This window comes from Pararge aegeria, chromosome 15 (genome assembly GCF_905163445.1).
Source record: "Pararge aegeria chromosome 15, ilParAegt1.1, whole genome shotgun sequence".
Classification (NCBI taxonomy): Eukaryota; Metazoa; Arthropoda; class Insecta; order Lepidoptera; family Nymphalidae; genus Pararge; species Pararge aegeria.
The window spans coordinates 14,247,429-14,391,607 of record NC_053194.1 but is presented as its reverse complement, the minus strand read 5'-3'; the positions used below and the strand labels follow the sequence as shown (position 1 = coordinate 14,391,607).

The 144,179-nt window shown below is 35.3% G+C and overlaps 5 protein-coding genes across 5 annotated transcripts; 3 read left to right on the top strand and 2 right to left on the bottom strand.

Moving 5' to 3' along the window:
* Positions 1-86,865: 86,865 nt before the first annotated feature.
* On the top strand, positions 86,866-99,973 carry LOC120629817 (proteoglycan 4-like). Its single transcript, XM_039898872.1, has 3 exons — positions 86,866-87,040; positions 96,467-96,968; positions 97,922-99,973. The coding sequence occupies exons 1-3, from the start codon at positions 86,971-86,973 to the stop codon at positions 98,037-98,039; spliced, it is 690 nt and encodes a 229-aa protein (XP_039754806.1). The 5' UTR covers positions 86,866-86,970; the 3' UTR covers positions 98,040-99,973.
* A 2,210-nt stretch (positions 99,974-102,183) lies between these two features.
* Positions 102,184-105,848, bottom strand: LOC120629720 (crossover junction endonuclease MUS81). Its single transcript, XM_039898721.1, has 3 exons — positions 104,585-105,848; positions 104,069-104,495; positions 102,184-103,780 (listed from the first exon to the last, which is right to left on the bottom strand). The coding sequence occupies exons 1-3, from the start codon at positions 105,697-105,699 to the stop codon at positions 103,442-103,444; spliced, it is 1,881 nt and encodes a 626-aa protein (XP_039754655.1). The 5' UTR covers positions 105,700-105,848; the 3' UTR covers positions 102,184-103,441.
* A 543-nt stretch (positions 105,849-106,391) lies between these two features.
* On the top strand, positions 106,392-128,387 carry LOC120629719 (RNA polymerase-associated protein CTR9 homolog). Its single transcript, XM_039898720.1, has 19 exons — positions 106,392-106,427; positions 106,525-106,623; positions 107,389-107,628; positions 108,395-108,663; positions 109,095-109,290; positions 110,925-111,152; positions 111,829-112,035; positions 112,862-113,016; positions 113,843-114,013; positions 115,259-115,473; positions 116,453-116,610; positions 117,199-117,327; positions 119,015-119,277; positions 120,560-120,797; positions 122,065-122,270; positions 123,581-123,707; positions 124,417-124,661; positions 126,233-126,469; positions 127,055-128,387. The coding sequence occupies exons 1-19, from the start codon at positions 106,392-106,394 to the stop codon at positions 127,242-127,244; spliced, it is 3,609 nt and encodes a 1,202-aa protein (XP_039754654.1). The 3' UTR covers positions 127,245-128,387.
* A 7,206-nt stretch (positions 128,388-135,593) lies between these two features.
* LOC120629884 (solute carrier family 35 member F1-like) lies at positions 135,594-141,942 on the bottom strand. The gene is made up of 5 exons (XM_039898961.1): positions 141,771-141,942; positions 139,382-139,518; positions 138,225-138,592; positions 137,473-137,615; positions 135,594-136,178 (listed from the first exon to the last, which is right to left on the bottom strand). The coding sequence occupies exons 1-5, from the start codon at positions 141,827-141,829 to the stop codon at positions 135,983-135,985; spliced, it is 903 nt and encodes a 300-aa protein (XP_039754895.1). The 5' UTR covers positions 141,830-141,942; the 3' UTR covers positions 135,594-135,982.
* Positions 141,943-142,252: 310 nt separating this feature from the next.
* Positions 142,253-143,293, top strand: LOC120629834 (THO complex subunit 7 homolog). Its single transcript, XM_039898891.1, has 3 exons — positions 142,253-142,407; positions 142,480-142,597; positions 142,777-143,293. Exons 1-3 carry the CDS (start codon positions 142,398-142,400, stop codon positions 143,231-143,233), a joined length of 585 nt encoding a protein of 194 aa, XP_039754825.1. The 5' UTR covers positions 142,253-142,397; the 3' UTR covers positions 143,234-143,293.
* Positions 143,294-144,179: the final 886 nt, after the last annotated feature.

The window sequence follows — 144,179 nt, the reverse complement described above, 5'->3', positions numbered from 1 at the left end:
CACTTGCAATCGGCTGGAGTCTGGAGTGGAAATTGCAAACAAAGAGTACGCTCCTGATAATTTTTAGGAATTATCTCAGACTTACTTTGTTGCTTGTCAGTATTCGTTTTCTAGGCAGGCTATACCATCGGTTTGTTGACATACATAGTCACGAGCAACACTGAACTTTATGTCTCTAGTATGCTGAACTGTTTGTAAATGTATCGCACAGCAGAAAGCTTTGACGAGTAGAAAGCTGACAGTAAATATGATACAAGCTTATACGAACTATGGGAAAAAGATATTTTGGTTACACTAATATTTTAGCTTTTTTTTTATTTATTTATTAAAGGAACACTTTTTCACATATTAAAGGAAAATTACGAATATTTTGTTTCTAATCAGGGTGACATGCCACTTAAAGGTGTGCACAGCATTTACTACAAAATGACCGATTTAACATTACAAACTTTAAATAAAAATCAACAATAGTAATATTACAATGAGAAAAACTAAAAAATAAAAAAATTATGATCCAAAAGTGCAGTCCTTGACTGCGCAGAAATAATAGCTCATTTAAAATCATTCAGCCTTTGACAAAGCAAGTCAAAATTGTTATTTTCGTGAACAAGATCATTATAGACACAACTTAGGCGATTTAGAGCGGCATTCCAACCCAAATTCGTTCTACCGTTGTTCACATAAAATGTTTGGCGAGTAGCAAGTCAAGGTATTTTCTTAGCAGACAATGAAAGGGTATGCAAAAGGTAAGGAGCTTCCCATCATCAAAAAAAGGAAATAATGCGGGCAAGGTTTTAACGTTGCTTAAAGAAACACACAAGAAAGTCGACCTTATTAACAACCTTCTTATTATGTGGGGAGTAAAAAAGGTACATCAAAGCTTTCTTGCGAACAAGTCTCGCAAAAAGTATTAAGCCCACATAAATATAATTTGTACTGCCGAGTACCGCTAATCCTAAATCCTACCCCTTTGTTTGCCCCTGGAATAAATCCGCCGACCCTAAGTACACACGCCGAAATAAACACAATTACTCTAGACGATTTTAGATTGTGTTGAACTTAGTGTGTATTGTGCTAGCTCATAAGAGGAAGACAAAGAAGATGCGTAAGATGAGTTAACCTAGCGTATTTTTAATTAAAAAAATTAATAAAATTAAAAAAAATTACTTATAATGATTACTATATAATTATTTTAAATAAACATAAGACAATAAGGGGCTTGGGCTTATCTATGGGGTCGTGTTGTTTTATATTCAATGCATTAGTCCCCTAATAAAATTGTAGGTATTTGTCATTCATAAAACAAGTGTCGGTAATACGTAGTCTACTAATATTATAAATTCGAATGTTTGTATGACTGGATGGATGTTTGTTACTCTTTCACGCGAAAAAACTACTGAACATATTTAACTGAATTTTGGAAGGGAGTTAGATTATATCCTGGATGCCCCCTTTTTCCGGGGAAAATTTAATTTACTATTTGATTTAAATAGTAAATTAATAGGCTGTTATTTAAGAGAATATTTTTATTTATTTTTTATTTTATTTCTTTCAATCAGTAGGCAAATTAGTAGGTATACAAAGGTATCGCACATATAGTAGGTATACCTAGCACAATCATCTAATGTTAAACAAAATTATAAAATTTAATATATGTTGTGCGATTTTACAAGGGAAGCGTGGGCTTCGCGCCGTTCGCGTAATTCAAATCCCTCAATTTGATATATCTTAATGGGTTTATAATACGCCTCTCAATTTACATAGATGCGGCTAATCCTGGTACTAAAAGTGGAATTTCGGTTTTCCCACGGGATTAAAACATTTTCCCGGGATGACGAGAATCCCGAAACGGTATTTTTCTGTGTCATTTTTCACACAAATCCGCTGTTGATACGCGATTGAGGTACAAGCTTTGTAAATTTACAAATACTACAATTTACTCCCTATCAGAGAGTGGACCCTGCGTTTGTTTTGTTAATTTTTAAATGAGTTAAAAATATAAATGTATACCCCCCGACTTTCAATATAGTAAATTACAGAATCTACTTGACTAGTAGAATAATGTTAACTTCTGTAATTTTTATTTATTTATTAAATAAAATAAATAAATAAAAATTAAAGAAGTTAACATTATTCTACTAGTCAAGTCCTTTCAGATGAAACCCACGGATATGGATATGTGAAAAAAAATGTATTGACGTCAAATCAAATCTATACAAACTTAATTTTGTACCGCTTTAAATACGAAAATCTTTGCGTATATCAAGTATTTTGTGATGTCAAAATAATAGAATAGATAGAACAAAACAGCAGAGAACGGATCGGAACAGAACAGAACAGCAGAGAACGGAACGGAACGGAAAAGGACAGAACAGCAGATAACCGAAAGGAACTAAACATAACAGAACAGAACAGAATAGGACAGAAAAGGAGAGACCGGGACAGAACAGGACAGAACAGGACAGAGCAGAGCAGAACAGAACAGAAAACATCAGTTCTGAACCGTAATGGGTTCTTATGATTATGTTATATCGGATATAAAAAGATGTATTTTTAAGGCATGGTACTATACCGCTCTCTTGCCACTGGTTCTGTCTTTCATAGATTGTCTTTAAGAGATTTCTTGCAGCAATAAGGCTTTGTATACCTACAATTTTTATTTTTATTTTCCTTAGCTATTTTTTTGTATAGCAAATTATTTATTGTGTACAGTAATGTATTTTCCATATTGTCTTCATCGTATTGTTGAATCACATTTACACATAAAGTTACCCATACATTTGTCGGCCAATTGGCTCAGTGGGAAGCGACCCTGCTTTCTGAGTCTAAGGCCGCGAGTTTGTGTGATGAACATGATTGTTTTTCTGTTGAAGTGTGTTTATCTGTATTTTATAAGTATTTATATATATTATTCTAAAAAAAAATTATATTGTAATTGTTATTGCCATTAGACCTAAAACTATTACAACAATCTTGGCACTATCCCGTTCTCTTGCTCTAAGTCCTTTCTACAAAGGTTGCCTGTAAGAGATTGCTTGCAGCAATAAGGCCGCCTTTGCATGTCTACATTGTTTACAGTTTTATTAATGTTTCTCTTCCTATTTGTATGTTTACGTGCAATAAAGTGTTTCTTCTTCTTCTCTTCATCAGTCATCTTAGTAAAACTATACTTACTTTGGGACTAGATGGCGATGTTTGTATTGTCTAAGTATACATAGCTGATGTTATGGCGCATTTCTATTTGCACAGTTTTTTCAGTACAAGATTTGATTTCAAGAAGAGCTTGCGGAAAATAGTTGTTATAGTAGTACTTAGTAGAACTTTTTGTAGCAAAGCTCAAATCTTATCCGGGGATGTACTAACATCATGCTGATTTCTGCCACCAAGCAGCACTGTAGCAATGCTGTGTTCCCGTCTGAAAAGCGTCGTTTCACATTTTATAACAGGCACATACAAATAATGGCCTAAAACGTATATATGGAAAAAAATGTATTGTGTAATATACGGTTAAGGTTATATACAAAGTGAGGCGTATCACAAAGTCATTATGAGATATGGAACGAATTCTTCATAAAGACCGCGCAACGTTCATAACTCGCCTGTCAAACATAATATTCGAGTATTTATTACCAGTAGGCATACATGGCTATTTGGAAAAGGGGTACTGAGCCCGGGTATTATTATTCATAAAAACATTCTCTTTTTTTATAGAAATTATTGATTGACCAAGCGGATTACTGAAAATCCATCCTCTTTAAACTCTGAAACAGTTTGCATGCCAGGAACATGTCCACAACGTGCTGTGTCTGACAACCTGAGGCGTAGGTGTAAAGCGTAATGCAATTTCACGGGCCAACACGCCCAGATCTCGTCAGAGAAGTATGCCGTCTTACTTCTGCGGAAGAGCTCTGTCACAAAACGTATAGGTACTTTTATTGCAGACTAACAATCACTCGCGATGTTTTTCGCGAAAAATTTCGTAGGTTTGAAGACTTTAATAGTATATAACAGATCGCTGCTGGAGTAAAGGAAACGGGAGGGTTTGCCCTATCACCTAAATGGGAGATGGGTTGGTGATCGCAGTAAATGGTAGTAGTATCACAGATAACGATACTACCCGTTCCCTGTTATATTCCCTTAGTCGCCTCGTACAACACCCACGGGAAAAGGACAACAGGACAAGAAGGTGACAACTATAATCTGACCTGCCGTTACAAGGCCACAGTCAGTAAACTGGCAATATGATATTTATGTTTGAATCTTAAAAATGACTGGCAATATGATCTCTCAATTTTAATAGACTATTGTAAAGTTTCACTATCTCGGACCAGACCACAACCAAATTAGTTTGGTTCTGACGCGATGGCGAAAAAGGTAACGATGATTTGTATGGAATCTTAACAGCACCATCTATTTACAATATTGGGAAACACTATTGTCTGCAGAGGGCTTTCGGTCATCTTGGCTTGGCCTCATCTTAAATAAGGGTAGGCCCTTATCTGTGATGAAGGTGATGGAGGCCAATGACCTTAGGCCCCTAGCCAAGCTGGCAGCCTAGTCAAATTAGATAGGCTTGAAGAACAATTTATACCGGGGAAGTGTACTGTCAGAGTAAGGAGATTCAGCCTCGAAGTTCTTACTCCTCTTGACCAAGGCCATCCAGAAATTACCACAATGCAATACAAGGCTGTCAGTATACCTATGATGGAAGTGTCGGTTTAATGGGCTGTACCCTATTTTTAGTCCCACGACCTATCTGAGTTTACCTCTATCCCGGCGAAGATTGTTAGACAGGCCTAGATACAGGTTAAAGAATGCTGCCTAGTCTGTCCACAGTCGTTTACATTTTCCCTTAATAAGCTAAATGCACTAACAAAATGCTATTTCTTATTCTTAATACACCTAAGACATTAAAAGGTCTGAAATAGTTACTGAGCAGGCTCTTATGCCCGGAATCACTGCAGTTTGGGCCAATAACTTGCGAAGTTATCGTCTTTACTTGCAGTAAAATAGCGCAATAAACATAATCTACTAAGTCAACTGAATTAAGCAGAGTTTTGCTGTGCTAAACAATATTTATATTTTAAGCACAGCAAAACTATAATAAAATTGACTAAAATTTGCATTGAAGATTATTTTCGTGTTCGCTCACCACGCAAAATCCATAGGATTAATGGAACCTTTCACAACCTCCCTGGCGCAGTGGCAAGCGCTGTGTCTTATCAGTGAGAGTTACCGGGTTCGATCCCGGAGAGTCAAACAATTTATTTTCTCTGGTCTATTCTAATGAGAGGTTTCGCCCGTGGTCAGTTACCATCCCAAAGACAAAGACGTGCCGCTAAGCGATATAGATTTCCGGTAAGATGCCGAGTGGAAACCGACTAAGAGTATGGGTGTTATAAAGCTGCCATATCCCTGACAGGTTAGCCTCATCCAGGTGAGATTGCAGTCAGGGGTGAACTGGCAGTGAATTTACAAAAAAAAACATATTATACAGAGTTTTATACAGAGTATAGCTATGGATATGAATTGCAACACAAAACTAAGAAATGAAGAAAACACCATAAACCCTTCACGATACCCAAGCGGCTTGCCAACTATCTATACTTACAATAAAACTGTAACTGGAAGATTTCTGTACATTTAATATATTTTGAAAATTTTGACCGAGAGGTGCTTTATAATCAATACTGAATCCAAAACAGATTTTTATTTAATTTAAGTCTGTCTGTCTGTCTGTCCGGGCTTCACGTAAAAACTACTTAACGGATTTAGATAAAATTAGGTATAGTGGTAGGTGATATTCGGGGCCAACATATAGAATACTTTTTATCCCGATAAACAATAAGTTTCCTCCGGGAAATGGGATGAAAATTTTATCAATTTTACTTCATAGCTCCGTTAAATTTGAACCGATTTTAATAATTCTTTTTTTTTTGAAAGTGCATACTATCCAGCATGTATTGTCTTATTTTAATAAGGATCTGATAAATATTGTCATAGATAAAGGACGTACTCGTAACTCGTCACAAATAACAAGCAAACAAGCAAGGCATATGGGACAACGATCGAATGCATGTGTATCATCCTACTAATATTTTAAATTAAACTTTGCTATGTATGTATATATAAAGAAATAAAACAATCATAACTTACTAACTCAGTATACCACATAAAATTATAGAGGGTACATAGCTAGCTAGATTATGATGTTAACATCAGATCTATTCTAGCTTTTGGATTGACTCATCCGCGGACGAAGTCGCGAGGGTCCGCTAGTCATGCAATAAGTACCTTGAAGCAAAGAACCAATATTATAACCGGACTATTTATATCAAGAATCAGATAACATTTTCCCATTATTATATTTCCGATTGCATTTGCATATTGTCAGTGAAATTTAAATTGTAACACTTTTCAATACAGTATAGTTTAATTTAAATCATATAATACCTACTCAGCTTCTTCAGTTTTATCGAGAGTAATGAGTTAAGTGGGGAATCCGTACTTCATTTATGTGAAGTGCCCACTTTTATGAGGAAAACTGCATTCACATTTATATCTTTCTTACGTAAAATGAGTAATAGTTGCCAATGGTAGCCTTTTTTCCCAATAACTTATAGTGGAAAAAAAGCCCTTGACTGCATTCTCACCTGGTGGTAAGTGATGATGCAGTCTAAAATGGTAACGGGCTAAACTGTTAGCGAATATGGTAATCATATAATCAGTTTGTAGGCGACATTGCAACGGAACACTAAATCGCTCAGCGGCATGTCTTTGTCGGTAGAGTAGTAACTAGCCAAGGCCAAAGCCAGGCTAGACCAGAGAAAATTGGAAATTATAAAAATTCTCAATTTGCCCCTGCCGGGAATCGAACCCGGAACGTCCTACTTAAATTCACAGCGCTCATCCTTACGCCAGGAATATCGTCAAAATCCTCATATGGATAAGTGCTCACACCTTTAGCCCGAAGCTGCTCAGTATTAACTCATTTATTTACGTATTACGTTATTACGTATGAATTAATTAATACACCTATTTTACACAACATAAAAATACAGAAAAATTATACATAATAAATACGTATCACGCGACAAGCTTAAATATCGCGATCAGTGCTGTCAAACTTCACTTTTCCATACAATAAATAAACTAAAGTGACATTTGACAGCAGCGTTCCCGAGATTTACACCTGTCACGTTTAGTATCAAAGTTACTGTACGGGAGCTATGATGATATACTCGACCATAACAATAGGAAGAACTTCATCCGAGGGTGATCGTGCTTGGTGATCGAGGTACGACCATCCATCTTTGGATTTTGTATATATAGTAAATTTTTACCTCAGTTACCATCAAGTTGAAAAAGAAAACCTCTACGGCCCAGCCCCAGCGCTGGACAGACCTATAAAAGGGCGTCCACCACCTCGAGAGCTCTTCCAATTATGCCCGCCTGCGCGACAACGAGGGGACACAAATGGTGACATCGATGACGCGAGGCCCATCGGATTTGACAACATAAACGCGCACGCCGGTGACGCGGGGAGTAACACGGACATTGCACGGACATGACAAACCAACAGAACAACCCTAGAAAGGGGCTCAAACAACTAATACCAGGGCAGCATAACTGCCCTGCGAATATGACCCGGGTAAGGAGGCGTTATCTCGAGGCCCGTACCCCCCACCGGCCTATCTGCGTCTGCGAGATGACCCGCACGGCGAAAAAGTTGAAAATTTTGGCGCTTCGTAAAGACGTCAGTTCCATAGATGTTTTTTATCTTCTTCATAGTTTTATTTTATTTGTTTGTTTATACTCTTTATTTGTACACCACTCAGAAAAACGAAAAAACACTTGAAAAATGAAGCAGGATACAAAAGGCGGCCTTATCGCTAAGTAGCGATCTCTGCCAGGCAACCCTAAGGTTAGGAAAACTAAAAAGAAAAACGAATAGGTGGGTTACACTATTTAGAACATACATACGAATATCTACATACTAATACATAAACCAGACTACACAAATACAACAATACATATTACAATAATAAATACAACAATATATATACGATAAATATTAAAAATAAATATACTAATACATATTTTAACATATCATAAATACTTAAATATAAGTTAGTAAATAAATAAATAATAATAGTCGTCTTTATTGAGAGCGCTATTGAATAAACACATATTGGTAAGTGTTCTGAATAGTTGCTTAAACTTATATCACCTTGTAGTGTGTCCACGAGGGGGAAAGAGATAGAAGGTGAAATAATGAACAACATGTCCTTACCCGTTTCTGTAGTCTAACCAAACTTCGCAGTGACCATAATCCCCTTCTAGTCGCAAAGTTAGCTGTCTTCTCAAAACAGCATGATATCATGCCAGACCCTTTTGGAGAATTTTCTCTGTAAATTTTTGTTGCAATAGTGTTGGGAATCCTGAAGTAAGTTTTAAAATAAAATCTGTGTCTCAAGGTCCCCGCTCCCCGAGGTTTCTGGGACTCGTTTACCCGAACTAAAAACCACCACGGCATGTCCCTCTCGATGGCTTTATTGGACGTCCGTGGAACACGTTGTTTACTTCCGGGGGTCTACCAACGCTGCGTTTACAGGCGTGAGGTCCCAATTTGAGCCCTTTAGGACCTCAACATCCATCAATTCTTACCTTCAACATTGCCACTTCAGCTTCAAGCTTCTTCAGGCTCGTCGAGCTATGTCGGTAGCTTTGGATGTTCTTCTAGAAATATACTAGCTACCTTAGACTGCATCATAACTTACCACCAGTGGAGATTGCAGCTAACCGCTAAATTGTAAAGGAATAAAAAAATACCTATTAGGACATTTTTTTATTTTTACCCCAACCCGCTAGAGCCCGTAGATATTGCATTCCGATTAGCATTTTATTGGTTTTATTTTTGTGAAAGCGTATCAACCTACTTGCCGTTGCTCGCTCCCAAGTGAAACGCAATGAATGGAATTCCAACTCGCTTTATTTACTCGTATGTAAATTTTAATTAAAATAATCCGCGCCACGCGTCGCTTCACACTATTATCAACTAGAATCCATCCAGCCGTGACATTTCTATGAAAATAATATTCCCAAATGAATTTTCACATTAACCTTCTCCTCTATCTGACACTCGCCAGAACCGTATTCAAATTAATTGAGGTCAAAAATTGAAGAATAAAATACTAACACTGGAATAATAAATATGAGCCCCTATTGAACCCGCACCATAAATAAATTCGCCGAACAGACATCAATATCTTTTGATTTTTAGGTTATGATAAAAGGCAGAAGTATTCTTAACAATTAAAAAAAGAAAATTAGAATATTTTGGTCATGTGATGTGGAACACCAAAAAGTATGAACTTCTTCAGCTTATCGTACAAGGTAAAGTAGCAGGCAGAAGAAGGCCTGGCCGAAGAAGAATATCATGGCTCAAAAACCTACGACAATGGTTTGGAAAGAGCACCAAATCATTATGTAGAGCAGCGGTGTCCAAGGTAGAGATAGCCCTAATGATTGCCAACCTTCGTAAGGAGACGGCACCCTAAGAAGAAGAAAAGGCAACCGATGTCGTGCTATATCATTTGCACAGTATGATATAGTACGACACGCTGTCATTGAATAACAATGCTTGCGTCAGGTCCAAAAAAACTTACAAGCATGAGTCCACGAGCTGGACGTTAATCTGTTTAAGAAAACAGCGGGGAGACAGACCAGAAAAAATAGTTTGATCTCTATCGGGAGCAGGGGGACAGATCGCACTTTTTATTCCTATTTGTCTCCCCTGCAGGGCTAGCACAGGCAGGAGACAAAAATTATATCCCCCGATTATATCCCCTGACAAGAAATAACGTGTCTTCCTGCAAAAGCACTGGAACATGGAATAGGAGAAGTTTACCCCCGTTTATTAATACACATAAATTATTTGGATATTATTTTCACTTGTGCGCGAGTACTCTAACTCTAATAGCTGATAAAGCTGTGGGAGAAGATATTTTTTTATTCGGGGATATAATAGTCTCCTACCCTTGCTAGCCCTGCCGAGGGGACAGAGCAGGTAGACAGATAGGAATAAACCATTTCTTACCCCACATTTTATCCAAAAACTTTTCTTATAATTTTACGTCTCCATATTTTTGTGATATTTTGTAATCCTTTTTATATTCATAGTCAGCAAAAGTTCACGCTTTTAGCGAAAATGTTAAAGAGCGGGAAACATTACGTTTAACTAAAGAGCTGCTGCTATGCGGGACATTTAGTTATCTTCATTCTGTTTAACCCTTTGTTGGAACTTAGAGGAAATTCTACAAAAGGAAGTTATACTATAATATGTATTGTGGTGGCACAATGCACTGAAATGGGAAACATGCCAGAAACATGCTTCTATGAAGTTTGTTTTTGTCTCGTTCAGTGGCAATCTCTGGTCAAAACAACCAGAATATCTAGATTTCTACAGGATAAAATAAATAAATGTTTTCTGCCACATATACTACATATACACTCGTATGAGGAGTAGATAACTTATAAATTACTTGTAAATTTGGTATGTATTTTTTTATAGTTATAATTGACGGACCAAGCAGATGGTCTATAAAAAAAATAAAAAAAAAATAAAAATAATAAAAAAAGCCCTTTTATTCTCACATCTCTTAAATTACTTACAAATGTTGTTATAAAGTTAGTACACAATTATATTCTTAAATCTACATTGTTAGTTTGGTTAGTCAGTAATTTTTATTACGATTATCTTAGGAAATATGAGCCCCTTCCCGGGTAAAGGCCTCCCCCAACCTTTTCCATGTTTCTCTTTCCTTGCCTTGCGTCATCCAATCGTTCCCTGCAGCTCGTTTGATGTCATCAGCCCAGATGGTCTACCTGATTGTAATTGGAAAACTATCGCTTATAAACAGAGCAACAGTTCACAGGGTATGCAAGGAGCACGTCCTGCAACATGCCACCCTGTGTCCATCACTTTGAGGCGTCGGTGTGAAGCCTCATGATAACACCGCCAACCACGCCCTTCAAACCAATCAATCGATCTATCAAAAATACAATATTGCACACAAGAGCAAATCAAAAATAAATAAAAGAGAAAACAGGTACAAGTCATTTAAATCTGTGTAACAAAGGCGGCCTTATCACTTATAGTGATTTCTTCCAGGCAACCATTACGAGGAATTAACTCACGAATAAATCCTTATAGTGGTGCGTAAAGCTCTAAGAATACACATTTATATTAATAATTACAAAAACCGATATTAAGCATGGCAATAGTACTTCCCCGGACGTTCTCTGTCACAAAAAACATACAATTTGTTGAATTTAAATTAGAATTGAATATGAAAAAGAAATACCGCCTAAGAAAGGACGGCCTCGAAATTTGTGACACAGATCGTCTGGGCCTACCGCCATGCTACTTTTTGCCGCAAATCAAATTGCTGTGTTGTTGTTGTTGTTGCTGTGTTCCAGTCTGATGGTGCTGGTGTAATTTCAGGCAAATTATCACCTAATCCTCAGGTTACAGGGTATGTGGTCAACCTTACTATAAAAAAATTGCAAGGAAAGTGAACAAAATATTATACCTCTGGATATACAAACACTGAAATTATACGCAGTCGCAGTAGCGGTAAACGCCAGTCTTAAAAATGTAAATATTGAACTTGACCTAAAGTTGCGAATATAATAGCCAAATATTTATTTATGTAGATAACATTAACATACTGTTTAAATCAATGGTTAATGAACCTTAAGTAATGTGCAGACGTAGCTATTCTAATTTTAAAATTTAAGATACTGGCAACCCGCAATTATTTATTTATGTTTATTTTTTATATTTATCTATGCTATCTACACCGACCCGCACCTTTGCCGTACCCCTGATGTAACGTAATTTGCATGTTGTTGACATACTCGTAGCTAAACAAAGAAACATTACAAATTAATATAGTTTTTTATAGATGTGTATTATTTGTATATTCTTTGTTCTTTTATTTTTAATCTTAAAAACAATGTATATAGTATGTACATTTTTTTTTCATCTTATTAAAATTTATATTTATTTTTATGTATGTATATATATTTTCGAATGTTCCTTACTAGCAGAGATAGCTTGCAGCAATAATTTGGCAATTTTTTTGTATTCCTTTCTTTTGTTTACTCTTTATTTTATTTATATTTTGATGCTTGTGTGCAATCAAGTATTTCTTCTTCTAAACTTGCACGGCCCTGCATAAACTAGATACTCATATTGCTAGTGAAGGTTATATTGTTAATAAACGTTTTCAAATCACTAAATTGAATGTAGATGATTGCTGCAACCTTCAGCTCAACCTTTGTGTTTATGTTGTAAAGAATCGTATCAGAAACTTTGTTACATCAACTAAAGTTGAAACGTCTGTGCAATGCCTTATATTATATTTCGTCAGTTTAATAACATTTGATAATGTAACGTAAACAAAATGTGTTGTCATAAAATTACAACTGCTTATATTTATCATCGTCATTTCTCACTAATAGGCACAGGCTTTATTTCTACATAGGAGAGTAGAGAGAGAGAGAAAGTATACAGCTTAAGTGCACCATGCTATTCCAGTGAAGTGCGAGCTTGGATAAGGCACTTTACCTTTTTTTTATTTTACTGCAAGTCAGCTCTTGTCTACCTTCTCATCTGATCGTAAGAGATGTAGTAAATTATTAAAGAGAAAAAATGAAGAGGTTAGTAGTTAAGAGTTATGGCATTCATTTCTGAGGGATCAAAATGTTTTTTATTTCATATAATTCATTGCACGTGAAAATAATACAAAAGGCAAACCTTTAAATATTCTTCTAGTCAACCTTATTCATTCTAAAAACATTTGTAGTACGCGAAAAAAATTAAATAATTAAAGGATTTGTAATCGTTTTGCTAATTTCTGCCTCTAAGCAGCATTGTTGCAATGCTGTGTTCCGGCCTGAAGGGGCGTGGTTGCCGGTGTAATTACAGGCAAATGAGACTTAACACCTACGGCTCAGGTTGATGGACAAAGGGGAAACACGTTGCAGGACGTGTTTCTTGCATGTCCTGCGAAATGTTGCTCGGTTATAGGCTTTCCAAGTGGAAAGTCTATGACCAATGACCTACCTTAAGGTAAGTAACTTAATGTAGGTCATCGGCTAGGTCCATAAAAAACTTGCTATAACGGTGAAGGAAAACCTGTACGCCTAAGAATAAAAATAAATAAATATAAATAAATATACTACGACACTACTAAGTACTAAGATGACTGATGAATAGTTTTATGAACAATATACATAAATACTTAGAATATACATATAAACACCCAGACACTGAAAAACATTCATGCTCATCACACAAACATTGTGTGATGAGCATGTAATAAAGGTTGTCTGGGAGAGATCGCTTTAGCGATAAGACCGCCTTTGCACACCTAAACTAGTTTTTTATTATTTTTTATTTGTAAATGTGTTACTTTGTATTTTGTTTTTGTGTGTGCAATAAAGAATTTAATAATAATAAACATCTTCCAGTAGTGGGAATCGAACCCACGGCCTTGGGCTCTTAGCTCAGAAAGGAGGGTCGCTGCAAACTCCGCCAATCGGCCATCAAAGGTGTGTGAAGTCTCCCAATTCGCACTGAGACAGCATGGTGCAACATTGTGGAATGCATGGTGTAACATAGTGACTGCATGGTGGAGCATGGTGGCCTTAAAACCTTCTAATTCTGAGATGAGACCCGTGCCCTTTAGTTGGCCGCGGTAATGGGTAGATAAAGATTTCAATCATACGATTTTCTTTCAGAGTTTCCCTTTGCAAACTTTATTTTATTTATTATTTATTTATGCACTTTATTTGTACACCACAAATAGGAAAAAAAACAATGGACACAACAAAAATAAACTTAAAAAGTAGGATACATTGGGCGGCCTTATCGCTTGGAAGCGATCTCTTCCAGGCAACCTTAGGATTAGGAAAACCAAGGGAAACCGATTGGTGGGGTGTATTATTATTATTATATACATATGAACAATTACACACTAATACTTATCAGATTACACACATAAAATACTAATAATAATAAATATAAAAATAATAAACTTAGGGAAATACGGGAAAATTGTATTCTTATTTATATTTTTAAAAAGGTTTGGTGCGGAAAGCTGTTTTACTGTAGAATTTTATCTCATACTAGCGTACCCAGCCCGCTTCGCCGGGCTAGATTTTGCTTTATTTTATTTAAACAATAAACTTACATCATTACATTTTTAATTTAAGTCCCATAATTAAATCATTTATTTCTCTCCGTATTCATTCTCTTCTATTCTTTTCTCGAGCGGGTGAAGATCATTATCTACACCCATGTACACCCAACAATAGAATATCATAGTAAATAAAAGCTGTATTTGACAGTTCAAAAATATGAGTGCTTCGATCGTCACCAAACTTTACAGGATTACTCGCCAGGTCAATCCGGAGATTTCCTGAAAGTTTCATAGAAATAGGTCCAGCCGTTTCGGAGCCTATACGGAACATACCCACACACTTTCTCTCTTATATATATAGAAGATGTACTCGTATGTATATTACCCACAAAAAACTGTCCTCAGGTAGAAAAAAAGGAACTTATGTATATATGTAGTATTAAGTAAATAAATAAATATCCAGTTAAATAGTGTTTTTATTATATAAATTTCTGTACTTCACACAGTCTACATAGCTATGAATACAGACAGCCATATTGCAGTCGGTGTATGTCCGTTAATTTTGAAACCCGTGTGGGCCATGAGCTTTTTGAAACCAGTCCGACATATACCGTATTAAAAATTCAAGAGTTATAAGTTTCTCATTTTGAAATAAAAGAATATCTTTCAATACAATCACAGAACAAAACTACTACAACGTTAAGAATAAATGTCTCCGTAAGTATCCTCCATATAATTAAGACATAACTTTACCTTTCATGCCCGTTTTCACTTACCCTAGGAACAGTGGCATGCACTTCATACATGCGCAAAAGCACTGCCTACCCTAAAATTTCTGTATGACTTATAAATGCGAAGAATTTTTCCATTTTATGGCACCTTCCTTCTTTTTGCATACCATGGTCAAAACCCCTGTGCACGCCACTGCCTAATAATTACGTAAAGCGAATGCCTAATGATTTAGGCGATGTCTAAAGAAAGAAAAACGTTTCACCAACTCTTAGGTGATATTTAATAACTATTGGTGAAAACCAGATGTTTGTCTATGAATATCCTTAGACCAGTGGCGTGACAGCGTTTATATCCAGGGTAAGCATAAGCAGGAAGATAGCGCTAAATATAAAAATCCTCCTTCTATACAAGTTATGAAAAATTTAGGGTAGGCAGTGTTTTTGAGCATGTATGAAATGCACGCCACTGCCTTAGACAATCCGTTACTTATTGCATTGTTCGTTGTTAGTGAAAACGGTCATAAGTTAACTATCGATTAACTAAAACTTAATAGCAATAATAAATACCTACATATCTAACAGCCTTAAATTGAAACAAAGTCAATACTGTAAAATTCATGAGTATCTTTCCCGAATTTTCGCGAACATTTCCGCAGTATCCGACCTTTTGGGCTCATCGTGTTTGCCGAAGAAGGTCATTTTGGTTGTCTTGAGAACTTTACCGTCCTCAGCCGTGCGCCTATAATACACCGTCTGTACTGCGTGTCTCCCTGCGATGTAACGTGTAGCAGAACGAATCAGTTGACCCTTCTCCATTTTATCTTCTTTTTATACTTAGTATCCTCTTGTTGAGCTAGTAAAGCTTGCTTTTTATCTTCTTCTATTATCTTCTTAGTTTTTTCTTGGTTTAACACTTAAGCCCGCATTTATTTTCTTTTACTTCGTGCCTTCTAGGTGGGTTACAAGTTAATTTGTTGAGAACTTAAATTTTTACACCCTTTTTAATGAGAGTTTTATATTTCGAACGATATTTTAAAAATAGATGGTCTGTTAGCTAACGTCGCTAATTTGATATGTGTAATACAATCGCGTAAACTTCTTTATATACTAGTAAGAGCTCAACATGACGCGATGGTTGATACTACGAGTAGAGTATCTTTACACTATTGTAGCGCGTGCTTTTATAATGGGCACCCCACATATAGGGGTTACTTATTATATTCTTCTTCTTATAAGATTGAATATAAGAAGAAAATATATATATAGCTGTTCCCTGCGGTTTTATCCGCGTTAACTGAACGTCATGTTGCATAGTATTTTCATTATGGTTGTTATGTTTTTCTTCATAATGTTTTATTATAAGTTATGCTATGAAAGATATTGAATATTCTTAACGTTGTACGCTTACGTACGGTAATACACTGTTTCAATAAAAAAATACTGTAATATCTATCAGCGACCTATTATTAGAGCGAGGTTACTATACAATTGATGAATTTTTTAATGATAAGGTTGTTTGGAAGCATCCGGCTCCGCTTTCAGCTCTCACAAGATAGAAAAATGAATGTTAAAATACAAAATGTAAATTGTTGATGTTGGAAAAGAGCAACTGCTGAGTTTCTTGCCGGCTTCTTCTCGGTAGAATCTGCCTTCCGAACCGGTGGTAGAATCACTACAAACAGACAGACTTGACGTTTCAAAAGTGCTTATATTAGGCCTACTTGAAATAAATTAATTTTGAATTTTGAATTTGAATTTTGACCCTGCTTTCTGAGTCAAAGGCCAAAGTCGGTTCGATCCCCACAACTGGAAAATGTTTGTGTAATGAACGTGAATGTTTTTCAGTGTGTTTATCTGTATATTATAAGTACTTATGTGTATTATATTCATAAAAATATTCATCAGCTTTCTTAGTACCCATAACACGTTTACTTTGGGGCTAGATGGCGATGTGTGTATTGTCGTAGTATATCTATTTTTTTATTTTATGAAATTATTATTATTATTGTCTTGATAGTAAAATGACTGACTATTAATATTACAAACCCAAAAACGATGATTAATCGTATTTGGAACCTTTGTCTTCTTATTTAACTACGAGAAATTCAATTTTGCTTTTAAATTAAAAATTGATTAAAGTGTCTGAATTATTTAATTTTTTTAACGATAACACATATTTTAAATTTCGAAAGAAATTTACAATTATTACTGAATGAAACTTAAGTCATTTATTATTTACAAAACAAATTATTTATTTAATTTTGCTAACGGACACTAGTGTTGTCGCACCTTTACTAATTACTGTATAGTAACAGGAAAACACTTGGTAAAAACCGAATGCTCTTCAGTATTTCCAGGAAACAAATATTAAACTTCTAATGAAACGTCTTGTGTAATTTTTGGTCGACCTCACTGGCGGAGCGGTGAGCGCTGTGTTGGAGGTCCCGGGAATTAGGTATGGGAATTTATAATTTCTGAATTTTCTCTCGTCTGGTTTGGTGCGTGGTTTCGGTCGTGGCTAGTTACCTACCGACAAAGACGTGCTGCCAAGCGATTTAACGGTACGAAGGCGTGTAGAAACCTATTAGGGATATGGGTTCAATATAACTGCCATACTCCCTACAAACATTAAAAGTGCTAGGCACTCTTTTCTTTCATAGGATCATTCAATGTAATTTATTACTGTGCTACTCTTCTTTTGTTTGCAATTTCATACGCGGAAATTTATTCATGTGGCTAAAATAATTACTGATACATTTAATTACCTTTGTGGTTTGTGGTCAACACATTTTAATTAATTGTGTACATTAGGGGTTTATCTTCATTTAATTTTGTGGTTACGTAAATTTATACCACCAAGTTATATAATACTTAACAGTTTATATTGTTTTGTTCAAGTTTACGCATGGCAAAAATAAAGAAATGGTTATAGCGGCTGAGGCTTTTGAGAGATTTGCGTGATAAAATAATTGAATCGTCAGTAGTAACGAATTTTAATTTCAACCTAATCAACCGCAAGTAGTCTGGTTCTATTTTTAAAATATTTTTTTAAATATATTTTCGTTTCGCAAATGGTTGGTAATTAGTATTCAATTATAATACTGGGTGGTGAGGGCTTCGGACTCCCCGGCACGCATCTCTAACTTTCTAGCAATTAACTATCAGTTACTTAAAGTGTGAAGGTAGAAGACATCGTAAGGAAAACTGCATGCTTAAGAGTTCTCCATAACGTTATCAAAGGTGTAAGAGGTATACAAATCCACAATGTGCCCGCGTGGTGGACTACGGCCGGCCAGCGTGGTGGACTACGCCGGCCTGGGTGGACTACGGCCTGCCAGCGTGGTGGACTACGGCCGGCCAGCGCTGTGGAATACGGCCTAAGCTCTCCTCATTCTTTTTTTTTGACGGCCGATTGGCACAGTGGGCTGCGATCCTGCTTTCTGAATCCAAGGCCGTGGGTTCGATTTCCACAACTGGAAAGTGTTTGTTTGATGAACATGAATGTTTTTCAGTGTCTGGGTGTTTATCTCTATGGATATTATTAATAGAAATATTCATCAGCCATCATAGTACCCATAACACAAGCTACGCTCACTTTCGGGCTAGATGACGTTGTGTGTATTGTCGTAGTATATTTATTTATTTATTTATTCTACGAGGAGACCCGCGCCCTGTGGTGAGCCGATAAAGGGTTTATAATGATGATGATAACTTTATTTTATTGTTAGTATAAGTTTACAATCTGATACCTAGTCTACGCGTTATCTAAAAATCAACTCGAGGCTTCGTTTGTTGACAAATTAAACAACGTGAACCATAAACTTGCAATATTTACTGTTTAACAAGGATTATCTTGATTCAACTTGATTTCGCCGGATCCGTATTTCCAACAAGTTGGAATATAATGAAATTAGATTTGACAAAGGACAATGTGAATATTTTCGTGCGCGTGACAAACAAATAAATGAAGAGTTTTCAATTATATGAATATTCATACATTTCGTTCCATCTATGAGCCGCTCTTAATTATTATGCTTTGACAAATTATTTTACATACAAATTAGCAAATATTTAACTATATTTGCCTGTTCTCCGTTATACAACCTTAGTTACATTGTACAATCTGTATTCTGATCTGCCATCAGCAGTGGCGTGCACTTCATACATGCGGAAAAGCACTGCCTACCCAAAAATTTACAACAATATACAACTGGTGTTAACGGAGGATTTTTGCCTTTTAGTGCCATTTTCCTGCTGTATGCATACCCTGGTAAGAAACCCATTGCACGCCACTGGCCTTCAGATACGAAATTAATCTTTAAAATGACAATGTAACAAACATTGACTTCTACTGCTTTGATGAATCGAAGCCTGTTTACAAATGACTAATAAGTCAAGTTATTTCAGTTCAATACTTAACAGTTTGTTTTGAGTAGCATAGCTGTAATATAGTTTTTTGTTTGTTTGTTTGTTTGAAGTCTTTATTGCACACACATATTTTATACAAATTAAAGACAAATACAGAAAAAACTTAGAAAATAAAATAGAGTTGGACGCTCTATTTTATTAGGCGGTCTTATCACTAAAGCGATCTCTTCCAGACAACCTTTGACGTTAGGAGAAACGAAGGAACGGGTTGGTTAAGCAATTTAAGTGTTTGGTTTCCCAGTGTTATGTCACTTTACAGAAATAAAATGATTTAAACATTTTTTTGTATGAAATTAATGAATATTGAATTTTAAAATGCCGTAGAAGATAAGTGTCAATCATTATAAAAAGGTTTAAATAGGTTGTTATATGAAATGGACGAACCCTCAAGATAATTGGGTTGATACAAAAAAGACGTATCTGCATAAAGATCTTGGAGACCCAAATTACTAAAAGATTAAGAAATATAAATAAAGGGGCGGGTACTGATTAAAGTAATTATGTTTGCCAATCTAGATACAACTGGGATTGTAATAATAATATTATGCTGTCTAGACGCAACAAAAATTATGATACATTTTTAAAGCGTAGGATTTTAAAGCAATCGTCCCGGTTGTAAGAGTAACTTAACTAAAATAAAGTAAAATGACCACACGAGAAAGCAGACCTATCCTATATATCTTTGATAGCAAATATTATAACCGGATAATCTTTAATTTTTCATTCACTATTCTCAGTTGCTAACTGGGATTCACAAGCTACGAAGGGTTCTCGATTATCAACTTACTGTTACACAATACGAATTTCAAAAGTCACGCTGTAATAATAAAATAAATAAATAAATATACTGCGACAATATTTACATCACCATCTAGCCCCAATGTAAGCGTAGCTCGTTATTGGTACTAAGATGTCTGATGAATGAGTATTTTAATGAATTATATACATAAATACTTATTATATACAGATACACACTCAGACACTGGAAAACATTTATGTTTATCACACAAACATTTTCCAGTTGTGGAAATCAAACCTACAGTCGCTGCACCAATCGCAACATTCTATAGTTTCTAACGAGTTTTCATATCTACAGACGTAAGGAATAAGCCCCCAATATACAAAACTTGTTGTGATGTCAAAGATGTCTATTGGCTAGCAAGAATATAACTATTGTGCTCAGTGGAAGTAGGCTCGACTACGGATCACAACGTTCTAGGCTCTATCGGGCTAAAAATTGATAGAAATTTATTTTTTCTGTCCAGTAATTTAGTTCGCAGTACAAGTCTGAAGTAGCTTGCATTTAAATTACCTTATTTCATCCTCGGAAAGCACGTTAAGCTTTAAAACTCGGTTATTATCACAATCATAAAGCCTGCCAATTCGCATTGTATTATTGTGGAACGTCCGTACTTTAAATACCTCCCTCCAATGAGGAAGCAAATATGCGGTGATAGCAGTGCCTGATTAAGCAAGCGCGAAGCCCGTAGCAAATTCTTTTAAAGAGCCCTTTATCTACTTTGGGTTTTTAAGTATAAAATGGTAAAAGTATAATTCAATACTCAATACGTATCTTAAATACAATACGTATTTGCTATCTATAGGTTACAATTTTGTGGCTAATTAATAGTGTAGTAAATTACTATAGGCGATGTCTGTATGCGTGTGCGTGTGCGTGTCTGTCAGTCAGTCAGTCAGTCAGGCAGAGATGAGCGGTATTTAATATTGTGGCCCCGTTTTGGCGGGGCCCGTAGCAATTGCTACTCTCGCTACGTGGTTAATCCGGCACTCGGTGATAGCCTTATAGTTATATATATTTATTATAATACTAGCTGTTGCCCGCGACTTCGTCTGCGTTTGATTTTGTTTTTAAAGTATTCAGTATCGCTATGCCTTAAATGAGTATAGTAGTATATATATCTAGATATATATAACATGTGACTGTCAATTAATTATAGACAAATAATTTGCAATAAAATAAAATTGCGACTATTATTAAAGATCTAAGCTATCCTATCTCTTAAGTTGGACCAGACTGCTCACGGTGTGCCAATTTAATTTAAAATCGGTTAAGTAATTTAGGAGTCCATCGCGGACAAACATCGTGACAGGAGATTTATATATATTAAGATAGTAAGTAATTTTTTTTGGCAGACAGCGCGCGATGAAATGTAATAATAAATTTAATAACAATAATAATAATTGTCTTAATTGTGTCATCGTTTCGTTTTCATTTACAACGGATTCTTATAATCTAAGGGACGGTAACAACTGTATCAGTTAAAAACTGTGTTACAACTATCAACGCCCTCCTGCGGGTTTAGATACGAAAAGACTAAAACAAAGAAAATTAAAATATTACAACTAACTAAGACAATACAAGTAAGCATAATAGTGGTAAGGACTTCAGCCTTACGTTCTACACTTACAGAATATTTGCTATTTAAGCAATTAAATATCACTTGCTATACGGGGAAGGAAAATATTGTGAGAAAACCTGTATGCCTCAGAGTATATTGAATAACTAGCGTGGTGGACTGGCCTTAACTCTTCTCATTCTGAGAGGAGAATCGATCTCTGTAGTGGGTTAGTAAAGGGTAGATAATTACTTGGGGCATTATTAAACCTCTCATATATTTAAATAGGCAGTTTCATATGATGCGAAATTTTCTATTATTATAAATAGTTAAATACATATTTCTAAAATTATAAGTCGCAGCTGACCAATTAATCTATAATTTAAACGATATGAATAGCTCGAGTAACATTAACACGGTGAATTTTTTTTTTTTTTTACCTCATTTAGATAACAAATTTCATCCCAATGCAAATAATATTATCTGTAACGACCGCAATTGGCTCGAAACACCAAAGGGTCTTTAATAAAAGATAAATAAATGTATTTATACTGATATGAATTGTACGCTGTAACTAAATTAAGTAAGTGTGACGGTCACGTCTAGGTTTCGTTGTCATACCGGAAGTCATCATAATCATCACCAACTTAATTTGGTTTAATTTAATACAAAATTAAAAATATGTCGGAAAGGATATAATTGTCAAAAAAATAATTTTGGCGATATTAACCACAACATGGCGATGTCAGATTTAAGTGGTCGGACTTTTTTAAATTATTCATTATCGATTTTGGACCTTAACTTAAACTTTAAAGTTACGTAACTTAAATGTTAATTAACTAAACAGTTATCTTAAGCTCAATAACTTAGGTAAAGGTAAAGCTTAGATGCTGGAATTACCCATCTAGTGGAACCTTGAATCACATAAACAATGCTAACAGTAAATGATCGTCCCGGGGACATTTTTGACCATCGTTTTACCTGACGTTGAATCAAGCCAGTTAAAGGATGGGTGGATAAAGAGGTCTGTAGGGGATTTGCGCATCTACTGATACCAGCTCTTATCAACACTTTGTAAGAAACAAAGTTGGTTAGGTTAGGTTACCCATAACAACACTTTTTTTATTAAGTGTTAGCCACGCCCTCATTTATGTGGCATATTTTCATGTATTAAGTAGCAGAAATCTCGCTTAAGACTTACGGTCTTAAGCGAGATTTCTGTCTTCAATTACCCATCTTTTATCAAGATATTTACTAAAATTGGACATAGCCAAGACGAAGATTAATCTTTTCTAGTTATTTAAAAATTGTTGAAATCTTGAAAGAAATTTTTTAGTTTCACGAAAACTTTCAACCCCGAAGGATCCTATTGTTTTCTGGGATAAAAATATCCTAAATATTAACTCAAAGTCTTCAATTCCTGTGCCCAGTACGCTAATAAGCTGATGATGATTATTTATATTTGTTATACACCAGCCATCTCTAAAATAACGGGTGACATCAAACTGACACTTAACAGACAACCTTCTCCAACTCCTTTAGGGAGGAAATCCAGGAAAATCCTTTTCCGGGATCCTAGGAATGTAGTGAATACGGTTGTTTGATCCTGTTGCTAATTCTGCAGTACAAAACCTCTCAACTAAACTAAGACGAGGAGCGGTGATGGCCCAGCGGGTAGTATCCCAGCACGTATCTCTAACTTTTCTTGGAAACCTGCATGCCTAAGAATCCTTCATAATTTTCTTTAAGGTGTGTGGAGTCCAACAATCCGCACTGGGCCAGCTTGGTGGTCTACGGCCTCTTCTCACAATGAGAATGGGGTTAACCCCTTCCCCGTCCGAGAAGAGACCCGTCCCCGGTAATGAGTAACGGTAACGGTAACGATGATGAAACTAAAACGAGTCTAAAAGTAGAAAACCAATTGCACCCCTTTACCCATGCATTGTGTTTTTTGCGCAAAAAGATAGCAACATATAAGGACCTGTCAATTTAATTATGATTTGTGCATAACAAAATTGGCAATACTGGCTTCTTAATAAAAAAAATATCACGGCTTAAACATAATTGCGATTGACTAATGTTAGTTAAGATATTAAAGCCGTAGTAGTAGATTGTAATCCAGTTTAATCCTCTCTAATATGTACAATTCGTTATTTGTTTAGCAAACAATGCCAGACGCGTGTTGAGTGTTAGTCAAAGAATAATATTTCTAAAATTGATAAGAATTTGAACCAACATTCTCCAAGACCCCACTGGATCGATTCAAATCGGGTATTCATAATCGCTTATGAAACCACATCAAATTTGTATGAATTGACTTGTTCTTACCCAAACGTATGGTAAAATAAGTATATAAAAACAATAAACCACTCATTCCAAAAGTTCATTAAACTTTAATAGCGTTTCAACGTGCGTTTTTCTGAATTACTAACTTGGTCAATTTATCAGTGCTGCCATCTCAGCTTGTCGTACATACTACAGAGCACGGGTCTCCTCTCACAATGAGAAAGGGTTGAGGTGGTACCCGCACTGGCGCACCACGCTGGCTGGCCCATTGTGGATTAGTGGACATCACACACTTTTACTTCACATCCAGGGGGTTCTGTTAGAGTTTGTAACCAATGATATTTTTTGCTCAGTAGACATGTCCACATCAGAAGCAATCAACTGCGGGGCCCTATAAACTAATTCTTCGTATAGACTTTGAGTGTGCAGTGCTGTTGTGTTGTGTGCAGCCTTTTCCAACTCGGTGATATGATGGTGTGCATCACGTAGCTCCCGCTGCAGAGTGGTGATCTGGCTCAGAGCCTCCTCGTACTCAGCACGACACTCATCGAACCTATCTACCAATAACTGTAGCCTATCCCGCTCTTCAACAATGTCCGTATAGCTAATGTGTAACGATGCTAATTCCGATTTCAACTTATCGTTCTTTTTAAGCACACCTAACAGTTCCTTTTCATTGTCATCTCTCTCACTGTTCAGTTGGCTACATAGCTCCTTGCTTGCCTTTAGTTCTTTTAAGGCCAGTTGAAGTTTAGATTGTTCCTGACGTGCTAGTAAGGCTCTACGGGTCATCATTTCATCACTAGAGTTGCTTTTAAGAAGGAGCTATCAGTCAAAAGAACACAAAATGACAGTTGTGTTGTGCTAGCAAATGTAACGTTACTCAAGAATAACGTGCAATTGCAAACACTTCTAATGATATTCAGCGTGACAAATAGTTGCCTTTAATCTAATGCAAGTCTTAGAACACCGAAATATCTACAAAACAATTGTTATAAATTCAATTTGTACTGACCTAACTGTCACTTGTTAAATTGACGAGAAAACTTTTGTTACAGCACTTTGCACTAAACTAAAGATGTATTACACTGTTAGACGTTTAATTAAAACGATTAAATTGGATTTGGGCAATCAAAACACAAAAAATAATAATTAAAACAAAAGCTGTTAATCGTAGGGTTGCCACACCAAAAAAAAAATCCCTAAAAGTAATCCCTTCTAGACTACCTTAACTATCGGAATTATTATTATTACTACTATGGACATAAAGCAAAGGACACGACGCAGCGTCCAACTCGCATATTTAGCAGCGTTGAAATTTGCGACCTGCTTGCATCTAATCAAATGACGCCAGCTCAAACGGACGTAGCCATTGGTCGCCACGCAGGACGCAAACGCGAACGCTGTTACAGATGTGGGTTGGACACCGCCATTTGGCCTTGCCTTACTTATTCGTTATTACGTAAGTGTTATCGCCGTTGACTTCTGGACTTGCTGCAAGTACCTAATGTGCTGACACCAATACAATGACTGATAAACTGTGGAAATTGTGTGTTATTGATTAAAGAAGTTATAGTTAGTTACGTTACAGCTGAAAATGTGCGAAATACAACGAGTTATCCAGAACGATACCTGGCATCGATATCTTCCATGACTCACCCACAGCTTTTAGGAAAACATCTCACCGAACACTTAAATTTTTCGACTACTTTACATGACGCTTTGTCAATGCTGTGCACTTGTAAAATTAAGCTCTAAATATCCTATTATAATTTATAATAAAAAATTACTTTGAGTTATAACACTAGCCAAAGACCACACTCCATTACGAACGCCTTAGTTTGGAATACTAAGATTTTTAAAAAGTATAGTGCTATATTTATTAAATGTTTATTTTTGAGAATCACCTTTGTGTATCTTCCAAGTAAACGTGACATTGGCGAAATACATTATACAACGTCCTGGTTTGGCACACCTAAAGGCCAAAAAAAGGAAAAGAAGAAGAAGAAGTAATTATAAGATGCATGTCGTTTTTGCTCTTAATAAACAAATCAATTATATATAAATTTTTACTAATTACCATAATAATACATTATTTTCCCTTCAATAATCAATAAATAACCTATAACAGTACACTGCTGGCCTAAATGTATCTCCCAACTAAGGGTTTGTCCATAATCATCACGCTGGGCAGACGGATCAGCAGAGTGCGATCACCAGGATCGCAGAAGATGGTAGTAGAATATAGCACGGAGGACACGGACAACCTCGGGAAGCGGATTGTGGGGCAACTGTATTATTGTCTTCCGTCGCCACACGGCGCAATTTTCCCTTGTTAAAAAGGAACTAACATTAAGTAAGTTTATTAAAAGCTTTAAATAATCGACAACCATGTTATCATTGTTATCAACCAGCTAATTAAAGAGCCTCCGCTCAGTATGATAGAGGTTTAGACCGTAATATGGATGAACAACATGGAGAACTCCCACACACAGGTTTTCCTCCCAATTTTCCTTCACTTAGCTTGGGCACGAGACAATTATATCCCCGGGGAAAGGATAAAAATGTATCTCCTCCCACAGCTTTATCAACTCTCAGAGCACTGGCGCACGGGTGGAAATAATATCCAAATTATATAAGTATAAACGGGTATAAACTTCTCCTAATCCATGTGAAGATAAATTTATATCCTTCCCCCGGGGGATAATTGTCTCCTGCCCATGCTAGCCGTGCTATGATATTAAACTGTAAGCAATTGAAGATCACCGCACATAACTCCGAAAAGTTACAGGTTTGTGCCGTACTCGGTCCCCCCGAAAGAAGGAGTAAGTCTTCCACTAGACGATCACCGCTTCCACAGAATCATAATAAAAACAGCGTAAGGCGTTTTGTTATTCTAGACCCTTATTTTATTCACTATCTTCGAACATTATTTTTGAACTTTCAAAACAAAGCAATAAGTACATAACGGAATGAAAAAATTTAGGTAACTATTTTCTAGGAGACTTCAAGTCTGTACAAAATGTGACTGCATTGTCGATATTATTCCTTATATCTATAGTTATTAACTAAGTTTACAGATATTTATTTTCCATAAAAGAAAACACGTCGCGTACATGGAAACAAAAAATGTATATATATATAATATCTAAGTGTCGATCGTAATACTGTATTAATACAAAAAGTTGTTGTTTACTTGTTCAATTTATATGAATATAGACTGGGTAGTTTTATATAATGGATAAATAATATTTAACTGTTTTATAGACATTAAATGAGTTTAAATGTATTAAATAAACGGCAATTTATTGTAAAACTTTGCACCCTTACAGGTAAACATTTGTTATTTACTATAGATGAATATATATTACATAAAATATCTATCGAATATTATGTAATATATATTCATCTATATCGAATTATAATCGAATCGTTGATAGCTCAGTGGATAGGAGCTCAACTTACCTTTCGGGGGCCGAATTTGAATCCCAGCACGCATCTCTAATTTTTCTAAGCTACGTGCATTTTAAGTAATTAAATATCTCTTGCAACAACGGTGAAGGAAAACATCGTGAGGAAACCTGTATGCGAGTTCTCCATAATGTTCTCAATGGTGTGTGGAGTCCACCAATCCGCACTGGGCTAGTGTGGTGTACCCAGTGGCGTGCACAGGGTTTTCGACCGGGGTATGCATAAAGCAGGTACACGGGGAAAAATTCCTCTCCAATACGAGTTATATAAAATAATATGGATATGCACTGCTTCTGTGCATGTATAAATTTCACGCCACTGGGTGTACCCCTTCTCATTGTGGAAGGAGACCCATGCCCTGCAGTGGGCCGGTAATGGGTTGAATTGATGATGATGATGATGAATATATCTATAGTCTTTTGCTTTAGAATGAAAATAATTAAGTTATTGATCCCCACTAGGAAAAGCATGGTGTCTGAGACACCATCGTGCATAGAGGGTATGCACAGGGTTTGCAGATCATATAAAATGAAGAAAATCCTCAGTACGAGTTCTAAAAAACTTAAGGATAGGCATTGTAAGAGTTATAAAAAGCGTACCCTTAAGTATTTATAACACGTAATGGACATTTTCTTCATTTTATATCATCTGCATACCCTGTGCATACCCTCTATGCACGCCACTGGGTGTCTCTAGATATGCTCTAGAATACAGTCTCTTAGAGAGTAGGAAAATGTGAAACATTTTAATAATATAAAATAAAAGCAAGTAGGTATTGTATGAATATTTTTTTTTAATAAATTAAATCAAGGATGGTACATTGGTAGAATGAAGGTCCTAAAACCAAACGAAAATACGTCTGACCCCACAGAATATAAGCAGAAACACAAAGTTGTATCTTTAGAAACGAATAAGTTTATGTAAGGTTAGCGGAGAAACTAAAATTATAGAAAGCATAAAGTATAATTATAAAATACAACTTTTATGGTTTCATTTTATAATTTTTGAATTGTTATGAAATTTTTAACTATATTATTTGTACATTACAGGCTTATCACAAGTTGTCAATAAAAGGTACATTTACATCATCACAACATGCTACAATTAAGTTTAACAATACTTTAAAACGCACCTCTCATACAAATTGTCACATAAAACCAATTGAGTCTAAAAAAATAACTACTTTTAATGACAATCTCTTAATACGAGGTGGTAAAATATTTCATCTAGATGCACTTAACCTAACAATAAATATAATTTATCTATCACAGACGAAGTTAAACACGCAGAATAAAGAAAAAAGTTAGACACATCCCTCGCCGGTAACAAAAATATGATACCAGTTCTGTGGTACCAAGTCATTGGATAATCGTCTTTTTTTGAATTATTGTCAGCATCCCCCGCAACTGTTTACCTCGACCGGTTTCGTGCTCACCTTTTTAATTTAATCTGTGTGATAAAGTTGGACTAATAATTTATGCGTATCTATCTCGTACTTTGGCGAACATTTCCGCTGAGTCCACTTTGTCGGGCCCTTCGTTCTTGCCGAAAAAGGTGGTTTTGGTGGTCTTTAGGAGTCCCTTCCCATCAGCAGTGGCCCTCCTCCAGTACACAGTTTGCACGGCGTGTCTTCCGGCGATATAACGCGTAGCGCTTCCGATCAATTTCCTTTTGTCCATTTTGTAATTTAAACTTCGACTTTAATAAAGTTTGAGTCTTCTCAAATTAAAAACAAAAAATTGCTGATAGTCGAATTTTGCTCCGTCAAAAACTTATGCTTCGGAAAAAAATTTAAAACTCGATTTTAAAAGCCGTTAAAACAAGATATGTTCTGTAAACTGTTTCGGAGCTTACTCTTTTTGTTGTATGAAGTGGCACGGCTCACTTCCCTTTATATAGCCGCTTGCGGTGTATGACGTATCTTTTATCAGCTTATGCATGTGTGAGTGTAAACTTCGCACTATGCAGACGCGTGCTCCATTAACAAATAGATTAGACGGAAAAATAAACAAATATTACGTCATACTAATGTATCAGCTCGTGCGATATTTATCGATGTATAAAATATCATTATTTATATTTTTTTACATATCTTTTTGCACAAAAGTCCATTGTAAAATTCTTTACAGTACTTTTTTATAGTTATAATGAAGGTAATTAGGAACCGTTCGTCTTTGAACTGAGCAACATATTCTCACGCGTATCTATATTTTCATCGGATATAATACACTCGAATCATAGTTTATTTGTGTATTTTTTTTGTATATGTGACTGTATGCTACAGCCTATTTGGGCTTAACATTAGATGAGGCAAATATTTCCCTTTGTGTATTCTACGATGGAACATAAAATCGTGTACCTACTTTCAGCAAATAACGCTCTAAGAATATAATATAATATTATATTTACAAAGCAAATATTAGTTTTTTCCTACTATGACGTGACAGAGACGATAAGATTTAGGTACGTACAATACCCGATTGCTCTCGTTTTTACCGGGTACGTAACGTAATCGTCAAATGTTCCATGTTATTACTTTTTTTCAGTTTACTTCGCAAAATAACCAGTAGACTATTAAGATATGTTTTTTAGAACTAATCTTCGTCAGGTCTGAAAGTTAAACCTAATCCAAAAGCGGTGATAGTCTAGTGATTACGGCTTCAGCCTCTTTTTCGGATAGAGAGAGTTCGATACCCAGCACGCACCTCTAAATATTGGATACAAACAGGCGTTACTTTGCGAAAATCCATAATATATTATGAAAATTAAGCTTAATTTTCATAACGCACCTCTAACTTGTCAAAGTCATGTTAACTTGCTTTTATGGTACAGAAAAACATCACAGGGAAACCATGTATGCCTGAGAGTTCTCCATAATATTATCTTGAAAGCGCATGAACGGTGAAGACTACTAATCTGCACTAGGCCAGCGTGGGGGGCTACCTATGGCCCAACCGCTTCTCATTCTGGCAGTAGGTATGTGGCTTCAGTGCGCTAGTTATGGGAATGACATTTTTTTTTATTAAAAAGATCTGTGTATACCTAGTTTTATGGAAACTGCCATGTGACAATAGTATTCGATCATCATCATCATTATGTCAACCCATTACCGGCTCACTACAGGGCTAGCTAGTCCACCACGCTAGCCAAGTGCGGATTGGTGGACTCCACACACCTTTGATAACATTATGGCGAACTCTCAGGTATAAAAGTTTCCTCACGGGGTGTTCCTTCACCGTTGAAGCAAGTGACATTTTAATTGCTTAAAACGCACATAACGTGCTGGGATTCGAACTTGCTCCCCTGAAAGTGATGTCGAAGTCCTACCCACTGAGCTATCACCGCTTCATTTATCTAGTTATTTGCAAGATGCCAATTATTTTACTGTCTTAAGTCAGATTACCAAATTGATTAAAACGATTACTTATTTATTTTAGTAAGAAGTTACATATTGTTCGCGAATTTTATTTAGGCTATTTCTTCTTAATGGCTTAATGCACGCAGACAGACGGACATATTTAAAAAAACATTATGCAATATCACCGCTTCGCTAAGTTAAAGAAAAAGTTTATAATAAACCTTTGCACCTTTACACAACCTTTGTACAACCCTGTTATTGGAAACGTTTTATGAAATTTGATATTGCGCCGTCTCGCATCTTGAGAAAACGGCTGACTTCTCATAACGAAAATGTCGATAATAATATGAATATAATATTTACTTAAGACGGTGGCCGGGAAGGCTCTGCAGGGATATGCTAATATTTTTGTGAATATCAGTCTCTGTTTTCCGATAAAAAACTTCAATAATTCAAACAATTTTTATCTTTGTCATTATTTGCATTTCTGAATTGGATGTGGATGCCGAAACATAATAAAAAACTAGTTTTTCCGGCTATTCGATCCACGTGAACTAAAGGTTGTAACGTAACGTTATATTGTAACGTAATGTTGTAGTTTAATGTCATATTGGCCGTTTCTCACAGCTAGATATATTTCCTTGTAGATTTTTCGTTCGTAATAATGAGTTATTTAGTTATGTAGTGTAGTTATTTTTTATGTATCATCAATAGTTTGTTCAACGCAAGCCAAATATTGAGTTAGATAGACATAGTTTGGCCACTTTGGATTCCATTATTGGCATTTTTTGGTTTCTTAAAAAGAAAAGAAGACATAGGTTACTCTTGTTGTTACAGTGACTACAGGTATAGAATATTTAATAAAAATAAATATTTTATTTGAGAACAAAAAACATATAGGAAGAAGAAATTATTATAAAAAGAAGTATTTGAAGAGTTTCCTCGATTTTTCCAGGATCCCTCTTATAAATTTTTCACCAAATTAAAATGGCACCACCTCTGAAATATGAAACACCAAATAAAAGAAGATTCATCATAATTGCTGTATAATTGGTGGAATAATAGCGTAACAAATACACAAAAAAAAACAGTCATCTACGGCTCTTTATTTTAACGCCTTTGGTGTCCTGGAAATGTTCTCAATGTAGCGATAAGGGCACCAAGTAAAACTTGGTATAATGTTATTGTATTCATATTTTTTGGTTTATTCCTCTGTGGTGTGCAGTAGAATTGCATTGGTTCATCCTTTGATCCATTGAAGCAAATCCCATGGTATGAAGAATACTCTATATTTTGATGCTAGTGTCTATTTCATGGAGTCATCTGCTTTTTTATACATTATTGCATGTGCTTTGTTCTACGCTGTTGTCTCTGCCTGGAATTTAACCTCTGTACATTTTAAGCGATAAATGGAAGGATTGAAGTGTATGTCCTCAAATTTAAGACACAATAGCGAGCACTCAATCGCCGCGACGCGGAATGAAGGTAAATGACCCAATACAGTACCCTGGAGTTCAATTTAGTTTGTTGCCAGATTTAGATAGCTTAACAAAAGCAATTAGGCCTCGCCACCCTCTTAAATATATAACGTAGAAATCTAATTGACAATAATACAACAGACGAATCCCACGGTGGAGTTTGGTGAACCGAAAACTCTTTATTAATAATATTGATTTAATAATATTAGTATCACTTTATTTGAAGTTTCAAAGTTTTGGCGAAGTGGGTAGCATCCTTGCGTGCCGGGATTAGAACTCGGCCCCCCGAAAGAGGAGCCAAAGTTCTAACCACTAGGATATCAATGCTTCATATCATTAAAAAGTTAAACTGAAGCAAATGTTTTTCATAAATGATAGAGTCGTCAGCTCTTTCTAAAGTTGTAACCTAAACTGAATTGAGAACCTCGTCTTAAAAAACAGGATTACTGATTAATAGCATCTAACCTATAGTAAGGACCGACGTGGTATTGATTTATCATGAAACTTTAGTGACAAAATGAGCGCCCAATCAATTCGAAAATTATGGAATTTAAATGACCCATTATAGTACCTACTACAGAGTTAAATTTAGTTTGTTGCCGGACTTGGCTTAACAAAAGCAATTACTCAAACCACCCTCTTAAACACACTACGTATTTCACAATGATAGTAAATCCCATGGTAAAGTTTGTGGAACGGAAAACTTTCTATTCTTGATAAGATAATAGTCATTAGATATTATGGAATTAACACCACTCAAGCTATCGAGGGTTTGAGTGTTGCTATTTCCATATCATAGCTAAGTATACTTGTATGACTTTTATCTTTAGTTTCAATTCAAATGTTATCTCGGAAAATTCACTCATTTTCACGTATTGTTTTCATTTCAACTTGATAATTTATTGCATATTAGAAATAAGATGCCACGGTGCACTTTTCTTATGTGTAAGTTGTTTGTCTTCACCTGTTTTCTAATACTTTAACTCGGCCGTCGTATTACTATCAGATCAAATAACAGAAGTGGGATGCAATATATTCATCCGACGTAGAAACTGCTAGACTGGTATACTGATATTTTAGTTACTTTCACAGCATTATGTCATATGGAATTTTACTTTGGGGTAATGCTGCTGATATTAGCACTATTTTCGTGCTGCAGAAGAGGGCTGTACGTTCTATCTACAAAATGGGTCCGAGAGAGTCATTGAGAGATAAATTTAAAGATTTTAAAATAATGACAGTGTATAGTCAGTACATATTTGAAAATGTAATGTACGTTCATAAAAACATTTCTAAATTTAAGAAAACATGTGACTGCAATAATTTAAACATTAGAAGTAAGAATAAACTTACAGTGCAATATACTAGGTTACACAAAATTCATAATTCGTTTAAAGGAAATTGCATACAATTCTACAATAAACTACCAATTGACATATTTGAGATGTATTTTAAAAAGTTCAAAGTTTGTATAAAACGTAAGCTTATAGAAAAGTCCTATTATAGTTAAAGGACTACGTAAACAATAAAAAAGCTTGGGTGTAAATTATTGCTCTAACCAGGTTGCTCTTCTAATAATTTAAAATGACATTGTGAGATGGTGATAACAATAAAATAAAACACCCGGCTTAGTTTGTTGTGGACTTCTTCTTAGACCAGGACGCGTTTGGAACCCTCGTAGCTTTAGTTTTAAGTTTACGAATGTGGTTATCGCCATCATCTCACTACCGTGTAATTCTTATGTACGCATCAAAAGTGCCACCTATGGGCCGGGCCTACTTAAATAAAGATTTTTTGACTTTGACTTTGCCATTTTAAAGGACGTGCTCGAACTTGGGGCTTCAAAACAACAGTTATTAAAAATACTTTTATTAATGAAGATAGTGGTTATAGCCTAAAGTTTAGGACGTCAACTTCCCTTCGTTCTTTCGGAAAACGTGCGTTTAAAAAAAATTATATAACCTGCTTTACGGTAAAGGGAAACATCGTGAGAACCTATATGCCTGATGGCGTGTGAACTCTACCAATCCGCATTTTACCAGTGTGATAAACTACAGCCTAAATCCTTCTCATTCTTTGGAGAATATCCGTGCACTAAAGTTTAGGACGTCAACTTCCCTTCGTTCTTTCGGAGAAACGTGCGTTTTAAAAAAATTATGTAACCTGCTTTACGGTAAAGGGAAACATCGTGACAACCTATATGCCTGATGGCGTAGGAACTCTACCAATCCGCACTTTACCAGTGTGATAAACTACAGCCTAAACCCTTCTCATTCTTTGGAGGAGTTCTGTGCACTGTAGTCGACCGGCAATCCAGCAATGAGTTAATAATGACAATGATAAAGAATGATCACAGATATGGAAAATCATTCTTGATACTATAATTTCAATAAAGAGTGACTGCACGGAATTATTGATTATTAACAATAACAAAGTCCACTTCTCCACAACTAAATCCAGGATGCAGTGGTAGAATTATGCAAACCAAGAAAGCATCGTACAGCTTCTCAATTTAAAAGTGAAATTGTCAGTGTAGTGTGTCGAACAGTTCGTGAAATACCGACAAAAAGAACACAAAAGCGGGTAGTCCGATTCTGCACATTTCATCCAACTTGACATCTCGTACCTACGCAGTCCCGTCGTGACTACGATCTATACAACTGGGTCGAAATATCGACAAATCCAAAATATTATCGTGGTATGAACCCGTTGAACTATATTTAATAAATGTTGATTAACCACGAAAATCTTAGTTTAAAATCTTTAATTAAATGCAGGGCCTGTAACTGCAGTTATTTAATAATTTAAAATTAATATTATTATTATTATTATTATTGTAGTAGTATTAGAACTTTTTGTGACAGAGCTCGTCCGGAGAAGTAACGACTACAACTACAATGCTTTTTGACGGCCGATTGGCGCAGTTTGCAGCGACCCTGCTTTCTGAGTCCAAGGCCGTGGGTTCGATTCCCACTACTGGAAAATGTTTATGTGATGAGCGTTTGTGCGATATTTTTCAGTGTCTGGGTGTTTATATGTATATTCTAAGTATTTATGTATATTATTCATACGAATATTCATCTTAGTTCCATTAACACAAGCTAAGCTTACTTTGGGACTGGATGACGATGTGTGTATTGCCGTAGTATATTTATTTATTTAAAAAAAAAATGCTTATTACTGCTGTCAAGCAGCATTGTTTCAATGCTGTGTTTCGGTCTGAAGGGCATAGGTGCCGGTGTAATTACAGACACATAAGGCTAAACCTGCGCATCAGATTGATGGACACAGGGACCCACTTTGAAGAAAGTGATCCTTGCATGCCCTGCGAAGTGATGCTCTGTTAATAGGAGATGATTTCGATGGCAGTAAGTCTGCTCGATCCGTCAATAAAAAAAATGACGTGGTGTCGTGGGACACCAGGTAGGAACGAAGTTCCTTCGGCTAATGTGGAATCGACACAAATTGCAAAAAAAAACGTGCTCAATTTTATGTAGGTTTTCTTGATTTTTCTCTTAAATTTTGCTGATTAGTTTTTATTTAAGTACAAGAAAGTATTTTAGGAAATAATAAATTACTTAAAATAAAAAACATCGTAATTCAAATTATCAACTAAAATAAAATACTTATGTCTCTTTATTTTGATATAAAGGGAAATAGAAAGGTATTATACACTACTCGCTTGTGTATGCGACTGTCGCGCCTGCGCACGTCTCATTTAACGGTTTTATTCCACGCACTTTTCCACGCACTTTTTTCCACGGATTTTTTCTTACGGTTTTACTATCACATTTTTTTCAGTTCGGTCGCGCAGCAAAATCCCTATCCCCTCCAAGCCTGCCGTAAGGAATTTCGTTCCAAAAATTACTTTTGTATGTAAATGCATGCACCTTTGACATCACAAATGCATGCATGCATAATGGTTATGACATCAATATCATACAAAAGAAGGGCACTGATATAAACATAAATACAAATTGAACTTGACACAGCTCATGGCAAAACTGATTGCGTTATCAGATAAACATGGAGGATGTTCATTTGATATTTTTCAAGTCCAATAAAAAACCCCGGTTGGTCGCCAAGGTATTGTATACCTTTTATATTTTATATAAATATATATAAAACATAGCTGTCGCCCGCGACTTCGTCTGCCTTTGTTTTTGTTTTTAAAGCATCCCGTAGAAACAGTTTATGTGGAAGATGTGTGACATTCAATAAAGGTTTAGTTCTCCAAATATTTTTCAGTGCTTATTTTCAAAATCAAGTGTAGTTTTTCAATAAAGTGGTTCTTTAAAAACAATTGTTCTGTTAAGGTCCTTAAATTTTTAAGTCCCGATAACTTCTAAATGAAATGTCCAAATGGAATTAATTAAAAAGTATTTCACTGCTGTATATACCGTTGATGATAAAACTATTTATTCAAATAAGAATTAATACTGCAATACTAATGTAACCCACTTTTGTTTTTATCGGCGATTTAATAAAATTTTACAAAAGCATCTGTTGCGACTATGGGACGATGATAGTTAGATATATTCCCTCACTGGTGTTTTTGTAGGTAATAATGAGTACTTTTATCATGTGGCACTTTTTGTGTATCTAACTTTGCGTAAGAACAAGAAAAAAGAAATAAAAAAATAATGAATTTTATAGGCAAAATTTTCCTACAATTTTCTTAAGGATGTCCAATTTTTTTGAAAATAAATGATTGCCTTCGTCGTCGCCTTCTTACTTCGTGATAGTCTTGCTTTCATTTGGTACAGAAATGGTTTAAACCGGTCTAGTACTTTCGGAGTATATTGGGTACAAACAAATAAACAAACAAAAAAAAAATCCTCTTTATATTAGATGTATATTGATGAAACTTTCCGCTGTTTTTTTTCCCCTTAGTACAGAAACTTTTCCGTGGACGGAACGATTCGAAGTTCACAAAGTTTATATCCAAAGTAATGTTGATAACGATATCAACTAAAGTCAATGTTCTTTTATTTGATTGTTTATTTTATGTATTTTTTTATTTGACTAGACGAGATATTGCGTTATCTTACCTTGGTCCCGATTTTCTATCTATATTCTCTATATTACAACCATAAAATACTCTAAAATATATAAATGGTGACTTAAAAGGGTAATTTTTTTATTTTAAATATAAAAGAAAATAAATTTAAAAAACCGGAATTTTCAATGTGGTGTACATTATTCTACTAGCCAAGACCTTTCATTTCGATACCCACATACAGTTTTTAATTTTACTTATTTCTTTTGTTTTCTTTTGTGTTTCTTGTATTGTTTCTAAGTTTGTGCAATAAAGTATTCTAAATAAAATAAATACCTAGGTAGGTACAGTATAATTGCATCTACATGCTTCTCTAAACATCAATAGATGCAATCATATCAACAACACAATTAGTATAATATACTTTAAGTAAGTCTTGCACTGCAAGCGAACGATTTCATTACATCGTTTATAAATACAGCGTACCTTATTCACATTGAAACCGTTTACAATATACCGCGTAAATTAACTATATTCCTTCCTTGAAAAAGCTGTATAGTTTGACCTATTAATTTAATGAAGTATGTGACTTTTCACATTTGGTAAGCAATCAATTGTTTATATTTTGAGACCTGTATCTTACTTGGCAATAGTTGGTAGTTGGTGATAGTGATGGCCCTGTACTGGTAATCTAGTAATAACTTTATTAACGCCTCCCTGAGGAGGATAGAGGGAGGATCCGATTTCTGCCGAATTTTCTCTGGTCTGGTGTGGTTTGAGGCTGTGGCTAATATTGGATATAAGCAGGCGTGACTTTGCGGAAATCCATGGTATATCATAAGCCTAATTAGCTATACTCCGCGAAAAGCAGGAGAATCTGAATGGTGTAATTTATAATTTCTTCAATCCTTATACTCCACACCAAACTGATCTTCGGCAATGTACCCTCTTCACACGTTTCGCTCCAAAACCGTACGTAGGTATAGCAAATTAGGCTTAATTTTTATGATATATGCTGTGGCTAATAGCCATCCCACCTACAAATGCATGACGCCAAGCGAGTGCTATGCCGCTTAGAAACCTTACCCTAAGCACGTTACCATGTTAAACTGCGTCATTGCAGTCAAGTTAACAAAAAATAAATTATTTATCGTTATTAGATAGAAGCAGGCGTTACTTTGCATAATAATACCATGATATACCATGAAAAATAAGCTCAATTTGCTATACTCCGCGAAAAGTAAATAAATAAATTATAAATTAATAAATATACTACGACAATACACATATCGCCACCTAGCCCCAAAGTAGGCGTAGCTTGTTTTATGGGTACTAAGATGACTAATGAATATTTTTATATACATAAATAAATAGCAATATACATATAAACACCCACTGAAAAACATTCATGCTCATAACACAAACTTTTTCCAATAGTGGGAATCGCACCCACGGCCTTGCGACTCAGAAAGCAGGGTCAAAATTCAAAATTCAAAATTCATTTATTTCAAGTAGGCCTAATATAAGCACTTTTGAAACGTCAAGTCTGTCTGTATGTAGTGAATCTACCACCGGTTCGGAAGGCAGATTCTACCGAGAAGAAGCCGGCAAGAAACTCAGCAGTTGCTCTTTTCCAACATCAACAATTTACATTTTGCATTTTAACATTCATTTTTCTATCTTGTGAGAGCTGAAAGCGGAGCAGGATGCTTCCAAGCAACCTTGTCATTAAAAAATTCATCAATTGTATAGTAACCTCGCTGTAATAAATGTGTTTTAACAAATTCTTTAAACTTGTGCATTGGCAGTTCCAAAATCACCTTAGGAATCATATTGTAAAAGCGTATACTCAATCCCACAAATGATCCCTGTACCTTACGCAGACGAAAAAAAGGTCGCTGCAAACTGCGCCAATCGGCCGTCATCTTATAGAGAAATTATAAATTGCACCGTACAGATTCTCCTGCTTTTCTCGGAGTATACCAAATCAAGCTCAAAGTTTATTGATATTTATTTTTAAACAAAAACTCTTTAAATGGTCTCCTACTGTCTGTGCGTGCCTATAAGACTGGTTCTATGTCGGACTCCTTCACTTTCGAAAGAGTTCGGCCTTGGAACGAGTTGCTGGAGCCATTCAGGAGAGCTCCTAGACCGTCTTTTAAAAGACAGGTCAAGTAGGCTCTTCTCAAAAAGTTTCAGTGACATCTTTCACTGCGATGTAAACACTTCCCTCCATATTACCCTCAGTCGACTGTTTTATGTAAGCATATTATTTACTAGCTGTTGCCCGCGACTTCGTCTGCATTTGTTTTTGTTTTTCGAAAGACATGTGGCATTCGATTTAGGTATAATTCTACGCACTTTATATATTTAGGATAGCTAAGCCTTAAATGACGGGTTGGCTGCCGTCCGCTGAGGAGTTGTGTCCTCTATCTCCAATCACATTTATCAGATCTACACGAAATTTGGGCAACATTAAACAGACATTATAACATCTGAAGGACAAAAGTAATTATTTGAATCGGTTATCATTTGACGGCATTATGGTGTAAAATCGTTAAACACCTTCTACCCCACTCCCAAAAGAACTGAGCTTAATTTCGGGATAAAAAGCATCCTATATTAATTCTAATAACTTCTGAAATATTTGTACAAAGTTTCATGATGATCGGTTTAGTCGTTTTTGCGTGAAAGCGTAACAAACATACTTACATTCACATTTATAATATTAGTAGGGATTATATTTATATGCATCAGTTACATGATATTTACACAGCAGTAGTATGTATATTTTTATTTTTAATATATATGCTTATTTGTATTATGTATCTTGTTACAATCCTACTAATATTATAAGTGTGAAAGTGCGGATGCTTGTAACTCAATAACGCAAAAAAGGCTGAACGGGTTTGGATGAAATTTGAGAATATTCAGAAATTATAAATTCATAAATTCTTAAATTCATAGCGCTCACCGTTGCGCCACGGAGGTCGTCATATTAATTTAAATTATGTGCGCCAAACAAAAATATAGATAGTAGGTATGTATAAATATATGGTATGATATTATAAGTTTTGTTTTTAGCACAGTCACAGTAGTTTTTCTCGCACGTCCGAAGGTTGGCTGGTAGAAAAGTCCGCCTTATGTGAACCGTTTTTTGGTTAATAAAGACTTTAACATTAATGTGCCCGTAAATAAATTAGCGTCATCTTTTTGAATACTCATGAACTACTGTGGGCAAATTTAGTTAATACGACATGGTTACGCTTAGAACGCCTGACTAGTCAGGGATCGGTCGTTGCATTGGAATTTATTCAGTCATGTCGGCAATACTAGATTATGAACAAAATAAAGTCTTTGGCTCCCGCTACGTGTGGAAGACCTACTTTAGTCCTTGCTCTTGGCCATAGCGTGCTCGATAAATGATATCGCTGACAATGACGACTCAATCAACACAATTGGTAGGTATACCTATTAATAGCTCTCGGTGTATTTGATCTGCAATATGAGATGATGCAATATAAACACTGATATTACCTTTCTAGAAGCACGTGTAAAAGTTGGCCCAGTTCAAGTTAAAGCAGAAGCCCGGAGAGTACGTGATGCCGTCGCTCCCGGTTGTAATCACTAACATTTATCATTTTTTTTTTTAATATATAGACAAGTGCTTGACTGCAATCACACCTGATGGTAAGTGATGATGCAGCCTAAGATGAAGCGCGCTTGCCTAGGAGATGCCTATTCACTCTTGATTTGAAGGTACCCAGATTATAGGTATCGGGGAAGACGGAAGATGGGAGGGCATTCCAGGCCTTTGCGGTGCGGATCAAAAAGGAAGAAGCAAAACGCTTCGTACGTGTTGATGGTATTTCAACCACGTAACGGTGCAGATTCTTTCTGTACCTCGCAGTTCGATGGTAGAAAGGAGGAAATATAGAGTAGAAATAGAGGAAAATAATAGTTTAATCTCGCCAATCCTAATTACTGGCCTCTAAAACCCTCTCTTCTATTGAATAGGAGACCTACCCACCACTAAGGCATTCCGAAGGATAATCATATTTTTTTTACGATTGTACGTAGATTGGCACAGTGGGCATTGACTCTGCTTTCTGAGTCCAAGGCTGTGGATTCGATTACCACGACTAGACAAATGTTTGTGGTATTTTTTCAGTATCTGGTGGTTTAATTGCGTATTAAAAGTATTTATGTACATTATTACATAATATATAATATTCATCAGTTACTACAAGCTGCGTTTACTTTGGGGCTATATAGCGATGTGTGTATTGTGGTTATATATTTATTTATTTTTCCACTTATAAACTTTCAAAGAAACAAAGTCTAATTTACAGTATAAACGTCTGAACAACGGCTACCAAACAGTCCAGAATGTCACTTTATCACCGTGAAATTGCACGCTGCAATTAGGGAATGTCAGTATCTCACTGTCAGAACCTTAAGCTGGCATCTGACGGCCAATTTGAGCTTGCCATAGTTATGTCAGTATAAATCTTCGGCGAGCCTTATACCGGAATGATTCATGATGGCATATTAAGTTTGATAAATGATCTCAGCGACACCAGTACACAAAATAGGTAAGAGATAGTCGATCAGTGAAGATACTGTTGGGAAGCATGCGGTGACGTTGACGCGAGTTTCACGCTTTTTGTTCATCCAAAAAGTGATAGCCCAGTGGGTAGGATCTCGACTTCACTATCGAGGGAAAATTCTTTAAACAGGAAAAACAACACCTATCAAACTCAGGATTAAAACCAAGAAGTCGTGATCCGTAGTTAAACATGCTAACCAACACACCAACGAGGCATGCGTACATTAGACTCGTATTATTGTATATTAGCTGCCCTACCGAAAAAAAAGTTTGGTTGTTTAGTTAGGACATGAACGAAGAACGATGTTTGGTGTAAAAGCAGCACTGTATCTTTAATAAAACTGATGATTACATTATATATTTCAAACAAATCATAGTTTGTATAGTCATTGGTATATTCATAGTGTTTTAAGTAACTAAAAAACATCACTAGCTTAGTCGGTGGAGGAAAGAATTGTGAAGAACCCTCCATACCTGACAGTTCTTCATAATGTTGTGAAAGGTGTATGAAGCCCGCCAATCCGCACTGGGCCAGCTTGGTGGCCAATAAGCACTTCTCATTATGAGAGCGGACCCGTGCCCTGTAGTGGGCACGGGTCCGCCACTAATGGATTGATATGATGATGATGAAAAACTGCTCTCACGGCTCAATAAGGTTTGGCTTAAAAAAAAATTACAATAGTAGAGGTCAGTGTCATAGATCTTTCTTTAATCTTTAAACGAGCAATTCTTGTATATATATAATTGGTATCTCGGAATCGGCTCCAAAGATTTTCATGAAATTTAGTATACAGGGTGTTTCGGGGGCGATAAATCGATCAAGCTAGGACTAATTTTTAGAAAATGTCACTTTATTTGTGTTTTATCGATAAATAGCTAGGATTCATTTATATTGGAATCTCGGGCTAAAACTGCAAAAAATATCCTTTTTGAGAGATTCTGATGCGTGAGATGCGTGAACGGTAAACGTTACGCCAAACGACGGAAGTATGTAGTAAGTATATCGGAATTGTCGGATTTGTTGTTTCTTTAAAGTTCTATAAAACAGTTCGCGACAACATACGAATATTTTCTTAAAGTGGCTCATTCGCGGACGAAGTGGCGCGGGTCCGCTAGTACATAATAATCCTAACAAAAACTCTTATTGAAAGTGTTCGGGAAATTGCGACTGATGAAGAAAATCGTGCTATTTGACTGCCTCTATACCATTTTCCGAGAATGTGATTTTCCGTTAACACATATTACGCTTTCCCACTTTGACTTAATAATATTATTATAACGTAGAATCCTGCTAAGTGCTAACTGCGTGTTAGTGAGCACTTAAAGATAAATATTTATTACCTACTGACACGTAACTGGTTTACATAACATATTCAAATTGTTTAACTCATAACCATAAGTCACATTATATATTACCAAGGTATATTCTTTGGGGATTATAAAAAGGATTTAAAACAATACCACAATCCCAGTTTAAATTTCGACGGCCGATTGGCGCAGTTTGCAGCGACCCTGCTTTCTGAGTCAACGGCCGTGGGTTCGATTCCCACAACTGGAAAATGTTTGTGTGATGAGCAACATTTTCCAGTTGTGGGAAAACCCATCGACACAAAGTCATGAACATTGGCCGGGAATATATTTATTATTTTAACTATTTCTTAAAAAACTATTTATTAATTTTATAAAAATAATAGAAGCTCACTCGTTCAAATGCTTATCAATTAGATAAAATATCTTGGGACATTACATGATTTCAACCAATTGACGTCCGCTGCTGGACATAGGTCTTTTGTAGGGAGTTCCACAAAACACGGTCCTGGGCCGCTTGCCTCCAGCGGCTCCCAGTGACGCGCCTGATGTCATATGTCCACCTCGTTGGGGTTGGGCACTGACCTACCCTGCGTTAACCGGTGCGGGGTCGCCATTCCAGCACATTAAGACCCCAACGTCCATCAGTTCTCCGAGCTATGTGCCCCGCCCATTGCCACTTCAGCTTCACTTCACTTCAGCTATCTGGGACATACCCAGTTATAATTATCAAACGTTTATTTACTCATTTACAAAATAAGGTGCCTCCACTTTTAAAGATTATGTGGCGCTTTTAAAAACAAACAAAAAAAAACTGTCATTCGTATAAGGATATATTTGTGTATATAGACGAACAAACATAAAAACAACATCTGAATCGATAACCTCTCTTTTTGAAGTTGAAAAACGTTTTGTTTATAAATGCGTGAACATAAAATCGACTGCGTAAAATCGAAATATATGCGCCGAAGCTTTTTATAATAAATGCAAACAATAGAAATCAATTTCAACCTACTGTTATAAACAAGACGCGTTTACTAATTCCAAGACAATAATATTGTTGTTTTCGTAAACTGGAAAATTTATTTACACTCAGTTAGACGGTGCTCGCTACTGAAGTTATACGGAATACACATATTTCTAAGGAATAAACAGTATTTAAACGTAACCAATGAAATTATAGAAAATTCGCTATAATATACTTACTTAATATTTTTTATTTTTTTATTTACGCCCGATGCGATATTATGGTGTTTGAAGTTTTTTTTTACTATATGTCAGGTAATCCTTTTCTAATATATACAGCTGAAGAGTTTGATTGTCTGGTTACTTGAATCTTAGGAAATACTGATTCAATTTAAAACATTCATCGAGGAAAACATTCAAACATTCATTACTACTCAGACTAATAAACTAAGGTTTTATTCCTTTTGAGAGCTTCTACTGCGTGCGCTGCGTAAACGGTTAAAATTTCGATAAAATAATGTATAACGAAGTTCGCCTTTAAAAAGTCCGCCACAGCATATGTCTAGCTTTTGACTTATTAAGAAGTTGACTTTTACGCGGAAAAAAGTCGCTAGGGACCGCTAGTTTATTATAAATCTGTGTTTGTTTTCCACATTTACTTTCAAAACATAGATACAGATTTCAATAAAGTGTTTTTGTTTAAATCGGGATGTTTCTTAGTTATACACAACTTGCGGTGTTGCGTTGAAACCTACAGAAATGTGGAGATCCGTAGAAGGACCAGAGTTACCGACATAGCTCAACGTGAAGTGGTAATGGGCGGGGCACATAGTTCTTAGAGAAGGAATGGACGTTGGGGTCCCAAGGTGCTGGAATGGTAGCCCCGTACTGGTAAGCGCAGCGTTGGTCGACCCCCGACGACGTGGACGGACGACATTAGGCGCGTCGCAGGTGGCCGCTGGATGCAAGCGGCACAAAACCGCGGAATTCGGAACTCCCTACGAATGACCCAGGTCCAGCAGTGGACGTCTATCGGTTCTGTTTTTTCGTCCACCAATCCGCACTGAGGCAGCGTGATGAACTACGGCCTAAGCCCTTTTAATTCAGGGAGGAAACCTGCGCCCTGTAGTGAGCCGGTAATGGGTTGATATGACCGGTGTTTCGTACTGAATTCATCTGCTTCATACTGCCTCGTGAGTCCAGGAGCTAAATATTCGACTGAGCGTAGACTGCATCCCTTAAAGTGATGAAGAATGCAGTGAAATAAAAAAATAAAACTTTAATTATTTTATTCCGATTGGCAGTTTTATTCCGCTGTGGGCATTGAACCTGCTTTCTGAGTCCAAGGCCATGGGTTAGATTCCCACATCTGGAAAAAGTTTGTGTGATGAACATGAAATTTCAGCGTCTGTATAGGTATTATAGGTATTTATGTATAATATTCATCAGTTATTATTTATAGAGGGGACGTCTGCCATTGCCAAACGGGTGATCAGTCCTCTGTAAGGACTATTCCACCCTATTTCCTATTCCCCATCAGTTATCTTAGTATCCATAACACAAGCTACGCTTACTTCGGGGCCAGATGGCGATGTGTGTATTGTCATAATATATTTATTTATTTTTCTTAGCTTCTAAATACATTATATGTAGAGGTTTGTTATTTGAATTTTTATAGTAGTATACGAGTACGGGACAGTTTTGTCTATTTTGCGTTTATTACCATGATAGTGTAATCTAGTTAAAAGTTTCGTATCGGTACTACTATATGGCTTATCTCCTTGTTATGGTTTGTAACCGCACGCAATATATTTGATATTATAATCTTATTACGTAATTAGATAATATAATATTTATTAATTAATACTATAAACATAATATTATAGATACCTATTCTGTAATATTTACAAGTCGCGAACAAAACCATTTAGATAAAACCTGCGGCAACTAACGGACTTTAAACTAGTAAATGTTATAAATTAGATAGTATAAGCACAATATATTACTTCTTTAAGAAAACATTATAAATAGAAAATAAGAAATTAGGATTAAGAAAAATTATATTTAACTCTATTATATTTAGCCAGTAAGATACTTAATTACGTAAGGAATGTAAATAAAGCTTTATTATTATTATATTATTACCAATAAAACTAATTGGGTATTTACAAAACTACATACATTTGTCTGGAAACAACAACAACATTTGGGAAGTTAATATGTAAAAAAACTGTTTCCATTAGGTCGAAATCGCATGCAGAAACTTGTAGGTAGTTACATAAATTCATGCAAATTGTATGCTATAATATTTACATTTTAAACGTGTATTTAAACAAAAGATGTATCTAATACGTGTAGGGCCGAAGTCCACCATGCTAATTAACTGCATTAGGTACGATGACTAGTACAGTGTTTTATTGTTCTAAGTAGCTACCTAGAAACAGGAAATATTAGACGGTTGAACTTTGTACAGACCTACGTGGACAGACAACAGAAGTAATTACGCAGAAATATATTTTAGATCTATCTACCTCGTAGCATATTGGATAGAAGCAGGCGTTACTTTGCGAAAATCCATGATATATCATGAATAGCGTAAACGTATTATGTTATACTCCGCGAAAAGCAGGAGAATCTGTATGGTGCAATTTATAATTTCTTCAATCTTTATACTCCACATCAAACAGATCTTCGGCAATGTAAGACTTCAGACTCCTATCCCTTCGACATCACACGGTCTCTTTAATGTTTCGTTGTTGTTATGTGCGTTTTAAAATATCGCCCTTAAACCTTTACGCCTGAGAGTTCTCCAAAGCATGTGGAGTATATCTACCTATCTGCCCTTGGCCAAAGTTGTTCAACAACCTTTACCCGCCTAATCAATCTTCTATACTTATAATAAAACTGTAACGGGTAAAATTCTGTACATTGAATATATTTAAAAAAAAAATTAGGAAGGCACTAATTTATTTTCTATTTTCATTCAAACATTGAAGTAGATTTTGAAAATGTCATCATCATAAACAATACTACGACATTAAATGTAAAAAATTATGACGTGAATTTTCGTAACACACTACTTAAGAATATAGGAAAACTACTATTGCATACTTGATTACAATTTACGGTAGGCTTTAAAAGATTTGACTTTTAAATTTTAATTAACTCTTTAGTTTAATTATAAAGTTGAAAAGTGTGTTTGAAATGAAATTGCGCGCTCCCTCTTAAATTTTCCATTTGCAAAACATAAATTTGTATATTATGCAAAATAAGAAGTGGGGGCGCAAAGTCTCACCGCCAGTTTCTTAAAGGCTGATTGAACCAACGGTCTACTAAACTACGAGTACGGTTCTCATACCACAGATGCCGAAATTTTAATAACGTTTCATCAGTCTCATAGTGGCTTTAGCACCATCTAGTAGGTTACATTTCAGTCTCAGTCTACTTTTCAAAGGTTCATATTACAATGAGGCACTTTTGAAACAAGAGACGACACATTGATATTTTATAATTTCTGCGATAGCGAGCGGCGCAGGTTCAAATTCTGCCGGTTCCCAAATTTTTATATGAATTGTAAAATAAATACAACTTCTGTACAATACAACATAAATGCAATTTGGAACCCTCGTATTAAGTTGGCGAACGAAGTTATCACCATCCCCTTAAAATTATGTAAACAAATAGTTATGGACGCTTCATCAGTGCCTGTGATAGGCCCACATGAATAAAGAAAATTTGAATTTGAATTTGAAAATGAAAATGATATTTCCTAAAACACTTAAACAAAATATTTAAAAATTGATGTAGGTTCTAAAGCTGAAAAGCGGCAAGTTTTTAACAGGGGTTAGCACGAAACACTTTATGATACTAATCAACCTCAGCCTATTAATTTTCTACAGAACATACAACATAGAACCTCCTTTTAGGAAGCTAGGTGAGAAACGATAACCGATTAATGGGTCGATTAAGTATTGGCTTATGTTCAGCGTTTGAAAAACTGGGAGTTTATCTTACTAACTTAACAAGCTAAGAAGAGGGTAGCTACTTATTTCATATTAAGCCTATCTGTATTATTTTGTATTTAAATATCTCAGTGATATTGTGATAGGCATGCGTTTGTATATATAGGCATTCTTTATGAACAATTCGCTAGCGCGATGCAGGATTTTTGTGGCGCCATCTAGTTCTGTAATGTGGAGACCGCTACAGGCCGTAGCCAACCACGCTGGCCAAGTGCGGATAGGTAGACTACACACAACTTCGAGAAGAACTTTTTTACAAATATTGAAATATTTTTTGAAGGCATGCAGGTTAGCCCACGATATTTTCTTTCGCCGTTTAAGCAATTGATAATTATTCATTTCCTAAATTTGAAACACTCATGGAAAACTCATTACTCCGAAGTAAGGTCATTCAGGAGATCAAACTCGTTCTCTCCGGCTGAAGTGTGAACCAAACTGTTACAGTTATCTTCATGTAAGACCCCAAAAAAAACAATAGGTAGGTAGGTAAGTTGAAAATTTTCCTACATAATGTATTTTTCCATCCAAAGAATAAACTTATCACAGTGGTTACCGATGATATGAAATTTAGGGTTGCCACTGTTATCGATAAACGATAATAACATTATTATGATAAATATTTGCATAATTATTAACTGCAATATACGTTTCTGATTTGCAATATACTAGATTCAGGTCAGAGGTATTGGACATGAATCATGGTAACAAATAGCATAACCTATCCATACCCGTTTGACGGCCGTCTGGCACAGTGGGCAGCGACCCTGCTTTCTTTGAGTCAAAATTGGAAAAAGTTTGTGTGATAAACATAAATGTTTTTCAGTGTCTGGGTGATTATCTGTTTTAATGTATATTATTCATAATAATATTCAAGATGGACTAGATAGCGATGTGTTTTATGTTTTAATACAAGAGTTAAATTTAAAATAATTTGTTAATAATTAACTCCTCTCCTGTATGAGTGTATACGGTGATATAAGTTAAATAGTTATATGCTTGCATGATAATTAATTGGGAAATAGTTATATGATTGATGTGTGTATGGTCGTAGAATATTTATTTATTTATTATTTATTTGAGGTAACCCTATAGAGACAGGAGAAACATGTAATACCTAAGTCTGGCACGAGGCGACTACATGTCTGTGTGTATGTGTGTGGGTTATATTATAAGCTATTACATGTTCACTCTTTGTTCTAGTCATAATAATATATAGTAACCATAAAATGATAACAAAACGATTGAATATCAGTGTTGTTTTACTTAATTTTCCATTCATCGTCATCCTCAATCCTTTTGAGCAAAGACATTACTTGTCACAGAGCAGAAGGATTTATAACTTACGTAGTTCTAAAAAAAATTAAAATATTCAGTATCGCAGTAAGCCTTAAATGGCGGGTTTGCTGCTGTCATCATTTAGTACAAAAATAATTGTTTAAATCGGTTATAATTTGTCGGAGTTATGGTGTAAAATCGTCAAACACTTTCAACCCCTCTCATAAAGGAACCGAGCTTAATGTCGGGATAAAATTGTATCCTATATTACTTCTAACACTTCCAAAAATATGTGTACAAAGTTTCAAGAGCATCGGTTTAGAAGTTTTTGCGAGAAAGCGTAAGAAACAAACTTACATTGACATTTATAATATTAGTAGGGTTAGGGATAGGGATAGGGATTCCATGTTGGCGGTCTTTTAAAGGTTCATCATCAATGTTAATCCATAACCGACCCACTACAGGACACGGATTCCTTTGGTTTGACCGTGGTCCACCAATCTGTGTGTGTGATAGTGTGGCATTAAATCCTAATTCTATAATTATTGTAAATCGAAATTTTTCTTAGGTTTTAAGTTGACAAATTCTAATATTTTGTTTTTTTAATTATAATTTGACGTATTTTAATAGTTAAATCAATTGCAATAATAAAAAATTTATTGGGATATAATAATTTAAATTGAGTAAAGTTATAAAAATAATTTCGACAAATTTTAATGCAATGCCCCGGCGGGGCGTCATATCTCTTAATTGTACATGAACCAGTTAATAAACAATAAACAATAAACAATTTGTAACTGTTTTAACTCAAGCTCTTAGAAAACGGCATAGAAGACGAAAAGAGGCGGGCGGGACGAAGTTAGATTTTTTAATCCAAAAAATACCGTTGTGGTCTACCGTCGTGGTATCAATAGGGCCAGGCAGCTTTATATAAATTTTATAACTTTCCCGTTAAGGCATAGCATTCACATTTTTTTTAAATCAGTGGTGAAATTCCATAACCACCCATGCCGATGAAAAACTACCATAATATAAATTATAAATAAATAAATAATAAATAAATATACTACGACAATACACACATCGCCATCTAGTCCCAAAGTAAGCGTAGCTTGTGTTATGGGTACTAAGATAACTGATGAATATTTTTTATGAATAATGTACATAAATACTTATAATATATAGATAAACACCCAGACACTAAAAAACATTCATGTTCATCACACAAATATTGTCCAGTTGTGGGAATCGAACTCACGGCCTTGGACTCAGAAAGTAGGGTCGCTGCCCACTGCGCCAATCGGCCGTCAATTATGAAACTACGATAACTAAAATAATTATGCAGCATTGTATTTCTCGTAGGGACTAAACGCACTGCTAGATTTAAGGCCCGTCCCAACTGGGGGGTTGGTTGGGAGATGGTAGCAGTTTCACGGAGTTCGCTAATGCCTGTTCTCCGTTAGTTTCCCTAGGTCCTCGTAGAACACCCGCGGAAGACGAGGGTTGGTGACAACGTAATCTGATCGGCAGCCACCACACGGCACCTTAATTACTATTCTGTTCCGTTTAAATGAAAGAAAAGCACTATCTATCTATCTTCTTCTTCTATCTATATATATAAAAGAGAAAGTGTGTGGGTATGTTCCGTATAGGCTCCGAAACGGCTGGACCGATTTCAATGAAAGTTTCAGAGAATCTATGGATTGATCTGGCGAGTAATCCTGTAAAGTTTAGTGAAGTTCGGAGCACTCCTATTTTTGAACTGTCAAACTGTCAAATACAGCTTTTATTTACTATGATGATGTTCTATTGTACCCGCTCGAGAAGAGAATAGAAGAGAATGAATACGGAGAGAAATAAATGATTTAATATATTATGAGATTTAAATTAAAATTTAATGATGTAAGTTTATTGTTTAAATAAAATAAAGCAAAATCTAGACCGGCGAAGCGCGCTGGGTACGCTAGTTCACTATAAAGCGAAGGAAAAAAAATATGATTGAGTTTATATTTTTTTCGTATTTTTTGGTTAAGGTTTCTCATTGCATTTTTCATTTTCGGCATCAAATTTTATTTCAAATTTCCATTGAAGATTGTCATAAGACCACTCTGGCTTCGGCGGGTGGCGACCCGTAAGCTTTTGATTGTTTTGTTTCAATATAGAGAGCACACTTGACCCACAATATCGCTGGCTTAATAGTTAAAGAGCCAAGAACAAAAAAGTTTATATTTTTTTTACTGGGTTTATGGCTATGATTTCTAGCTCTTTTGAGACTGTATTTTATTAGTTCTTGGCTGAAAAATTATTTTTCATTTCAACTTTATGTGGAAATTAACAATAATAATCATTGTTTACACCAAACGTTCATCGCAATGAGTTTATAGTCGGATTTTGTAAACTCCTCTCAGGGACCAATGAGGATATGAACACTAGTCCTACACATGACCGTTCTGTATGAAATGATAACACGGGCGAACTACTTTTGAATAATCCCTGTCAATTTTGCTAATTCAGCAATCTTATTTATTCTATTGGATAGAAGCAGGCTTACTTTACTACTTACTTTGCGGAAATCCAGGATATATTCCATGATATACTCCGCGAAAACCTTCTTTTCGCGGAGTATATCAGTATAGCAAATTAAGCTTAATTTTCATAACTTATTAATACTGATAACTTTATGAACAGTGTTTACTTTTAATGCTTATATTTTCAATTGGAGTGAATGACATTTTCCTAATTGTTGTTAATTAAAAATTAAAGCCAGTTCCGTCCGTTCCGTTTGGATGTAAGAATAATACCACAGCTAAACTAAGTTGTTGTCCTATCAAAATCACGCACTGCAACTTAAAACTTCTACTGCTCTAATGTAGTTAGTCAATCAAACAAAGAGTTTTCAAGCTATATTTCCCCATAGCGTAATTTTTTTTGGTGTATTCCTTCAATAAATTTATAGCTTCTCCTAAACCACAAGCCTTTCTCTTCCCGACTCTTGCACTAAAAGTCAGCATTGTACTCGTATCTTCTACATATTTATGCCATCTTAAGCCGGAATAATAAAGGAAGACTGATCTCGATTATATACAGTAAGACTCAGAACGATGTACTGAACATAATGGATATTTTATTCACATATACACAGACAGCTTACCGGACCAAACAATAAGCACAGTGAATAATATTCGCGTGCTGTAACCATTCTAGCCATTTTGCAGCAAAATGTGCTTTTAGAAGATAATAATTCATATGTATTGTTGAGTTCAACGTATTTAACGTCCCGTCCTTGTTAACATATAGTCACAATGCTGCTGTATTTTAAAAAGACTGACGGGAATAAAAGTCTCCTGTAAACTTTAGAACAACAATGCAGATGTTTTCTCCTATCCTCGTTTACCCTGTACTTATATATTTATTAAATGATTCCTAAATAATTAACTAATTTAATGCTACAGGTCATCATCATAAGAATTAGACTGGTAAGACCGTAGTCGACACAGGGTTGCCAGATCGAATCTTCATGTTATCGGGATCAATAACCGATTTTTCGGGATTTTAGGTCGGGTCTTTGGTCGGGAGAATTAAAAAAAATAAGTTAATAATATTAATTATACATAATATATTAAGTAAATAATATTTTTGCATAGCACTGTAAAAAAACATAGAAGGTATTTGTGACACATAAGATACCTAAGAACTGAATGAGCATGTTTATTGTTTTTGTTCTTGTGTGTTGTGTGTTCTCGTGTGTTGTTTGCAAGTTTTATTTGACGAAAATGTGAACTTAAAATTATCGAACTTGTTTTTCGGGAGATTATTTGCTTTGTCGGGAGTCGGGAGGACATACAAAAATTCGGGAGAATCCCGCCAATTTCTTACCGTCTGGCAACCCTAAGTCGACAGCAGGTTTCCTCACAATGTTTTCCCTCACCGACAAAGAAAGTAATATTTTAAATTCCTGGAATTAAAAACGCCTACACTCCGAAAAGTTAGATCGAACTCAGTCCTTTCGATAAGGATGCCGAACTATAACTACTAGGCTCTAATCACCGCTGTACCGATGAATCTAGAAAAAATTCATACACTATGGAAGAACCAATTGGTTTTAGATTATATTCAACTCGATCGTAAGAAGAGGTGGGAGTGTGAATATATTTTCAAAAGGACTACAATATTGCGTATAGTCCCTCTGAATTCATTTTCTATATCGTCTTTGTACTTTACAAAATGGTGCCTCGGGCTTTTGGGGGCACCTTTTTCATATGTTATATTCAAGTAAAAAATAACAAAGTATTTTTTCTCATATTATACGTACTACTAGTTCCCCGCAACTTTGTCTGCTTAAAACTTCTGATAACTAATATTTTTGTAGTAGTTTATGTGTTTCTGTAATTTTGGAAGGCTTAATTCTATCCCCCTGATCTTAATTCTATGCCACTTATTTAAAAATATACTCCGCTGTAATTTGCTCTACGGGACGGCTAAAGTCAGGAACAGAAAATAGTGACAGGTTAAACTTACGACTTACTATATATTTTAATAAACGCTGATAAAAGTGATATTATAAAGTTTTTACGTGAGGCAACTCGTCTAAGTCTAAGTTCTTCATAAAATCTACCAAACCGCACTGGACGAAAGCCTAAAACCATTTAATTTTTAGAGGAGACCCTTGCCAGGAAGTTGGTTGGTAATGGAATGAAATAATATGATGAGTAGTCGGCGTATTTATTTATTTATTTATTTATTAGCTTTTCAAGGGAAACAAACAGTATAACTATACATAAAAGTAATGCCGTATTTTTGTATCACATAGACCAATGAAGTTTCCACAACTTTGTTATACATATAACACGATAACATTAACCACAATTGCTTAGGAGTAAGTATCTAATTAGTATTGTCAATAAATGATATTATCGCACTCAAAGGACAGGTCTAGGCCATCGTTTATTTTTGAAAATCCTAGACTGACACATTTTATTTTAAGCAATATCTATTTTAAGCAATGTCTATACTATATATTTATTTAAGTAACGAAATCTTTTGCATGGGTTTATGTATATATGAACCACCTACCTATTTTCTGAGTTATTTTCGTTCGCCATTGGTTTCTTTGAAGAAATCACTCGTACTTTTCTTTTAATAAAAGCATATTCATTCATTCATTCAATCTAATAAAAGTATATGCATTCATTCATTCATAATAGTCCACTGCAGGACTGAAGCCTTCAATGGTAGAATTTCCTACAATGACCACGCTTGGTAGACGGGATGGTAGACAGTAGTTGGTAGTGGTAGCAAATAGGGCGCTGCTGCTCATTCACCGTTATGTAACCTTGGTCACCTCGTACGAAATCCGCGACATCGCGATGGTGACCGCTGTATTCTGAACTACCGTGACCACACATTTATTGCTTTTTATTACAAAATACAGCTGTCTTGTTGGTTAAGTGGTGACCGTGTCCGACTGCAGATCATACGATTCTCGATTCCCGGGTCATCATTATATACATTTTGTATCAAGAATTTTTTGATATCAGGCCGAAGTTTGGAAATTGACGGTGAGAGTGTGCATGTGTTTGCGCATGATAGATATTCTCTGGAGATTGATCACCGGGGCTGAAATCGGTCGGGGAAACTGTGTGTGTGTGAGTGCGTGTGTGCGTGTGTGTGTGTTTTTTATACAAACTACCTATCTACTGCTCACACGTTCAAACCATTAGCGTAACATTTAATTTAATAAAATTTATCGCTTATAAACGTCATTCAGGGTTAATAGATGTGACCCGACGATCTGATGATCGTGTAATACACGGTTTTTACACACACAGGTTTACTCTGTTATAATACCTTTATCAGACTAGAGTTGGCTACACACAAATAGGCATTAAATTGAACATCCGGTTACAGTCTTGCCAAAGGAGCTCATTTAACTACATTTACTCGCTCGGCAAACGCAGCGATGGTCGACCTTCAACGAGGTAGACAACATCAAGCCAGTCGCTGGGATCCGCTGGAAACAAGCTGTCCAGGACTGTGGATTTTTGGACTCCCTACAAAGCACTATGTCCAGCAGTGGACGTCAACTGGTTGAAGTGATGATGTATGAATGAATGACTGTGTGAATGAACACACTTTTATTGAACACCATAGAAAAAAAGTAGCTACAGTGAAATAAGCGATTTCTTCCAGGCAACAGAAAATAGAAAAGAGGTAGGTGGTGCAATAAATAAGATTGAACCATTACACAAATATATAAATTAAATATATAACTAAGTATAATATATGCAAATATATATATTGGAGGTGTCTCGCCGTCGTTAAAAAAAGATGCTGAACCGCTGACCTAACTTGGGTCACCGGTTCTGCCGGTTACACTGTTCGTTGAAATTAAAATTTAGTTCAAAGCAAACAAGATTAGATGAAAATAAATTATTATTAATCATAAATTGTAAACCAAAATACAAATTATTTGTTTCTTAGAATTATAATTACTGGCTGTTGTCCGCGACTTCGTCTGCGTTTTTGTTTTTTGAGACACATGGACATTAATTGTAGGTGTAGTTGTACTGAAATTTTTAAGTTGTGTATTCGTATTAAAAAAAAAAATCTATTCGCATAAACAATATCTGAAAAGAACTGTCTGACCAGTCTCAGCTCCTCATATCACTTAAAAAGAATTGTAATCGTTATAGAACGAATCGAAATCGCATTGTTAGTTGATTTATATGCTAAAGGTTAACGAAGAACATTTCTATAATTTTTATATATAGGTCCTTGTGTAAAATCGTCAAACTTTTTCATCACCTCTCCCAAAGGAACTGAGCTTAATTTCGGGACAAAAAATACCCTATATTACTTTTATTACCTCCAAGAATATGTTTCCAAAGTTTCATGATGATCGGTTGAGTAGTTTTAGCGTGAAAGCGTAACAAACATGCATTCATATTTATAATATTAGTAGGGATAGGAATAGGGATAGGGATTTTATTACGTCTATCACCATTTTCAATCGTCCATTTTTTTTAATAATAATGTTATCTTGTCCGAGTCCGCCACTGCGCACCCCGTCTTCTGCGCAAAACTAGCGACAACGTGATCGAATTCTATTGGTCGTTCTTGTTCAGGTGGTAACAATCGTTTAGAAATTTTCTTATTGTAAAATTGAACAAATTACAAATTATATCAAAATATAGTTAAATTAACAAAGTATTTATCCCAGATTTAGCTGGCAGTCAGACAGCAAAATCTTTACATGGAATTATTAACATTTCAAAGTCAAAGTCAAAGTCAAACTCAAATATTTCTTTATTCAAAAAGGCACATAGATGGTGGCACTTTTGATGCGTACATTACTTGTAAAATATGACATAGGAGTGAGTTGATGGCGATAAATAAATTCGTCAACTTAAAGCTAAGGCTACGAGGGTTTCTTAACTAGTGCCATCTAGTGAAACGGAGCTTCAAGTTCTTACAAAATTATAATCTTACTTATTTATTAACAGTAAGTTATTGGCAATTAAATACAATAAGATAAATCATTTAAAAAAAATGATTTTTAATGTAATTTAAATACCGTGTAGGTTTCTGTATGTTCTTAATTCTGTGATTGAGAAAGATCCACGAACTTTCAAAGGGAACAACGGTTCCCCAGGCGAGAGAACAGCCAGCCGCCGGTAAACCGCAGTGTCAACTGTCAACGCAAAGGCAATTATTATTTGATGCAAACTTCCTGCTACGGAAACTACCTAGAGTCTAGACCTATACCCGTTTTAATTGCATATTAAAATGTTAATTGGCAGAGCGCAAGAAGGTCTCGCCTGAGATCTTCAAGGCGAATTTAGACCTTATTAATAAACTGACATAGAACTAAGAACAGGTTCTCAAGTTCATAAATTAACCGATACTTCGTACTCTGTTCCTAGCTCAATGTCCGTTGAGATTATGCTGAGCATAAAGTGCAGTGAGACGGCAGATCAAAAATTTAAAATTCAAAAATGTTTTATTCATGCAAACCTTATTACAGGCACTTATGAAGCGTTCATACATTTAACGTGTTACACTAATGTTAGTGATGGAGATAACTGTATTCGTTAACTTAAAACTAAAGCTAGGAGGGTTCCAAACGCGCTAAAAATAGTCTACAGAGCCTGGTAGCCAGTCTGGTCTAAGAAAAACCGGCTAAATTTGTTGTGGGCTCCACAGCAAACTTAGCCAGTTTTTTTTGTTATCACCATCTCACAGTCTAGTTAATGTTGAGCTATGAAGTAAGAGCAATTCATCACCCAAGCTTTTTATCATACATCCTTAATATAATAATAGGATTTTTCTATAAGCTTACGTTTTATATAAACTATGAACTTATTGAGGGACATCTCAAGGATTTCATCTGGTAATTTGTTATAAAAAGATATACAATCCCTTCTTCTTCTTCTGTTCTTTAGCTTTTTCCGCACTTGGTTGGTCTGGAACCGTTCGTTGTACATATGGCCACTGATGCCACCATCCAGCCGAGCTCAGTCCAGAAGCTTAGCAGGCCGCCCAGGTTCCCGAGTGCTTTCTGGAGTGTAGCTGAGGAGCCACGGTGTGCTGCGCGTTGTTCTGCTACTCAACAACAACTCCAATTGCATTGGAGCATTACGTGTATCGGTGTTTCTTTCGTCTCCATGCATGCTCTGCAGAGAGGACTGTCAGTTAAACCGTCAGTCAGTTATAAAAATGGAAAGGTGTTTGTTTAGTGGGCAGTGCCCTGTTATGATACCTACAACTGTCCTGTGTGTGTACAAACTTAGTTTAAACCGATTTAGTTGCAGTAATTTTGATGTTAATCGTGGGTTGTGGTACGGCCTCCTTCGTGTGTTTGCACTCTTTTGTTTAGGACCATAGCACCGAGTGGGCTGATTACGTCTGTTTATGTATTGATTATGATCATATAAAATATGTATTGATTATGATCAGAATACAGTTGTCAACACTTCTCCTCTTCCATTGGGTGTCGTACGAGGCGACTAAGGGAATATATCGAGAACGGGCAGCAGACTCTGTTCTTAGCTAAATATCGGTTGAGATTCTGTTGAGCATACAGTGCCATGTGGTAAAGGCAGGCCTTAGACCAGAGCGCGTTTGGAACACTCCTAGATTTAGTTTAAAGTTAACAAATCATTATCAACACCCAATGAGGTGGCCGAAAACCCAATATGTGCCTTTGATAGGATGAATAAACTTCTTCGAATTTTAATTTGATCAGAAGATGCCACATGAATAAAACCTCTTTGAATTTAAATTTGATCAGGAGATTCCACATGAATAAAACCTCTTTGAATTTAAATTTGATCAGGAGATTCCACATGAATAAAACCTCTTTGAATTTAAATTTGATCAGGAGATTCCACATGAATAAAACCTCATTGAATTTAAATTTGATCAGAATAAATAATAATTACAGGCACGTGAGGCTTGATAGACGCAGGACGTCGCCCGTTGCAAGAAGTGTTTGTTCCATACCTAGTGGCCTGCATAGAGGGTATGCACAGGGTGTGCAGATGATATAAAATGAAGAAAATCTCCAGTACGAGTTATATAAAACTTAAGGATAGGCATTGTAAGGGTTATAAAAAGCCTACCCTTAAGTATTAATAACTCGTACTGGGGATTTTCTTAATTTTATATCATCTGCACACCCTGTGCATACCCTCTATGCACGCCCTTTGAAGTGTCGCTCCGATTATAGGCGACGGTATTCCACTTACCATCAGGTGGGTAATCTGCACCAATATTAACTGTAGAAAAAAAAAATTACACCACTCCACTTTCCGCTGGTGTCGTATGAGATTGTCGAGTAATGGAGTATTCTGGACTATTGATGATATGCGATGGCTGTTAAAATGCATATAAAAACATTACTACTAGTGGGATTTAAACTGATCAGTAGCCTTTTTACGTCCCACTGCTGGGCATAAACCTCTCTCATAGGAGAAACTCTTCTTGAGCATACACCCACCACGCGGCGGTAAAGCGGTTTGGCGGGTCAACGATTATTTTCACATATTAGTGATAATAATCGAGACTGACCGCGCGTGCTCTGCAAGGCCCGGGGTAGGCGTTACCACTTTCCTAACTCTGGGAAATACTGAGATTTCTTATTTACAAAAAACCCATTAGGAAACCCGGGACCTCCCACTTAAAACCGTGCCCACTGCTGCGCCAGGAAGGTCGTCAAAGGTGTTGATGCTTTTTTTTTATACCACTACAAGTTAGCCCTCGATCTCGATCTCGATCTGCAATCTCACCTGGGGGATAGTAAGAATGCAGTCTAAGATGGAAGCGGGCTTATCTGTTCGGAAGTATGGTAGCCATACCCCTAATCGGGGTCTACGTTATGTCGCATCTGAGCACTAAATCGCATAGCGGCTGTCTTTGCAGGTAAGGTGACTAGCTACGGCTGAATCCTCCCACCAGACCAGACCAGAGCAAATTCGGAAATTATAAATTTCAGAATCGCCCCTGCCGGGAAATGAACCCGAGACCTCCTACTTAAATCCCTCATCCCTAATAAAGGGAGGTCGTCAGATGCTGACACAACCTCTACAACCTGTTATCATAAACACATCAAACTTCTCTGTTCCTTTGTGAATAACAATACCTAGCATATAATATTAGATCCAAACCGATAAAGCACGGCGATTTGCGAAGCAACCGCTCCTACAAAATGAGCTTGTTGTAAAACGGAGAACTTTCCAAAGTGAATTTACTTCAAAACTCATATTAGAGAGGCGTCTGTCCGACTTCAGTTCAAAGGAGACCTGAGAAATAAAAGATATCCACGGCATTGACGGAAAACTAAGCAACTGACATTTTTTTTTTTAAATAAAACTTCTTTAGGCGCGACTAGGGAGTAACACAGATTTTTTTCTGACGGAAGTAACGCTTTCGTCAGACGTCTGTGTGTAGTTTCCGCTATTAAAAAATAATAATTTGGATGGGTTGTAAGTATATGTCATATACTCCACGCTTCTTGACCTATACGCCAACTAGTGGCAAATATCAAAATCAATTAGGATTATTTATTTCCAATATTTTCAAACGGATCAATTCTAAATACCAAAGTGAATAAAAATTGAACAGTTTTAAAAATAATATTTATAGTTTTTTGAAAATCTCTAAATATACTTGTTTATTTATTACCTTTGTAATAAATAATCGTCAGAAAATTTATTAATAATTTATTTATTACAAAGGTAATAAATAAATTATTAATAAATTTTCTGACGATTGCGACATTCTATAATATTCAAAGACAAGATTAGATTGCCATTTGCTGATCTAAGCTTCTAATCTCAATTATTCTATTTAACAAATGAAAGTATTTATAAAATGTAAAAGTACCTAATATTAATTTATTTTAAATAGAATATAAAATGATATAGTAAATATTAAATAAAATGGCGAAGTCCCAGGAACATTTTACTCTTTCATCAATAAATAATAATAAAGGTTTTACTTCAATCGCGCTTAAAGGCTACACGCACACATAATTATAAACACGTAAGGGTAGTCTTTTTATAACTCATACAAAGCCTATCCCTAAGTTTTTTATAACTCGTACTGAGATTTGTATCGTTTTATATAATCTGCATACCCTGTGCATCCCATCTTTGCAAGCCACTGGCTGCTCCAATGGGAGTTGGTGCGCTTGGTCGACGAAATCAGAAATTATTTAACCACAATACCAGAGGCATGGAAAAAGGTAAAAGCTAACTTTCTTTAGTGTCGGTCATCAATTCAGAAACTGCAGTGTTTTAACATAATTTAAGCAACGCAAACAACCGTTTTTCACTGTCGTAAATTGCAACCACCTGTTTGAAAAACTGTTTGTAACCAAGACATACAAATAGTATTAAGCTTAGTAATAAGACACTAGAAATGTTATTTACCCGTGACCTCGTCGTGAACTAGACTTCTAGCATAAGAACTGACAAAATGCGCGTCAGTAGCTCCCGTAAATTAGTGTTAAATAACCATAGTAAATGGTGTTTTACTATTGCTCGTCAAAATTCATCAAGAACTTGTAATTATACTAATAAAAGCAATCATATTTCATCAGTAAGAATTTTCTTTTAGCAATAAATACAATATGGTATAACTATGGCCTCATAAGAAGTCTCAGAGTCACTCAGCGGGCGATGGAGAGAGCTATGCTAGGAGTATCTCTACGTGATCAAATCAGAAATGAGGAGATCCGTAGAAGAACTAGAGTTACCGACATAGCTCAGCGAGTCGCGAAGCTGAAGTGGCAATGGGCAGGATACATAGCTTGGAGAACCGATGGACGTTGGGGTGTTAAGGTGCTGGAATGGCGACCCTGCACCGGTAAACGCAGCGTAGGTCGGCCCCCAACGAGGTGGACAAATACATCAGGCGAGTAGCTGGGAACCGCTGGAGGCAAGCGGCCCAGAACCGTGTATTGTGGAACTCCCTACAAAAAACCGATGTCCAGCAGTGGACGTCGATTGGTTGAAATGATGATGATGATGATGATAACTTTGTCATATTATTTTATGTTTACAAATAATCAGACTTATTGTAAATATATATTAGACGCACTGTAGAACTATCTTGTGTGGAGCTGGAGCGATTTATAATAGTGTGTGTATATCGTCCCCCCTCAGGTGATTTTAGCCTTTTTGAGGATGTAATGGAAGATGTGCTTAAGCGATTGTCTGTATCCACAAAAAAAGCAATAGTATGCGGGGATTTTAATGTTGATATTTTACTTAGTAATGCAACTACGACTAGGTTGCTAAACTTATTTAAATGTTTTAATTTAAATTATGCTTTTAGTGAACCTACTAGAATCACAGCAACCTCAGCATCGTGTTTAGATAATATTTTTCTCAACTGTGATATCTTAGGTAAATCGATAATAACCAACTTAAGATCAGATCATTGTGGCCAACAAATTACTGTTTTGAATAATATAAACAAAGATAAACATATCGTCAAGTGTAGGCCGATAACTAAGAGCAAATTGACGCGATTCAAAGGTGAAATATCATCCAAAATTCCTGCCCTTGTCTTTAAGAACGGTCATCCTGACAGCATTTATGGTACGCTCTTTAATATCATAGAAAATGGATTTAACAAAATATTCAATTTCAAACATATAGATTTCAATAAAAAAATAAAGTTTAGCGATTGGGCAACTATTGGCATATACAAAAGTAGAGATAATTTGTATGAGCTCTATAGTGAAAAACAATATAACCATACTCCAGCTTTCCTACAACACGTAAAAATGTACTCTAAAACGTTTAAGAACGTTTGCTTTCATGCTAAGTCGCTATACTTTAAGGATCAAATCATAAAATCGGATAACAAAGTACAAACAACCTGGAAAATTGTTAATAATGAAACTGGGAAAGCTAAATCTCGCAACGTAAACTTTGAATTAATTATTAATGATAATAAAGTTACCGCTGACAGTGAGGTTGCAAGTACCTTTGAAAACTTTTTTCAGAGTGTTCCTATTTTGTTGACTGATTCACTTAATTCTTCACCTACTGCAGCTCAGAGTTTATTGAGGAACAACGTTAATGAGTGCAACGTTTTATTTAATTTTAAACATATATCTGCATATGATATAATAAAGAATTTTAAGTTGTTGAAACAGAAAAAAACCGGTGATTTATGGGGTATGTCTGTAATGGTAATATCTAACATTATAGACGTTATTGCCCCTTACTTAGCCATACTTTTTAATGAATGTGTTGATAGAGGTACTTTTCCAAATTTAATGAAACATAGTAAACTTATACCTCTATTTAAATCTGGCAATAAAAACGACATTAACAATTACAGACCCATTTCAATCTTACCAGCTCTTCGTAAGGTCTTTGAAAAAATTATATTAAATCAACTTTTGAATCACTTCAATGTAAATAACTTACTACATCCGGAGCAGTACGGTTTTGCTAAAGGTCGTAGCACCACGGATGCAGGCGCTAAACTTTTAAAAAATGTGTACGATGCCTGGGAACGTTCGCAGAATGCCATTGGTGTTTTTTGTGATCTATCCAAAGCATTCGATTGTGTCGATCATAAAACCTTGCTTCTTAAACTAGCCCATTATGGTATCAAAAACGTTGCACTAAATTTGGTTGCCTCTTATCTCAGTGACATAACCCAAAGGGTTTGCATAAAAGACATTAAGTCGCAGGGGTCGGCTACGTCAATGGGTGTCCCACAGGGTTCAATCTTGGGTCCCTTTCTATTTTTGGTGCATATAAATGATCTACCACACCATGTCAGTGAAACCTGTGACATTGTACTGTTTGTTGATGATACATCTCTAATTTTTAAAACTGATAGAGGTAGAGACAACTCTGACGATGTAAGCCGTGCTATGTCGCATGTGTCTCACTGGTTTACTGTCAATAATTTACTTTTAAATGCAAAAAAAACTAAGTGTGTGGAATTTATTTTACCAAATGTAAAGAAAGTTAATAAAAATATAATAATAAATGGAGAATCACTAAAAATGGAACATTCCACAGTTTTTCTGGGCATGACCTTGGATTGTAAGCTTCAGTGGGGTACCCATATAGATACACTAGCAGGTAAACTAAGCTCGGCTGCCTACGCCGTCAGGAAAATTAGAAAGATTACTGACGTAGAAACAGCAAGACTTGTTTACTTCGCGTACTTTCATAGTGTGATGTCTTACGGGATCTTATTATGGGGCAAAGCTGCTGATATTGAAACTATATTCATATTGCAGAAAAGAGCTGTACGGTCAATATATAAACTTAAATCACATGAATCCCTCCGTGAAAAATTTAAAGAAATTGGTATACTTACGGTAGCCTCACAATACATTTATAACAATATAGTATTTGTAAGACAACATATTAGTCTTTATAAACAAAAAGTGGATATAAACAGTCGACTTACAAGAAATGGTCATAAATTAGTGACATCTGCATATCGTCTGCGAAAGGTGCAGAAGTCATTTGTGGGATTGAGTATACGCTTTTATAATATGATTCCTAAGGTAATTTTGGACCTACCAATCCATAAGTTTAAAGAATGTGTTAAAACACATTTATTACAGCGAGGTTATTATACAATTGATGAGTTTCTTAATGACAAGGTTGCTTGGAAGCATCCGGCTCCGCTTTCATCTCTCACAAGATAGATAAATGAATGTTAAAATATAAGATGTAAATTTTTGATGTTGGAAAAGAGCAACTGCTGAGTTTCTTGCCAGCTTCTTCTCGGTAGAATCTGCCTTCCGAACCGGTGGTAGAGTCACTACACACGGACAGACTTGACGTTTCAAAAGTGCTTGTATTAGGCCTACTTGAAATAAATGAATTTTGAATTTGAATTTTTTTTTTGAATTATATAGATTCAACAGTTTTACATGATTTTGTTGTCAGTTATTCAGTTTTCCCGCTACGCAGTAGATGTAAAGGTTAAATGCAAGAATGCTTGAAGGAAATTGAATTTCATATTTCGTGACATGTTCTTGCCAAAGGATTCAGTTGTGCAGAACTGAGGCAGGAGGTATTTTGTAGGATTTCGTTGTTCAAGTGACACGTCGAGTTTGGGGGTACGTAACTACTCGAGTCAAAGAACAATTAGGTAAAGCAGAGATGCCTTTACGGTTTATGTTTTACTGGGATTTACAGATACGTTTATAGAGATTTATAGAGAAATAATGGGGAAATGGGTTTTATTTACACAATAAATTGATCGCACACTGCAGCGGGAGCCGTATAAGAGGGAGGAAAATAAATAAACATATAATGTAGATTATGAAACCGATCTCGAAAACAAGAATCTAAATAAATAATAATAATCTAAGTAAAATGTTATTATGATGTTAAAGAATATTTATTATAAACTGAATAATTTTAAATATAACATTTATATTTTATTATTATTGGTTATTCATTTATTTATTTACTGTCATTTTTAATTTTATCATGTGTTTGTAGCTTTAATTTTAATTTAATTTGACATTTAATCTGATTGATCTTTTTAATTTTTTAATATCCATGAACCAAATTTGCACACTTTTAATTTAGAAGAAGAAGAAGATGTGGCGTAGTGGTGTTTTTATAAGACACGGGTTTCCGATCCCAGGTGGGTTAATTTGGCAATTATTAACTGATGTTATTATCTGGTGGGAATCTTCGGGCGCTGCTTAATGCCACCCTACAGAGGAAGACGTGCCGCCAAGTGATTTAACGTTGCGGTACGATGCGTCGTAGAAACCATATTCGAAATTCAAATTCAAAATTTCTTTATTCATGTAGGCCTATCACAGGCACTTATGAAGCGTTCATACATATTTGTTTACATAATTGTAACGGGATGGTGATAACTTCGTTCGCCAACTTAAATCTAAAGCTACGAGGGTTCCAAACGCGCCCTGGTCTAAGAAGAGCCCACAAGAAACTTAGCCGGGTAAATTTATTTTTTTGTTATCACCATCTTCCAGTAAATTTAAATTAAGCTATGAAGCTAGAGCAATTCACACCCAAGCTTTTTTATCGTTTAAATAATCCTTAATATTATAATAGGATTTTTCTGTAAGCTTACGTTTTATATAAACTTTGAACTTATTGAGAGACAACTCAAAGATTTCATTTGGTAATTTGTTATAAAATAATATACAATTGCCCTTGAATGAATTTGCAATTTTGTGTAGCCTAGTAAACTGCACAACGAGTTTATTTTTGCTTCTAATATTTATATTGTTACAAAACAAAACAAAACCGATTAGTGCTATGGTTTTAATATGAGCCATTCCCTGCTTCTGCGCCAATAGACGTCTAAAGTGTGTGTTAACAACAGCGAGTTAACAATAAAGCGTTAAAACATCAAACACCCAATCAAAAATGCACATATTTTTATAGAGGCTAAAATTTTTATATACTAAAAATCAAGTCTATTTTTATATACTAAAAATCAAATCAATACAAGTCTCCGATGGTGACTTCAGAGACGACTTCAATCGTATGTAAAGTACGTTAATAGAAGAAAAGACTGTACACGCTTGTTTTGCTTTAAAGTTGAACTGTTGGTAAAGCGATGTCCAATTTTTTTCATAATTATTATTGGCAGACCAAGCTAATGGGTAACCTGACTAGAAAACCATCGCCCCCAGAGCAACAATTCGCAGGGAATGCAAAATAACTAGTCCTACAAAGTGACGCTCTGTGTCCATCAACCTAAGACATACGAGTAAGTGGTAAGCATCAAGTGCCTATCTAAAGTATCTAAAGTCAATCAATCATATCAATAGTACTTCCCCGGGCGAGCACAAACACTAAAAGCTCCACTAGTAGGTATAAAAATACGAATTGTATTTAAGCGATGACTTATCTATTTATCTATCATCTATGACAGAAAGCAAATTTTGCGAATATCAGGAGCGAGTTGACCATTGCAGCCAACAGTCGCATTTAGTCGACGCTTCCAATACTATCGATGATTGACAACGTTGACATTTTCAATACCGAAAAACGTTTGCAAGAATGTTGTATGAAAAAAAATCATTCTTATTGTCACACGAAGCGGTATTAGCTCAATGGGTACGACTTCGACTTCACTTTCGTGGGGACGAGTTAGAATCCCAGCACGCACCTCCAAATTATTATTAATATACCTCTTATGTTTGTTGGTATACACACAACTCTTTTAACCACTATTTTTTTTTTATTCTATAGGTTTACTAACCTACCTAATCAAAGCAAAACATTATTGTTAAAACACTGCTGCGCCGAACATACACTCTAAAAAAAAATTGGTTATTCCTAACAAGATAGTGATTGTTGTGATCAAGCATCTTGATTCCGTACGAGCCTAACAAGAACATAGATACATCAAATAAGATGATAATAATTGTTTATCATAATTCAATGGACTGGGCAACTGTATTGCTCCTATTATTGTTACTTAACTAAGGCATATTCTTAACTGATTCAATTTACGTACTTGTTTAAGCTAAATAATTAAAAATGATCTAATCTAAATTGTTATAATTTATATAACGTCAACTAAAAGAAAATCTCTCTTAGTTGGCTTTCTTTTTTTAGAGTGTACTATTTTCTTTACAGAGAACATTGCATTTATTCTAAAGTAGGCGCTGGAAGAATCAACTGAAGCTAGTTTTATAGCTAGGTAAGCTTAGCTATAAAAGGTGAAAAATTAAACATTATTTTATCACCATTAATGTTTTACATTAATTAGGAATGTACTATTTATACTATACATATGTTTTTATCACTAAATCTATTTAAAATTAAACACTGAAATGAAATTCGAACAAATTGAATCCGCATATTTACCTTGGCCAACGAATTAGTTTGGCCATCCAAAGGGGCAATGCTGCCAGCATCTTAGGAACTGTGCCTCGCTGCGGTGGTTTCGAAGACGTCTATTTTATTTAGTTTTAAATAGTTTATTTTAGGTTGTATTTATATTTTAAAGAAACAATATTACTATATTTAAATTAAAAGATTATATGCCTCTAAAAAGTGTGAAATATAAATCCGCATTTAATTATTAATCGGCACGAAGTAAAATTATATTTCGTTCTGTGCTATTTTATTATGTTATAACCTTCGGATTCTTTCAGAAAGGATTATCTCCGCCATAACACCAGAATAAACCATTATACATAAAGGTAAGACAAAAGATCTTGACAAAATTTTACATAGACCGTAATTAGTAGTGACGAAAATGGAAAATATCTCTGCTCTGTCAATAAAAGTCATACCGCACTTTTTATTCCTACTATTTGTGTGGTAGGTATAAAAAGTGCGATATGTATACTCAACAAGGGGACAGATAAAACTTATTTTTTTCCAAAAAATTAGTTATGAATGAGTTGTTTTCCCCTGTCTGTTTTCTGACAAGTTGGAATAAGAAGTTTGAGATACTTTTAAGTTCGAAAACAAGTCTCATACAAATCTCCTACTTCTTCTTTTGCTTTTTGGCAAACAAGACACAGTTATTAAAATTTATATGGTAACTGCTGGATCTCACTTTCAACAGTTAATATGTTAATAGCTGTTGCCCGCGACTTTATACACGTTTGTCTTGGTTTCTAAAATCCGCGGCAACCGGTTTCCAATTCTCATCAAGATCAGTGCAGCTAAGCTGAACACAAGTAATAAAAAGTATTAAAAAGTATATATGGGCGAACTTTGAGAGGCGAACAAATTTTCCAACTCGAGGATGTTGCAGAGATTGTTCTCACATACGAAACCCAAAACGTACCTAACGCGGGGCGACCCAGGTATCTACCCCAAAACCTCTTGATCTGTAGCACGATAAAAGAATATAAATAAATAAATATACCACGACAATACACACATTGCCATCCAGTCCCAAAGAAAGCGTAAGCATGGGTACTAAGATGACTGACGATTTTACGAAGTCTGCACCAAATCGGTTACTACCGGTTTTAATATCTTAAAAGAACCTAAAACCTTATATCAGCGCCACCTACCGGGTCCAGTATTATTTCCAAACAATACTTTGAGCATTTCTATACCCGTCGCAACTTTTTTGCCTCTCCACTAAAACTTAAACTTTATGGTATGGTATTAAAGTTCAAATTGACTCAGACACTGAAAAACATTAATGTTCACACAAACATTTTCCACTTGTGGAAATCGAACCTACGGCCCTGGACTCAGAAAACAGGATCGCGGCCCACTGCGCCAATCGACCGTCAATAACGACATTTTTTTACTTTTCCGCCTTTTCAAACGAGGCCAACGAGGCAGAACTCCTTGGGTATTGTGTATTCAATTTAGGTATGATTTTTCCACGTTTTTCCTTATTTTGTTGTCAATCTTCAAAAAATCTTTATAGAAATAAAATTGACGTTTTCACTTTCACTTGTTTGAAATCTAAAATTCCCGAGAGAACTCGCAGATCTCGAAGATATCGCTTCGTTCGATTGTAAAAGTGTGTAGCGATTTGAATATCATAGACAATAACAGACAAAGCACAAATGCCATAGTATCCTCTGTGTCACTGAGTAAACATTATCATGTCTGTAGAAACGTATATATATTTATTTATATGTTCTCATCTCCTTCCATTTACTCCCAGCGGAGGTATTTCAGCGCTGAAAGCTCTTAGAAGCATGTTATCTAAGATTTTTATCGGTCTACGGGCGCGAAGGAAACTCTTTAAGGCGCGATCGCGTTACATCTCGCGAATGTCATCCAGAATATTAGCGGAGGGACTAATTTTTATGAAATCCAAATGCAATCGATTTTGCATTAGATAGAAGCAGGCGTTACTTTGCGGAATTCTATGATATAATATAATTAAGCTTAATTTGCTTTACTCCTTTTCCGTGTTAAGCACTCTTGTCTCCATATTTTCTCTATTACGTTGTTTTATTTATATATAAATAAATATATTCTTTTAATACTTCCTAAAATTTTTGGCCACCCCCACACTCGTTTTTCTCGCACGTTCGAAGGTTGGCTGGTAAAAAATGCTAGCTAGAGTCCGCCTTTTGAAACCGTTTCATTTTTATTTGTGCAATAAAGTGAATAAATAAATAATCCGAGTAAAATCCGGAGAATCTGTATTGTGTAATTTTAAATAATTTTAATTATACTCCACAACAAACAATCGTCGGCAATGTAAACAAAGGTTATATAGTACATTTCGCAATTGGTTGCGATAACACACGAGGGGGGTTCGTTTCGACGGACATTAGCTGGCGGAGTCGCGGATGTATGCGAACGCGTTCCCGTGGTTTTGCCTTCAGGCGCTGAGAAGGAACAGCGTGGGGTTCAAGTCATTAAGAGTTTTCACATAACCTCCAGGCTCCATACAGTGGCGTGCACAGGGTTTTTGACCAGGGTATGAATAAAGAAGGAAAATGGCATAAAATGAGTGGCTAACAAACATCTGTTGAATAGATCCTGGAGAAATCAAGGGAACTCTTTAAATATTATACGGACCCCTATAGCAATTTGAGTATTTTTAAATTAACATAAGTGTTTGCTTTTAAAAGCATCATTTGGTCAACTGATGACAACCTACACAATAATAGGTATTGCACGGGTTACGATTCGATTAATATATAACGTTTACTGGTACCTTCCTTGCTACTGTATAAAAGGGTAAATACGAAGTTTATGACCTCCCTGGCGCAACGGTGAGCGCTTTGAATTTAAGCGGGGGTAATTATAATTTCTGAATTTTCTCTGGTCTGGTCTGGTGGGAGGCTTTGGCCGTGACTAGTTACCACCCTGCTGACGTAGACGTGCCGCTAAGCGATTTAGTGTCCCGGAGCGATGTCGTGTAGAAACCGATAAGGGGTATGACTTCCACACTCCGTAACAGATAAGCCAGCTACCATCTTAGACTGCATCACCACTTACCAACAGGTGAGATTGCAGTCAAGGGCTAACTTGTAGAAGAATAAAAAAAATCTATATCTAGTAATTTTCTACATTTCGCTTGGCACCGACCGTTGTAGAAAATATTTATTTTTTATTACTATTTGAAAGCCCAGAAACGTAATAAATATGGTGATGATTTTAAATTATATATATCGAAGATTAATCGCAATATCGCACGTGACGTAGTGCAATTACCTAATCCATATAAGCATTAATCACGCTTATCCAAACCAGCCTTTCAGGAATCATATTAAACATCCGACATTGGGGTCTATTAGCTAAAACTTAATGGATGTATCACGAGTCACGATTATGTAACGAGGACACACATACTTCGAATAACAGTAGCTTTTACTTAGAATTCCAGTATTCCAAATTGAGATTCAAATTTGACGGGTGACTGGCGCAGTGGGCAGCGACTTAGCTTTTTTCCAAGGCTGTTCAAATTCAAAATTCATTTATTTCAAATAGGCCTAATATAAGCACTTTTGAAACGTCAAGTCTGTCTGTGTGTAGTAATAATAATAATAATAATAAATATACTACGACAATACACACATCGCCACCTAGCCCCAAAGTAAGCGTAGCTTGTGTTATGGGTACTAAGATGACTGATGAATATTTTAATGAATTATATATACATAAATACTTAGAAAATACATATAAACACCCAGACACTGAAAAACACTTAATGCTCATCACACAAACATTTTCCAGTTGTGGGAATCGAACCCCCGGCCTTGGACTCAGAAAGCAGGGTCGCTGCCCACTGCGCCAGTCGGCCGTCAAAAGTAGTGGCTCTAGCCGGTAGTGACTCTACCATGCTGTGGGTTCCATTCCCACAACTAGAAAATGCTTGTGTAATGAACATAAATGTTTTCCAGTTTCTGGGTGTCAGTTTCAGTTATCTGTATATTTTAATTATTTATAAATAAAGATTCATCCGTCATCTTAGTACCCAAAAAACAAGCTACGCTTACTTTAGGGCTAGGTGGCGAGGTGTTGGTTGCCGTAGTGTATTTATTTTATTATTTTATTTTTACTATGCATGAAGTTCTTCACAGCGCGAAAACATAATATTATGTTATTGCTGACTAAGGTTAAGCAAAACTTTCTCGTCAGAAAAAATATCAAAGTTACCTACGCTACTACGCTTTGAGGATTTCTTGGGTACTAAAATTTCAAGATTTGCGAGAATATGTGTCATATGATATGTGGGTAGAGATAAGCATTTATCCTTTCATTTCTACGAAACAAATTAAGTTTTAAATTTAATTCGGTAGAACAAATTCGTACCTAATTATGTTATCTGACATAACTGCGTTCTCCTCCGCTATGGAGTTCCTTTGAGTACTCGGTTGTTTGCATTGATTTAATATGTTACTATATTTTTAGTTAGTATAGTTAGTAGTATAGTATAGTAACGTGCACCCACAATACATGATTGCCTAGTGTGGGCACCAACGGACGTATAATTGTTACGAAGCTGTTAAATTGTTTTGCTTTTTGGTTGAATAATTTTTTTTTGTTTCACTCGTTGTGAGTGTGAATATTGCTACAGATGCCATAATAAGCTATAATCATGTAACATCTTTCAAATATCTACTGATCTATAATAATCCCTAGACGATTAACTTCCCGCTGCATTGTTAAAAGGGTTATCGTTCGCCTTAATACTTAATATAAGTAAAAAAAATATAGAAGAATAATAAAATATAATATATTTATACTTTTTTTTAAATAGTTTAGTTTATTTTAGGTTATATTTGTTAAACTATGCGAAATATATTTAACAATAGTATTGTATATAAGTATAGGTATAAGTGATTTCGGAATAAAAGAAGTAAGTAATTCTATTCAAAGTTCTATTGACTAAACAGTAAGTTATATCTGTGCACGTTCAGATCGGTTTATCTAGTTCTATGTTTATTTATTTTTTTGTATCAGGCAACAAAGCCCACATAAAACACTTAAAATACAAAAAAAAAATTATAGGTATATATTGTTTCGTGTCCGTACTGGGTTGATATGAAGATGATGAAGGTCAGCTTCACTTCTAGCATACGAATACTTTCCGCAACCGTAACCAGACGTTTCTTAAACGTTTCCAGGACGTATCGTTTTATGTCATCCTTCGATTTATCCGGATTCATGCGCGATGCTTAAATCGATACATTGGATACTGCCGTTTTCAGAGTATTTGCCGCAGACTCTATACCCTGTTAATATTGAGGTCTACGCTGCCATGCATAGGTACAAAGGATATATTGTTTAATCCCGCGGGATAGGTTTCACGGTGCTTTGCTGGAATCAAAGGTATAATAATAGGGAGGTCATATGGAAAGGTATAAAAATGTCATATGGAAAAATATTACGTACATTGAAAGCGCGGCGCATGAGACTTTTTTTTTTATAGTTATGATTGACGAACCAAGCAGATGCTGGGCCACGGTAAAGTTGCTTGGAGCTTTACTGGAGTACACCGCGAAATATTTATGTTAAAACTAGCGGACCCTAGCGCCATCTGTCGTGCTGATTTGTGAATCCAAACCATCCACCCAAACAACAAAAATTCATTCAAATCGGTCCAGCCGTCTAGGAGGGGTTCAGTGACATACACACGCACACAAGAAATATATATATAAAGATATAAAGAAATAAACATGTTGATAGTATTTCCCCGAACGAGCTCTGTCACAAAAGCTCTACTACTGCTAAAAGGCTATGCTAAGATAGAATATTGTTAACGTACACACTTTCGTATGGCTCATAAGTTCATGGCAGACTACCGCAAGATCCGCAGGGGGCGCATTTTTACATTAACGCGAAGTTGAGCCAAATCTTCTTTTTCATTGATGAGTTTATTATTCTGACGCAATTGATGAAAGACGCTTGCAGATAATATGCACATGTATTTTAAGTTTTTTTTTTAATAGAGCGGATAATAATTAAGGCTCGATTTCATCGTTGAAGTTATCCGCGATAAAGCCATCTAAATTACGCGTTAAACGAAAGTAGGTATATAAAAACGTGGTTTTATGGAGAAAACGGAGAAATTAAAAAGTCCTTAAAAGGCTCAAGAAGCTTTTTTTGTTATTGCATAAAATTGCATGGACTCTGCAAATGGCGAATTGAAAATGCGAGAGCATTTTTTGTCAGTCAACTTTAAGACATGCGAGAAAAAGAAGTGTGGGTGTGTCCAAACGCCGATAACTTGTTATCGTAACATTTATTATCTGATTTGGGTAATTTTATATCGTAACCATGGAAGTAGTGATAGGTTAGGGCTCCAGCCTCTCTTTCAGGAAGACGAGTTCAATACCCAGCATCACCTCTAACCCTTAAAAAATGTGCGTTTTTAATTTATGCAATTAAATATCACTTGCTTTTCGACGGCCGATTGGCGCAGTGGACAGCGACCCTGCTTTCAGAGTCCAAGGCCGTGGGTTCGATTCCCACAACTGGACAATATTTGTATGATGAACATGAATGTTTTTCAGTGTCTGGGTGTTTATCTATATAAGTATTTATGTATATTATTCATAAAAATTATTCATCAGTTATCTTAGTACCCATATCACAAGCTACGCTTACTTTTGGACTGGATGGCGATGTGTGTATTGTCGTAGTATATTTATTTATTTATTTAACGGTGAAGGAGAACATCCTGAGGAAATTTGCACGCCTGAGAGTTCTCCATAATGTTCTCAAAGGCGTGTGACGTCTACCGACCCGCACTTAGCCAGCGTGGTAGACTATGGCCTAAACCCTTCTCATTCTGTGAAGAGACCCGTGCCCTAAAGTGGGCCGGTAATCGGTTGATAATCTATTTTAATCGAGAATGCCCTTAGAGTGTCTGATTCGGACATTGACCATTTATTTAGGTAAAAATCGGCTGAGTGCTTGTACCGCCTGCGGGTATAACGACAGTCTGGCTTCAATTTATAATTCAATTTAGAGGATAGTATTCGTTAGATTATGAGAAATGAGTTACGTGATTGATTCAAGGTATACTGTTGTGTTTCCACTTGATTTCAATATATAAACAAGGGCCGATAAACAAGTGTCTCAGAGGCCGGCAACTCATTGGCGGTTCTTCTGGTGCTACTGATGTTCATGGGCGGCGGTGCTCACAACATGACCCGCTTGCGCGTTTTCTCGCTATTGATATATAAAAAAAAATAGAATCATGGTGTGGTTACCTAGAGTCGTAATTTTATGCAAATTTAGCTTAATTTGCTATACTACGGGTATAGCGCGGGTCGTTTAAGATATGGCACGTCTTACTCCTGGAATTAAGTATGACTTTCGACTTAATATTGCAAAAACACTAAGAAGTGTGTAGAGTTTTTCCAACATAAAGTCGTCCTGAAAGGAGACCTCGTAAAAAACCTTTGTACTTGTAAAGATTTATTTATAGTCTTTGTCTAGCGTGGTAACCAGCCCCGGCCGAAGCCTCCCCAGCCTTACGGAAAGGAAATGTCACTCAAGTAACCTGTAAGGCTCGTCAATTAAAGTACTACACAGTCTTGTTCAGTTTGGCTAAGGATATTAATAGATCGAATAAGTGGTTATAAAATCTAGTTATTGAGTAACATTTAAGACGCCTATAGGAACACCTTTTGCCTTTCACCTTTTGCTCATAAATATTGCTGGGGTATTATATCATGAACGTCACGTATGAAGAACCGTCATGTCTTCGTCGGGAGGTATACATGACTTTGACAATCCCATAGAATCCCGTGTATTAAACAATGTTTGTTTGGTTTCAACATCACGACTCACGAGCAATAAAAAACAACGACGCTGAAGGAATACGTGAGCGATCATGCATTTATTTAAAGTGCGTTTTATATATTTCAGTTGACTCAACTGAAATTTATTATTTATTTTAAAATTCATGAAGTACTTTGCATTTTATTTGCATTTTAATATAAACAAGATTTGTCTCGCGTATCTGTACAAATATTAAAAAGTTGTCCCGATTCTACGGTACTTACCTAGCTCTTTCATACATAGTCAGTGGCGTGCACTTCATACACGCACAATACAACGACGACTTGACGATCTTTAATAGTAACTAATTCTGATATCTGATGTCTCATTCTACTAACACTAATTAGAATCCGGAAATCGTGTATTTGATATAACTATAAGGGTCAAACTGTTTGTGGCGGCGGGTAGTTATTGGGCTAGCTACACGTCCCTATATGAGTCTACCTACTGTCTGAGGGGGGGTCAAGCTGTCCTGATGCCCTCCTCCTTAGCGTATTAGCCCTGGCAATCAGTTGGGGTTGTTGGTAGACATCTGGGAAGTATACAACGGGTTCCCCGGACGTCCAATAAAGCCAACGAGAGGGACATGCCGTGGTGGTTTTTAGTTCGGGTAAACGAGTCCCACATAACCTCTGTCCTGCCCAAAAGGACAGAGGTAGCCATAAAGCTTTTCCACCACGACAAGTCACAAGGGACAAAAAGGGTCAAACTGTTCCTTATTTCAACGCCCTGACAGGGACTCATGACTGTGTACAAGCATGGATGCAAGTAAATAAATAAATAAATAAATAAATAATAAATCAATGTGGAGACCAATGGAAAAAGCGAAAGTCTGTAACTTTTTATCAATAAGGAATTGTTACATCGGGGGGCACGGCAGTGCCAATACCAAGTCGAGCGCAAAGCAAACACTGCCGTACAATCCTTTACTCCATTTCGCCGCATTTTCAGGCCCCTATAGTCACAACATTAGCAATAATAATAAAGAAATCGCAGTAAGGAACCTTAGACTTGGCATGACTTTGTCTAGATCTCATTACTTTTTTTTTTTTTTTTTTTTTTTTTTTTTTTTAATCTATTTTTTTAAGGGACTTTTATAGGTTACCTATACGTCAGCCCCATCGTTACACACAATATGAATCCTAAATAAACATAAATCTTAAACTACAACAATTTGAGAGAATCACCAACGAATCTATAAAGTTTCATTGCCGAAGTGCTCAACGGTTCGCTAATAATAGAATTAAAAATGCCAATGTTCATAAAATTAATATTCAGTTCGTAGGTTAGTGTTTCTCTCAAGCTGTGATTCCGAACACACGCCATTAGTAGGTGTAAAACATCATCTACCTCACCACATAAATCACAATTGGGAGAATCAACTTTCCTCATTAGGTATTTGAACTTGCCTAAAGGCATGTGCCCAGATCTAAGTCTAAATGCTAGAATTAAATTATTCCTACTAATATTACTATTCATAAACCAGGGTATATGAGGAGGCTCAGATTGAATGGTCCTATATATACCTTTATCGAGCGATCTCTCATTAAAATATTCATTCCAATGTTCGAAACAAATACTCTTGTATTTGGGCAACATTTCGGTATAGTGAGGTTTAATCTTGAAATCTTTTCCGTTTGTGTGCGCCAAGTTTGCCAGTCTATCCGCCTCCTCATTACCTTTCAGACCGATATGGGATGGAATCCACTGAAACTTTAAAGAAATTCCTTTTTCTTGATAATCTTTGATTATTCTCAAAATAGAATATGCTACAGATACCCCATTACAACCCGTAGTGCATCTTATAATATGTTGAAGAGCACTCTTACTGTCTGTTAATATAACTACTTTTCTGACGGAAATACCTAAAATATATTTTAAGGCTTCTAAAATTGCTATTAATTCAGCTGTCAATATTGAGATATGCTCATTACTAACTTTAAATATTTTATGATTATTAAGATTTGGATCGTATATAGCGGCACCCACACCAGATTTACACTTTGATCCATCGGTATAAATCTTGCAAAAATCATAATAGTTGTTGAGAATTTCCAATATAATTTCATTTTTTAAATTATTTACCTCGTACATTTTTTTTGATTTATTCATACACTTTAAGTTAGTCATAATGATATCATCATATTTAATGTGACTTATCCACGAACTTAAAGTAAACATTTCCAACACTTCCGAAGAATTAATAGTTTCTACTCTAGTCTCACTATATGTAATAGCAAGTAAAGGTTTTTTTTTATTGATCCAATATCTTGACCCCCCTGTATTACTTAGACTATTTATACTACTAACGGTGGCATTATTACTCCATGACTGTGCCTTAATACAATATTTATATGCGAGATATTTTCTTCTAATACACAATGGCAGAATATTTATTTCACTTTCCATAACATGTATTGGCGTGCTACGAATAAATCCTCCAATAATTCTAAGAGCTTGATTTTGAATTCTATCTATTTTTACGAGGTGGGTTTTAGCAGCATTGTCATATAAATAACAACCAAAATCAATCCTGCTTCTTATCAACGAAATATATAGTCTGCGCAAATGTTTAGGATGAATACCCCAGCCGGATCCAGCCAACATTTTAAGAATATTGAGATATTTGGTTGTTCTTTCTCTTATTTCATAAATGTGTTTCGTCCACCTTAAAGATTTGTCTAACCATACGCCTAAATATTTAATGGTATCCACAACTTGTACCGCTCGATCATCAATACTAATATTAATTTGTTCGGTTTTTCGCTTTCTAGTAAACAAACATATTTTAGTCTTGTTAGGAGATGGTTCCAATCCAATTAGTCTAAATTTTGTAACTACTACATTAATAGCACTTTGCATCATCAACATACAGTCCTGCAAATTAATTCCATTAACGTAAATAACAAAGTCGTCTGCATACTGCGTCATCATGACACCCGGGATACTTAAAGTAATTTTCCGCGTTACAATATTAAATATTAATGGTGAAATTGGGTCCCCTTGGGCTAAGCCTATATTTGTCCATCTTATCATATCTGAATCTCCCTGGCGATCAGCTACAATCTTTAAATGTCTTTCACTTAAATAGCACCACAAATATCTACATATTAGAGCACCAATACCAATCTGGTCAAGAGATTTAATAGCCTCGTCAACAACGACATTATTATACGCCCCATCTACATCTAGAAAGCATGCCAAAGTAGATACGGTTCTCGAAAATCCTTCCTGAATATACGAAGTCACGCGAGTTAGACAATCTAAACAAGACTGACCTCTTCTAAAACCGGAAGTATTTTGAGGTAACAATTGATTTTTCTCAACAAACCACTCAATGCGCTTAGTTAACATGGTATGAAATATTTTGCAAACGCACGAAATAAGCGAAATAGGTCTTAAATTTCCAGCTACAGAGCCATTTATACCTAGCTTTGGGATAAGAACAATTTTAATATCTCGCCATTGTTCTGGTATTTGACCCGAGACCAGAATGGAATTATATAGATTAAGTAACTCTCTTTTAGCATTTAATGGTAGATTGTAAATCATCGAATATGTGATTGCATCATCACCAGGTGCGGTGTCTTTTTTTTTTAAACAAACTAGTAATTCTTGTAACACAAAAGCTGATTCTAGAAAAGTATTACTAGATTTTAGATCAGGCATGGAGGTTAATGCATAGTCTGGTGTGAGCTTACATAAAATATCTTGCTTTTGTAAGTTAGATGCATAAAATTGACGTCTTTTGTACCCATTTACCCAACGCATTTTGTCCCACATAACAGATGCTGACGTTTGTTCACAGATACTGTCACACATATTTTGCCAGTCAAGTGATTTATAGCGTGAAATTATATTCTTGCTTTCTTGAATCTTTTCTTCTAATTTATTTAAGTTATCCGGTGTTGGATTCCGACGAAATTTACCTAAGGCTAACCTACGCTTAGCTACAGACTCGGATATGGATGTACACCAATATGATTGTGGTTTAAATTTAGAACTTGGACTGGAACATATTTTAATCATCGGTATATGTTTATTAGCACTATCATTTATTTTGTTGGTAAATGAATTATACCTTTCTTGTACATTCTGAAAACTTAGACAAGAAGAGAACAAATCTTTAAGTGTTTCGTGATAAGAACTCCAATCAGCTTTTTTAAAATTACGCTTATTAACTAACTGTAACTTTTCTGTGTAATTAATTGTGTATTTAATTATTAAATGATCACTGCCTAAATTTTCTTTCGTAACTTCCCATTTAAAATTAATCCCTATGTCCGACGAGACAAATGTGACATCTGGTGAGGTTTCCTGCAAATAATTTTGATTTAATTTGATCCTTGTAGATTCACCATTATTTATTGAAATTAAACCAAATTCAAGACAAGCGTCTTGTAGCTGGTTTCCTCTAACATCAGACTTATTAGTCCAATTTGTGTGGTGACCATTGAAATCTCCAGCAACTATACTATTTTTACCAAAATTTGAGAAAATACCATCCCAATCAGTCTGAGTAGTACGAACAGATGTTGGACAATAAATAGAAACAATATTCTCTAAATTATTACAGTTGAGCACCTTAATATAAACTATTTCTATGCCTAAATTACTAACAGCAATATTACAGATTCGTGCTTTTACACTTTTATGGGCAATAATAGCGACACCTCCATAACCATCCATTCTGTCTTTCCTAAATATATTATAGCCGCTTACATTAAAATCTATCTCCTCACTAAGCCACGTTTCACTTAAAATTGCAATATGTATATTTTCTTGGTCCAGAAATGCTTTAAATAAAGCTAACTTTGGTTTTAAACTCTGACAGTTCCATTGAATTATATTTAACGTGTGCTTTTTACTTTGACTATCCATTATAGAATATATTAAATAGGTTTTTGAAAATATCACCGTCCTTAATTAGTTCAACTACTAACATTTTAATTTCCTCTAAAATAACTCTCAAAATTAATATAATTTTATTCTCTATACCTGTTTGCGAAAAGCACACTGCTTTGATTTTTAATAAGAGTCCTGCAAAGTCAAACTTGTTACGTTTTTCCTTCTTTTCCTTGTTACTACCTTGCCATTCTCCTCTTCCTATATTTTCGGTAATATACTCCATATCAACAGTACTTTCTACTTTATTGCCTTTTTTCTTCCTTTTTTTTACTTTTTGTGACCCAGTTGGTATAGTCTCAATGATTTCTTCTTCTTTTTCACTATTTGAAGATGTTTCCATGTGCTCATTGTGAATCTCAGTCTCAGATACTAAAACATCTCTATATGTTCGATTGCCATTGCCCTTAATATGTTCGTTTTCACGGTGTTCAACTGTCACCCCGGTCATTTTACGCTGAAGTCTATCACTTACTTTTCTTTTATTGTGATACACAAACAAAGCCTTTCGATATTTACAATTCTCCTCGCACATAATCTTCCGAATTTCTTTCTCTTTATAAAACACAGGGCAGGTCTTGTCAAGGGCCATGTGACTTCCTTTACAATTAATGCAAGTATATAATTTTGTTTCACAATTAGGGTGTTGCTTTCCGCATTTTGGGCAAATAATTCTTTTAGTTGGGCAAAATTTCCTAGAGTGTCCATAATTCCAGCACCCAGAACACTGCGTGACAGGAAATGTGAATGTTTCCACCTTAAATCTGCACCCGTATATAAGTATATACGAGGGTAAGGTAGAACTTTTGAAACACACTCTAACTGATTCACTCTCAATCCATTCACGCTTTTCATTAAATCTCCTTAATCTTTTAATAGACAATATTTCGTACTCGCTTTCAAAAATTCCTATCATTTCACTTTCTTAAACTTCCATATCGATATTTCTCACTACACCGAATGACAATTGAATTTCTTGTGTTAACTGACATCTATAATCTGAATCTGCAAACTTTTTATTAGTAAGCAATTTTTCTGCATTTCTTGTATCACTAAACTCAACTAAAATCTTATAAGGACTTTTATATTTGACACTCAAGATATTTCCTATATTTTCTGCACGTAATAGTTTAGCTAACGCCATTTGTTTAGGTAAAATTTCCTTTGACGTAATAATAACCTCTATCTTTTCATTTTCTTGATTTTCTTTATAAATTTCGTCTTCATCCATGTTATCACTACTACTAGACTTACGAACAGCTATACGTTTCGGACGGTTCCGCTTTACGGTCGTAAATCCATCTTCATCAATACTTGCGCCACTGCTATCACGCAATCTCTTCTCCCGCTGTATATTCTCACACACTACACTTTCGTCAAATTCATTTACAATCAAAATATTAGACTCACACTCGATACTTTTGCTTATTTCGCTCATGTTTACATTTTTTTTTTTTGTGGGTAGGCAAAAAACTTTTAACAATTATTGACAAAGCGTCCGCTCTAATGATGTGCTTGCGCACGAATCGTCATTACTTTTTAGAGATAAACAAGCAGCTCCATCGAGACTTGGCTAGTTTTTTACAGAATGTTTTTGGTGGGATTTTATTTACATACTGACACGAAATTATTTTTTTATGTCATAATGATTTTATCCCAATGTGATTTCCGAAATATATACTTACGAGTAGCTACAGATTTCCGCTGTGTTCGTTGTGCAGTTAATGTTTTATTAAAAACACGTAGACATTAATATTAATGTCACACTTTGTTCTGACGTCAAGACCACGTTTATTCAGCCGTCTGCATTATTCATAATTTGCTTTATGAGGATTTTATTAACCAATTTTATTCTAATAAAACGAATAATGAATCATATTTCGAAGGTCGTTGATCCTTAATTTATTTTTCAAGAAAATTTTCTTTTAACTTTTCTTCTTTATGTTTAAAATTATGCTTTTATATAGCCCGTTTGGTTTCGATCAAATATTTATTCTGAATACAACTCATTACTTGCATGAACCGGTGACAGCGGGGGTAGGACTTCGACTTCACTTTCGAAGGGCCGAGTTCGAATCCCAGCAAGCACCTCTTACTTTTCTAAGTTATGTGCGTTTTAAGCAATTTAAATATCACTTGCTTCTTAACGGTGAAGGAAAACATCGTTAGGAAACCTGAGATTACTTCATAATATTCTCAAAAGGTATGTGTAGTTCACCAAACCTTAACCCCTTCTCATTCTGGAAGGAGATCCGTGCCCTGTACAGGGCCGATAATCGGTTGATATGATTAACATTAAAACTACCAAAAACGGCAAGTACAAAACAATCACAAATAACTTGAGGGTAAATTTATTAATTCTTCATACATAGCCATGACTGGACTCTACAAAAGAATCAAGATTTTTCTTTAAAATGTTATTATTATTATTATTCGAGATTTACTCTCACGCCCGTGTACAAAATAAATACATAAAATGAGCCAAAACAACATTAATATACTTACTTAAATACATAGAGATTAATACAGTTAAATATACATTACATAAATAGATATTTGCACCGGGCGTAGGATTACACCCCGGCAGGGGAGACCCGACGGCTGGGTCAGGGCGACAGGCTTAGGAATCGGCGGACTATCCTAGCCGAGTCCAGCAACTATTACAGTTAGTATTATTAATATTATTAAATTATTTATTGCACACACAAAAACAAAATACAAAGAGAAACACATTCAATAATAGAAAACTAGTTTAGGCGTGCAAAGGCAGTCTTATCGCTAAAGCGATCTATCCCAGACAACCTGTGGCGAAAGTAGATATAAAAAGTAGAAATATGGAAGTTTTCTTCTATTTTAATGTAAATAGTTAGGTAATTCATTATACATTAATGCTCCTACAAAGCTTTTTTTTCTTACCGTAATTTGTTTATAACTGTATCGTAATATTAGTTATTAGGTTACCAGTGGCGTGGCGTAACAGGGCTTTTGACCAGGGTAGGCATAAAGCAGAAAGATGGCATAAAATGGAAAAAGGAAGCCTCCTATACGAGTAATATAAAAGGTTTAGGGTAGGCAGTGCTTTTGCGCATATATGAAGCGCACGCCGCTGTAGGTTAGTGATCGATGGTTATAGTCCACTACGGTGACCAATTGCGAATTGGTAGACTTCCCACGCCCATGCGACCACTACGGACAACTCTCAGGCATGCAAGTTTTCTCCGGATATTTTCCGGAGCAAGTTATTTTCGTACAAGCAAGTGATATTCAATTGCTTAAATTTAAAATGCACATAACTCCCAAAAGTCAGAGGTGGATGCCGGGGAATGAATTGAGTCCTCCCAAAAGGAAAGCCGAAGCCCACAAGGTCTAGGGATCTATAAAAATAAATACCTTTTTGGCGCAGCGGTAAGGGCATGCTTTCACCTGGGCAGAAAAATAATTAGTTAATAAAACCTTTTTTATTTAAATAAAATCTATTTGATTAATTTTAATATTTATCGTTAGTCACTACTGCATTTTACTTATTTTTTTTCCATACGCCAAAGAAGTAAAACTTCTAACGCGTGTACATAAGTACACACACTCTTTTTTTTTTTACAGACGCAACTACATTTGTGGAAAGAGTTGAAAGTACGGAGGGTAGCATATCCTATTTTTTATCCCGGGAAAACAAACAGTCCTGCGGGATTTATAAAAACCGTAATAAAAGCAACGAAGAACGCGGGCAAAAGCGAGTAATGAAATATTTCGATTTGAATAAGATACAGCGGAATGGCGCGGTTGACAACAATTCAACGCTTGATAACAAAGCTCTCCATAATTCCTTATTTCACAGGTTTTGATCACAAGGCAACGCGATTCCTTCCCCAAAAAGAAAGTAGGTAAAATCGTCCCCTTTGACAAAGTACGCGACCAATGGGTCAACTAAATATACAGCTTTTGCCGAATTGCTTATTAAAACTATCATTACCATCAACCTCAGCCTATTCGTCTTGTACTGCTGAGCACTATAGATATATTTGCACAGCGATCCACATGTGCCTTCATACAAATCCCCATGAAAAACCTTCTTGATTTGATTTATAGCTTTTCGTAATGCCAATACAGCACAATGCACTTCAATTCAATTCAATTCAATTCTTGTTTATGGCTTTTGTCTGTGCCATCTGGGCACACAATGTACTTTGCCAGTGATAAAAAACCTTATAAAACTCTTAAATCCAACTTTAAACTGACTAAATGTCACGCCACTGTCAGAAAACGATTTAGTTTGAATCGATTGGTTACAAGAATTCGTATGTTAATTGTCTGAATACATTGAAGTATGTTTTTTATAATGTTTTTATGTATAAAAGTTTTTACATAAAATATAATATAAATTTGTTTTAGTTTTATTGTGTCATTATTATCACCTACCTATTATATTTTTATTTGTTACATTCGGATGACATATATAAATGTATAAATTCATCGTACCTACTCACACCTTGTTTCTTTGGTAAGATCTTTAATCTGAAAATGTATCTTATAGAAATAAGCATTCCTTTATTTAAAAAACAGTAATAATAATAAGATCATGCTACTCCTAGGCTTGTTGTTCAATGGGCTGTGATTGTTTAACCATCACCGCGATCGACCCCACAGTGCTGAGTGCACGAAAGCCGGTATCACTTAGAATTGTCTCGCTGTTTGCTTTAATATAATTATTATTTCAGACAAAAGCTACTGTTCCAGAGAGACGTCTTGAGTACCTTTTCGACATAACTACTATTATAAAGTAACGACCGCGACACTCCATTTTCCTAACTGGTTTTATAATGTAAGCAATCTTTTCATTACTTTTTAATAAGTAGGATTTAACAATAAAAAAGTTCTATAAAATAAATAAACACAATAGCTGGTATGACATTTTCTTTATGTCCCATACTTTCTATTATGGGCAGTTTTTAATCGCTTGTTTCGAGCTGACAAACAGCACGCTTTCACCACATACATATAGGTAAGACTTCTATTATTTATTTAATACCACTGGACAAAATATTATACACAATAGGGATAGGGGCAATAGGGTTATTTGAAATACGGAGTACTTTGGAACTAATATTGTACAGTTCGCATCGTTATAAATCCACATACGCTCTATCGATATAGGCCCCCTTTAGATTTAAATCGATGTATTTTAAGTATGGAAGAGCGCGTCTATATAATTTAATTCTTTCGGTTTTTAAACTTTTCGCTCGTATTGCACACAGTTGTTGATAAAAGCGTGGCCAGTGTTAGGAACAAAACTGACCTCTATTATTGTATATATAATCTAGTATTGTAATAGAAGTCAGTTTAGGCACAATGAATAATAATACATTGTTTTATGTTTATAAAAGTCCAGTAATAATAATAGAGATTAGTGTTTATAGTTCAGTGGTTTCGACTTTATAGTCTCTGGTGCGGTATAAAACCTGCCACCTTTGCAGCCACAGATGAACAAGCTATAGCCCTATGGCTGTCTTTGCATTGTATCTACGGTGAAGAACACAAAAAAAAACTATAGGTTGTCCTTTCGGTTAGACAGGAACAAAGATAATACACTAATATGGACGGGAGCAAAGACTAATATTATAATTTGATTTGCACGTCTTGAAATTTAGGACAAAATTTGTGTATGGACTTATATTAAGTTCCTCTACCGATATTATTTATCTGCAGCTTTGAAAAAGGGTAAAACAGCCAACGATGTAAATGAAAAATAAAGCGTCGTGAAGAAACCTGCACGCCTGACAGGTCTCCATAATTGATAATGTTCTCAATCTATCAATCCGCAATTAGTCAGCATGTGTACTATGGCCTAAACCCTTCTAATTCTGCAAGAAAACCTGTGCCCTGCAGTGGTCTAGTAAAGAAATAAAAAAGTAGCCCTTTCTTTCATTACCACAATGCAACAAAAAACGCAAAAAAGTAATAGCAAACCATCGAAAACAGATCGGATTTTATTTACTGGTCCGGGCTTTGGCATAACTTACAAGCAAAAGATCAAATGGTAACTAACGGAAGTGGAGAAAACAGTAGTACCAATCATCCACGCGTCAGTCAAGTTAAGTTGAACGGAGTATTACATATTTATACAATTACGGTTATTCTTAAAAAATACTTTTCAAGTCACTCCTTATCTATCGAGTTAATGATCCAAACTAATCAAATCGATTTTATAATAAAACCGGTTTCATATAGGTACTGCGCAACACTAGCGACTAATTTCTTTCTTCTTTGCAATAATTTCCCACGCAGGCGTCATTTGTATTCGTAAATAGTATTTTTTCCTATCGAAATATACTGATATTTTAACGTTCAAACATGAAGAAAGTTATATTTTTATGTTTGTTATCACTCTCCGTGTGCTTGAGCAAACCAGCTGAAAACCAAGGTAAGTTCGCTGACACAATCTGGCGTGTGTAATTTTACTGCGTTCTATCTTTTGGGAATTTTCTAATGATCGAGTATAGAATAGTATCTCGGAACCAGTTTCCATGATTAGAAAAACTAGCTATTGCTTCATATCTTATGCACTGGTGTTTTTCAATTAAAATGGAATACCGTTAGGCGTTCCAAATACAAAAATGAGATACATATATTACATTAAACGCAGCAACTTCAAGAAATAGATAATTCGTTTAAGTATAATTATTGCGTCACGTATTAAACAAATACATAGTCATCTTAAATAAGTTGGAAGACATTCTTTTTATACATTCTTTCATACCTACCTACTTAATTTTTAAAAATTAATTTGTTTATTTCTTTGACTTCCTCATGGCTAATATTCGTACACACTAATGTTACAAACCAGCCAGAAAATACGTATTTATAAAAGATAAAACAGTTTATAAGACCGTCTCTCTGACAATATAAGTCTATAAAACTAGTGACTAATAGCTTGCTAATTAGATATATTGCATAAATATAACCTATGTCCTACTCTCGACTGAAAATATTAAGTGTAATTACATGGCTTGCGTAAAAATATCATTCACTTCCCAGTTCCTAACTGGAAGTAATAGCTATGTATACATTACTTACCTTTCTACTGATGGCATAATTGGGACTTGATAAGAAAGACCATACATAGCTGGCTGATATTTAAAAAAAAAATTATACCTATGCTTGGATTTGCAGCTTACCTGATCTTTGTAACATTTTACATAAACATAGCTTTTATCCTACACAAACAAAGGAAAAGGTCTGCAAGATACTTGAGTCGCACAAGCCTAATCCGTTGCAGTACCTATTCCAATCAACAAAAAAAAATGCATTATCTATTCCAATCATAAAGATAGTGGTGATAGCCTAGTTGTTATGGCTAAGGCCTACCTCTTGGGGACTCTGTATCTAGAACTCTGCATTGAGCCTTACCTGTTTATTTTTTGTTCTAAGATGATCCCCATGGTCTGCAGTGGCCCAGTTATGGGTTTATAATGATGATTCCAGTCACTAGTTGTCACTCATCAGGTCATCTACATAATGTCTTAAATAACTCTATATTATCCTTATTTACCTTGCTTCAGCATTGTTTGGTTAATTGAATGGTTATTTTCTGCTCTTAACAGTAATTCTGAAGTAATATAAAATGTTGGAAACCATTTTAACCTTTGACATTTAAAGATAAACCAGTTACTGCAATGATAGTAGCCAGTTGTACAATGTACAAGCAGCTATCTGTTGACTTTAAAATCATCCAGTACAAGTTAGCCATTCAGTGCAATCTCATTAAGTGATCTAACGTGGTAGAGAGTACGCCATTTTTATCAAACCTATACCCCTTATCTGTTTATAGGCGATGTCATGCTGGAACACTAAATTACTGTAGCTGTTAAAATAGATTAGAACATAATGATTGTTGTCACTGGAATTAGATAATTACATAGCTTAAAATGAAAACTTTTGTAAAAGCTGTTGTTAAAGCTGTTTATGGATGAATACTGTCAGACTAAATTTTATTTAATGTAGTAAGTATTATACTGATACCTGCCTTTATACAATACTAGATATGCCCTGCGGCTTCGCCCGCGTAAATTTCGAGTGCAGCGTACTGCTACATTGTCTAAACCTATTAGTCATACATGAGATTTTGACAAACATTTTTTTATCTTTTGTAATAAATGTATATTTTTTATAAAAAGTATCACTAAAAAAAAAATAGTATTATTATTCGCCAATAGATGTCAGGAAGTCATATTTTTAGTTTAAATTGGGACTACCCAAATGCCACCTTTTTGTTATTTTTCTTCCAATGAAAATTTATCGATAAAACGCGAATAAAATGACATTTTCTAAAAATGAATCCTAGCTAGATCGATTTATCGCCCCCGAAACCCCCGTGTATATTAAATTTCATGAAAATCGTTGGGAGCCGATTCCGAGATCCCAATTATATATACAAGAATTGCTCATTTAAAGATATAAGATAAGTGAAGGAAGCCTCATAAAAATGCAACTACCTATATTGTATAAGCAGGCTTATTGTTCAGCTGTGTTAATTATAGAATTGTCGAGGAAAATAACACACTATAATTTTTTTTTACACCTTACCTTTACTATATTTGTCATTACCAGTTACTTTATCCAGAAAAAAATCTGTTTTACCTATAATTGAAATCCACAGTTTAGAGTAGCATAGACCTTTAAAAGTGCCTTGGGAAGCCCTATTTCTACTGAGCATATAGTCATTGCTTAGCGTTAGTCCGAATTATGACGTCATAAAGAACTACATTGACTTAAGAAACAATTGCTCAATTCACTTGGGTTATAATGATAATTTTAAAAATAGTGTAGCCAAAGAGTCTTGTCTAAATCAGTTCTGATCAGTAAATTTGGGTGTTTACAAATATTATAAATGCAAAGTGTGATGGTTTGTTTGCTTGGATTTCTGTCCTTCACTACCTAACCAAGCATCTTGATTTTTGGTATAGAGTAAACTGGAAGCACAGAGGGAAACAGCTAGTTCTTTAAAAATTTCAGGACAAAAGTATTATGTTATTAGTATGTTCTTGTTATAACATAATCAATGTTATCATTTAACAAGGTTGAAATTTATATATTCACACCTTAAACATTCACAAAACGCTCTGGATACATTAAGAGTGCAGTACAACAATGTCTGCAGGATGCTCTTGGCTTGCAGTGGTTTTGCTCAGCATCGCCCCATGACTTTTATGCTGTCATGCGAAAAAAGACCTCTACTGATAAAACTGTGCTCAAACTCCAACAGTAACCTGACCATGTTAGCGAGCAAAATGGACTCACCAATACTTAAACACTTTGAAGTATTGGTCAGACTATTAAATTAAAGAGAATGAGAATGTTTTCCTTTTTATTATTAATTTTTAAGTTTTCTTTTTCTGTATCTTATTAACAACATTATGAGCCTCAGTTGCTCCAATTAATAAATGCAATTAAATGAAGTAAACAAAATTAATATTGCAAAGCACAAGGCATAATGGAGATTGATGAAAATTACCAAAGTTAATTTTGAATATAAACCTAAATAGTTGAAAGTGAAAACAATAGACAAGCATGCATATCTTTCAATGCCCATAGGCAAAGAAGATATATGCAACAACTTCCAAAAATATAAAACCAAGTTCAATTCAATTCTTGTTTATGGCTTTTGTCTGTGCCAACTGGGCACAAGGTACTTCGCTAATGTCTTGTAGATGGAGAAGGCACAAAGGAGATTGATCGGTGAAACTAATGAAAAGTTAATTTTGATTATGTACCAAGAAATAGTTGATTCGCTTGTTAACAGTCCTCCAATATCACTTGACAAGGATAAGTAGACTATTTATAAACAGTACTTGCTCATTTTTTTTTGGAATGAGTCGCATAGTAAATGTTCAACTATTTACAGGTTATCACAGCATGCATTAAAATGTAAAAAAGTCATTCCTATAAATTATTTACAGTTAATTATTTGTCTGTTAATATAAACCTTTAAAAGTATAAACATAAATTTATTTAAAGCAAAGTTACAATGAATAATTTAATTTAATCAATCATTAGGAAACAAAACAAAAAATTAATCACAAAGTAAATAAATCCGATTAAAATAATCAATATAACTTGAAGGAACTAAAATGTAAATCAGGGTTGAATCAGGTTAATTCACGTTAATAAAAGAACTGTCTTTAGGATAAGGATGACAATATTATTTGAAGAGTAGTTCAATAAAGCAATCTTCAAATAAATGTAGCCAACAGTTAACAAACTGATTGCACATTCTGAATCCGAGTCTCAGCGAGCGATGGACAGAACTTTGTTAGCATGATCAAGTCAGAGATGAGGAGATCCGTAGAACTAGAGTCATCGACTTAAATCAACAAGACGCAAAGCTGAAGTCGAAATGGGCAGGGCACATAGCTCGGAGCACCGATGGACGTTGGTGATGATAAACCTAAACTAAGAGGCAGTTATTTTGGCATCATGGACAAACATTTGTTTATAAGTGTTGTACACAATTTTCAACTCTAGTGATATGGCACTATTGTGCCTATTAAATTATCGTCAACCTACCTACCTAACTTACAATTAAGTGATATCCAGTGCGAAAACCCTGCGATTAAATAATAATGAAATGGTTATCACAACTGAGATTATTCCCATTTGGTTTTCCTTTTAGAGTTTTCCTGGTATTACCCACGTTAACTAAATGTTATCTCGGCCTGCTAACTCAAACATTTTATACTTATGGAACATTTATAACGTATTAAAATTTTTGATTACCTCCGCAACTAGATAGGTATCTAAAGATTGAATATGAGGAATTTTAAGATAAAGGACGTCAACGTGTCAATATATTTGTTTATTTAGATTAAAGAAACTAAGATTAGAATAATATTGCGTTAAGTGATTGAATCCTTGAACATACGTTCTCCTACGATATAGTGCACCCTATATCGTAGGAGTATCGTATCGTGTAATAATAAAACAAAGTAAAAACATACTAGCAAGGCAAAGTATTTTTTTAATAAATTAAATTATAAATTATCAAATTGCCCCCACTGCGCCCTTCACTGCTGCAGTAAAATGATCTTCAAATTTTCATCAATTTTTCATTGAACGCCGGTGAACTGGTGATAAATAGAGTCAATAAGACCTCGATAATTAATTGTTAAATCTACGTCTTTCAGTCAATAACACAAGTACAGTCTACCCGGGAACTCGAGCCTAAATCTGTTTTGTAGGCAGATCCAATTATGGATAAATTACACTTTGACTTTGACCTTACTACAATTAAAGTACTCGGAATTTTAATCATATATTCGCACGTCATATTCTGCTGCTGAATTGATTTTGTTTCATATTTGCATACAATAATAATATCTCATTTTGACGATCTCAATATGATTTTTGTTTTATTATTTCGGTGCGTACCGTACGTTTACTCAGTGAGACCCGATGTCATCACGTTTTTTTACGGTTTTTTACAAATCCCGTAGAAACCGTTTGTAAAAAAGTGCCCCATATTGCTCTCCGTCCATTCAGCTCTATGCCAAAAATTTATTTCATTAGTAAGGATTGCAGTTTCTTTGATATACTTGACGTCACTTATCTTTAAGTTATACAAGACGTTCACGATAATAAAATATTACTGCTTTAAGCGACTGAAGTAAGCTGCAAAGTAAATATTCACACAAGTGTGACATAACTAAGCTCTTCGGCCTCAATGTACCGTTTTGCATGTACACTGTCAAAGACTACGTCAGAGTTGAAAGTCGTATCTATAGTTACGTCACTAACGAGATAACCCTAAGGGATGGTGTCTCAACGTTTAATTAATAGATAATCGTTTTCCGTACATACTAACAAAACGAAACTAGTGTAATATACTAACTTTGTTTTGCTAGTTGTTTACATCGCTTTCGCCTTTAAAAGTTTGAATAAATTCAGAAATTGGAGTTAGCCTGGCCAAACTTATTTAAATATATCTGACCGGATAGAATTTGGGATCACACATACATTTCGTCTTGTGTTTAAAAATAGTCTAGCATTCTTATAAGAATCATACGTTCACAAGATCGATAATAATAACCTTTATCGATGAATGTCTGTAGTTGAGGGAACTTAGTATACGGGTTAAACCATTAAGAATCATATTGTGTTAAAACTTAACTATTTAATTAGTTTTTCTTCTTAATTTCTAATCTCTCTTCTCTTAAAAATAACTTAGTATACGGGTTAAACCATTAAGAATCATATTGTGTTAAAACTTAACTATTTAATTAGTTTTTCTTCTTAATTTCTAATCTCTCTTCTCTTAAAAATGTGATTATGCTTGTGTGTATCCCGAAGGCCCGAACCGATTTTGAATTTTTTTGGTTTCCAAGGTGAATTAGTCGAAAGTGTTCTTAGCTTAGCTTGTTTGATGTAAATCGATCCAAGATGGCCGTCATCACGAGTCATCATCATCATATAAATTACCAGCCCACTACAGGGCACAGGTCACCCTCCCACAATGAGCGCCGTAGTCCACCACGCTGTCGCAGTGCGGATTGGTGAACTCCAAGCACGTTTGAGAACATTATGAAAAACTCTCAGGCATGCAGGTTTCCTCACGATGCTTTTTCCCTCACCGCATCTCAGCAAGAGATATTTCAATTGCTTGAAACGCACATAACTTAAAAAGTTAAAGGTGCGTGCTTGGATTAGAGTTTGGCCCCCCGAAGTGACGCTCATCCAATTTTTCACCGCTATATCCACATATGATCTATATACGAATCGCATTTTGCTAAGTGCCAAATACGAATTCCAAGAAGCTGTGGGAATTGGTAGATAAGCAAACCGCATAAATAAATTATCAAGTCAATGCTATGATTATTTTAAAGTCACTCAAATCGAAACCAGTTATGTAAGTATAAGTATATAAATAAAATGCACGAGGAAATATTATATCGTATTTGTTATTATTTAGTTTATGCCAGCGTTTTTTTCTTAAGTTTTTTTATAATCTTTTTGTTTTTTTAACGCGAAAAAGTATCTAGCTACCTATACACGACAAGACCAGTTACGCTATTAAGCCGTGGATAAGCACAGTAGTCTGCTATCTTAAAGGCCGCCCTGAGCAAGGCGCAAGCTTGCTTATTTTAATCTATATAAGAATTAGATTATAATAAGATAACACAGATTATAATAATCTATTAATTATCTTATTATTATTATATATCTTTATTTATACACCACTTTTTATTTTTCCACTAAAAGTTAGCCCTTGACTGCAATCTCACCTGGTGGTAAGTTATGATGCAGTTTAAGATGGTAGCGGGCTAACCTCTTAGGGAGTACGGTAGTCATACCTGTAATCGGTTTCTACGCGACATCGCGCCGCAACAGTAAATCGCATAGCAGCACGTCTTTGTCGGTAGGGGGTACTAACTAGCCATCGTGATGTTTTTCACATTATAAGTTTCCTAATTTTTATTAAACTTATAGACACCTGACATTGGCTAATCCGTGTAAAAAATAAAAAATAAAAGGGGTTTATATAATTCTCTAACATAACTAATTCATATCATATTTTTAGCTGCATTTTATACCGACATCATTTCATCCATCAATATTCTAGTATTGGAACCTCAGAATAATGAATGAGATCCGAACCTAATGTGCTTTTGAATGCAGTTTGTTTATCAAATAATATCGAGTTGGATATCGAAGTCTTGAATAATAGCTACAAACTACTGCTGTTGAATTGAACGAGGTTAAAGTGTTTTGAATATTGTAGTATGGAGCTTGGCTTACCTTCTGAAACATTCTTTACGGAGCAAGTCCAAGTTTATAATCCAAGTCATGAGATCAATGATCGAAGTCAATTTTAGTAATTCCAATGTGTTAGATTTTTTAGGTATGGTTTTCTCTATTCTATGGAGGCAAATGCAATAAAAAACCGTACCTAGGAAAAATCTAAGGTAGTTTAAGGATTAACCTAGACTTGAATCAATGAATTCGATACTTTATCTAGGTACATATTGTAAGGTTCTTATTTTATTTTAGTTCTTATTATTCGCTAATGGCGTCACCGGTACGGATTCTGTTGTTTTATATTTTGTACTATTGATCTTAAAAAGATTATTGTTTGTACCTATTGAAGCCAGCTATTTATTCATACATGATATTTTGCTTGGCCGCTTTTTTGAAGATAAAAAAATGGCGGTCAACACACGTGCACATTATATGTAATTCACTTACAGAAATAATTATATGATTTAAACCAAACAAAAGAAAAACTTGACTTTGGTAATATAATTTATAATTTCGATATTAATAACATCCAACAAGTAGTAAAAACTAAAACGTTTTCAAAGATAAACTGTCACCTAGATTGGAAACTATTTCACTTAGCTATAAGTACAGAGTAACATCGCAAAAAACTCCTTTTAAAGTATGTTGAGGCTTTAAAAAAACATTACTCCGGATTTAGCTTTAGCTGTATTTCATAGCTAGGCTTCTTTATGTAGCTTTGCTTAGTCCAGTACAGCTGATTAAAGTACAAATGTCTATTGAATTCACCAAACCTTTGTTACTTCTGTGAATAATAATATGGTATCAAAGAGCGTCTATTATGATCCGATGACCGTTACAATAGGAAGCTCTTCTGAGCTAGTGTTTTACTCGGGACCACTGTCCAACCTATTTTTGAGGCTTCCGTTGATTCCCGTGGCGCCATCTAGATAATGTGAATAACACCACAAGCTACTCTTATGATTTATTTATTTAACATCTTGTTAGTACGGCAGGACCACTTACACTAACTAGCTAGAACTAAATAATTTATGGATAAAACAAATAAATGAAAGATTTCTTGAATATAGTTCAACATCCAAAATTTTATCGTGGGACGTACACCACGATAAAATTTTGGATTTTACAGTCCCGTCGTGACCACGATCCATGCAACTGGGTCGAAATATCGACAAATCCAAAATGTTATCGTGGTATGTACCAGTTGAACTATATTTAAGAATTGTTGATGAACGACGAAAATCTTAGTTTAAAATCTTTATATGAAAGATGACATTAAACATTGTAAAAGACATGATATTAATATAAGTGTACTATAGTGATACTCTGCGAATAATGAAGTAAAGGTTATTCAATATTCTCAGAGTATCTCAACGATTCACGGAACAATGATGTCCACCCATCATGGCATAGATCCCATTGCGCATTGCTGTCCAAGAGCGCATTGAATGACGACAATAATAGAGTCAGAAGTTGGTCTGTGGATCAACGACCAGCCGAGTTTGAGCTCGTAAGATTGGTCTCAATAAGTAGTTGTTGAACAAGTTGGCTATCTGTTTTTACAATCGGGCCAGCATTAAAAGCTTGTTTAATTCGTTTTTTTTTTAAACCTTAAATCCATACGAGATATGAAAAATATAATAATACAAAACCATAACCATATAGGTATAAGGTTATAAGAATTGCTTAGAGAAAATCGATTGGTGAAAGGTATCTCTGCGAATATTTTTTGATTAGGAGATACTAACCTTGTCCGTGTTTAGTGGAAATGTAATAAGACCTAGTATGTATATAAGAGATGTAACCTAGTATGTAGAAAATTAGAGTATGCTCTGTGTATATATGTACTAGGTTACTACTTATTATAGGTGGATGACCCATAATAAGTTATCACACATTTTTTACACTTATATGTCAATATAAACCAATGTAACTACGAGCCCTTAAATTCATTTAAACTTGTGTTTTATTGTGAAAATTAAAATACATGAATTCAATTACCATTATTATTCACTTTTACTATTATTGCAATACTGACATTATGTTTTCCATTCTCTAGCTGCACCCACCCTACCGCCAGCAACTGCTAAAGCCCCAAATACTACAGACCCATCACACCCAGCTCAAGTTATCACGGAAACCCAACCCGCTCCAAACAAAGAACAGTCGCCAGCAATTTCAGAACCGGGGAAAGCAGCTGCAGCTAGCACAAATCAAAACTCTCCAACTACTCCGAAAGAGACAGCTGTATCTCCAACTAAAGAAACACCTGTAAAAGAATCCCCTAAACCTACAGATGATAACAAAACCCAAAATAAAGAAGAAGAAAAGACAGAGGCACCAAAACCCAAAGAAGGTATCACACCAACGAAAACTGCCAATGAAACTTCTGTAGTACCTACGGAGAAGGCAAGCAAAACAAGCACAGATAAAAGTGACGAGGGAAAGGCCAAAGAAGAGACCAAGCCAGCAAAGGATGTAACCGCTAAACCAACTGAATCACCTAAAACTACTGAAGCCCCAAAATCTGATAAGGACGCACATATTGTGCAATCTGGAGGGTAAGTCACTTATGAATCAGTAAATAATAATTGCAACCAAGTTAAAGTATAACCATGTTATTTAAAAGGCATACTTTTTATTATAAATAGTGTTACTTATATTACATTAATTTACTACACGCACCAATAATAAGTTAGTCATCCCAGCATGAAAAGAAATGATAAAACGCCTATATTAGGTTTCTGCATGGGCTAGAAAAAATAAGATAGAATTTTCTTTTGACGGCCGACTGGTGCAGTGGGCCGCCTGCTTTCTGAGTGGCTGTGGGTTCGATGGGGCTAGATGGCGATGTGTGTATTGTAGTAATATATTTGTTTTTTTATTTTTTTTTCTTTTTTTCTTTAATGACAAACCAGTCTTACAACAAAACTAACCTTAATTATTTGGAGGATATTAGAAAAATTATTTAGTAAAATATATAATAATATTATTAAAAATAATGACATAAGTATTGGAATTGAACAATTGGCTATTTCAGCTTTGGTTAGTTTAACTTTTATTGTTCTATAAGTTATTTCTGTATCATCATTTAAAAGAGTTGATTTGAGTATCTTATGCAGTGAGTATCCAGATGTTTTAAATTGATACATACTTTTTTTTCGCAAAAAGGTAACTAATTAAACACATATGTATGTAATATTTTGTACATCATAACAAATAATCATTCTTTGTTTTAATGAGCTCTGTAATTTGAAATTTTGCCTTTGAAAATAATTTAGAAAGGAATTAAATTGGTGAGCTGATTATTATCAAATAATATGATATCAGGGACCAACTACTAACATGCTAGACCTGGGTAAGATTTCTTTATAAGGAGAGTTAAATTACTAACAAATCTTTGCCTGGCCCAGGTCTCAAACCCAGAATGTAATTATCCATAGATGAACATGCTAACTGCTACACCAACAAGGCATTTACTTGTAATTTTTATTCATCTTAATCTTACTTTCAGATTTAGTGGTCCCAGCTTCATCGGTGGCATCATACTGACTCTCGGCCTTCTTGCAATTGGATTCATGGGATTCAAATACTACAAGAATCAAACCGAGAGAAACTACCACACTCTCTAAATTTATAAAACTAATTATTATTATCTATGTAAGTGCACCAAGCTATGTATATTTTTATTTTTTTAAATACTAAGTAGTTTTAAATACTAACATTTTGTTATACAGGAAGAATTTTATATTAAGAAGTTTAATTTTGTGCACTTTACATTCATAATTTTCTTTGGTATTTCATCCAAAAAAAAAAACTGATTCAACAGGGTCCCTGTAGTCTCAATTTCTAACTGTACCTCTACGTCTTAAATTTTTACGGTGAATGGTCACTTATTTTTATTTTCGAATTTATAGCGTAAATAATATATTTTATGACTCACATAATGTTATAGATTATAAGGAATAAGTCTTTTAGTTATTGGCATTTATCTCAGCCTTTCTTTGTTTTAAACTAAGCTATCTTTGTGTAATGTGTATATATGTGTAATTCGATGTTTTAACACTAAATCTTTGTCATGAGTTGGCTTGCCGTTGCTAATTATTAATGATATAAGTAGTAAATGTTATAAAAAAAACTATTTACAGTAAAAAAAAAAAAGTTGTTTATCACCTGTTTTGAGATTTAAAGTTTATAACTTTTTCAAGTGCAATTTAGTGTAAGCATTTAAATTTTATTTTACATACTGTGCCATGGCTTGGTTCTCAACTTTTATAATACGGTAATATCTCCTAGTTAAGCTGGTATGTTTACGTTAAAGGAGAATGCCGGATGTAGAAGGTGCCTTCTTAGAATTTATCTAATTTTGAAGGGTTTAATAATTACAATACATTACCAAAAACATCAAAACTCTTGATGTTACTGTTCACAATATATTAGAACCACTAATCTATTTAATTTAAAGGGCTTGGGATTTGAGAGGTTTTTTTTAAAATTAAAACTTAATTTTTGATACCAATTTGAATGAGGCACCAAACGAAACCGTGTTCGTATTATGCTATATTCACCTTTGCATTGGTAAGGTATTAACAGTTGTCAGTGGCTGTTGCCCATAACGCATATGACGGAAAAATCCTGCCTTCTACATTCGACGTGAAGTATTAGTTACCTATCCCAGGGTTAAGACAGAAAGTCGCAATTAAACGGTTAATTCTACGCGTATTTATGAGCTGGCACAGGATTTTTGTAACTCGGGATATTACTGTATAAAATAGATTCACGAGTAAAATGTATCCACACCAAAAGTATTTAGTTTTAAGCAAATCGAATATTAACTCGTAAGGAAAACATTGTGATGGTAAAAGTAAGGGGGCTAATGATTTTTTTTCTCTTTAAATAATATTGGTTGGGCACAAACACTCATTCTCGAATCTCCCCTGTATATAGTTTTACTAAAAGCAGAACATCACTTAGTGCTTTTTTTATTTAGCAATATTTAATATCCGGTCTCAGCCAAAGTGATAAATTATTAGGCGTTATACCCAGTTCAGAAACCAGATTATCTAGATTAAATTATTAACAATAAGATTAAGCAATGTTGCCCAAAATATTTATTGTAGCGTTTATGTATAATCGCTTGACATTATACTTATACAGTTAGACCTATATTATAAAGACTGGTGTTTAAGTTATATTGAGTTTTTTTGTTAATTTGAAAATAACATTGCTTTTATGAATAATAACTAGTCAAATTGATGTATTATTTCAACTAGGGCAGCTATCATACAACCTCACGTACCTATTTATGGCTAGCAAATATGTTGAAAGTATAATGCTAATTTATCACTGTCTGACAAATCAATCTTTTGAGAATCTCTTCGCTTTTTATTCTTATAATGCTTGTGCCGAACCAATTTAGCATGTTTTAATTTGATGGTTTTGTAAACTTCGTAAAGTTGATTCCATCCTAAAGTGCTCTTAAATCAGAACTATTTACTATTAATTCAATAGTTACGTTACTCATGTCACAGGCAATAGTTGTGTTAATAAAGTATATGTACCAGAATTGTATATTTTCTTTAACCACCTTAAATAGTGTTCCTATACACAGCAGGACCTCTCTGGCGCAACGGTGAGCACAGCGCTCACCGTTTAAGTAGGTCCTGGGTTCAATTCCTGGCAGGGGCAATATGAGAATTTATAATTACTGAATTTTATCTGGTCTGGTCTGGTGGAAGGCTTTGGCCGTGGCTAGTTATCACCCTTCCGGGTGATTTGCCGCTAAGCGATTAGGTGTTCCGGTGCGATGTCGCGTAGTAACTGATGACTAACATACTCAACAGGTTAGCCAGCCATCTTAGACTGCATCATCACAATGAAATAAAAGGACCCCATAATGGAGGAGAACGTAGTTTAGGTGTACAGGCTTACAAAAGGGGCATTTTTGCATCTCATTATTCCTATCGTCCATGTTAAAGTGGTCAGTAGGATTTGAATAAAATTTTAAAAAGGAGGCGCGATTATCTTTACTCGTTAGCGGGACAATTTATTCAAAAATAGTCCCGTAGTTGCGTCGACCCGTTATTTATCCACGTTGGTAGCGGGGACGGATTTTAAGAAGAATATTAAGTATAAAAAATAAGTCCTGCGGTCGTTGTATCTTATCCTCGTTAGCGGGAACAGAAGGAATTAAAAAGTAGTAGAACATAAGTTCTATACTCCAGTTCTTCTGAAGAGATTAATCGAGTCGGGAAATTGCGTTCTCTCATCCCGTATCCGCGTTTATACCGAGCGGCCATGGTGTCGTAGCACCATGGCGTGCCTTGAAACGCACGCCAGGCCGTCCAATTGAAACGCACGCCAGGTCGTCCAACGAAGTTGTTATTTGATGATGATGACTAATGAATGAATATACTTTTATTACACACCACAAAAAAGTACCTACATAAAAAAAGAAAAGTATAACAAAGCAACGTATACAATTTGGCGGCCTTATTGCTTCATAGCAATGTATTCCAGGCAACCAATGGCGAGTAAAAGAAATTCAGAAAATGGGTAGGTGGTTAGTATATATTCGTAGAAAATATTTCATTATCTACTTAAATAAATATATATATATACACAACAATACTTGTAACTAAATACAAATAAATAAATATGTAACTACCAAAATATATACATCCTGAAACATAAAAATTAAGACTGAAAAAGAGAAGGGAGCAGTGAACTATCACGGGTCATCAGACCGGAGACAGATACGACCACTACCGTTAGATAACAATCATTTGGAGCCCGCTGACTTGCATAAGAGCGGCGTGGTGGATCTATGCCACTTAGCTGCTTGTGGCCATGTTGTTATAATATTTGCTTACAATAGCTTAGTGGATTAAAAAAAATGCAAAGCATAATGTTCATAATTTTAATCGTGAGATCATAATAATTTATTATTTAAATCTAACTTATCTCTATGGCTCCTCACATACACATCAATATTATTCATAATATTCTTCATAATGTCAACATTGCCTGTAATGAAGAATTGGTAAAAAATATTGTCAATAATATTAAATGTCTGCAAGGAGCCTACAGTTGCCAACCACTATTTTTTGGGGTCCGTATTCTATAATATATGAGTACAATTTCTCAACCAACTTACGATAAGTAGATAGATAAATAACTACAATTTTCTGTCAAATAAAATATTATAATCTTTCCATGACTATATAAAGTTAGGTCGTTCTTAATGTGTAAATCATAAACCCAACGACAGCCCTGGATATTTGTAGTAAGGCAAAGCAAAACCACATTTGCGATAAATACGTAAAAGCTGTCCGAGAGTAGAATGTACAAATATAAAAATCTGCAGGGCCCGAAAAAGAGTTACTTCCGTTTTGACGATAATATGAATATTGTCAACAATAATGCCTGTGGTTTAATGGTCAATAAGTTAAAAAAATAATCGTATATATTATATGAAGATTACATTATAAAAATTAAGCTTAATTTGCTAAACTCAGCGAAAAGCAGGAGAATCTGTGTGGTCTAATTTATAATCTCTCCAATCCTTATACTCCACACAAAACAGATCTTCGGCAATGTAACCTCTACGCACGTTTCGCTCCGAAACCGGAGCATCCTCAGGAGATGTTGACTTTACAATGAAACATTGTTAAGTCAACTTATAAAAAAAAATTTAAATTACACCACACATATTCTCCTGCTTTTCGCGAAGTATAGTAAATTAAGCTTAATTTTCATAATATATCATGGATTACCACAAAGTATCGCCTGCTTCTATCCAATATGAACGGAAGAACTGGATATTAAATTTAACTTGTTTTCATTTTGTTCATTGACAAGTTTCCGTGCGCTTAACAACTAGCATACAATACCTAATTAAATACTTACTTACCTAACTTATACCTAAGTTGCAGCGCAGAGAAGCCGCAGCGCTAGGCTGTGTCTTCTCTTTTAAAATAACTCAATGGCGTAAAACAACTTTCTAATAAATAATAAATAATTCATGATCTTTTACAGTTAGAATTCTTTACTAATACAGTGCCTTACTTATAACTTAATAATAATACATGTGCCTACATAATTTACAAAATTCCTACTTGATATAGATATTGTACAATAAATAACATTTACGGATACATTGCATTTTACAGTCGAGGCGGTATTCGGGCGTTAAGGAAGCCGAGAGTGCAATAAGTAATGTACCATACGCGTTTCATACAACGATTTTCATCACACTTTCACGAGGAGAAACAGACTTAACTTTTAAATACATCTCAGAAAATAACTGAACCTTTTTTTCTGTTCCCACAATATTTAAGTTTCGTAGGCTCTCTTGATTTTGGTGGAAACAGTTTATTCACTCTAAATTCGTGCCGCGATTATTATTGCTGGCGGGTTGGGGGATATTATTGCACTATTAAACTGGGCGCTTAAAAGTATTAATACCTAATCTAAAAACGAATTTTCGAACAAAAAGCGAGACGATTTAAGACGTACTATTTTTAGCCGCAAAAAAACTCTTTGTTGCTATTAAAAAAAGAATCTGTATTACCCGGTTATAAAATTAAAACGATCAAAAATTCAAATTCATTTATTTCAAGTAGGCCTACTTTATAAGCACTTTTGAAACGTCAAGTATGTATGTTTGTGTGACTCTACCACCGGTCCGATCCATCTTCATACCTTAACTTCCAGTTAGATGCAAACTTAACTTAATCGGCACGTCATAAATAAAACACAAGTGCGCTAATGAGAAACAAAATACGTGTGTCATCTTGGATTATGAGCCTTATATCGATGTAATAAGGTCGTTACGAGAAAGTGTGATGAAATATATATTAGGTACATCCTTCCGCCTGAAAACGTCGTCAAAATCGATCGAAAGGCTAAGCCGCGTTAAGGTAAAAAAATACATTTCTGAGACTCAACCTTTCAACCGATCTGGACAAATTTATGCATAGAAAAACTTAGAATTTATACAATCGCGGACGAAGCAGCGATCGACAGCTAGAATCTACTTCATATTTCTCAACGTAAATAGTTGATACACAGATTTGCTAACAGTGGGCCCTACACTTCGGTTTAGCTCACCAAATCTTAAATTAGCAAGTAATATTTCGCCTTCTTTCTGATCGCAACTCTGATATTTCTCTATTAACAATCTTGGAGTTTTAAACACATTGGTTATAGTCAAAGCCTTCTCCACAGACATACCTTTTAGCTGTAAAAGTAGCTTTATAAATGTTTCTGTGACAGACAATGCTCTGTTCTTTACAGACGATTTACTAAAATGTTCAAATGTCATAAGTATGTCAGCTTTTGGTTCCCCATTGCGTCCCTTTAATCTCTTATCCTGAAAAAAAAATTAGAATGGTCACATACAGCTTTGTCACAATGAATAATGGCAGAAGATATCTTTAATAAATATTTCTTGTACATGTTTTTTTAGATACTTTGGCCTAGGCTGGTTACAACCCTGCCAACATAGACAACACAATGTTGCATAGAAACTGACCAAGGGTGTGGGCTTATTATAACTGTCAAACTCTTAATAAGTTACCATTTAAGACTGCATTACTCTGATATACTGTACTAAGTGCTTTTCAAATGAATATGATGAAAATATTACTTATAAAATTACCTTATATTCATACATCAGCCTTAAAGTCATTGTTGCTAAAAAACTCACTGAATGGCCCAAGGACTCAGTTACATGCACTTTAAACCCATCTTGGACTCTTGTGTTAGCTAAAGCTTGCATTAAAGACTGCATGGGCAATCCCACATGCTTGCTACTGCCATGATTCTCGACCATATAAATTACATGATATAAACCACATTTCCTAAGCCTAAATTTCTGTTCGTGAAACCTTCCATCTTTTATACTATGACCCAAGTCATCCATTCTTTTACGTTCAACAACATAGGGTAATACCAATTCCAAGTCTTTATTTTTCTTGTCACGAGCTATCCATGTGAAGTCACCAACTTTCAAACTTCTATATTCATGCTTCAGTTCTGGGTATTTATTAAATTGTGTGACTGTTGGGTCATTCTTTTTTGTTAACCTGAAAAAATGCAATGTATTTTCAATTTGATAATAAATAAATAAAATATATTTATTGCTGGCCTTACCATATTAATAAGATATACTCACCCACTAGTTTCATGTATATCTATAAGCAATATAATGTCAAAAGACCCTGCTTCCATTTCTATTAAACTGCTATAGTCAATATCTTCAATTTTATTACAATTATTAAGTTCAACAGATCTAGTACTATTTATTGAAGTTGCATGGTCATGTTTTATGGTATCAACATGTGTGGAATTAGTTTCTGTACCATTAATAACTTTAACTTTACTTGGGCATTTATTATCATCATAAACATTGTCATTAACTTTGATTTTATCTCTATTATCATGCAGTAAGTCTTTGGCTTCTTCTGTTAAACATTTATTTTCATCATAAAGCAAGTCATTGATTTCACTTTTACTTTTATTGTCCACGAGTTCATTACAATCTCCTTGATTGATACGAGAGACAACATCATTTACACTTTTCTGTGTATGTCTATTAAGTTCCTTCACAACAGCAAAACCTTCTTCTGTTAAGCAAAACCGAGGTGTTCTATTCTCAATAGACTTATTAACTAAACCTTTTTTTATTAGTTTAGTCATATTCTTCCACTCACCACCAATATCACCCTCACTGTATTTTTGAGCTGCAATGGTTAATTGTCCTTTGCTCATAGTTTGTTTTTTCTTTAAATCTGCAAGGCCCATTAGTAAAGCATAACTGCCAGACCTATATACCGGAATATTTCTTGTTTTCTTATCATTTTTATTTGTCAGATTGTTTGATTTGGTCTGATCACTTATTGGAGAGAGGTTTGAAGATATACTTGGATTACTACAACTTTCAAGTGTAGATTGCGTATTCCTATCCAGGTCCAAGTCATCATCGTCGTCAGATACAGACTTTATTGAAGATTGTGAAGAGGTATTACCATGTAACTTTTTGTATACATCCAAACGTTTATCAATAAACAGACACAAACGTTTGTCGAATCCTTTTAGGATAGCACATTCGGCACCAGACTGTAAAGGTAAAGGGTATTTCGATATGGAAGATAGAGCTTCCCTTAACATAGATTCAAGCTTACTACCTTTCTGTTTTGCTTCTTCATGTAATTCTTCTAACCAGTCGTTAAAAAGAGGATTAGGTCTAACGCGCTTGAATGTTATTCTTTTGCCGTTAACGACACTCATCTTATAATCTTGGATATCGGAATCAATCTTAAAAATACTTCCACATTCAAATAAAACATAAATATAACATGATTAAATACTATAAAACAATACTATAAATTGAAATTCTATGGAGAATTTGTTATTGTTGTGCTGTCATTTTCGATAAAGCGGATTCACACAGTTCGATTAAGTTGAGCAGTAAGCACTATAGTAAAGAATATTATTCTTGAGTCTATGGTTGAGCATTTGCTTTTTGGTTTTTTGTGTACGTCTGCACATTGAAACTCATGAAATTCAAAAAGTCAAAAAGTTTGAATCGGATTATATAAGAAAGCTAATTCATATCACTTTGGGTTTCGTATCTCATTAGGAAGAATTAAGAAAGGTACTCTTGACGAGTTTAAGAAAAAAAATTATATTCCGAACCAGTTATAGCTACATATAAATGCTACTCTATAATGGATCAGAGATACACTTCACTTAATATATAATATTGTGCTGTCACCGCGGTATACACCGCGGTAAAACATATTAATCTATGCTTCTGTGCTGTGGTTTATCAATTTCATCTTTATCCTTTGGTGGTATATAATCATTAATCTGTGGTTGTATGTATTTTTGAATAATGTGAAAATAATAGATATTGATAAACTTAAATCATTTACGATGTTTTCTATTTGACCAAGTGATTAGTGAAAAAAGCCATCAACATGTCGCTTGAAATACCGTTAATGAGTACGGACGAGGTGATTATTTTTACAAAACTTTTGTGACGTGAACGGCGCGATTTTTCTGCAGTTTTTAAATGTCAATAGCGTAACTAATGTCTTAAAATTGGAACAGGTGATAGAGCTTGATCCTGTGCAACTGCCTTCCGGGGATGAGGTGCTTAGTATACTACAGCAGGAGCGCTCTCAACTCAATGTCTGGATTAATGTTGCAGTAAGTTGCGAATAACCTATAAACATTTTAAATATCTATTATACATGACCTGACCAATACAGTTAATCAGTCCTAGTGGTCCTCCCAGTCTGGAGTCTACTGTTTGACCGAGTAAAAAGTATTCACACACACACTCTGTATTCTGCATCTTGATTCAGAGGTGGAATTTCAATTCTTTATGCCATTAAAATACCTCTTTCTTATACTAAATTATATTAGTTATTTAATGTGTCTATCTATTTGTTTCTTTAATTTTGTTTGTAATTCCTACTGCAGTTTAATTAGGTACATGTAGAACCAGATGATTTGGTTCAATCTGTACTGTCCTGCAACTTTGTGCAATTTCTTGTTTTGCCCTACATCATTGCATTGCGTTGATGATGTGAAAGCATGTTTTGGTGTATGCTTAGATCAATAACATCTGATAATAATTTTTAACTAAGGTTTGCAGTGTTGAAGCAGCTTGGTGGTCTGAACTCTATAACCCTTTCTTATGAAAGAGGTCTGAGTCCAGCAGCCTTAAATTAACTAGGGAAACGATTATAACATTTTCCCAGCTGTGTGACCAGGGGTTTTTTGGGTTAGCAGGATAGGTAGAGCAGGAAGGTATGGTAAAATGGAAAAATATTGGACCTATATGTGTAGGTATAAGTTATTTAAAAAAATTATAGGCTAGACAATGCTTTAGTGCATATAGGAACAACATGCCACTTCTTTTGCCCTGTTTGCAATTTTTTTTCAATGTATATTTTTATATTATTTTAGCTTGCCTATTATAAACAAAAGAAAATCGATGACTTCCTCAAAATTCTGGAGGCATCCCGCGTGGATGCCAACATTGACTATAGAGACTTTGAACGGGACCAGATGCGAGCCCTGGACATGCTGGCCGCTTATTATGTCCAGGAGGCAAACAAGGAGAAGTCGAAAGACAAGAAGAAGGAACTGTTTACCAAGGCAACACTACTTTATACCATGGCTGATAAAATTATCATGTATGATCAGGTAAATGCTCATCATATTTTATAATTGCCTGTGTCTTGTCTATATATATTATGTCTTGTGTATAGTTTGACAAATTTGCTAGTCTGTAATTTGAAAAATGTTTGTCCAATTACTGCTGGTCTTGATGACATAACCAACCAACAATCCAATAATACCGCACAAACTTTTGTTTCTAAAGAATTTTAAATAATCATCATCCACTATAAGTATGGGTTATGCTCTCTGAATGAGTAGGGTTTAGGCCAAAGTCCACCACGCTGGCCAAGTGAGGACTTGTACATCTTTAAGAACCCTACAGAAATCAGTTAGGCATGCAAGTTTTCCCATAATGTATACTTGCATCATTAAAGCAATGTAAGCACCATTATTGCCTAAATTGAAGATATGCATAACTCTAAACAGTTAGGAGTACTTTAAAGCTTTTACATTTTCAATATGAACGAAAGTTATTGCGACTAGTGTTTGGTGATATGCAGGATTATGGTTTTTAGTGCATTCGGTATAATCACGATTTGATGATTTTCAATATGCACATGTTATCACAATATATAATATTTCTGTACAATATATAATTATTAACAAGTTTTTTTATAATTTCATTTGTGTTTTTACCTACACTTGAAGGAATTATAAATTTTATAAATTTAAAATGCATATAAATATTTTCCGAGCCGAAACAATTTGTGAGATTTTGCCAGAGAGTTGCAGGTTCAAATTTTTATATACATTTTGAATTTATTAAATATTAACAAGTTTATTTTTTAAGAACCATCTCCTTGGACGTGCCTACTTCTGTCTTCTGGAAGGTGATAAGATGGGTCAAGCAGATACACAATTTAACTTTGTACTTAATCAATCACCGAACAACGTACCTTCTTTGCTTGGCAAAGCTTGTATAGCATTTAACAGGAAGGACTATAGAGGAGCATTAGCATTCTATAAGAAGGCCTTAAGAACAAATCCAAATAGTCCAGCTGCTTTACGACTTGGAATGGGACATTGTTTTATGAAACTGAATAATCAAGACAAAGCCAGGTATTTTTTTTTTTATTGGCCTATTCTTTTAGTATTAAGTTTCATTAAGACAATATCTTATTAAACTGAATGCATGTTATGGTTCAAATGAAGTCAATACTTTCTTTAATTTGTTGAAGAAAACAATTACCACCTAAATCATGTATATGTTAATAAAATTAACTATAAAAATGTAAAGGAGTTTCATAGTAAGACGAGAATTCATAGAAGCTGAGAGGTGGCTCTCAGCTTCTATGAGGGTTTGTGGACTTTATTGGTTATGATCACATGACCCGGGTATCAAATTAAAAAAATTTAAACCTTGTTATGTAATGTTAGAATAGGTTAACCACTAGACCTTCAAGGCAGTTTTGTGCAGTTAAGGATATATTTAAATTTCACTGTAAAATTGTCTATCAAATGAAGTCCTAATTCTGAATGTTTGTTTTAAGGATGGCCTTTGAAAGGGCTCTACAACTGGACCCACAGTGTGTTGGTGCATTGGTCGGACTCTCAATACTAAAGCTGAACCTACAAGAGAATGAATCTAATAAGATTGCTGTCATAATGTTGTCTAAGGCCTACGCGATTGATCCAAAAAATCCTATGGTGCTAAACCATTTGGCTAATCATTTCTTCTTTAAGAAGGTAAATTTTCTTTTTCTCTTTATATTGGCATGCAAATTAAAAGTCATTTATTGCATATTTCCATTGCTCTGAAAAAAATACCTTAAATTTTTTTCTAGGTTATTAACCAAATTCAAGAAGAAATTATAATTTGGATTAATAATTGGTTTGAAGCTTTTTTTTTTTATATTCAGGCATAACTCTGTTATACATAAATTTGCTAAATTGATTTTTCAATTGAAACGAGTTTACTGGCGCATTAAAATTTTATACAGATCTGATGATGAGTTTTATAGTCAGACAATTGAACTCATCAAAAAATTAAAGCAAATTACAGATTGCTCGCATAAATATGCATTGTTTAGGCAATCTGCTAACATCATGCCTGTACACTTGAAAATGTTTATGAAGATATTGTATTCATTAAATCTGGGTACTCCCACATTTTTTATTAAAGTTTGAAGTAGTTGCCAAAGATAGTATTTTGGAATAATTTTAACGTTTCTTATAAGTCAAAGTCAAAGTCAAAAATATCTTTATTCAAGTAGGCCCACAGGTGGCACTTTTGATGCGTACATAAGAATTACACGGTAGTGAGATGATGGCGATAACCACATTCGTAAACTTAAAACTAAAGCTACGAGGGTTCCAAACGCGTCCCGGTCTAAGAAGAAGCCCACAACAAACTTAGCCGGGTGTTTTTTTTTTTTTTTTTTTTTTTTTTTTTGTTATCGCCATCTCACAATGTAATTTTAAATTATTAGAAGAGCAACCTGGTTAGAGCAATAATTTACACCCAAGCTTTTTTATCGTTTACGTAGTCTTTTATACTATAATAGGACTTTTCTATAAGCTTACGTTTAATACAAACTTTGAACTTATTAAGAGACATCTCCAAGATGTCAATTGGTAGTTTATTGTAGAATTGTATGCAATTTCCTTTAAACGAATTATGAATTTTATGTAACCTAGTATATTGCACTGTAAGTTTATTCTTACTTCTAATGTTTAAATTATTGCAGTCACATTTTTTCTTAAATTTAGAAATGTTTTTATGGACGTACATTAAATTTTCAAATATATAGTACCTTGACTGCCTTGTTTGCTTAATAGATAGCATGGTTAACAACAAATCACGAAGTTCTGGGTTCGAATCCCGGATCAGGCCAAAAATTGTTAGCCATTGGTTATCTCTGTTAGGATGTCAACCCCCGAGCCTCGGAGAGCGCGTTAAGCTGTCCCGTTTATTATAAAAGCTTGTGACAATAGTTATTAAAGCCCACCAACCCTCATTGAAGTAGCGTGGTGGGTCTTTAAAACTGTCTCTCCTATATATACATGTATATATAAAAAAAAACTCCCCGCTAAGTTTGTTGTGGGCTTCTTCTTAGACCAGGACGCGTTTTTAACCCTCGTAGCTTTAGTTTTAAGTTTACGAATGTGGTTATCGTCATCATCTCACTACCGTGTAATTCTTATGTACGCATGAAAAGTACCACCTATGGGCCTACTTGAATAAAGATATTTTTGACTTTGACTTTGACTTTGTCTATGGAAGAGGAGGCCTGTGCCCAGCCGTGGGACTTCAATAGGCAGTGATGATGGTAATGACTGTATTCGGGCTCATCTGAGTATTTCTTGTATCTTCATACCAGGACTACAGCAAAGTCCAGCATCTTGCACTACACGCATTCCACAACACGGAAAATGAAGCGATGCGGGCGGAGAGCTGTCACCATTTAGCGCGGGCTTTCCACGCACAAGGCGATTGCGTGCAAGCATTCCAGTACTACTACCAGGCTACGCAGTTCGCTCCACCTAACTTTGTGCTACCCCATTACGGACTTGGACAGATGTATATTTATAGGGGTGACACGGAAAACGTGAGTTTCACATGGATTATTTTTAAACAAGATTTTGCTCGCTTTCTCGTCCGCATTTTTATCGTCTGTTTGTTACGATATAACAAAAGATATGTGTGTGTACATTTACAAGTTATAATTGTGCCAAATTTCATCAAAACCGATGCCGTAGTTAACTGAAAATGGTAACGAAAAATATACAAGCTGACTCACATTCGCATTATTAATTTAGTATGGATGCAAAGATACAAAGCAGTGACGTGATTTTATGTCAGATAGATTGAATGATGGTTCCAACGGAAGAAATCCAAACTGTTATATCTCATTTTATTTAAAAGCCAGAAGAGATTTTTATCATGCCAAAATAAAACTATTTATAAGTAATATAATTGTAATGAATAATTATACGGAATGGTCTATTTAAATGTTTGTTTATTTGTCGGTCGTTATGTTTGGCCCAATCATTGCACAAATCTTGCAGTTAATATAAAATAGCACAACTTTATAAAAGTGAAATGAAAGATTATGCTGAGCACATACAAACTCTGAGTTCGGTTTACAGATCTCATCTCAACCTTAATTAGATAAAAGATGTATGCTAAACCTATGAGTAGTTTTTCACAAGCAAATACTGACTTTGTTATATAGATCTCATGTTAGCTTTAATGCCAATTAGTTTTGAGTTTTGATATTTTAGGCTGCACAATGCTTTGAGAAAGTGCTAAAGGCTCAACCAGGGAACTATGAAACAATGAAGATCCTCGGATCCCTCTACGCCAACTCCCCCTCACAGTTACAAAGGGACATAGCGAGACAGCATCTCAAGAAGGTCACTGAACAGTTCCCTGAAGATGTGGAGGCTTGGATTGAATTGGCTCAAATATTGGAACAAAATGATTTACAAGTAAGTAGCCTATCTCTTTCATAGACAAGAGGGATTGCTTTGACCTTACATGCTTATACAGTACAACAACATAACATACTCTCCTTAGCCAAGCAAAAACATAAATTTGAAATCTCAAGGTTAGTCACCAATGGAGCTACAGATACGGGTCAAAACCGTTTATACAAAGAGATTTTTTGATTCATCAAGGAACTTTTGATGCGTACTTATAAATTATTCCATTATTTTCTTTATTTAATAAATAGTTGACAAAAGAGCAAGCAGGTAATTTGATCTTAAGTTATTAACATATAAACATCTGCTGCTAATCCTTTACCGGATATTAAAAAATGTATTTATCGGCTCAAGGCCGATAAACAAATTTCTTTTTTTTTTCATTCCACTACAAGTTAGCCCTTGAATGAAATCTCACCTTGTGGTAAGTGATGATGCAGTCAAGATGGTAGCGGGCTAACATGTTAGGGAGTATGGTAGACATACCCCTGACAGGTTTCTACTCGACATCGTACCGGAACACTAAATCGGTTAGCAGCACGTCTATGTCGGTAGGGTGGCCACGGCCAAAGCCTCACACCAGACAAACTTCTTAACAACCGTAAATGGTAGTTTTGATGGAACAAAGTAAATGACCCACAATTTACTAGTGCGAGGAAAAAATTATCTGTCCAGATGGCGGGGAGGCAATTTGTTTCTATAGCGTGAGGTCTGAGGGTTGATTTTCTTAAATACAGTGATGGTGATAAATTAAATCCTCAAGTTAAAACTGAGGTTACAAAGGTTCCTAATAGTCCCTCCAAGTTTATCTTATTGTTATTGTTGAATGCAGGGTTCACTTAACGCATACACAACTGCGATGAAGATTCTCAAGGACAATGTAAATGCGGACATACCGGCCGAAATATTGAACAACGTCGCAGCCCTACACTATCGCCTTGGCAACCTGCCTGAGGCCAAGAAATATCTCGAAGAAGCACTAGAGAGGTAAATAAAGGTTACTTTCTACTACATCAAGATGCTTCACCCGTGTGGACTGTTTACATATTTACTCCATTATTATTCTGTCTTGTTTGTTGCTTATTATGTGTCGCCTCAACCGCTGCAGCTATATAATAATAATACTATCATCATGGTCATCATCATCACCACCACCATCACCACAACCATGACCACCACCACCACCATCACCACAACCATCACCACCACCATTACCACCACCACCAACACCATCACCACCACCACCATCATCATCATCATTCATCATCACCACCACCATCACCACAACCATGACCACCACCACCACCATCACCACCATCACCACAACCATCACCACAACCATCACCACCACCACCAACACCATCACCACCACCACCATCATCATCATCATCATCATCAATCATCATCACCATCATTAACGTCATCATATAATCCCAATACAGGGCACAGGTCTCCTCTCAGAATGAGAAGGGGTAAATCCACCATGCTGGCCCTGTACGGATTGTTGGACTTTAAACGCCTTCGAGAACAAATAATAATAATTTATTTATTCCATCTTTTTTATTATTCCTTAAATATTAATAGTTTTTGAGGTTCTAAAAAAAGAACGAAATGCAATTTTTTTTTCATGTTAATTTGTTAATAATACAATTGCCAATTTTAGTGCTAATAAATGCTTTCGATACATTCTCTACACGGCATTTTAAATTAAATGAGCCGTCCAGAATTAACACGTGTTTGAACTATTTAACTACACTAAAAGTTGATACGTTGAACTTGGCGATTCAATAGAATGTCGTATTTATGTTTTTAGGGAGAAGGTAGATGCGGAGACCTTGGACGCACAATACTACAACTCTATCGCGGTCACCACTATGTATAACCTGGCGAGGCTCAACGAAGCGCTGTGCGTTTACAACAAAGCCGAGAAACAGTATAAGGATATCTTGAAGGAGCATCCGAACTATATCGACTGCTATTTGAGGTAAATATCGTTGCAAACCACTCGCTCGGCATTGCCTTATTGTATAGTCAAAGTCAAAGGCAAATATTTCTTTATTCAAACAGGCACATAGATGGCACTTTTGATGCGTACATTACATGTAAAATATGACATAGAAGTGAGTTTTTGGCGATAACTAAATTCGTCAACTTAAAACTAAAGCTACGAGGGTTCCAATCGCGCCCTGGTCTAAGAAGAAGCCCACAACAAACTTAGCCGGTTGTTATTTTTTTTCGTTATCACCATCTCACATTGTCATTTAAAACTATTAATATAGCCTTGTATTGAAAGTTCAAGGATTTAAAAACAGGGTTAGCGGGCGAGTAAAGTTTTAGTGGAGACCCTAGGGGCTTTTATGATTTGAATAAGGAACATCGAGAACGGCGTATCTGAATAAATCTGTTTATTCTAGTATTGTTATCTCGCTCTAACGTATGATGGCGTCCCTGTCACTCACCAAAGTGAATCGCGAACCATAGAGTCAGTGGCGTGCATAGAGGCTATGCACAGAGCATGCAAATGACATAAAATGAATAAAAACTCCAGGACGAGTTATAAATACTAAAGGGTAGGCTTTTTATAACTCTTACAATGCCTATCCTTAAGTTTTTTATAACTTGTTTCGAAGGTTGTTTTATTTTATACTCTATTATTCTCTATGCAGTGCATTATGCGCATGCATGCGCATATGGCGTGCATACATGCATACAATCTATACATACAATCTATACTCTATGCACGCCACTGCATAGAGTATAGATTGTAATTAGTTTTTTATGGCCTAGCGAGGTGTGAAAAGTTGAGTTAAAGGGTCAACTTAGGGTTACAGCTGCCTTCGTTAAGCCTGTCACTCAGGATTCTAGCTGCATTGTTTCCTTTAATTCTGCGAAATTCGACTGTGTAACCATTTTTATCCGCTAGCGTGGAAAAGTTATTCGTAATATAGTCTTTTGCCGTCCGCTTTGAACACAAGGGTTTTCGTTTTATACTATAAATGTGTATGAGCACAATAAATTGCTGGGCAAAAAAGAATGTGATTTGCAACTGATTCCTTTGGACTTGATTTTGTTCAAACTTTGTAGATATTACATTGAGAACCGATGACAATACACTATTTTGATGAGATTATTCCATTTTTCAATTTGCAAAATAAGATTTTTGTTAATTAATATAAAGTAGAAATTGGTTTGGTTTTTTATACCATTTTTAATTTTTTTTCATCTTTAGGTTAGGCTGTATGGCCCGTGACAAAGGTCAAATATACGAAGCGTCCGATTGGTTCAAGGAAGCTCTGAAAGTTAATACCGAGCATCCAGATACCTGGTCATTGCTGGGTAACCTTCACTTGGCGCAGCAGGAGTGGGGACCAGGGCAGAAGAAGTTCGAGAGGATCTTACAAAATTCTACTACATCTAACGATGCGTACTCATTGATTGCTTTAGGTGAGTAGGACTATTCGAATTATCTAATAGGTACTCTTATTAAGACATTTGTAGACTCGCAAACTAGTGGTATCTTCGCACAGAATTAAGAACATACAGAACCCTCATTCAGCCGTTATTACATGCAGTGCATTGTGTCCCCAAAAAACGTGAAAACTCACAAACTCATAAACACGCATTTTCCCCATTTTATGGTAAACGTTTATAACTTTAGAGGTAAAATAATGATTGTCTATATTATGAAAATTAAGCTTAGTTTGCTATACTCCGCGAAAAGCAGGAGAATCTGTGTGGTGTAATTTAAAATTTCTTCAATCTTTATACTCCACACCAAACAGATCTTCGGCAATGTACCCTTTACGCACGTTTCGCTCCAAAACCGCAGCATCCTCAGGAGATGTTGACTTTACAATGAATAATCTTAACAATTATTCTTCTATAATACACAATAATCCTCGTTCAATTATAAATTCTAATTGTAATATTAATACAGTTGGAAAACATTTAAATAAATAATAAATATAATACGACAATACACACATCGCCATCTAGCCCCGAATAAAGCGTAGCTTGTGTTATGGATACTAAGATGACTGATGAATATTTTTTTGAAAAACATGTAACATAAATACTTATAATAAACATCCAGAAACTGAAAAACATTCATGTTCATAACAACCATTTTCCAGTTGTGGAAATATAACCTACAGCCTTAGACTCAGAGAGCAGGGTCGCTGCCCACTGCTCCAATCCGCCGGCTTTAATATTAATATAAAAATATACAATGAACAAAAACCTATAACTAGGGTATCATTAAAAAAACTATAGTTTCGTTGATAAAATTAATATTTGTCTATGATAAATGCCAGCATTATACACGAGGGAATCGAGAGCGGTTGCATGACGGCATAGAAGCGCGACATGCCGGTGGCCGTGACGGCAGACGTTCGATTTCAGAATGTATTATTCTATCCCGCAGGTAACGTATGGCTACAGACGTTGCACCAGCCGTGCCGTGAGAAAGATCGCGAGAAGAGGCATCAAGAGCGAGCGCTGGCGATGTACAAACAGGTTCTCAAGAACGATCCCAAGAACATCTGGGCGGCTAATGGAATCGGATGTGTTCTAGCACATAAGGTGAGATAAAGAAATCTATGAGTATTCCAAAATGAGATTCAAACAATGTATACTGTTATTAAATTTATAATTAATAAATAAATAAATATAAATATACTACGACAAAACACTCATCGCCATCTAGCCCCAAAGTAAGCATAGCTTGTGTTATGGGTACTGAGATGACTGATGAATAATTATATGAATACCAGACACTGAAAAACAAATCTATGAGTATTCCAAAATGAGATTCAAACAATGTATACTGTTATTAAATTTATAATTAATAAATAAATAAATATAAATATACTACGACAATACACACATCGCCATCTAGCCCCAAAGTAAGCATAGCTTGTGTTATGGGTACTGAGATGACTGATGAATAATTATATGAATACCAGACACTGAAAAACATTCATGTTCATCACAGAAACATTGTCCAGTTGTCGGAATCGAACCCACGGCCTTGGCTCAGAGAGCAGGGTCGCTGCCCACTGCGCCAATCGGCCGTCAAATTGTTATTGAATTCTTCGAAGCGAAAAAATATTGAAGAGAAGATATTTGTGATTATAAAACCGATGTGTAAAACCAAGTATGTTTCCTTAGAGCTGTATAATCGAGGCGCGTGATATATTCGCACAAGTGCGCGAGGCCACGGCGGATTTCCCAGACGTTTGGATGAACATCGCCCATATATACGTCGAGCAGAAGCAGTACATCAACGCTATACAGATGGTGAAGTATTTATAATCTATTTTTCTTTAGATAGTTGAATTGTAATGTTATCCTCAGGTTGTCTATTGTTCTGAAGAAACTAGCACGAATTTATCCTAGAAATTAAACCGAATGCACCTTATTACCTTAAGGTTTCAAGAAAACCGGAGACAAATGTATATTGAATCTCAGAACATTATTTTTTTAGTATTAATATGACTTAATGTCTAAATTTTGCATGTTGATGTATTAACAGAATATGTTGGAACTTTATATCCTAAACACCAATAACTTAAAAATTACCCATATTTAGCAAAATAAATATTTCATTTCGTTTCATTAAACTTAACAAATTAGTAACTTATACAAACTGTCCTTAAGGATTTTTTTTTTAAAAGCTCCTTCACTGACGCACTCATAAATTCAAATTCAAAAAAACGTGCGTGTACTTATGTACACGCTTTAGAAGTTATACTTCTTTGGCGTAACAAGATAAAAAACTTTTCAAAATATTTATCTTTCGCCTTAACCTAGAGTTTTTAGAAAAAACAACACTAACAAGAAAAAACGTATTTAATACATTGAAAGTTAAATTTTAACGCATTATCTAGTTAAATAAAGTTTATTTAAATACCACAAATAAATACATATTGTGAATACAGTTGTCAGTTCTCACGCAAACAAACGTAGATGTCCTTACATTTACTTTGTTGACTATATACCCGGCTAAGTTTGTTGTGGGCTCTTCTTAGACCAGGGCGCGTTTGGCACCCTCGTAGCTTTAGATTTAAGTTGGCGAACAAAGTTATCACCATCCCGTTACAATTATGTAAACAAATATGTATGAACGCTTCAAAAGTGCCTGTGATAGGCCTACATGAATAAAGAAATTTTGAATTTGAATTTGAATTTTGAATTTGAATTTTTAGGTAATTTTAGGGTGTCGGTTTTTTGTGACGGGGTTCACCGTAAAAATTTACTCTTATCATTCCCAGCAACACCACTTTCTGCATATCTGCTTTCTGCCAGTGAGCTACCACGGAACCCCAGTCGCCTTAGATATTGTCCTAGGCTAAACAATTCGCAGATATTACGATAGGGATTGTTTCAGTGGACAGTTTTTATTATTCATTCATTTATTCATAATTGCTTGTGTGTCACAAGCAATTAATTGTAACTACATTCATTAAAATAAAATTATGTGTTAGAATTACAAATTCTGTCTAGTGCCCTTACAATAATCAATTATAGGTGTATACAGCATTATCGTTGTTATCTCCGGTCACAATTTAAAAAAAAATTTACACACCTGAATAAGTATCTAACTAAAGATTATTAAATATCCCTACTAATATTATAAATGTGAATGTAAGTTTGTTTGTTACGCTTTCACGCGAAAACTACTCAACCGATCTTCATGAAACTTTTTTACACATATTCTTGAAGGTATTAGAAATAATGTGGTATACTTTTCATTGAAAAAAAAAATTACGTAAAATAAAAAAATGTTTGTGAAAAAATCTAAAAACCTCATATATGAATATAGGTGTAGATTATGTAGCAGTACGCTGCCCCCCAAAATTACGCGGGCAAAGCCGCAGGGCACATCTTGTAATAATATAAATATAAATTAAGCTCTTATAACAGATTTATTAGTAATATTAAATTAAAATAATATAAATTATTGTTATATGATCTTACATTCCAGTACGAGAATTGCATTCGCAAATTCCGTATGCACCACGACGTGGAGTGGCTGACGTGGTTGGCTCGCGCGCAAACGTTCGCGAGCCGTGCGCGCGTCGCACGCACCGCGCTCCTCAAAGCGCGTAGAGTCGCCCCGCACGACACCTTCCTGTTGTACAATACTGCGCTCGCATTGCGTCGTTTGGCCGCGCACGTGCTAAAAGACGAACGCTCCGAGCTCAAGGTCGTGTTGCGCGCCGTACACGAACTTCATGTTTCGCATAGGTGAGTGAATTATTAAAGAAATCTATCTACTTCTGTTCAAGTAGCAAAGCATGCCGCTCCGCTTTCATCCCGAGATAGAAAAATAATTGTTAGTAACTGTATAACTGTATCTGTAACGAAAGGTGCAGAAGTGGGTGGGATTGAGTATACGCTTTTATAATATGATTCCTGAGGTAATTTTGGACCTACCAATGCATAAGTTAAAAGAATGTGTTGAAACACATTTATTACAGCGAGGTTATTATACAATTGATGAATTTCTTAATGACAAGGTTGCTTGGAAGCATCCGGCTCCGCTTTCATCTCTCACAAGATAGAAAAATGAATTTTGAAAAGATATACTTAATGTAAATTATTGATATTGGAAAAGAGCAACTGCTGAGTTTCTTGCCGGCTTCTTCTCGGTAGAATCTGCCTACTGGACCGGTGGTAAAGTCACTACACACCGACAGACTTGACGTTTCAAATGTGCTTATATTAGGCCTACTTGAAATAAATGTATTTTGAATTTTTGTTTGTTTCTGTTAGTGCTGTGGTCATGCGTTTGGGTTAGAGGCTAGATTCCCGGCAGAGGGCAATTTGTGTTTTGTTTTGAATTTTTTTATCATTATTATTTTTATTGAACATTAAAATTTGTATCTATAGAATAGTAAATAATATTTCAAATATCTAATATCCACCCTGTAGACAAAGATGTGTCGCTACGCGATTTTACGTTCCGGTACGATGGCACGTAGAAACGTGACGCATACCTTAAAAAAGTTACAGGAGTCACATGATTTTCATTATTCGTGTTGGGCTGTATCTGATTTCTTGCAGTCAAAACTATCGCAGTGGTTTACTCAAAAACTATTAGGTTTTCAGTTAAACAGATAAATCTTAGAGACAGTACATAATGTAGGTACCTCTAAAGCCTGTGAACTATTAATTCGTTTTTCATTTACACGTTGTATGTATCAAGGTCATCTGTTGATCTTCGATAAACACACTATTATTGACGGCCGAGTGGCGCAGTGGGCAGCGACCCTGCTTTCTGAGTCCAAGGTCGTTGGTTCGATTCCAACAACTGGAAATTGTTTGTGTGATGAACAGGAATGTTTTTCAGTGTCTGGGTGTTAATCTGTATGTTATAAGTATTTATGTATATTATATTCATAAAAAAATATTCATCAGCTCTCTTAGTACCCATAACACAAGCCACGCTTACTTTGGGGCTAGGTGGCGATGTGTGTGTTGTCGTAGTATATTTATTTATTAGTATTTATTATATATTATCCTTCAGATATTTCACGCGGCTCTCTAACGTGGAGGGCGTAGAGGGCGAAAGGACCGACCATCCAGAAGGTGAAAAACGCCCGAACGAAACTTCAGCAAACGCTGCGGCGTTAGAAGCACGGACGTGTGCCGATCTACTGTCGCAGGCGCAATGGCACGTGACAAGGGCACGTCGTCAGCACCAAGAGGAGTTGGAGTTGAGGGACCGCCAACGCGAGCAAAGGGAGGCCTTCCGCAAGCAGCAGGTATGTGAAATTACAGGTAATAGATGTATTATAACACCAACAGGCTCATTGGCACGACGCGACGTTAGCAACAATAGGATTTATTGGTCGACAATGCGAGAAATGGAACGTATCTGCACGCAGTAGGTATGTGCCGTCAAAGGTAGCAGTTCTCATATAGTAGACTCAATGGCACATGGCAAGAGCACGACGTAAACAATACTAGCTGCGAGATCGACAGCACAAGCAAAGGAAGGCCTTCCACAGCCAGCGGGTATGTGACGTTACAAGTAACAGCTATATTGTAACAGGCTCAGTGGCGTGCACTTCATACATGCACAGAAGCACTGCCTACCCTAAAACTTTTGTACAACTCATGAATGCGAAGGATTTTTTCCATTTTGAGGCATCTTCCTGCTTACCCTGGTAAAAAACCCTGTGCACGCCACTGAACCGGCTCATTGGCACGACGTAAGCCACACTAAGATTTATCGGTCTACGATGCGAGCAAAGGAAGGTGTCTGCAAAAAGTAGGTATGTGACGTCACAGATAGCAGATCTGATGAAGCAGGCTCAACTGCACAAGGATCCATGATACAGGAATCCATAATCTTTTTCATTTCTAAGTTATAGTTTCCTTTTAGGATTTATTTTAGTTGTCAATATTTTTTCATGGTTATATTAATTCTTATCTCTGATCTGAGATCTGTTCAGCTTAACTGAACTCGTAACGAAAAGTAAAACACGTCTATATCCTTAATTTCGTTAGAGTTGCTGTTAGCATCGAAAGAGATCTGTTCAGCTTAACTGAACTCGCAACGAAAAGTAAAACACGTCTATATCCTCAATTTCGTTAGAGTTGCTGTTAGCATCGAAAGAGATCTGTTCAGCTTAACTGAACTCGCAACGAAAAGTAAAACACGTCTATATCCTCAATTTCGTTAGAGTTGCTGTTAGCATCGAAAGAGATCTGTTCAGCTTAACTGAACTCGCAACGAAAAGTAAAACACGTCTATATCCTCAATTTCGTTAGAGTTGCTGTTTGCATCGAGAGATCTGTTTAGCTTAACTGACCTCGTAACGAAAAGTAAAACACTTCTATTCCCTCAATTTCTTTAGAGTTGCTGTTAGCATCGAAAGAGATCTGTTCAGCTTAACTGACCTCGTAACGAAAAGTAAAACACGTCTAGTCCCTCAATTTCGTTGGAGTTGCTGTTTGCATTGAGAGATCTGTTTAGCTTAACTGAACGTGTAACGAAAAGTAAAACACGTTTATATCCCTTTACAGGAAGACGAGCGCAAGCGCCGCGAGGAGCAAATGGCCAAGAGCTCGGTGGAGATGTCGCAGAAACGGCAGGAGTACATGGAGAAGACCAAGAACGCGTTGCTGTTCGCGGACATGCCCAGCGAAAGCAAAAGCAAGGGGCGCGGTCGCAGGCGGGACGAGTACGTGTCCGACTCGGGCAGCGAGCCTGACAAGCCGCGGGAAGAAGGGTATGACCTCCATTTTCTATCATAGCGTCATCATCACGTGGCGCAACGGTGAGCGCTGTGAATTTAAGCAGCAGGTCACGGGTACAATTTTGCTCTGGTCTGGCTCTGGTGGGAGGTTTGGCCGTGGCTGGTTACCACCCTACAGACAAAGACGGCTCGTCTTTGTCTGTAAGCGATTTAGTGTTCCGGTGCGATCAAAAAACATCACACATCACATTTGACCGCCGAATGGGGCAGTGTCTCTGAGTCCAAGGCCGTGGGTTCGATTCCCACAACTGGACAACATTTGTGTGATGAACATGAATGTTTTTCAGTGTCTGGGTGTTTATCTATATATTATAAGTATTTATGTGTATTATTCATAAAAATTATTCATCCGTCATCTTAGTACCCATAACACAACCTACGCTTACTTTGGGGCTAATTGGCGATGTGTGTATTGTCGTAATATATTTATTTACATAACTAAAAATGGTTAGTGGTGCGTGCTGGGATTCGTACTGGACCTCCCGAAAGTAAAGTCGAGCTCTGCCACTAATGCTCGTTTTCACTAAACCTAGTGATCGGCATCCCTTAATGGATGCCTAGAGATTTAGGTAAAAAAAACTCTTATAATGCCTTAAGCCGTCTTAAGTTACGACATAACCGATTGAACGGATATAAAGTTTAGGGGACTTGACTTTAGGCCTTAAATTTCATACGTGCATAATATACATTAAGGTTCTGGATCTGGTAAGCCGCGGTGCCCTATTACACTGTTCACTCACAAATTTTATAGAACTAATCTCGGCCACCACTCCTTAATACATAGGCTAAGTAGATTGTATAATGAATTTAGTGCTAAAAGTGAGTGCAAGGATTTGTTAAACGATACATTTAAAACTAAAATTATTAAAACTTTAGTTCCTTAAATATTAACATTGGTAATGTAAGTTTATATTTCTGTTCAAATTTTATTATTATTATATATATATATATATATATATATATATATATATATATATATATATATATATATATATATATATAATAATGCTTGTATATAATTGAGTTATTGTACATAATAACCAGTACATGCTGTGACTACCTATACGTGAAATTATGTGACATCAGTAACCTAAGGCTAGCTTTATTCATAACTATAGTACATGTAATTTTTTTGGTAGTCGTAATAAAAATAAATAAATAAATAACATAGAAATGTTAGAGGTGTTTGCTGGGATTCAAACTCGGCCCACCGAAAGTAAAGTCGCAGTCCTACCCACTGGACTATGAGGGTTAATACAATGTGCAACTGCTTTGTCACGCAGTCGGGAGCCAAAACAGCGCAAGCGCAAACGCGAGGCAGGGGAAGGTCGCAAGGGGGGTAGGAGCAAGAAACGAGATCGCGGCAGCAACAGCGATAGCGATGCTCCGCGCAAGAAGGGACGCAAGAAGGTAAAATATATTTTTCTTTAATAATAATTTTCTTTTTATCTATTAACTAAACTTGGAAGAACCCATAATATAAAATAATAAATTATTTCATCTTCGTTTCTGATACGAACTTTAAGGATCTGGAATGCCCTTCCATAAGTACTTGTTCTTTATAAAAACTACATCCGATTTTAAAAATAACAGCTTAGTAATATCTGTTGAACTACACTTTAATTGTCAAAGTCAAATATTTCTTTATTCAAATAGACACTCATTCAATAGACATGGCACTTTTGATGCGTTGATTATACACAAAGTGTGATCCTACGTGATGCTGTAAAAGCAAAAATAACCGCGGACGAAGACGCGGTCAACAGCTAGTATTATATAAATGCTAAACTGTGCCTGTTTTTTGTGACATATATTCGTCTCAACGGCGGCACCAATTTTTATAATAGCTCGCAGACAGCGTTAAACCTCAAATGCGGGTTTAATTTTCTTTAACTTGACAGTAGTATGTCGATATCACATTCTTAACAGCACTGCTAACGTTATAATGAATAATGGGATGGGAGATAAAAATAAAAGCAAATGCATTTTTCGAATGTTTTCTGAAATTTGGCTGGGCTCAATTATTGAAGTCCAGTGATTTTATATTTCATAAAACTTTAAACTATCAATATTTGAATTGTCATTATATTCAGTAACCAATGCGTGTATTTTTTTGCAGGGAGAAAAGGGCATCGGGCGACGCGAAAAAGCCAAGATGGCCGACGACAAACTCAGCCAAAAACAACGAGCGAAGATCGTCTCCAAAGAGACAATCTCGTCATCAGATTCAGATTCAGACGCCGGCGGCCGCAAATCCCGTAGCCGCAGCCGTAGCCGTAGCGGCAGTCGTAGCCACAGCGGCAGCCGCAGTCCACCAGCTAACAAGGGCCGCAAAAGAATTATGTCCGCATCGGATAGTGACAAGTATGTACAATAGACTTGATGACAGTTACAAACAATCGGTAAAATGTAGAAGCATACGTTAGATATCTTTTATACATCAAAATCGCTAAGACATTCCATTCCCAGTGCAGCCTTCGCAACGCGCTTTGTATGCATTTTGCTAGAGGGGCTAAGCGTATACACAGAGGGCTTATAACGTACGTATACAATACAATAATGGCTTCAGAGAATTGTTGGGGCTGCCACGCTTCTGCGGTGCATCAAAAATGTTTGCGGAGAATCACGTTGATGACTTCTACGCAATCATGAGAAAAAGATCTGCATCAATGATGAGCAGAATGCGCGGAGGCTCCAACAATTGTTTGAAAATATTAAACAATAAATGGGAAAATCCCTTTATGGAGCTGGGAACCGGGTTGGTACACACTCACACACCAAGTGCTCAAGAGGGTACTTACCGTTAGGAGATTCCTAATAATTTATCATTTATAGGTTTGGCTAATTTAAGATTATTAATATAGTAAATAAGATAATTGTTATTGTTGTAGCTATGGATTTTTATCTGAATTAAACGTTATTATTATTAGTATAAGCACCCACAGACATGCCAACTTCGACCCAACCCTAATCAACAAAGACGCAGCCGTCAATGACTTGTTAGTTATCCGACCGATCGTCATACGTCGGGACTAGTGCGAGATATAATGACAGGAAACGAAATTCAAATATACTATGTTCATCGAATGATATATGATGCATGTATTATGAAAAACGTATTTTTATTTAGAAATGTTAGAAATAAAGGTCAACAATGAATGTTGACCTTTATCATACGAATCAACTAGCAATGCGATCTCAATTCTTCCTTTAAGAATACTATTCTATAGGATAGGAGCTGAGATTGATGGATATCAAATTATCTTTCAAATTTATTTAGACATCCATTTACTGACTTGGGTCAACATTAAATATTGGATAGAAGCAGGCGTTACTTTGCGGAAATCCAAAATTTATTATGAAAATTAAGCTTCGTTTGCTATACTCCGCGAACAGTTCCTTACGCACTGGACTGTTCGCGGAGTATAGCAAATAAAGCTTAATTTTCAAAATATATTGGATGTTACACAATAATTGTCATTATTGTGTAACATCTACAACGGATTCTTATAATCTAAGGAACGGTGACAACTGTATTAGTTAAAAACTGTGTTACAGCTATTAACGCCCAATATCAACGCCGATTATATTCGAAGATAGATTATTATTTAATAAAAATGGAAATTCTAGCGATACGCCATGCCAGGTAAAACGCTGAATTCAACGCCACGTCTATATAAACATAATTACCGCTTGAAATTCGAAAATCTTAACGTGCATCGAGTATTTTGTGATTTCAAACTATCAATTGCAAAGTTTTTGTTAGCAATACCAAAATTAACAATCTTTAGCTATGGAACAAAGACTTACTAAAGCTCTAATTTACCTATGACGTCACGAGTGCGGCCATGACACCCGGCGTGCGTTTTGTAAGGAATATTTTTAACCAGTGGAATAAAAAATAACTTTTAACTAATTGCTGCTTCATCTTTCAGATCTCGTTCCAAGAGTCGTTCTAAATCACGCAGCCGATCCCGTTCTGGCTCAGCGAAAAGCCGCTCCAGATCTAAAAGCTGTTCGAGATCAAAAAGTGGATCGCGTTCCAAGAGCCGATCAAGATCTAAAAGCCGTTCCAAATCTAAATCCAAGAGCCGATCGAGGTCGAAAAGCCGTTCAAGGTCGAGATCTAAAAGCGGATCTAGATCGAAGAGTCGGTCGCGATCTCGCTCAAGGTAGATATTATGATTATGACTTTTTAAGTAACATTTTTTCCTTTATGTATGTTCGAGCATAACTCCGTAATTAATAGACCTATTTGAATTATTCTTATTTTGTTTAAAGCTGTTTATTCCCATTTAAATTTCATATGAATCAGATTAAGAGTTTCGAAGACAGAAAACTCTTCAAAAATTAACAGCATTACAACGACGATTAATGCTATAGCACAAATACGCATTGTTAACGCAATCACACAACATCACGCGTGCACTTTCGAACAGGTTACACAGATGTATTCTGTATTGATATACACCCAACTATTCTAAAAAAGACTTAATCGCCGAATTAGCGCAACCAACAAATAAAATGTGTTCCAAAAAAGGTTAATTTAAATATACAAATGAAGCTTCTTTTGTAAAATATATGATTTGTCAGATACGCTAATTCGGCGATATGGGCTCGATATTTTCGCTACTGGAAGCTAGTTGTTGCACATAGTATTCCTGCATAATTTATACAAAACTTTATTTAATTTTTCGTTAGTATTACATTTATAAGTGTGTTTTTTTCGTTAAAAAAATTCTATGTTAATTTTACAGGTCTAAAAGCCGTTCTCGATCAAAGTCAAAAAGCGTTTCAAGGTCTCGTTCGAGATCCAAGAGCGGTTCCCGAAGCCGCTCCGGTTCCCGCTCGCATTCCGGTTCGAGATCCAGATCCGGTTCCCGAAATTCGAGACCGGCCACTCCCGAATCTAGGAAGTCTATTTCTGCGAGTGAAGATGAAAATTAGTTACTATTGTAAATACTGAATAGTAAATATGCTTAGTTAAAGTTATATGCTGATCGTGGAGTACGCACGCGCCGACGGCAATGTAATTCTCAAGTACTTATAATGCGACTGACGTCATCAGCAACTGTATGAATTGAATATTGGCGTATGTCCCTTATGTGCTGGAATCAATCGCATTACTTTGAAACATCCACACAATGCTGATGACGTCAGTAGCATTTCAAATATTAAAGAGTGCGTTGTGTGACTTAAGGCTAACGCACACAGGTGATTGCAGAACGTTTTAACTTTACCCAACGTCAACTACTAACTAGTAGCAACAAGATACAGATTTCAATTGAGTTTAGAAATTCCGTCTAGTCCGGCTTCGGCCGTGGCTGGTACCGACAAAAACATGTCGCTACGTCGCTACAACGTTGATCCGATCCGGGAATCGAAACAAAACCACGTGTTCCGTAGTTTATTATTAGACTAACGAGGCAGTTAATTATACCTCAAAGCTTAAGTTCTGCATCTAAAGTCAGGGTTACTAGCAGAACATATTCATAAAAAATATCGGAACAGAATTTACGACTCTAAAATAAGCAGCTTTAGGTTCATTTTTACTTGACATTGTAGTGATTTTATAGCCGTGTTCCGGTCTGAAGGGCGTTGTTGCCGGTGTAATTACAGGCAGATGAGGCTTAACAAAACCTTGTCCTACGCATGCCCTGGGAAGTTTTGCTATGTTTATAGGCGATGAGTCTCCACATACCATCATCGGAACTCACTGGAAATTGCGTAGAAAATGTATGAACTTTTTAATAAAAAAAGTGGCTGCCAAGATACAGACAGACAGACAAATATGAAAAAAAAACTTCAGTATCGATTATAGAAGGCCCTTCAATTTTAATGCGAGATGCGTTTGTTTTCTAGTTCATACCTCTGTGGTATTTGAGTTTGTTCTGTTTCTTCTTATGTATTTGCTTATACGTTTGGTTTCTTCGGTTTACTAACGTCTGCGTAAAGTATTTTTCGTAAAGTTATTAGCTAGCAAATAAAAATTTGCAATACTTCCTTTCTTATTAGTGACATGTAATTTTTTGTAGTATTTTACTTATTAATTTTCAGTTTTCCTTCTTGTATCATAGTTTTGTGAAATATATCTATCTACTTGTCCTGTTATTTATAAGATAATAAAGATATTATTAACATAAATTGTGTTATTTTCTTATTAGTCTAATGGGCTCGGAACACAAGTTTGTGTGCCAGTGCACCCAAAGCAGCAGTCGTACCTTTTTTTTTTTCTTTATTAGTTAGACCTGCATTACCTGCATTTTAATTGTCTAAAAGCACCTAATTACGTGCATACAGCTGCTGCGAGATAAAAGGTTTTTAATAGTGAAGTATTAAAATTAATTGAACATTTAGAATTAATCCCACTCATATACTAAACGATTATATATCTGACTAACTTTACACTTTTACATACTTATAAACTGGCCATTTAGAGCTTAGATTTATAACAGACTTCTAAAGAATGTTTATCCAGGATGTAATAAATAAATATTTCAATTTATTTTTTTTGATTTGGGTGAAATAAATTAAACAACTCGCTTGAAAACATTGTATATTTCCCGAGCCTAGATAGTATGAGACACAGCAAAATTATACATATTTGAAAAGACCAATTTTGTTAGAGCAGCAATTTTATCTTTTTAAAATAAATATAAGTACTTAATCCGTTATTGGAAAATTAAGTTATCCGTAATAATCAGTTTGGATGGAGCGGCATTGTGAGACCTAAAGAGGATAGTATGGATTCTCAATACAAATGCCCTCAAAGCAATCTTTTTTCTAAACCAAAGTTTAATGTAGACATGTCGCTATCATTTCTACCTCTCAAACAAAAATCTCCTTTTTTATCGTTATGTTCAGAGGACTCAAGGCAAGTTTGAAAAAACGGACGTAAAATAAAGTAAGAGAAACATAGACGTGGTTAAAATTTGTATTCCAAAAATAATTGAATCAACTCAGTTTTGTATGAGAAAAAGGACATAGGCAACGTCAATCTCGTCAATTATAGGAATAATCGTCTATCGTACTAAAACCAGTGCGACGGCAAAAGTTTTTTCAATACCTATTTATCAATTTACTCGCATCTAGCGACAAATCCGTTCTCAATTTCGTTTCGCTTTTCAAGCTAAAAAAAGAAGAGAAATAAAGAAGATTTTTAATCATGAATGTTAAAAGAAGGCTACATATAACGGTTTGAACATATATTCATAGTATTTTTTTTTTAATATGAGCAGCACTTTAAATACAAAACTTGTACATTTTTTACGCTTTGAATACAATACAAGCGTTGACACAACCATACTCTTCTGGAAGATCAAACATACACATTACATATCTACCTACTTAAACTTAAAGTAGATACATCAAATCCATTTATCATCAATTCAATGGGCCACATTTTAGTGAATATACAGTTCGTAAGAGGCCATAAAACTGAGGCTTCAGATTGCAACTGCCAGCTATGGCACTATCCATTCATCAAGGGCTGTTTTTTTATGATAGTATTAACAGAGGTCAGAGTCAAAAACTGGTATAAAGTATTTGGGCCAACTAACGCTTGGGACAATCTAGATTGGCCTTATGACTCAAATTTACTCTAAAGCCGAATATCTGCAACGTTAATTTCTCTGCATAGATCAAAGCTAATCATTTGCGCAAGAACGCTCATTAAACTGTATACTTACCAAACTGTGGTAGTTTTTTTGTCTTATCAACTAAACATTTCCCAATCGCATATTTAAATCTTTACCTCCTTACATTTGAGCAGGTTTGTGGGTTTATGCTCTTAATCTCTCCTAGGCCTGTGCCCAAAAGTGGGACTTTAATAGACCGAGGATAAAGATTATGATGTAATAATCTTATTGTTTAATAATTGAGCGAAACACGTATCATTATTGTAACTAATATCAAACAATTTGATGCGATCTTTGCATTAGAGGTACAAATTACTTAGGCATCGGCAGGAGACATTTTTGTTCCCCAGGGAAAGGATAAAAATGTTTCTGCTCCCACAGCATTATCAACTTTCTGAGTACTTCTCCTATCCAATGAATCCGTCCATCCAGGTGAGGCACGTTACTTTTATCCCTTGACAGGGGGTATAATTTCTGTCTCCTCCTAGCCGTGCTGAGCAGAATTTTAAAGAGTCACGTACATAAGTTCTTTTTTTGTTGTGGAAATCCTATTTTAATTATTTTAAACAAATTTTTTATATATATTAATAGCGTGAAATAGCGGTTTGTACCAGGGGTTCCCAACCTTTTTAAACCCGCGGCATATTAACAACTTTAGAAATGTGTCACGGAGCGCCTGAACCTAGCTTATTTTAATATATGGGTATCTACTGGTTAGTTACGCATAAAAATAAAACCATCACTTTAAAAAAAAAAAAAAATTAACGAATCGTTCAACAAAGAAATAAGAAAAATCAAACGACTATGTGATGGTTGAGCTTGGTGATCTCCGAACAATTTTACAAGCAAGGCAAATTGAATCATTATTGTTGGTCGTTTTTTAAATACAGAAGGTGCACCTCTGTACTTTCTACGGCGCGGCGCCCAGGTTGGGAAGCCCTGGTCTATCCAGATATATCAGCTGACTCTGATACCTCTAGATGGAACCTTAACCAATCTTGTAGTATTATAATAAAGTATACAATACTACTTTCCATAAAAACAAATCGGTGTTGTTAGTTTCTATGCCACATAACTAACATTATTAAATTACCAAATACCTCTAAATTTAACTGATTTTACAGTGGGACCGGAAAACTAATTTTCTAAAACTAATAAGCTGTACTTTCAAAGAACTTCAGTTTAGAACAATTTTATAAGTATTGATCTGTGTTATTCCTTTTTGTTGTAGCTATATTTGGAGAAATCAAAATATATAAAATGCATATAAAAGTGTCGGGGCGGGCAGGATTTGAACTCTCATCTCTCCTGCAAAGACTTGAGTGCTTTGCTAAGTAAGCGGTTCTCATACCATACATGCTGAAATTGTTATATGCCTTTTGAGCAGTACCTAAAGCGACGGCGTTATCTAGAAAAAAAAATGCAGTTTCAGGCAACTTTTCAAAAGTTCCATATTACAATGAGACAATATTAACAAGATGACAAATTGATTTACCATAATTATTTTATGTTATACCTACACTTCGAGGAAATATCATATCACACTACGATTACTGGAGAGATACGGGTTCAAATAAGGCGAGTTCAAATTTTTTATGCATTTCAAATTTATAAATGGGGAATATTTTGTTCCTCTAATGTTCTAATTTTGAAGTTACGATTCCCCTTAGTTTGTTTTTTATTACATCATTTACGTGTACGACACACGTAGTATTTTAGTATTTTAAATGTTTTTTGATCATTATCAGTAATTACTTAACAATATGCGAAGTAATTACTCATAGAGCTGGAATGGCAGTCCCGCACTGGTAAACGCAGCGTTGGTCGACCCCCAACAAGGTGGACAGACGACATTACCTAATCGCGTCGCAGGTAGCCGCTGGATCCAAGCGGCACAAAACCGTGGATTTTGGAACTCCCTACAAAACACCTTTGTCCAGCAGTGGACGTCTGTCGGTTGATATTATGACGACTTAACAATATAAGGTACGTGGTATAGCAATATCAACGAAGAAATTACAGTAAACAAATCATAGTCTGCTACCTACTAAAAATAACACTGTATATTGACTAGCAAACAAAGTTAACATTGTATAAATAAACTTTTATTATTTGGTGCTATACTTTCAAATGAATATTCAATCTTTATTAAATATTAATCAATTTTAAACGCATACAGATAAACTCTCATTAAAGAATAGATCTATAAAAGTCGTGCATCTCTTTCGTACAATATATGGGCGAATATTGTGCGAAAGGGATAGCGCTACATCGGCGCTTTTTAAATCTTTTCTTTAATGACACGAGTTACACCTATCAACATACATAGCTAAGATAAACTTGCGATAAAGGCAGTGGTTAAAATATTATATAGACTGTGTAACATAAGATAAATATTTTTTTTTACAATGTCCTTGTAGGATTTTACTTAATTAATTTCACAACAATATTCCAAAACTGTAATGATTATTATGCTAAATACCCGTTCACCCTCTACGAGAATTTAAATTGTACAATACGAGATTTTAAAAAATCAAAAAAGAATATATATAAAAAAAATTAGAGGAGTTATATAGCGTGAGATATATTTTATTTTCCTTTATAACCTAATTAGAAACTATTTTTAAAATTTCATATAAACATTTTCTAAGTCTATTCGATTAAAAATTGAGTAAAAATTCGAGTATGGCAGTTTTCGTTTTCTCATCAATTCAATTGTACATTATTCATATTATATAATAATACTGTTGTATTTAAAAATTGTTTAAAATTTTATAATATATCAATTATGTAAAAATTATGAAATTTTATAATATCATTACACTATAGGGTTCTCAAATGTGCGCTAACTGACTAAGCAACTATTATTTCTAAATACTTTATAATTAATGTGGAAATTACAATGTGAACTAGGATTTATATGAGTTTAAATATTCACTGAAAAGCACGCACGGAGCCACAGTTAATAACTTAAAAAAATAGACATATAATGTAGTGAGTATGACTCCGCCCTAAAATGTATTTTTTTACAAATCTCCATCTGTCCAAATTTTTTTTTTTTTGTAATAAATCCTCAGTACAATACCGGAGTTAGGAAATCAGCGATGTCAACCAACGTGGGTGCTGTTTATTCTCAATACCAAATGATTATATTCGTTACAAGCCCGCAGAAGCAGCTAGGTGGGTTTATGCTCTAAAATTCTATGAAAGTGGATATCGTTCCGAGGTTTTATCGAACAGCATTATGAACTGTTGGTTATTTATCAAAAAACTAGGGTATAATTTAGAAACCGATTAGGGTATGGGCTTAATAGAAGCTCCATATGCCTAACCGGTTACCCCGCTACCATCTTCGACTGCATCACCACCTACCACCAGCAGGGCTAGCAAAGGCTGCACGGCTAGCATGCGCAGGAAACAATTATATCCCCGGGGAAAGGATAAAAATTTATCCTCTCCCACAGCTTTATCAACTCTCAGAGCACTGGCGCAAATGTGGAAATAACATCCAAATAATATTTGTGTAATAATAAACGGGGATAAACTTCTCCTATTCCATGTTTCCGTGCTGTAGCAGGTGGACACGTTAATAATATCCCCTGCCAGGGGATAGAATCGGGGGTTATAACTTTTATGCCTGTCTGTGCTAGCCCTGCAGGAGACATTACTTAAATCCCCTGACAATCATATAATTAACGTGTCCACCTGCTGAAGTACGGGAACATGGAATAGGAGAAGTTTGCTCCCGTTTATTATTACACATATATTATTTACACTTGTGCGCCAGTGCTCTGACAGTTGATCCAGCTGAGGGGGAAGATACATTTTTATCCTTTCCCCGGAGAGATAAACGTCTCGTGCCCATGCTAGCCAGGCAGGTGAGTCAAGGGCTAACTAGTAGTGGAATAAAAAAAAAGTCATATCAAGTGTGCGATAAAATACATTGAGACAAAAGTCATAAGTAGTTTGAAAATAGCACCGCGCGTACATGTTAGTGAGTTAATTCGTAGTAAATATTAAATTAATTTAATTCCTTTGCTAGTATCTTATTACATTTGACTAATATATAACTACGAAAACTTTTGTGATAACCTATTAAGCACTCCATACAAATGTATCGCTAATATAATCTTCATTAAACACAACTTTAATATAATTTGAGATTAACTAGCAATTCTAAACATGAGATCGTTATCATAAACAGTCTTAAAATAATTATTCTACGCTGAACCTAAAGGTGGAGTTTCGAGTCAATGGCACCGCGTCAATGATAAAAAGTTAGCGAAGCTATGACGTCACTAAAGTCCCTTTTTGCTATATATTTGTTACTACGACGGTGTAGTATGTCGACATTTATGCTGGCTTTTGTCGTCAGAAGCAGAATCATTGACGAGGGTGTCTTTCGTCACTGAAGTGACGATACTGCTGCATGGCGGCGTATGTCGTCAGACGCAATGACACTGACGCAGGTGTGGGTCCACCTCGAAGGATAATTTAAATTAGACCTTGCCTTGTTCAGGTCGTCTATGCCCAATAATGGACCCTCATTTTATCCAGAAATCTCCCAAATACGTTATAAATAACGACACAAGATTTTAATAATCTGTAGTCGAAGAAAACAAAATTATTCTATCCACGGAGACGAAAAGAATTATCAATAAGAGAAGTCAAAAATAAACGAGATTACAACCTCATGTAACATCTCCTAACGTCGAGTAGGTCGGTACACCGATCTAAGTAATTACTATATCTACTGCTCCGGATATTTTGTGTTTTGATTATAATCAAATCTATATAAAAAACTTTTGGGATACGATAAGTTGGGAAAAATATCAAAAAAGAAAAAACAGTTCCACGACTGTTATTTATGAAAAGAACACATGACAAAATAAAAAATCTTCATAACCTTACACGCGTGACAGGTATGTGTCACACCTGGCTCGGTCTAATGGAAACAATCCTTTATTCGATGTGAAAATAGATAGTTTAGATTTTAACTTAATTAACGTCAAATCAATACTTTATGTTATGGTAAAAGGTAACAAAGCATCATTTACAAACGTATAATTAACATTTCAATACATTTGCTTGTAAAGTTTAACCTTCGTTAAATCTTTAAAGTTTTCTGTTAATTTTTTACTCACACTAAATATTACCGTAGTTTGTGCGATAGTTTTTACAAGTGCATAAAGTAAAAGCAGACAAGTAATAACCATGGTACGAGCAAACGTATTGAGAATATTAAAACAAGAACAATATATCTAAAACAAATCTAATTGTTTTAGATATATTAAATATTGGGTATTAATTGGGTATTAACCAATAAAACTAAATATCAAACAGGGAAGCTTAACATTAAATTGCATTCTTTGAGCTTTAGTTTTGTTGTAAGTGAATTATTTTTGGTCCATAAAATATACAAACTAATCCATACAAAAAACTGCTTTTTTCGTATGACGACTTTTTTATCGCTTTGAACGGCGGACCTTTCAATGAAAATGTGTGCTTTACTAAAACCTAAAAATCTTGGCTATAAAGAAGATATTGTGTATGTATTTCAAAAATAAATTAATTAATAAATACGTTTTTTTAATTAATATACGTCACTCTCTCTCGCGTAATGGAAAATAAAAATGATAGTTTAAGTTTGATAAAAAAAACGAATACCTAAAGATTTAAAATGTTTTCCCATATGTCATACGCCGGTAAAACACTAAATTATTATGACTGCACCAAAATCATCATTTTATTAACTACATTACCCTCCCGTAGTCGGGTAATAAAAAAGTATACACACAAAAAGACACTAACCAAATACCGTCTCAACATCTTTATGAGGTAATCTTTAGGCAATATTTAAAAAATTATACATAATATAGCTAGAAGAATGACTGGAAACAATGATAGACGGACGCAAACGGTTTGCATTCGCTGTAGGGTATTTCTTACACCGAATTAATAAATTATTTTAACGAGGTCGCCGTTCTAAGTCGAACCAAAAGCCACCGTGTATTTTTGTATATTATAATACTTATGAAATGAAGATGCCTAGTCTTGATCTATATCTTTCTCATTATCATTAGGTGTACCGTTAGGGTGACCAAAAGTGACAGTACCGTTTGGTAAGCTGGGCATATTGGCCTGCGGTCCGCCGAGGAACGACGTGAATGTGGTGTCCCTACTCATCGGCGGTTCGAGGCCTTCGGACAGCGGTATACAGTCCAACGTCGGTACTGTGTATTCCCTGAAAAATGAACAGATTATAAAAAAAAAGAATATACTTCATGTAACTAAAATATCTATATATAATTATCAGCACTTCAACATATTGACGTCCAGTGGGTCTTTGACGTCCAATGCTGGGTCTTTTGAAGGGAGTTCGAAAATCTACGGTCCTGGGCCGACCAACGCTGCGTTAAGCAGCGCGAGTCGCCATTCCAGCACCTTGGGACCACAACGTCCATCGGTTACAGCCTCGCTGAGATATTTAGTATTACGGTAATTTTATAAAGAGGGTACATAATTAAACTTTTGATAACAATAAATTTATATTGGCTAGATGTTTTATTAAATTGATTAGGGTTTTTTACAAAAACGCTTATAATTTTTATCCAATTAATAAATAGTTTCCAAGAAACAATTAAAATTATATTTGACTAGCTTACCCAGCCCGCTTCACCGGGCTAGATTTTGCTTTATTTTATTTTAATAATAAACTTACATCACTAAATTTTTAATAAAAGCTGTATTTGACAGTTCAAAAATAGGAGTCCGATCGTCACCAATGTTTACAGGATTACTCGCCAGGTCTATCAGGAGATTCCCTGAAAGTTTCATTGAAATCGGTTCAGCCGTTTCGGAGCCTATACGAAACATACCCACACACTTTCTCTTTTATATATATAGATTAAAAACCAATATTCATGACATTGAGTTGGTGGGTATTTTGATATAAATACGGGTGCATTTTCGATACAATTCGGTCCCACATGGAGTCGAACGATGCAAAGATACCTTCCTGTGTCTTAGTCGTTTATCATTAGGTATCACTAGTTCCTTTACTAACTAGAAACGGACATAAATTAGTGATATCTGCATATCGTCTGAGATAAATACAGAAATCCTTTGTGGGGATGGGTATATGCTTTTATAACATGATACCGAAGGTAATATTAGATCTACCTTTACCTAAGTTTAAACAATATATTAAAACACATTTACCAAATCGTGATTACTACACGATTGATGAATTCATTAACGACAAGGCTGCTGAGAAGCAGGCCACTCCGCTCACATTTATTCCGTTACACGTTGTATACAACTTCCATAGATGAAAGGTCGGACTCCGGTCCCCGAGCACGAATACCCGCAGGGTGGTTACGTATCCTTTGCGAAAGGCGTAAATCTGGCAATCTTCAGCGGTCAAAGGTCACTTTTGTATTTTTTTTTGTATGCAAGATAGGAAATCACCCTGCTGCTCGGAGGAAGACCTTCATATTGTTGCGGTATACAACGTCTCCCGTGCAGGTATAACTTACATAGAGACGTTGTCCTGCGATTGCACGGAGTCGTTGATCAGTTGCGGCAACAGTGCGGGCGCGGGAGGAGAGGTTGAGCGTGCGCTGAACAGGAATACCCCCACCATCGCTAGCAGATACGACAGGAAGTACAGCGCGTGGAACTGGGGGCGAATTTTTTTTTTTTTTTAGAGTTACCCTTCTGCAATCTTATCTTGTTAGGAATTTGAGTGACTGTTCTTATAAACGATATCCTGAAAATATATTTATATTATGAAAAGTAAATTATGAATTGATTTCCGCAAAGTAACGCCTGCTTCTATCCATTACTATCCGATATCCCTTATCTAATTTTTCCCTGACCTATTTCGGCCACGGTGAGATCTTCAGTGATTTTCCAATTACAATGACGTCCATTTTAATAGAAAACACAATACTGTTTTTTTTTGTTTTCTTTAATATTTATAGCAGGCAAACTAGCAAGAGGGCCACTTAATGTAAAGTGATCATCGACGCCTATGAACATCTGTAGCACCAGATGCGCCACCTATGCGTTTCCGGCTTTTAAGGAGTTTTTCTTATCATATGTTTTGGAGGGAACACATTAGATATGCACCATTAGACCAATAAAAAAAAATTAACTGTATTATTGGCCTAGTCAGTTAAAAGGACGTGGAGTAACATATCCTCCTTTTATCCCAAGACAACAAATATTTCATACAGAATTTGTAAAAAAAAGCAGACAGAAAAAAATATATGTTGAAATACAATACCTTAAACTGGAATATGTACATCCCAGCGATCAACGTATAATAATCCGCAGACAAAAACGACAAATGCAATATAATAGCGCCAGCTTCTTTCAGCATGAAGCTCTGCAATATTTGAAACACTGTCTGAACTCCACAGTAGCTTCCCAGCTGAGCAATTGTATCAAACTCGTACCAGTTAAAAGTCAAAAGCTCTTCAAAGTCTAGCAAAAATGTCTGAGTACACGACAAGATGCTGCCAATAAAGCCAAGTACAGCAAGGTATTCAGCACATGAGTGCGTCCTGAGCATTATTTCTTGGAGTACAGTGACTACAGCATACAGCAGTGATCCTCCTAGACAAAGCATGTCTCCAACAAGTTGGTTTTTTCCTGTAACAATATATATGCTTAATTTGAATGTGTTATTATGAAAAAGGATTTTTATAAATTTAGCATTATTTTGAAAACCTTTGTGAAAAATCGAAATTGACCAAATTATGTTTTTTTTGAGCAACGGCCGGCAAAAATTGTATGAAATTTCATATCTGTTGTGGTTTAAAGGCCAAATGAAAGACATAGTAAACTCATATCTGTTGTGTAATTTAAAAATGTAATGATCTTTTACTGTGAAACCTAGCAACCAAAAAGGTAAGTTATCAAAAGTTTTATCAAAAATTTCGAACTGATTTGCAAAAATAAAGCTGTTTATTGAAATTAAAAACAAATTAACACTTTAACGAAGAATAAATGAGGTAGCTGAAAGTGTAATCGCTGTAGTAATGTACTATTTACTGAGTCTTAGCTAACATTCATACATTTATTAACATAACTTAAATCTTAATTCTATATTTAGCCTTAAATTAATGCAATAAATAAGGTACCAATTTTACAAAATAATTTTTTGTTTTATAGTTTGTTTTAAAGTTAAAATTGAAAAGTAAAAGATATATTTCAGGTTTTATGAAAATACCATGTATTGAAACTTTATTTGTTAGAATATACTAGACTTTGGAAATATCAGACTGATTAATAATAAAAAAAGTTTCATTTGATACCCGTCTCGACAGAGGAATGACATATTTATAGCACTCTCTTGATTGAAACACAAATTTGTATTAGAAATTTGTACACAGACTGTGTAGTGTTATCATTCATTCGTTCATCGCGAAGAAGTCTTACCATCAGTAGGAGCACCCTCAACGTCGGCCCATACAACGCAGACTACTGCCATCAGTCCCAGTGTAGCGCCTGCCACATGCGCCACTCCCAGCCTCTGCCCTCGCCACGCGCCACCTACCAGCGCGGCACCCACCCCACTGCACGCAAGCAGCTGTCAGCTTAATACAGATGTGAAGCGCTGTGACAACACTAGAAGCCAACTCGCTTCAACATCTAGAGTACAGGCTATCAGAATCAACCACCATTTTCTGTAAAGAAAAATGTAAATAACCTATCAAAATGGATGGTGAAATTGCTATACAAATTTTGATTATTTATATAAATAAATAAAAGTTGTAATAATTCCTTTAATCTTATATATATAGGAACCTTAGTGTGAAATTTTCACAAATGTAGAGTAATTATTTGAAAACTGCATTGAACAATAGTTTTTGTTTTGAAGCAATAATAGCCAAGTCATTTCCCATTTTTCCCCCATTCAATCCCCTGCATGTGTATCACTTAACATTTTTGAGTTATTTGCGTTTTTATTTTAAAAATTCAGACATCAATTGATTTACCAGTCAAGTAAAATATTGTGAGGGAACCTAAATACCTTAAAGTTCTCCATAATGTTCTAAAAGGTGTGTAAAATCCACCAATCTGCTCTTGGCCAGTATGGTGGACTAATGCCTAAACCTGAGAGGAGACTAGTGACCTGTACTGGGACTGTAACAGGATGATGAGGATGAGAGTTGTCTATGAATACAGAGATGATATGATGTCAGAGAAAAGAGGACCTAATTAACATGAATTTAGAAGTTAAATTCAACTACACTACTACAGCTACTGCTGCTACAGGAATTACTATCCATAGCAATGTCACATATACAAGGGTTTTTTTTCTTGTTTGTTACCATGTTGTCTCAAACTTTGCATAAATATTAATGAAATTTTGTACAAAATATGGGCATAGCATACCTTTAATCTCAAAAAGCAACAAGGTTTAGTACCTGGTAGATTTAAAAATACATACATCATCGCTGGTAAAAGCAGCAGAGTGTGATACATTTTAATGTAATCCAATTTAGATAGAATTGTTTCTGAAAACTGAAAAGCTTATAACAAAATGATTGATTACTTACTTGGACAGCTTCTTTAGCCCAGTACAAAGTAATGATGGAGTAAATAAGATGAACAGAGCCGCATATGGGATGACAAGCTGCGCGGTTGTGGGAAACTGCCACGTAGCACTCTGGAGTAAAGTGGTAAGTATGCACTTCCCACTGAGCAAGAGAGATAACACTTGGCCCAAGAGGATGCTACGCCATACTTTCCTGAAAGTTTCACTATAATTTTAGTATGTTGTAACATACACTGTAATAAGTTTATATGAACTGAGGAATTTAGTCTGTACTGTTATTACATAGTAAAAATAAAAATAGTAACTTTTTGTTTTTTGTTATTGTGACATACTTTTGTATACAAAATATGAAATCACTAACCAAAATAAACCAGCTATGCACCCTTTTATTTTAACATAACTAACCTCAGCATAAATTGTATGTATTTTAACTAGCTAGTTTTGGGAAATTTGAGGCCTTATAAACAACTGTGGCAAATGTCTGAAATGAAATGTCCTGTTGATCCCAAAAAGACTAAAAAAAAATGCAACTATCCAACATTTGTCTTCAGCTGACATTTGACTACTTTGGTCACATTACTAGCAAAATGCCAGCCGCACAGTGCAGAAAAGCTTATGATCACTTATAAGTTTAAAAGAAAGAGACAGCCATAGCCCAAGACTGGATAGGACCAGCTAGGAGCAACAATCCTCTATCTTGAGGCAATGATGCAAGAATAAAGAAGAAGTCTGTTTTAGTGTAACTATTGCAATGCTTATGACACATTCATTTGTATATAAATGTCTCAAAACTACCTAAATAGGCTTTGGAGCTATCCATTTAGCTACATCCAATTTTGCTCATTCTCAACTAGCTTAAACTGTACATAACCTTACACCAGAGTGTTGGATGTGTGTTGGTAATGTAAGATAAATAAATCTTCCAACAATAAAACAAGAAGGAATATAGTTTTAAATCTTTTAAAAAGTATAGTAAGTTGTAAGCAATGACCTGTTTCAATAATAACAAACTTGCTGTAGTAATATGAATGATTTCAATGAAATACGATACAGCCAGCTTGCATTCTAAGATACCAACCAGTTTTTCTGAAAAATCTTAGTAGTTTCAATTGAACTAATCAGCTACCAAATAGTTGAAGATTTCGGTATCTTAGAAGCTAACTATATTGTATATGTATCAAGATGAAATCGGGGAGAGCAAGAGTTCCATTATAAGCACTAGGAAATGCAAACACTGGTTGTAGTACAATGCAAATTAGTACAAACCATCGACCCAGTTCCGAAAAATAATTTTCGACTTTCTCACTAAAATTAACGTTCTCCATGACTGTAATGTTATTGTTTTGTAGAACTGTGTTTAGGATATTGTAGAAAGAAATAAATTCCAATTATAAGTGAAGAAAATATGCAAATATTCCATTTTAAACAACAATAGAATTTGGGCGTTCAAAAAAGCATAACATTTATTTTATTTTGACCACAGACTATAAAATTGACCGCAACTGTCAGGCTGTCACTATGCCAAAGAGAATATACTACATGTAAACAGCTCGACTGGGGTAAACGGAGAGGTCCTATCAAAGACTACAGTAGCCGCAGAATTGAGCTTATCCTTTATTGTTTCGATGACAGAATTAATGTTTGTCTGCATTATTTTGTAGTCTTTGTTGTGGTGTATGGACTATGGTGAGAAGGCCTTAAAGGACTTGAATCCATGGCCGTAAACTATATTTAAAAAAAAAACTTTGGTTAGAGTTTATAATTAATTAGAATAAAAACAACAACAAGGTGACGATAGTTTTATTATTTGCTAAAAGAACGAAATACCTATAAATTAAATAAGGCCGTATCTTAATATATAATTTCACATAATATCCAAGTTAAACTGCAGCCATGGGAGACGGTATGTTTTTAACTCTTTTCACAACTTCGCTGGTTTGTAACTCATAACTGTTTTTAACTTTTTTTTTTTTAGAGGATGTAATACGTAGAAGACTCCTAATTGATGGAGATGGTACTGGAGATGATAGGAGACTGAATGTTTTATTAAAAACGTTCATAAAATGGTGTGCAGATGAAAAAATGGAGGAGAGGTTATAATTAGTTTTTTTTCACATATTTTCGAACCTTAACTTGCATGATACCGGTTTTATCAGGCTTTTTAAAGATATAGACACGTACTAAAAACTGCCACCACGGTGAAAAACAGCTACTAAAAATGTTTTTATATACATTTCGTATGCAAATAATAAGTCTTGCTTTCATTTTTCAGTAAAGCAACACATGACAGAATGCTGGCCCAACTTGCTCAATGCGAATTTGCAGTCACAAAATCTCAGTTGGGTTCAGAGATGATGGCTGCGGAACTCCAAAGCTATGAGTCTTTATCCAAAATACTAGAGAATGGTATAGAAGTTGCTAAGGGTAACATTGAAAAGAGTAAAGCGGATTTCGCACAGGCGAAAACTGTAAGAAAGAATCGCATAGAATATGATGTTCTAGCAAAAGTTATAAGCGAACAGCCCGATAGGAAAGAGACCTTAGACCGACTAAGTTTATTAAAAACAGAACTGGGTAGTTTAGAGGCAACTAAACAACAACTAGAAAGTAGATTGTCTTTAAGGAAAAAGCAATTTCATGTGTTGGTGACTTCGATACATCAGCTGCAAGCTTTGTTGGATGAACCTGATGATATGGATAATATTTCTGAAGATATTGAAATGATATGAAAAATATGTTTGCCTAGTACATTTGTTTTTTTTTTTGTAAAATATATCTAAGAAAGCATCCATTGTGTAAAAACTTATTTGTATGTAAACCATTGTCACTTTATATTATTAAGTACTTATATGAGTCATCATAGCCCATTGAAAGATTTAATGTGGGTGCCAGGCTTAACTGGTTAATGTGTCCATCTGCTTAACTTGCTCTTCAATGTGCGCTTTTACCACAAAGTAAGGATCTCAAAGAAGGTCTCTCGTCTTAGAAAAAGTCATATAATAATCGTCTTATTAAGACAATTGCTCTGTCCCGCAGTAATTGTTTTACGAGCACTAAGTGGGAAGATGATATAAAATGAAACATATCTCCAGTATAAGTTATTAAAAACTTAAGGATAGGCATTGTAAATGTTATAAAATACCGAAAGTTTTTATAACTCATATAGCACGGCTAGCATGGGCAGGAGAAAATGACATCCCTGGGGAAACTATAAAAATTTATCTTTTCCCACACAAAAATTTATCAACTCTCATTTAACTGGCGCACAATTGGAAATAATATATGTGTAATTAAAATCTGGGGAAAACTTCTCCTATTCCATGTTCCCGTGCGTGACCAGGTGGACACGTTAATTATATCCTGTCAAAGTCAAAAATATCTTTATTCAAGTAGGCCCACAGGTGGCACTTTTGATGCGTACATAAGAATTACACGGTAGTGAGATGATGGCGATTACCACATTCGTAAACTTAAAACTAAAGCTACGAGGGTTCCAAACGCGTCCCGGTCTTAGAAGAAGCCCACAACAAACTTAGCCGGGTGTTTTTTTTTTTTTTTTTTTGTTATCGCCATCTCTCAATGTCATTTTAAATTATTAGAAGAGCAACCTGGTTAGAGCAATAATTTACACCCAAGCTTTTTTATCGTTTACGTAGTCCTTTATACTATAATAGG

What these genes read in the sequence shown, in the direction of transcription:
- LOC120629834 (XM_039898891.1), top strand. An exon ending in GATGAAAAAATGGAGGAGAG is followed by an intron (nt 142,598 to 142,776) that starts GTTATAATTAGT and finishes TTCATTTTTCAG; the next exon opens with TAAAGCAACACATGACAGAA.
- LOC120629720 (XM_039898721.1), bottom strand. Translation starts at nt 105,699, where the DNA reads ATGAGTGTCGTTAACGGCAAAAGAATAACATTCAAGCGCGTTAGACCT. An exon ending in GATATACATGAAACTAGTGG is followed by an intron (nt 104,496 to 104,584) that starts GTGAGTATATCT and finishes GCATTTTTTCAG; the next exon opens with GTTAACAAAAAAGAATGACC. An exon ending in GGCTGATGTATGAATATAAG is followed by an intron (nt 103,781 to 104,068) that starts GTAATTTTATAA and finishes TTTTTTTTTCAG; the next exon opens with GATAAGAGATTAAAGGGACG.
- LOC120629884 (XM_039898961.1), bottom strand. Translation starts at nt 141,829, where the DNA reads ATGGAGAACGTTAATTTTAGTGAGAAAGTCGAAAATTATTTTTCGGAA. An exon ending in TTTTCGGAACTGGGTCGATG is followed by an intron (nt 139,519 to 141,770) that starts GTTTGTACTAAT and finishes GCTTGCGTGCAG; the next exon opens with TGGGGTGGGTGCCGCGCTGG. An exon ending in TGTACATATTCCAGTTTAAG is followed by an intron (nt 137,616 to 138,224) that starts GTATTGTATTTC and finishes ATTCGCCCCCAG; the next exon opens with TTCCACGCGCTGTACTTCCT.
- LOC120629719 (XM_039898720.1), top strand. Translation starts at nt 106,392, where the DNA reads ATGTCGCTTGAAATACCGTTAATGAGTACGGACGAG. An exon ending in ATGTCTGGATTAATGTTGCA is followed by an intron (nt 106,624 to 107,388) that starts GTAAGTTGCGAA and finishes ATATTATTTTAG; the next exon opens with CTTGCCTATTATAAACAAAA. An exon ending in TGGAACAAAATGATTTACAA is followed by an intron (nt 112,036 to 112,861) that starts GTAAGTAGCCTA and finishes TGTTGAATGCAG; the next exon opens with GGTTCACTTAACGCATACAC.
- LOC120629817 (XM_039898872.1), top strand. Translation starts at nt 86,971, where the DNA reads ATGAAGAAAGTTATATTTTTATGTTTGTTATCACTCTCCGTGTGCTTG. An exon ending in CAAACCAGCTGAAAACCAAG is followed by an intron (nt 87,041 to 96,466) that starts GTAAGTTCGCTG and finishes TCCATTCTCTAG; the next exon opens with CTGCACCCACCCTACCGCCA. An exon ending in CATATTGTGCAATCTGGAGG is followed by an intron (nt 96,969 to 97,921) that starts GTAAGTCACTTA and finishes TCTTACTTTCAG; the next exon opens with ATTTAGTGGTCCCAGCTTCA.